The sequence below is a fragment of the Oryza brachyantha genome, chromosome 12 (genome assembly GCF_000231095.2).
Source record: "Oryza brachyantha chromosome 12, ObraRS2, whole genome shotgun sequence".
NCBI lineage: Eukaryota > Viridiplantae > Streptophyta > Magnoliopsida > Poales > Poaceae > Oryza > Oryza brachyantha.
Genome location: NC_023174.2, coordinates 1,396,114 through 1,534,468, shown reverse-complemented (window position 1 = coordinate 1,534,468; position 138,355 = coordinate 1,396,114). Strand labels below are relative to the sequence as shown.

Below are 138,355 nucleotides of genomic sequence, written 5' to 3'. Positions count from 1 at the left end.
ATCGAGGATAGATTAATGGCTTGCCTTGCAATATGTGGTTTTCTGGGAGCTTCAACGTAGCCATCTAGGTCCACATCAGCTCCTGTGGTGACTTGATAAACTTTTTTCCATACTATCTAGCGCACGCACACAAGAACCAACAATAAACAAAACTGTAAAACTAAAAGCTATAAATAAACAATAAAATAACAACTCAAGTTGGAACTAGAAAAAGATAATAGCTGGATAGGAAATGGGAGGGATTCGAAAGGCTTTTAAACTGATCGAGGGCTAGGAGGTACACCTAGATGGTTATGATTTGAGTTGGAATGATGTATAATATGGATTAGAAGTAAGAGAAACCATGATATTATGCTATGATTTTATGTGGCTCCGCGTAATGCGAGATTGATTTAAATACTACATGATAAAGATCGAGTATAACTTGAGGCAAGGGTTGATTCAGATGAAAGGTAATATGAGTAGACAATGGCTGGTTGAAGGTTAGAACTTTCTAAGCCATTGAATAGGAATGATAGCTTAAACTATATATGAGAAAGATTGTGTTGTATCGTGTCGAAAAAGAAAATATTAGGTCAGATGAGGTTATTTTGTGGTAAACAACACAAACTTGGATTCAGGAAAATGTCAATAACCGGGTTACTATATGAGTTTGTAATACCATGATCATATGCCAGCCTGAAGTGATGGTTTGAAGGGATATTATGGAAAATTGAAGGATGGGTAGATTTGAATAGGCTTTAGCTGTTTCGAAGAATAAGGTTAGGGTTGAAAGTTCGGACAAATATGGTTTAGGGCTTATAATAACGATTGATAATAGTGGAAGCTAGAATTATGTGGTGGGATGGTTATGTTATGTTCATATGTGGCGCGATAGAATAAGTGGGTGATTAGGTTAGAAACAATAGATCAGGTATGTGTGACTTGAATCAAAGGAATGGTTAAATAACAAAGGAATGATTAAATAACGTTTGTAAGCTACTAAACTATTGAATTAAATCAATAGTTCGAATTGTCGAAGGCTTAACTTATAGGAATAAAAGAATTTAGAAATTAACTAAAGTCAAATCAAAAGAAATAATGTAGGAGATCGATGCTTCAAACATCGTCAATATGTTAGGACACTCCGGATTTGACTGTATAATTATTCAGTGTAACAGAGTGGCTAACCAAATAATAATACATCGAGTCAAATAATAATACATCGAGTCAAAGGTCAAATTGATTTCGAGTGGTTTCGCTGGTATTAATAAATAGTAAACCAGAGGATCAAAATTAAGGTTATGATTTCGGAGTCTCGGATGGTGATGAAAGCGGTTTCATTGGACTCGAAATAATTCAAGAGTCTAGAATCGGTCTCGAATTTGGAATCGGAGATCAAACGGATGGTCAAATTGATTTAAAGGGAAAAGGAGAATTTTGGAATTATTTCCGAGTAGGAAAATCTTTATTTTCTCTCTCTTCTCTTTCTTCTTCCTTTCACTGTCGTTCTTTTCTTTCTCTTCACAGGGTGCGGTGGCCATGGAGGACGCCGGCGGTGAGGATGGCCGGCTCCGGCCAGGGAGGCGAGCTCCGGCAGCGGAAGGCCGAGGGGAAATCTGGCAGCGGAGATGGCCGCGGCGGCGGCGCTCCGGCGAACTTCGGCGAGGGCACGGCGGCCTGGGAGGTTTAGTGGAGGGCGGCGGCGGTATAGAGGCCGTTGGCCGGGCGCGGGAAGACGCAGACCGGTGGGGCGCCGTGCAGCCCGACGGCAACGAACAGGGGAACGTCGGCAGTAGCTCCGGCGATGGTGACGGCATGATTCCGGCGACGATTTCACCGGGTAAAGGGAGGGGAAACACACAAGAAGGGACAAGGATTCCATTTTTACCTTCAACTTCCAGGATGGAGCAAAGGAAGTGACGAATTTTGCAGACAAGTGCGGGTGACCAAAACTCGAGCTTCGGCAAAATTAAGTCTCGCTGCAACGACTCCGGCCATGGGAGGCAGTGCAGCTTCGGGAAGACGAAGGAGAAGATCACGGCAATCTTCTTTGCTGTTGGTGGCAGCCGCCGAGATGAACCAGAGAGAGATGGATGGAGGATGGATGGCGGTGGTGAGTAAAATGAGAGCAGCGAGCCGTGATCGGCTTTGGTTTGCTTATGCTTTGTTTGTGCGATGCAGTGGCTGGATGATATGGATGACGACGACGTCGGTTGCTACTCCGATAGAGGCAAAACTCTGCTTTGCTGGCAGCAGAGGCGGAGAGAGAGAGACGGAGGAAGACAGCCGGCTTGGCTTCGACCTGCTGCTGATAACGACGCTTGCGATGACAACGCGTGGGTGCTGGCGTGGCGACGGAGCAGCTGCGTGGCGGCGACGTTGGCAAGGTGGCGACGGCAACGGCGTACACAGAGAAACAAAGAAACGGTAGATGGGACGGGTGACTGAATGGACTGGCTGGCTAGGACCGACTCGGTTCCGACTGGTCCGCGCCGGTTTAGGCTGAAAGGAAGAATATTAAAATATATATATTGATTTTAGCTGATTCGAGAAAAACGAGTCGGTAATGAGGGGAAGAAAAGAAAATAGACTATATAGGTTTCGGGTCAAGATACAAAAGATATATAATTTTAGAGATTTATGGAAGGAATTCGGATAAGCGAATGTAACAGCGATTCGCTAGGATTCGGTAGAACCCTCCGGGTAACAAATTTTAATAATTAGAATAAATTTAGATTATTTGGAACAGTTTTACATAGTAAATAAATTAATATAAGGACTTTGGAATTTGAATGGGTGAAATTTAAATAGAGATTTGATCTGGAGACTTTGGATATAAATCGAATGATACAAAATTAAATAAACAAGTCTAGAATTTTTGGATATCGGTATGACTTTAAATAAAATTTATATGAACACCGGAATTTTGTGGTATGAATTTAATAAGCAGATATTGGCTAAAGGAAATAAATTGACATTGATCTCTAGGATAAATGGTGGGAATCGAGTAATTGTTAATTACAGATGAATTTGAATTGATGATAGAGATTTAGCTGGATTGCGACGAAAGGAAAGGATAAAAGAAATGGAATGAGTTTTAAGAGCTCCAACTTGACAAAAACAAAGAACGACTTAAAATATTTTCGTAAATATTTTATCCTAAAATTTTGAGGATGTTACAGGATGGCAGCGCGGCGCAGTGAGCGGCGCGACTGCGTGCGCATGGCGACGACCATGAGCGCGGTGCCACGGGAGAGGAGGGAGAGAGGAAGGGGAGAAAGAGGCGGTGACGCGAGGCGGCCGAGGAAGAGGAGGGAGGGGCGGCGCTCACCGGCGGTGGAGGACGGCGACGACGGCCGACGCGACGTGGGACGACGCCCGACGACGATGATTGGCGATGGAGACGGCGCCCAACGACGACGGCGAGGAGGAGCAGCAGCGAGGGGCTAGCACTGGAGAGGCGAAGGAGGGCAGCGGCAGCTCGAGTAGGCGAAAGGGAGCGAGCGGCAGTCGAGGGTAGGGATTTATGGGTGGCGGCCAGCGCGCAGGGCGGGAAGGTGGTTAGCGTGGTGGCGCGCGGACGTAGCCGGCGGTTGTGCACGGCGATTGGCGGCGGCGCGTGCGACGCGGAGGAGGCGGGGGAGGTTGTTGGCGGCGGGCACGGTTTGCGGCCGGCAGTTAGCGAGCGCGGGGACGACGCGGCGTGGAGGGTTCACGACGGCGGGTATGGCGCGGCCGTTGTGCCGGCACGGGCCGAGCGGCGAGGACATGACGGCGGCGAACCGGCGAGCGGACGAGGCGCGGTAGAGTGGCGGAGAGGCACGAGGCAACGACGCGGCGATGCAGCTCAGCGGCGGCGAGACACGGCAGGCGCACGGCGATGAAGGCGCGGCGAGGTGAGGCGACGCGGTGTGGTGCACTGGCGCAGCGGCGCGACGCGGGTGCACCTTGGCAGAGACGCAGCGCACGCGTGGGCGAGCCGAGCGCGAGGCGGAGTGTGGAGGCGAGGACGTGGGCACGCACATCGAGCGCATGGGTGCAGCGGGCGATGCGGCACGAGGCGGCGCAACGCGACGGCGCTAGCGTCGCGGTGAGTGCGAGGCAGAGAGCCGACCGGGACGCAACGGCGCGGCGGCGAGGGAGAGTTGCGGCCGCGACTGGGGAGAAAGGGGGATGCGAGCTGGACTCCTCGGCGAGCGGGGTGGCGTTTGGGCCATGGCCTTCGGCCGGCCCAGAGTGGGAGAGAGATAGAAGAGGAAGGCGAGAGTAAGCTGAGCCAGGGAAAGAGTTGTGCCGGCTTAGAGAAAAGAGAGGGAGGAATGGAGGTTGCAGGGGGAGACCGGCCGAGCAGAGGGAGTGGGCCGGCGGCCTGCTGGTTGGGAGGAGAGGAAAAATGAGGAGTGGCCCGAGGGAGGCGATGGAGACTTTGAGTGCGGGTTGGGCCGCGGCTTTTGAAATTGCGAACAGAACGTGTACTCGCAAACAGAACGAAAACATGCGCGAATATAGTTCGCACGACGAATTAGATCCGAAACGCGAAACCGTGCACTGTTAGCGAAACAACGACAGGATTTTAACGACCCGTTAAATCGAAATCTAACGACTCGCTAAACTGAAAACTAAACGACTTTAACGTAAAATCAATCTACACGTACAAAATTGAAGTCTGCACTATAGATCAATCTCACGCTAGCTAACATATTAGAAAATCTGAGCAATTAAACGGTAGATCAAAAATAGATTGATTCGCATGAGTAAAACGTACGCGAACCTGAGATTTGGTGAAGAGATCAGCGACGAATCGCGACTGTTCCTCGCTGTTCGACTAGAAAACTGGCGGCGACGTGCTGCGAACAGGGAGGAGCAGGGCTGCCTGGCTTGCTGTTATGCTGAACGGGAGCAGCACAGCTGCAGCAGGGGAATGACCAGCAGGGCGCACAGCATAGATGAATTGGCCGAGAGAGAGGCACGGCCGGCGGTGACAATCTAGACTGGCGCACGGGGAGACAGCGACAAACAGGACCGCGACGGCTAGGGCATGGGTGCGGCAAGGCTTGCGCACGGGGCAGAAACGGGAGAGGAAAAAGGCGAGGCCCTAGGGGATATTTATAGGGGAAAACTAGAGATAAAAATTGGTATGCATCTCATATTAAAAGGGAATAGATAAAATTTCTAAGGGATAAGAAGTAGAGTCATAATAGATTAGAATTGATTTTTACCGTGAGAGGTGGAGAAGGGCTGCTCACGGTTGGAGGGGAAGAGGATGTGCGGCAGGGGAAAGGGACGCACGCACTGGGGGAGGGGTGGAGGTGATCGCACACAGCCAGGGGGGAGAGGGAGGTGCGACAGGGGGAAGGAGGAGTTCGGCCACGGAAAAAAAAAAGAAAAGAGAAAAAGAAAAGGAAAAAGGGAGAAAGAAAGAAGGGAAAAAGAAAGAAACAAGAAGGAGGAAAAAAAGAAATTACCTCCGATTTTATCGATTTTTATTAAGTTTATTAGAGAAAATTTTATTGACTGCAATTCAAATATAGATCATGTTAATAATTTAAAATGCTTTTGGGACATCTTAGAACATACCGAAAAGCTTTCAATTAAATTAAATTAATTTACACAGGGTTTTCTCTTAAAATTTAATTAAACAAATTATTTTTAATGTATTATTTAATTATTTCTTTGGCTAGGGTAAAACTCAGGACGTGACAACAAATGCCTCGCTTTATATTCGAAATGCACGTTTACATTTACTTTAATTATGGGTTAATGCCTATTAATTAGGCATCATCCTTTATTTACCTTGCTGAATCAGAGGTAATTTGACTAATGTTAGGACTAGGTATTGCTTAGCCATGCTTAGTTCAACTAGCTCATGGGAAATTTATTAACTAATGACTATTCTAGCAGTAATTTTAAATCGAGAATAATTATTCTGCGAGGGTGAATGCAACTAAAATTTGGAGGGTCGTGGGTGCATGGTTTGATAGTTGCATCTAGGGCAATTAAGGACCAATTCACGAGAAAACCTGAAAGAATTATAGTAGTAACCATAAGCCAGAATTGGCAATGGTGAAGCTTGTGGTATAGCTTTGCTCTATCTAACGTGCCAAGGCAAGGGTGAGCGTGATGGAGTGGCAAAGGTGAGCATGATGGAGTATTGATGGCATTTGCGATGGCCTATGCTATTTCTAAATTTACCAAGGCACAAGAAGGGGCTGCCTACTTTGCTATAACATAAAGGCAAAACCTGAAGTGTGGTGTGATTGGATAGAGAGGGCTATGTGATAGGTTCTATCATGTTTCTTTAACGATGTGTCATGGTGGCCCACGTTAACGTGTCGTGGGACCATGTCGTGTTGGTACAGTGGTGTACATCTGATCAGAGTAAAACTATTTAAATAACCATACCTGTGATTATGGACAAACTAACAGATTCATCGTAATTAGTCCCACCTTTAATAATATGACTTATCTGGAACTGGTGTAGTGCAAATGATGGGTTGGACCTATTACAACGTGGTGTAATATTGGGCAGCGTCGAATAATATTGTTTAGTTTACCTTTATACTTTAATCAACTCTTTTATTCTTTCATTGTCGCTTTATAAATTAACCCTAGCCACCGTTGATACCGTATAGCATTCATACATTTCCCTTGGGTGTGATTTACTAAGTATCGTGGATAGTACTCAGCCTTGCTCAATTTTCATCACCAGAGATGTAGTACGAGTTAGATAGAGGCAACTCCTAGAATTAGGCTCCACCCTACCATCGAGACTACCTTTGGATGGGAGTCGTCGCTTCGCAGATCAAGACTAGTCTAGCTGTTTATCTTCTTTTTTCTGTTGCTTTCACATGACTATTTAAATTATTTGTAAGACTTAAAACTATATGTCAACTTTGTCAAATATGTACTCTAGCAGGTCCTAGATGGGGATTTAATACACATTTAGTTTGGAAATTTCAGTTCGGAATTTCTAAGCGTGACAGTGAGTAAATGAAATAAGAGAACGATGGTTTACACAAAACACTCAAGCCATAACGAGAGATGAATAATATTAAGTTTAGATGTGAATTAGTAGCATATGTATTCCAAGAGTAATATCTAGGACTAATTTCTTTATAAGCTATAATTTATTACGTGGAGTATATATAAATCATGAATAGTGTATTGTATCAAGATTGCTCTAGGTTTAAATATGATCTCGACACCATAAAAACTTGTGCGTTAGGTATTAACATCAATTGTGGTTTTTTTGGCGATTATCACCATATTGCCACCTTGAGGTTTCAGGCCAAAAAACGAAATTCAAACCATGCTAATCATATGCTAGGTTGAGGACCGAGGGAGCATATGAGATAGGCGTGTTGCGACATGGATAGTGCGAGTGCGCTGCACTGGTTGGTTTTAGCCTCATGATTAGGGCTGTCAATGAAGAGAGCTTGAGTGAGCTAGCTTGCGTAGGCTTGAGCCATGCTTGAATCGAGCCTATTAAACCTTCGAGCTCTTAGATAGGCTTGACTCAAGCTCGTCTAGGATACATGGTACAGTATAAAAGCAATAATTTTAAGTCAATCATATTAAATAAAATAAAAATAAGATTTAAAATTAATATATAACACAAACACATATTAGTTTACCATTAAACATATAATCATTTACATACTTAAGCTATTATCTTATCAAATAAAAAATAAAAATAGTTTATATAGCTAAACTCGTGAGAAGTTTGAGCTCGGCTCGATAAAGCTCGGGCTCAGCTCGATAGGAGCTCAAGCAGAGCTCGAATTGAGTCTGAGACAAGCCAAGCTCGAGCAGCTCGCGAGCTTCGAGCTTTTTTGAGAGCCCTACTCATGGTCTCCAAAGAAAAGCCCCATGGTCCCAAAAAAGGAATAAATTTATTGCCAGTGTGGCAGATTTACACCGTTTAAAAACTTCAAAATCTATCCAATTTGATAATTCAATTTAAGTTGCACAATGCATTGCGATGTTCTCAGCCATTCGAATTGATGTGTTTGTGGTAAAATTGTTCAGAATAGTGATGAAAATTAATGCGGTCTTAAGGTAATAAAATTGTTATAGGATACTACACATAAATGCGAAATTAATAAAATTGTTATAGGATACTACACACAAATGCAAAATTAATTATAGCATTGTGATTGAGAGAAAGAGCTAAGAGGTTTCAAAAGATATGTTAGCAGTAGACCTTCGCTGTGAAATTAGTGATTGCTAAACAAAAATGATACTCTTATCGATTTGTTGCAACTTAATTGAATGTTAGAAATGGAAATAAATTGATAAAAAAAAATAGCAACACTGAAACTATATATGTGCATGTTGCAGCAAAATTAATTGTTCTTAATTTTGGATGAGATTAATACGGGATTTTTTATGCTGTTCTACAAGACTATGAAGCCTCCGAAACATAATGGAAGAGCATCTGAATTCATGTCAAAACTATAAGTATTCTTTTACCTAGCCGCCATACCGAATCAGATATATGCAGCATTTTAAAAATTGGGAACGTAGCCAAAGCAGAGAACTTAACCTTTCAAAAACCCAATCTAAAATTCGTTTATATGAAGATTTGAACTTAGACTCTCAAATAAGTTGTTCTGGCTTATCCTTACGACCAAAAGAAATTGTTACAACTTCATAAAATCATTAAACATAAATGTCATGTCATACGAAGGGGCCGAGGGATCGAGGCCCATGGACCCAACTCCCTGGAGAGTGAACAGTACACACGTGAACCGTGGCGGTTGGTTAGGTGATAGGATTAGAAGATAAATCCATATTAGATCAAGTTAGTTACCTGGGGATTAAGTCTCACCATTTATAAAGATGGATTGTATTGTCGTTCTAATCAAGCAATGAATTAGAGCTAGACCATGTTCGTTTGCAAGCACAAGTTATCTAATCTCCCTCGTTTTTCGCGTGCACGCTTCCCGAACGGTTAAATGGTGTATTTTTTTACAAAAATTTTCTATAGGAAAGTTGTTTTAAAAAATCATAATAATCTATTTTATATTTTTTAATAATTAATAATTAATTAATCATGTACTAATTTATTACTACGTTTTCCACACCAAATAAGTTAACTTATCACCTCTACAGCCGAACAGGGCCTTAGTCTTTCCCAATCTAAGTCCCTCTCTTATCCCTACTAGCCGTCGCCGCCTGGCTATCCTCTCGGCAGTGTTTACCCCCTATGAACCCTAGCCCACAACATGTCAACATGAAGTGCCCCAGATAAATGAATTATGATATGTACAAGCCAAATCAAAAGAATGCAACAGAATATGTAAGACATACCACTGTTTTGATTCATCAGATGGTATTAGTCACACAAAAAGGACTTCAAAAGAAAAGCGTGCTCAGAATATTATAGCTGTACCTTGTCAGGACGCAGACGAAAAGAGATATCAGTAGAATTTTCTTTTGTAATGGTCTGTCAGAAACCTACTAGCAGTTTACAAATAATCTTCAGTTAACCATAAATAGAAAACATCTTTCGTCATTGAAAAGAACACATCTATTATTATAATAAATAAGGAGTTTGGATTTGCTGATAAAGAAACTCTATGAAGCCCCTGAACAAAATCGAGCATCAGAATCCATATGCTGAACCCCACTAATTAAATTGGTCTAACTTATGATTAAGAGAAATTCATTCAAAATAATCGTTAAAACTTCATAGAAGCATTCAAGAAAAATTTCCTTGCGTGAAATGCCCACAAAGGAATGAATTATGTTACAGTTCGAGTTCATAATCAATTTTGCTCCACTGAGTATAGTATGTGCCAACTCACTACTAACATCGATATAGATATAAAGATATATTGTGTTTCAAACTTTTTTTTCGCGAAGGAAATTGTAAGAAATAAGAGAACTTCAATTATTGTGTTTGGTGAATTTACATCAGGATGAAGAAAAGTGAAGAACAAGACCAAACTTCTCTATGTTCTGTTACTTCCCACCAGCAGTTAATGAAAATATGGATATAATGATTTGCAAATTGTGCTCGATTAAAACAGATTCTGAGAATAGGCACATAAAAACTTGTTGCCAATCCAGAAAAAATAGATCTCTTTTATCGTACCAATAACTAAAGGATATCAAGTCTACATGCAAGATGCAGCAAATACAACAACGTGCAACAGGCATCAAGGCACACAATTACTTAGAACTCCTCCTTAAATACCTAAAATTCCAGCTGACTAAATATGTTACTATATAACCAGACAACACCAGCACTGAACATGAATTGTAACATTACTGATTCAAACATGTAAACAAACCGATGCTTCATGTCGACTCAGTATTCCCAGCATGTGGATAGAGCACTAAGCAGATATAAGGCCATAAATTAGATTAGTTGATCTGGCAGCATAGGTAAGAAATGACACTATTTTTCTTTATACTTCAAGAGAAAACATGCAGACAGAATAATGTAGTTGTCATGAACCATAACTGAGAGAGATTGAGAGAGGGAGGAAGATTAGTTGATTGTTATTGTGGTTATATCAAAAAGCTATTAACAGTTTACAATAACCTACCGTTAACCAAACATAAGTATTATGTTTCATCTGTAATAAAGGAACACACCTATAATTATAACTACACACTGTATGTTATCCTGCAGCATATTTGATTTGAGAGATGGAATTCAAAAAGCTGTATCTTGCATGATAAATGAATCAGCTGCTATCTTTCTTGTACGATCGTATCATGCACACCAAATTAGTCAATAACTGTATCCTCAACCAGCTACGAGTGCATCAACGATGTATAGGTGTTGTTCTTATTAGTTCAAGACAGGGTGGATTTCCAACCCCGATAGCAAACCCCATGACACAGATTTCTTACAATTACGAAGCAGCGGCAGATCCAGACGTTGCCGCTGCATCGGCCGGAGCCACCTCATCGTCCTTGTGCTTAACCATGCCCGAATCGACCAGGATCGGCACCTCCGCCGCCAGCCACGGCGCGAGGCCGAGGCACAGAGCGTGCGCGATCCCAAACCTTGGGCAGTTCTTCGCCCACAACGGCTTGAAGTGCACGGTGAGGCAGATCTTCCCTCCACGGTACATCTGCATCAATCCACACCACCAGCAACAACAACAACAGTTGTTAATTTCATAATCTAAGAATCTAACAACCACAAAATCCTACGGAATCATCAGGGGGACTTGAAACCTTGTGGGTCTTGCCGTCGAGGGTAGGGAGCTCGATCTCGGGGGCGACCTGCGGGTAGGCGACGGGGATGTCGAACTGGAGGGGGAACTCGTAGCGGCGGAGGTTGTGGACGTACCAGCAGGAGCCCTCCCAGCGGGTGCCCTCCAGGTTGGCGGCGGAGATGCGGAACCAGTCGTTGTCCTTGGACTTGTTCACCGACGTGTAGGCGATGAGCGCGCGATACTCCTCCTTGAGCCGCTGCCGCCACGCCTCGCCGTCTCGGGGCCCCGCCCGCGTCGACAGCAGCGGGATCTCGCCCACCACGCTCTTCGTCCCCTTGTCCCACCCCTCCATCGCCGCCGCCGCTTCTCAGCTCCTCGGGCCCTTCTCGTGAGTTGGATCTGATTGGTGGTGATGCGGAACGTGAATCCTCCGGTCAGGTCTGCTTGTTTCTCACGCGGATTGACCGACGGATCGATCTCTTTCGTTGAGTGAAGGGTTTCGTCGAAATCAAATCAACGGTTTGCGATGAAGACGGTACGACGAAGAGGAGAAACGAGATTAGACTTGTTGGTGCTGTAATGAAATTAGATGAGTTATTATATAGGATAAATGATGATGTGAAAAGTAATTAAACAAATAAAGAAAATAAAATTATGTCTTGTATGATACATGGTTTCTACACAACAAATATTTGACTAAGCATTAGGATTGTTCGTAAGAACCGTCTATCTTTTAGGTGAAGAAAATTCTAAAAATTTCGGTCTCATCTCGAGATAGTCACATCTTATAGAATATAAAGAGTTGGTAGGATGGTGTCTATGGAAGGATCGATGCACAAACATACACTAGTAATGTGTCCGTGCTAACGCTACGACGCTATAATATATTCGATAATACAATATAAAAGAATAGCGTTTAAGGCATTATTTTTAAATACAAATTGTTCAATTATGAAATATAATTTAGCATGAGTAACTCGTAAAGCAGTACGTGAGTGATTATTACCAAGAGTAACACAAATAACTTACTATATGTGATCATGAAAAATATGATAGCTATAGTATTATTTGTTACTAAATAATATATGTTATGAGATGCCAAAATTATTTCTAATTTACTACAATCATTGGATTTATAACAAATGTCACTCACCTATTTATAAAATACTATAATCGTCAGATTTGTAACAAATGTAACAAAAGTGATCACATGTTTCAAATAACTCCACCTTTTCTAAATATCAAGTATATTTAATTTTAAAATAATATTAAATATTAAATTTACATAACTCATAGGTTTCACATAACTCACCGTCTTTTCTAATATCAATTTCTGATTTGAGTTTCGGGCCAAAAAAAGGCAAGCAAGTACAGTTTGGAAAAAAATCAATAAAATTATATTCTAAATTTGGAGTTAACTTTTACTGAGTTTTAAATCAAACGTGGCACCTTGATTGTGTTGTATGTGTATATATAGCATAATTATAGGAGTTATATATTGTGTAAATTTATATTTTATAGGAAGCTTCTAATGTATAGAACGATTTTGTCTATGCATGACATATACAAAGTTTCTAATACAAATTTATATTTCATAGAAACTTTCTAATATATTTTATTACTATAGGGTAGATTAGATTATACATGCGCATATATTAATTAAATAATTTAATTTGGATATAAACAAATTGTTTATTTATCTTTAGTAATACTAGTAATACGCTCATGATAACGCTAGTGTGTGTCATAATATGTTTGATAATAAATTACAAAAAATAACAATGTTCACAGTATCATTTTCAAATATAAAATCACACATCAAACTGAAATGCATATTATAGTAATACATGAGCAATTATTAGCAAGATAACACGAAAAAACGATATAGACGTGATAATAAAAAAAATATAATAGCTATCGTCTATTTGTTATAAAATATGTCAAAATGGTGCCACAAGTAGTTATAACACAACTAATACTCTTGTACCATATTCAACATGCCAATGGTCATCACATAGTCCCACCATCGGCTCAGAATTATTCTGAAAAGTAAATAAGTGGTTAATCCCAAATTAATAAACAATATTTTTTGTATTATAAATTTATACGCTTGCGGTTTCTATGGATGTATTCTTAAAAGCATAGTCATGGGTAAATAAGGAGCAGATTCTGTTCTGCCCAACAACTTTCCGATTAGCTTAGCAAGTAATATGATCATTTACCACTAACAATCTTGTAAAGCAAGAAATTTATGCAGAAGATTCTTGGGCATGATAATTTTGACCACAGTTGCTTACATGATCTCAATATATGCTGACCGATATAAAGTGTTCGGTAAAAGAATTACGTTGGAGACGATATAAAGAGAACTGCAATTCATAATCACATCCCTCCCTGACTGGCATAGAAATCCCTTTTGCTCCAGGAGATTTAACGCAAATAGCCCAAAATTTAAATTTATATAACATGTTACTTTGCATAGTGTAATGAGGCGATCAGTATAATAACCACGAAGTGATGGTTGTTCCAAATCCTTAAAATCAGTACAAGCCATCAGTTTTGCATCAGTCAAGAGAGTAATCAGAGCAGGGGAAGTGTTATCAAATTCTACCTGGTTAAACAATCACCGACCACTATTTGGAAAATTAGAAGTCTGATTATTTGGTTAAGAGATTGTGTACCCAAATCCATAAGATGTTAACTGCTTAAGTCGTCCTGCTAACACATGATATGATGAATCTCAGAAGAGAGATATACATGACACAAGCTAAGCCATTTCGTGGCAGATGTTTGAACACTTGGAGCAACTGACAAAATATATAAAATAAGAACTTCTAGATGGTCTGGCCAATTCACGAAAAGAGCATAGATATGGTGTCAAATTCTGCTCAAGCATTTATATGATGCTCAAGCAATTCAGGCAGACAATTGATGAGAAAAAAAGGGGTAAATATCATGACACTAAAAAATTAGCAAAAAAAATACAATTGAGATATATCATGTAAATATGTTGATTACATATCCATCCGATATAGTTTAAACCACCACTAACTCAGGTAGACAATTGATATATTCACCCAATTGAGATAATGTACTCACTATAAAAAAAATCCAAAAAGTATAGTGTGATTTTTATGACCAGAGTGGATTTGGTCTAATAGAGAAAAACAGAGTATACATATAGAGTTGAGGTCTTATGGTACATGATCATCCAAGCAAGAACCATAACTCAAGCAGAGCATACTAACCAGTAAGCAAGGAGGGAATATTACGAACCAAATTACCAAACAAGAGGGGCAGATATGTATTTCTAATACCTGGATTCTTTTTTTAGAGAGAGTTCTAATATCTAAATCCTATGCCTCTTAACAGGACTTCCAGTATTGACATTGAAAGCAATTTCTAGCAACATGCAAAGTTGGACTCAAGCCTCCTAGACGCAGGGCACTAGCAAAATGTGCTGAGCCATGCAGAGGACTGCAGGTCAAGATTTTACTATGCATAATTACCTAATTGGAGCAACGTATAGATGTCATTAGTAAACCAATAAGATGGATAAGAAAAAGAGATATAGGACCTAGAACTTTTGCTGGCTGTAATCATGTCAGATCCATCAACTTTAATCAACTAATAGTCTTTTTGTAGAAGTAAAATAACCAACATATAAATTTTAATCAAATTGCAACAAAAATCCAAAAGAAACTCAGGCAATGCAGTAGAAATTCACCAAACCACTAATAGGCATCACAACGGCGGGGATGGCGGGGGTGGCTCACCGCCGGTGGGGATGGCAGGGTGACGATGGGAGTGGCCGGGCGACGGCAACGGCGGGGATGGCGACGGCTTCCTAGATAAGATTACTGTGCTCCAAATTCTGAAAGGAGCCCTAAAATAATCAGATTGGCATCACGGTTCAAAATCTTGGTGGTTACCAGATCATAATTTGGGACCAGTCACCGAAAATATGGCAGGAGTTTAGATTCTAAACCTAAATTTGAAATTTTGTTAAATTGAATTAAGAAAAGCTAACCAGCAGGAAGTTAGCAGTATTGATTTTTTTTAAAAAAAAAGAGCAAAGGACTCTAATTTATGTTAAAGAAATACTGTTTGATTGTAGCATAGAGGTATAAGGCAAGAATGATATGTCAAGGCTAGGAAATCAGATTTGCATGCTTATCCGGTAAAATCTGGTTACTGGACTGGATGCACAAGATTTCTTTAACAATCAGTTTCTGAACCCTTGATTGAGATATGGTATGCAATCTGCAAAATAGCGGTTTACCAAAAAGCTCATTGCTAACAAATACATGATATACTATTTGTTGTGCAGGAAATAAGCTCCATTGCCAAGAAAGAAAAAATAATAATTTGTTCATGCCCACCTGTACTTGCTCTCTTCTAATATTCAGTTGGTAATAATGCCATTAAGATTAAAAGGGAACAAGCAGTCTATATAATTTTAATTATCACCAATAAGCAACAATGAAAATCACAATCCCTTAGTATATCATAAATGGGCATGCTTAACACTTCTGTCACCATATACATAATCAAAACCCAGACAAACTTCACCCCAACAAGTGACAATCTCTTCCATTATATAAAAAGTCTACAACATTTGCATAATTCCTATTGCCAAGGAATAAATCTCAATGTGCAGCGACTGAATGCAATCTGTTTAATATTGACAATTTGGTATGGTAATTTCCCATTTATGTTCACCCGATGAAAATATTAATCTCATGTTTAACCGACACCCAAACATCCTTTAAATTTTACAATGAGCAACTGACCAAATTTATCCAAGTTGCTTGCTTTATAATCCATGCTCAAGTAGAAATGGTGAAGAATTTGATTGCGTCTACATACCTTTGAAAGTTGACTGACCCGATGAACGGGCGGCAGAGACGGCGGCGACGAGGGAGGTGGTGGGTCGGCGAACAGCGCGAACAACGGGCGGTGGATTTTCGAGGAGCGCGGTGGAGCGGTGGCGTCGGTCACGGAGAGGCGCCGGCGTCGGTTGTTCAAGACTTATAAATGGAAGGTAACATTGATCTGTGAACAATTTAGAAATAATAAGAAATTGTCCTTGTCCAAACTACAACTTCTAAGTGCTAATGTTATGAAATAATTGCTTTCACCAACTACAGAAATGTTTTTTGTGAGAGTCAAGAAACAGTTATCTTTTGACACTCACTCACTCTCTCTCTGCAGAAATGTCCAAACAGAGAACAAGTTGAACGCCTTTGATGTTATCTATGAGATAATTATACTCCAATACACTATGCCACCATAGCTAACAACATCTACCGCTAACTGCAAGCACACCACACATCCATAGCAGCCTGGGTGAGCTTGAGGTAGGTACTAAAAATTAAGAAAGGCGTCACTAAAAGCACAAGATGCTATTTTCCCGATCCGACCAAATCAAGAAGCCCATCGGATAGTGTCTCTTTGCAAATTCAGAGTGAACAGAAACAGAGGTAGGTCTAATGGCCAGAAGACCAAGAACCAACAGCAGCATGGATCATCTGAGCTAACCAAATATAAGCATGCAGGAACAACTCGAGGAAGGAAAAGAAGCATCTAATCAGGGAAACATGGGTCTGGGCACAGTCTTGGGAGACAAAGGGGGGTTTGTACGGACATCACAACATGCTGCCGTCGGGGAGCTTGATGGGCGCGCCGGAGGAGCGCACCGGGACGACGCGGTTCTTGGGGAGCTCGCCGGCGCCGAGGATCCTTCTGACCCACCAGGATCGTTGTGGCGGCGTACCCACACGAGCGCCCTGACCTCCGCGTCCGGGCCCGTCACACCGCTGGGCTACTCGCTGTCCGCCCCCGTGCAGGACAGCGGCGAGGATCTGCCAGCAGGGTGGAGGGGCGCGGATCTGCAGTGCGGTGGAGGTGAGGGGCGGAGGCGGCGCGGTGGAGGGGCGGCGGCAGTGGGCGGTGGAGATCGTGGAGCGGCGGCGGTGGGCGGTGGAGATCGTGAAGCGGCAGCGTCGGTCGCTGGCGGGACGCGGAGAGGCAGCGTCGGTCGCGGGGGCGCGATGGACTGGTGGATGCGCGGTGGAGGGGCGGCATAGACGAGGGCGAGGGCGAGGCGGCGGCGTCTGAGTGCGATGGGTGAGGCCGCGAGGGCGAGGGTGCGACGTCTACAGGCAAGTGCGAGGCGACGTCTGCGGGAGACGGGCGAGGCATGTGCGCGCGTGAAGGGTAAGGGCGCCACAAGTTGATCCCAGCCGTTGATTTGAGATAGACCGATATGGGCCATTGGATCTGAGAGGTGAGGACGTACCTCAGTTGGTGCACTATAGGCTAGACTAGTAATGTGCCCGTGCTAATGCTACGGTGTCAACTATATCAATTGTTAAATTTATTATCATATAAAATGCATTCAGGCTTAAAATCGATCCAAGTTATATATCAAATATTATATTGTAAAATACAAATAGTATGATCTGCATATATATTTAGCCTAATACCATCAAATATAATATTTTTATATTGTGAACTAAATGCATCCATATAGAAAAACATAAGCATTCGGTAACACCATGGCTAAAATGCCCGTGCTCAATTTAAAAGCATGGCAGCCTGTCCACCTCCAGGCCGAAAGAACGCCCGGCAAAAAAACCAAACAGCACCCAGGTGGACAGAGCATCCATTCAGCTTATTTGCAAACATTAAAATGCATCCATTCAGCTGATTTGCAAACATTAAAATTAAATCCCAGGCATTCATCATCATATAATAAATCATATTATACATGAATTTGTGTCATCAACGTTAAATTCAGTATAATATGCGGCAACTAAAGTCATTTCTTACTCCAAAAATTAATTTCTAGGTTCTACCATGCAACTAAACACTAAATTCAGGGAAATGCACTAACTAAAATCGTAGCAGTATACTAACTAATCAAAAAAATTAGAGCACTAAAATTGAAATAGGGCTTACCGGGGGAGGAGAGCTGGCACCACGACGGCCGGGTACTGCCGCTGCCGGGGGGAGGAGAATTGCCGGCGCCGCCACGAGGCGGCGAGCTGGCCACGGCGGCCGGGGATGGCTCGGCTGCAGGGGGGTGGCCGCGGCGACCTGCCGCCGGGCCTGAGGACGCAGCCTGGCCGCGGCTGCAGGGGGAGGCGGCGGCGGCCGGGGGGGCGCTGACGGAGGAGGGGGCGGCGGCCACGGGTCCGGCGGAGGGAGAAGGCAGCGGCGGCCGGGGAAGCCGGCGGCGACCGTGCAGATCGGCGGGGAACTGGGGGAAGGCGGCGTCGGGCGTGGCTGCCTGATGGGAGGACGAGCCGACGCTAGATCTGTCCAGCCAGTAGGCCCAGTACGTCTATTCAGAATAGAAGATGGTATTTCTGGACATTTCGTGTATTTTTTGATGAAAAAAATAATAATACACCTTTAAATACGGTGAGGTGGTATTTTGTTAAAAATGTTAGATGGTGATATTTTGTTGAAGACATCTAAATGGAGTGACATACAGTTAAATTTCTCAAGAAAGCTTTGGAAAAAACTTAACTTACATTGGGTCAATTTTTTAGAATCAAGCTACATAGGTCAGGGGGCCGCCGGCCGAGTGTCGCGCCATGCTACTCTGTCGCAGAACTCTGCCGCTTCGCTGTAACGCCCTGCTGCTCTGCCGCTGCTGTGGTGCTGCTATGGACAAGCGTCGTCGCCACTACCCCAGAGGGAAAGAGTACACGAGTATATTAGGGTTTTGGTATTCTCTCATGTGATAGGCTATTTGGGCTGGAACCTGGGCTTTGAGAGGCTATAGGCGGGGCTCGCCCGAACGAGTAGGACTGGGCCATTCGAGTTTCATATTTTTGGAAAAAAAACTTTTGGAAAATATATATAGGTATTATGCCTCGTTTGTTTTTCCCTTGACAACCTCAGATTCTCTCGTTTTTCACGCACATGCATTCCGAACTGTTAAACGGTGTATTTTTTGTTAGAATTTTCTATATGAAAGTTGCTTTAAAAATTAAGCTTAATTCATTTTTCTAATTTTTATAATTAATTAATCATATACTAATCTATTAACGTGTTTTCTGTGTCGGTTAACAACCTACCTCCCAAACACATTAGTCCACTAAAATGGTTTCCAAGAGTGGGCTCAGGCCCAATTCCGCCCCTGCATGACCCCATATGAGAAGGGCGTGATTGCCAAAGATTTGATCACACATGTATAGTGTATTGTTTTCGTAAGTTGCAACTGCTAATAGTAGATGTACAATTCAGTTGTCCTGTCCGACCACTCACCGCTTCAAGCCAAGGCCGTGGCATTCCCGCCTCGGCAATAGACAGCAACCTGCTAATATGAGAGATATAAAATTATTAGATGTTAATTATAGTTATTTATGTAATTGTGTTTTTTCCCGGTGTAAAGTTAAATATCTATTTATAAATATGGAATAATGAAAATTTTTACATATAACTTTTTAAAAGACGTATCATTTAGCAGTTCATAAACCGTGCGTAAAAATCAAGAAAAAAGAACTAAAAATAAGCTGTGAAGAATACAGTTTAAGTACAAACAAGGGAGTTAACCAACACTAAGTAACATTTTGCAAAAAAAAAAAGAATTGTTTAGTAGTTTGGGAAAAAAAGATGTGGGTAAAAACAAGCAAAAAGGTGATGAAAATCCATCAATTTCAAAATCAGAAAAAAAAAGTTTGCATATGCCATCAATCTTCCACGTGCAAACATCGTTGATTAGATGAAATCCATCAATCTCCACCAAACATGTATATACCATGTGATGTACCCAATTGAGATAATGTACTCACTATAAAAAAAAATCCAAAAAGTATAGTTGTGTGATTTTTATGACCAGAGTAGATTTTATCTAATAGAGAAAAACAGAGTATACATATAGAGTTGAGGTCTAATGGTACATGATCATCCAAGCAAGAACAATAACTCAAGCAGAGTATACTAATCAGTAAGCAAGGAGGGAATATTACGAACCAAATTACCAAACAAGAGGGGCAGTTATGTATATCTAATATCTAGATTCTTTTTTTAGAGAGAGAGAGTTCTAATATCTAAACCCTATAACCTCATGCCTCTTAACAAGACTTCCAGTATTGGTATTGAAAGTGATTTCTAGCAACGAAGGAACATGCAAACTTGGACTCAAGCCTCCTAGAACATGGCAGTAGCAAAATGTGATGAGCCATGAAGAGGCCTGCAGGTCAAGATTTTAATATGCATAATTACCTAATTGGAGCAGAAACTCAGGCAACGTAGTAGAAACTCACCAAACCACTAATAGGCATCACAGCGGCGATGAGGATAGGAGGGGTGGCTCACTGCCGATGGGGAAGGCAGGGTGACGACGGGAGTGGCCGGGCGACAGCAACAACGGGGATGGCGACGGCGGTGTCAGGGATGGCACGGTGCAGGGGCTGGCGGCGTGGTGAAGCTGTGGATAGGGCGGCGCGGATCCGCCGCGTTGTGGAGGGGCGGTGCCGTGGATCTGTCGGCATGGGCGGTGCGGTGGATTTGCCGAATCTGGCCTGCGCCGGTTAGGGTGGCCATGGTGGCACAGGTGGTAGGGACGGGAGGACGGACGGGGTAGACGGGGGGCGGAGGCGGCGCGAGCGGCGTGGAGGGCGGCGGCGACGACAATGGCGGCGACGCAGGCGGTAGAGGAGCGGCGGCTCGAGCGGTGTGGAGGCGGCGTGAGGGGCGAAGGGAAGGGGAGGGCGCGTTGCTAGGGTAGACTGGGTGAGGGATGATGCGGACGATCTGAACCATTTGATTTCGAGATAGACTGTTATAGAGCGTTGGATCTAAGAGGTGAGGATGTAGAAGTGAGGATTACAGTTGGTGCACTATAGGGTAGAAAAAATAGCTCCCGCAATCACATGTGAGTTAATCTGAACACACACATGTTTATAATTTAAATAATATATGTACGTATATAATACAAAATTTAGCGGCGACGACGACGGAGGCAGCGCAGGTGGTGGAGAAGTGGCGATGCGGTGGAGGCGCCGCGGGTGACGTGGAGGCAGCATGAGGGGCGGAGCTAGGCGGCGCTGGGGCAGAGGGGAGGGGAGGGCGCGTTGCTAGGGTAGATGGGTGAGGGACGACGCGGACAATCCGAGCTTTTGATTTTGAGACAAACTGTTATGTACCATTGGATCTAAAAGGTGAGGATGTAAAAGTGAGGACCGCGGTATATATATATATATATATATATATATATATATATATATATATATATATATATATATATATATGTGTGTGTGTGTGTGTGTGTGTGTGTGTGTTCTTAATGATGACTAAAAAACAAACTACATGAGAAAAAGAATCTCAAAATCAACTTCAAATTTAGGGTTGATAATCCAAATTTTGTCTTATTAGCATAAGCAGAAGCGAAAAAATGAAGATGATGATTGATGATAACTAGTATTATGAATAGTATAAAAAATCTTATATTTTGGTATAAGATTTAAATTATAGAAATGCTTATATTTTAAAAGGAGTGGAGTATTAATTATAGTGGGCTAGGCATAATAACATGGTTTGAGTATATTGTTTTAGTATATTAAGAAAACTATACTTGGAATAGGGAGTTCTATTCAGTACATACTTCTTCTTTTGTACTGCGCGGCGACATAATTTTCATGACTATGTGATGTAAAATCTAACAAATGCCATTAACAAACACTTAATTGTAGAAAATATTATCGACGGATGCGAGTTCTAAGAAATGTCATCGTATAAATAAATTTGTCTGAGATATGTCATAGCCGTTAGGGTTTCGTCAAAATTTTTCGTTAAGTGCTACAGTGTGAACAGTGTATTTAACGGTAGAAGCGGACAAAACTCGAACGACGATGGCATTTCTCAGACAAATTCGTTTGTAAGATAGCATTTCTTAGAACTCGTATTCATATTATTTCTTAGACTTAGACGTTTGTCAATGTTATTTTTTAGATTTTCTCTTTATGTTACGAGGTTGTTACTTTTATGGGACGTATCTTTTATATTATAAGGACACAACTTCTTCGTTGGTAGAAAATAAATTGTTTTTTTGGAAAAGTAAGTTTCATGATTATCGAGATGTAACTTTTAATGTTACGGGGATATATCATTTATCTGATGTAATTTTAATTTTATGAGAATGTAACATTCGTGGTGTGGAGATGTAATGTTTTATATCACGGAGGTGTAACTTTCATGATTTGAGAAGTGAAATAGCATTTCCTGAAAAGTAAGATTATCATTATTGGGATGTAACTTTAAAGTGATATAAGGATGTAATTAACTTTATGTTTTCTTGGAAGATGGGGTTGGGTACATAGAGTTTATGTTTTTTAAGTAACTACACCTCTAGTTTAATAGTTCTCGTTGTTTTGATAATGACACGTCATTTTTAATTTATATTTGACTATAATTTTTATTAAAATAAACAAATATTTACTTAAAATAATCTTTATAACTCATCTATGTCCTAGTATTTTCAAATTAAATATTTTTAGAAGTTATTAATAATTAAAGTTTTAAAATTTTGATCACACTTTTATCTAAAACGACGAGAATTATAAAACTAGAGGGAGTACAATGTTTCGTAGAAGTAACTTTTGCAGGACTTGAGAGTAACTTTTTTATATATGCATATTACATATAATTTTTTTAATAATAATGATGTCTTTCTACCTCTTTACATTTTTTGTGGTATTAAAAATGTGAATTATAAGCAGCAGGAAGGGTAGCTAGTTACTGCTAGCTTTATATCATATTTTCAGTCGTTTTGACTATGGCTAGATTCATCCATTAATAAATATATTATTTGTATATAATGTCTAGATTCAGTAATATTCATGTGAATCTAGTTAATGTATCGATTAAGAGATTAAGAAGTGCATAATGCAACTTATAGTCATGTCCCCAGTGCTACGGTGCTACCTGGCCGCCCGGCGAGAAGTTATGCAAAGCGCGCTGTATTTTTGCTCACCAATGTCGTCGTGATCGAACATACACAGCAGATGCCAGCCATGCGCAATCGAGTAATTGGCGAGCGACGTACTCCCGACTCCGAGTCGGAGCTCCAGATACGGAAGTGTTGTGCGCGGGAGGTGGATAACGCGATCGCTCTCCGATTCGAACTCGAACAGAGAGTAAATTGAGCCCAAAAAATACGAAGCCACCAGCGGCGCCTTGCGTGCTTCACTTGTGCAGCGACACAACTCGATCGATCGATCGAACATTCGAACCTAGTTTAATTTGAGACCTAGCTTAATTTGTTACCAAGAAGCTGGATCAATGGCCGACGTGAATGTGCCCTCGGGATACCGCTTCTCGCCGACTCCAGTGGAGCTCATCAGAGACTACCTCAATCCCTGGATCGTCGGCCGGCCGATCGAGGAGCTCAGAGACATCGTCCGCCGAGGCGACGTCTACGGCTCCGACCCCGCGAAGCTAACGGAGGAGCACAAGGAGTACGGCCACGGCGGCAACTGGTACTTCCTCAGCATCGCCAAGTGGAAGGGCCGCAGGGGCGCCGGCGGCCGCGGCCGGACCAACCGATGCGTCGTGGGCGGCGGCACCTGGCACCACTCGCAGCGCCGCCGGGCCATCATAGGCTACGGCGAGCGGCAGGTGTTCGAGTACCGCTCCGCCGACAAGAAGAAGACGGATTGGCTCATGGAGGAGATAGAGAGCAATCTGCCGGCGGCCACCACCGACGAGGGCCTCATGGTCATCTGCAAGTTGTACCTCACGCCGAGGACAAAGGCCGACGAGGAGGAGGAGGAGGAGGAGGAGGAGCGCCAAGAAACCCACGACGTGGTCGTCGGGTCCAAGAAACCCCGTCGGGAGAATCACCATGGGTTCCCGCAAGAAGCCACAAGCTACGACGCACCGGCGACGCTGCAGCTCGAGGCCGGATGCTCGAACGCCGGCGCCGGCGGCGAGACGTCCCAAGCGACCGCCGCCATGATGGACTATTGCCCGACGATGATGCACACGTCAGATGACTCGAGCATTGCCCTCTACGGGCACATCGACATCAACGCAGAGGGGGATCTGGTTTACCTCGACTACAGCGACGGTGGCATCGACACACGGCCAGCGATGCCGTCGGCAATGCAGAGCAGCGACGGGGCGATGACTTGCTTCGCGCCAAATCCGATGCACGACAGCCACGGTGTCGCCTCTCGTGATCAGGAGGCGATACAAGAGGGAGAGATGCCATTGGCAACGCAGAGCAGTGACGGAGCAATGACTTGCTTCGCTCCAATGCAAGGCCAAGAAGACAACGCTGCGACGGATGAGGAATTCTGGAATGGTTTGCTCGACGGCATTGGCACTGATGATCCCAATCCCAATGGAGGTGGAGAATTGGGGTAGAGTTAGTCGAGTTTAGATGATTCTTTTTAAAAAAATTTCAGATGATGAAAGAGCATGCATTATCTGATGATATGTTGTTGATTATTCTGTTGAGATACTTTAGTTCTTTATGCACTCAGTTTTATGAATTCAAGTTCTGGACCTTCTGGCTGAACCTTGATCTTACTTCTCACTAGGTTTCAAATGGCACTTACGGCATCACAAGATTAAATTCAAATTACAACAACCTGTTGCACAACCTTTGATAGCCATCAACCTTCACAATAATTATTATATGAATGCACATTAATAAAAATGTTTATCCAAACTGAAAGCCAGGTGGTAAAAGGTCAGCAACGTGTGATGTAAAAATTACATGACAGAACGTAGTGCAGTCTGGCAGAATTGAAGAAAGCCAGTGGTTGGTTAGTGTAATCTAAAACAACTGATATGAGTTGGTCAGCTGGCTACCATTGTGCACCTGGATTATACTGTTGTTTATTAGGGATTGCTCTTCAGCTATATGTCATCAGGACCACTGGCAAGTCGCCTGTAGCCATTTGGAGTTGCAGAATTTTCACTTGACCCAACGGGTATGCACTTCAAGATGACACCAACAATCAGACTGATGGACCCAAGGCCGACGCTTAGCAGCCAATGCTGCCAATTGAGTGGAACAGTGCTGGCAAAAGTGCCAAGAAACTCTATAATCACCACTTGAAATGCTACAGTCGCAGCTATGACTGCCATGAAGATCCAGTTGCTGATGATGCCACGGAAAATGTTGATCTTCTGCATTTCTCTGCTGTTTATTTCATTGAATACCTGGTGCAGCATCATTGTTAGCCCAAGAGGTTTACTGTTCTATCACAAGTTGACAATCATAACACCTATATAATGTGCTTATAGAAATCCCAGTTCAGGATTCAGAAGCATGATATATTTCATTCTTGATATTACAAATAAAATAATAGGTGGCACAAAACACATCTTATGGTGGACTTTGGAATGACCTCAGATGCACTCACCTGACAAAAGACGAAAGAGTTGAATATTAGTGTATTTATGATGGATTTGGAATCTGCACCCTTGATGTTCAGAAGCCTTTCCCCACCAAACATGAGAGCTCCAAGTACAAATAACTGATATAAACTTTGGCCCATGATATTTCTCCACATGACCTTGGTAATGAAACTTTCCCCTCTCCGGACAGGTGGCCTCTTCATCATTTCATCATTTGGAGGCTCAGTTGCTAATGCTAAAGCTCCCAATGTATCCATAATCATATTGACCCACAACAGCTGCACAGCAGTGAGAGGAGCACTTCCTGTGATGGAAGAGTGAAACATCAGTACTATCTTGGGAGATCATGGGGAACCACTTAATGGAATACATGGCGTCGGATGAATACTATAATGTTGCTCTTACCAGTGATGCATGCTGAGACAAAATTGATGACTAAAGCAACAATATTGACAGTCAACTGAAACTGCACAAACTTTTGGATGTTAATGTAAACTGCACGACCCCATCTTGCGACGTTTATTATAGTTGTGAAATTGTCATCAAGTACTATGACATCTGCACTCTCCTTGGCAACCTGGACAAATGCAACATGAATTACTCCAATTCAGCATATGAAACGGAAAATACGAAATAACCAAATGACTTATGTCAGCTTATTTCAGTCAGAATGAACATCTACAGTTTTTTAGATGATTGAACTGATTGTATGGCCTTTTAAATTTCTTAAATGTATGAATTTTTAAATTCCTTAAATGTATGACTTCTTAAATTTCTACTGATGTTACATCTGTAAGTTTTGAATTGCATAGGAAAACCGTACCTCTGTTCCTGCAATGCCCATTGCAAGCCCAATATCTGCTTCGTGTAATGCAGGAGCATCATTTGTACCATCACCTGTCACAGAAACCACCTCATCAAACATACCTCTCAAGTTTGTCACGAGCATGTGTTTATCCAGTGGTAAAGAACGGGCCATGACCTGCAAAATATTTCCAGATATAAACTTAGTTCAAGATTTTTCATAAATTCATAGACTGAGGAAAGCATTATGGACCTGAATGTTAGGTATTAAGTTCCTCATCTCTTCTGGGCTCTTGCTATGGAATTCTGGTCCTTCTATTGCTATGCCACCGTCAGTCAATATTCCACACTCTTTGGCTATAGCTTTAGCTGTATTGATATTATCACCCGTTACCATTCTCACATTGATACCAGCAGACATACAGGTCTTAACAGCATCCTCAACTCCAGGGCGCACAGGATCCTTGATACCAAAAATGGCTAATAGAGTAAAACCACTTGTTGGACTATCCGCATCCTCGTCAACACCATCCACTTCCTTATATGCCAGGCACAATGTCCTTAGAGCGTCTGAAGCAAAAGAGTTGATAGTATCTAAGATGTTCTTTCTCTTAGCTTCCGATAAGGGAATAACATTTCCATCACTATCAATCACCATGCTGCACATCTGCAATATAATTTCTGATGCACCTTTGCAGAACCATCTGGCGGTACCACCGGGTAATGAAACCAGCACTGCCATCTTCTTCTTGACCGAATTGAAAGGCTCAACCTTAACCTTGGTGCAGGTCGTATACTCAGCATCACAATCCCCTTCCAAACTCAAGCCAAATTCTAATATTGCTCTTTCTGTTGGAGTTCCTAAGACAGTTTGTTTACCATCTTTTTCTTTGACCACCTCAGCGCTAGTATTCTCAAATATGCCCTGTAAAAGCAGACTCCTGGTGCCTGAAGGAACCATGGAACTAAGATCTTCAAAATTATTGTTACCGGTAACTGACTTTGAAACCTCAGCTATCCATATTTTATCAACGACCATATGGTTAGTTGTCAAAGTTCCAGTTTTATCTGTGCAGATGGTACCAGCAGATCCCATTGTTTCACATGCGGAAAGATGTCTAACAAGTGCTTTATCATTCATTAATTTTTTCATTGCAAATGCAAGACTCAACGTAACAGCCAAGGGCAACCCTTCAGGTACAGCAACAACTATAATAGTGACCGCTGTTGCAAAGTAGTTTACTATAGTCAATGCATCAGTAGAATTCCATTTCAGCAGACCAACGGTCATGGCTTTTTCAACAAGGAATCTCACCATCAGAACTAAAAATGTCAATACGGCAAATAACAGTCCAATCTTTCCTATAATGGTCGCAACACCATTTAGTTTAACCTGCAGTGGTGTCTCATCCTCTCCTCCCTCGCTCAATGTGCTCATCAACTTTCCCCATTCAGTGCGCATACCGACAGCAGTTACTATCATCTTAGCAGATCCATCTTGTACTTTAGTTCCTGCCAAGATGAATGGCTTATCTTGGGAAACATACACCGGGTCACTCTCACCGGATAAACTGGACTCATCAATCAAAAGGGAGTATCCATGGATATACAATCCATCAGCAGGTACTTGATCTCCAATCGACAGATGAACAATATCACCAACTACCAAGTCATATATAGAGATCTTCTGTCGACGACCATCTCTGGTTACATTGATAAATATCTTCTTCTTTTCGTTGTCTAGCTCCTTAAACTGTAGTGACTGCTTATAATCACTAAGAGCAGTAACCATCACAACTAAGAAAATGCTGAGTATTATTCCCAAGCCATCATACATGCCCTTCGGCCAACCCTCTGATGCCAGACCAACTACAGCAGATAGCAATGCACAGACCATAAGAATGATAAGGGTCATGTCCTGCAATGCATCCCAAACAAACATCCAGAAACTTCTTGAAGGCTTCTCTACATAACGGTTGACGCCATATATGTTTTGTCTTGTATCTAAGTCACTAGCACATATGCCACAATCAAATGTTGAACGGACTTTTTTAGATATCCCATCTACCCCACCATGCATCTTTAAAGATTTCGAATCATGCTTGCTTGTGATCAATGCTAGTTCATCTGGATTGATTGAAAATCGAGCTTTAATAATGTCCTCTGTTAGTTTGTACTCTTTCTTTTTGGCACCTTTCAAAAACATTGAGAGTAAATAAAGCTACACAGAGTTGACGATGCAACGAAGTGAATAGTAACATAACAAGTTATTCCATACCATCGCTAAAAATGAGTGCAGCCTGTTGCACATAGAGGGCAACACGAATCTTTTCCTGAGAAAACAAACACGAAAAAAATGGAAACATTCTTACTGCTTATATATAATGTTATAATTATTTTCTTGGAGTTGTAAGATAAAATCAAATACTATATAACGCGGGAACTGAAAGTATTCAAAATATAGTGCTACAAGATCTCCCCTCATGATTGTTCTTACAAGAAATATGGTTTTGCGGTTTTATTCCTAACATGATAGAATTTTCCCACAATGAGTGCCAATATTAAACTAGTTGACTTGTCAAGCATAAAGTAATTACATTCACATCAAACCTATTGGCATCTAAAAGAACAAAATATCAGCATTTTTAGAAGAATCATAAAACAAGGTGGTCTCTAATGAAAATTTAACTTAGAGGGTTCATATGACTGAACTGCAAAATAGGGGAACTTTTACGTGATGAAAATATGAGAAAGGGTGGGGTCAGAAGTTAGCAATAGGCAGATGCCCACACTATCCACCAAACCTAGATCACATTGCGTGTCTATACTCTATACTCATATAAGATGAGTAGTGGTGGTGATGGTTGGTGGTGAATCTGCCACCTATGACCTACCCCACCAACTCCCTACTGTTTTTTTAAAAAATAATTGAGAGCTATATACCAAACCACCTTTATTAACTCTACTTTAATAACATACTAATAATATTTTTTAATAAAATTCCGTTACAACGTATGGGTGATATGCTAGTATAGCTAAAAAATACAGCACACAGTCTCACAGATATAGAGCTAATCCCTGAATTAAGAGTCCCATTACTCAAAGTTGGATTCTCCCTGCCAAACAAACATAATTTCTTTATTCTTATTCACATGGAAACAAGAAAACTTAGGTGGTGTTTAGTTGGCAAAATTTTTTTGGCAAAAAACATCACATCGAACGTTTGACCGGATATCGAAAGGGGTTTTCGGACACGAATGAAAAAACGAATTTCACGGCTAGCCTAGAAACCGCGAGACGAATCTTTTGAGCCTAATTAATCCGTCATTAGCACATGTTGTTTACTGTAGCACTTATGGCTAATCATGGACTAATTAGGCTCAAAAGATTCATCTCAAGATTTCTTCCATAACTGTGCAAATAGTTTTTTGGTTCATCTATGTTTAATGCTTTATTTAGGTGTCTCAAAATTCGATGCGATATTTTTGGAAAAAAATTTTAGGAACTAAACAAGGCCTTAAATCAATATCACGACTCTATATGAGAGACTTTAATAAATACTAATATTAAAATATGCAAAAGCTGACAGGTGGAGATAACTACATAACAGATTCGATGTGATAGGCTGATATATTTGTCCTTTTCTAACATCTCTGGACTTTTGCAAGGTTACTTCGCGGAAGCTTCCTTGAGGGTGCCCAGATAATTGGTCTTTTCCTCTATTGAGCGAGTATACAGGTCAATATACGGACGTACTGTACGGTGCCCACTACCACTTTGAAGCAATAGCATAAAATACCCTGATTTGGTGGATTGATTGTTTGGCAGCAAGCCAATGAACGGAACCACACATGTAGAGCAAACCAAACAGGAAAAGTGTATCATGTGCCACGAACTGACGGCAAGACAAGATTAACACCGGTTAGTCGGTTACTGAACTGCACTTTAGTACTCCTTAACAATGAACACACAGATCAAAAGCAGTTTTTTTATTAAGTGTCGTTCGCTTGTTCTTGCTAGGCAAATCGATCCACGATGAGATGCAGATATGCAGTGGAGAAAGAGCGAGATCAGACAGAGAGTGTGTGTGAGGCCTTGAAATGAAGAACGAAGCGAGGCAGAGAGGGGGATGAATTAGGGCGGGTAGTTCGTAGCTAGTACCTGGGTGGAGCGGACCTTGGCTTTGTCCAAGGAGCGGCGGTCGAGGTCGGGCACCCAGCGGAAGCGGCGGCGGCGGTTCTTGACGATGGTGCCGACGGCCTTCCGCCATCGGCGCTGCGCCTCCTCGGACGGGTTCTTGGCCGGCAGATCGAAGTGCTCCTGCAGGTACCTGTCCAGCTTCTCCATCGCTGTACAGTGGCCGGTGACCACGGAGAAGCAGCGCCGAGCCTAGCAGAGTAGCAGTAGTACTATACTCTGCCCGGCCGGAGAGGAGAGAGAGAGAGAGAGCCAGAGAGGGAAAAGGACTGATCTTTTCCTGCAAGAAGCTTTCAACTTGGCCTGGAAGAAGACAACTGCATCACTGCCTGGATGGTCTTGGGATAAAGAATATGGAAATGCAGGCGATCGTCATTTCTTTTTTTCTAAAGGGGGTGTTTAGTCGTTGAAATGAAAATTTTCGTATGTCATATCAGACGTTTGACCAGATGTCGAAAGTGGTTTTTGGACACAAATGAAAAAACGAATTTCACGGCTGGCCTATAAACCACGAGACGAATCTTTTGAGCCTAATTAATCCGTCATTAGCGCACGTAGATTACTGTAGCACTTATGGCTAATCACGTACTAATTAGGCTCAAAATATTCGTCTTATGATTTCTAATGTAACTATGCAATTAGTTTTTCGTTTTATCTATATTTAATACTCTATTTAGATGTCCAAAATATGATGTGATGTTATTGGACGAAAATTTTTAGAACTAAACAGTCCCTAATCTTGCCCTGCCTAACTTCAATTGAGGCCTTGTTTAGTTTCCAAATTTTTCTCCAAAAACATTCCATCGAATTTTTGGACACCTAAATAAAGCATTAAATATAGATAAACCAAAAAACTAATTGCACAGCTATAAAAAAAATCTTGAGACGAATCTTTTGAGCATAATTAGCCCATAATTAGCCATAAAGTGCTACAGTAACCAATATGTGCTAACGATGGATTAATTAGGCTCAAAAGATTCATCTCGCGGTTTCCAGGCTAGCCGTGAAATTCATTTTTTCATTCGTGTCCGAAAACCCCTATCGACGTCCGATCAAATATTTGACGTAACACTTCTTCTAAAAAAATTTTGAAAATCTAAACACCACCAGAATCTTTCCTGTGTGTGTGACTCCAAGACTACCTTGAAATTTTCTCTCGTTTTGCAAGAGATCGATATTGACAAGGCGACGGCTATAATTCCTTTCAGTCCTCAAAGAAATGGATGGATCCAATAAGTGACGGGCAAGGGCGGTCAGGCAACTGAGGCAGCGTTCGGCTCCCCACTTTAGTTCCTAAATTTCTTTTAAAAAAATATCACATCGAATTCTTAGACATTTAAATAGAGCATTAAATATAGATGAAATAAAAAATTAATTGTACAGTTACGAGAGAAATCTCGAGACGAATTTTTGAGCCTAATTAGTCCATGATTAGCCATAAGTGCTACAGTAACAAACATGTGCTAATGACGGCTTAATTAGACTCGAAAAATTCGTTTCGCGGTTTCCATGAAATTCGTTATTTTCATTTGTGTCCAAAAACTTTTTCCGACATCTAGTCCAACATTCGATGTGACCCCTCTCCAAAAAATTTTGCTATCTAAACATAGTCTTATCTCCCTCATTTTCCGTATGCCTTGCTACTCTCGTCCTCCGGTGGGATACACACAGTTTACTCCGTCGGAGGAGGTGATAGGTATATTTGTAAAAGATAATTTATAAAAGATATATATATATATATTTAAATATCTAAAAGTCAAGACCGGATAACAAAATTTAGTGAAAAAATTAACTCTAAATTTCATATTGAAAATTTAAATTTTAGTTATAAATATAAATTGAAGCGAAAAAAGATGAGGTGGGAGCTGCTGATGGATGATGTTACTAGCGTCATCCTACGGCTGCCCGTTTTTATCCTCTAGTTTCTTTTTTTCAACGCACGTGCTTTCTAGATTACTGAACGATATATTTTTTAAAAATATTTATATATACAAGTCCATCATATCATATTTTTAAAATATATTTTTAACTTAATAACAGTTAGTTATATCATTATATTATCAAATAATTATAAAAATAATATTTTATATTTTATCTGATAAATATAACAGCGTGTACATGGGAGTTGGGACTGTAGGAGTGGTTGCAAAGTAAAGCAACATGGACGGGTACACTGCCTTGCAGTGTTACCGTCAAAATGCTTACGATTACAACCAATCCAGATGTGATGTGATTGTGTTAAAGCACAGTGGTTTTCTTGCTTTTTTTTTTCAGCCAACCATGTAACTGTAGATTGACTTCATTTAAACTTACGAAATTGGGGATGTGATCACGCATGACAATTTTGACAGTCTCGTCTTTACATTTTTGCTTAAATTTAACTTTTTAACCTTAACTTTTTAGGTTTTTATGATAATTTATTTTTTAGCCTTAGTTTTTATATCAATATATATATATATATAAATATAAATTTCTTTACAGGTTATTTTTCATTTACGGGTATGTTGCTTGACACCCTCAATGTTTTCATGGGCCACGAGTTTCAGCCTCATTTTTGTTAGCCCATTTCATGGCTCTCATGGTTGGGCCTTTCAGTCTTGGCCCGTAGTTACTAGCCCATTTGGTTTATGGGCCTTCTACTGTATTTGTTTCGCGAACGAGCCAGTCTATGCCATTCTCCGGTACGGACCAACTTCGGTCGGCGTGATGCTGCTGCGCCGCCTGGCAACGTCCGTCCTCCGCCGTGGCGCCAACGACGGCAGCGCCCTGGCCGCCGTCCGCGCCGAGATCGCGCATGAGCTCTCCTCCTCCCATGCCTCTTCCTCTCCCCCATCACTCCAATCGCAGGTACTCACCACCGCACCCTCCCCCACCCTCAATCCAGCACCATTCACCCACCTCCCTCTTCGCTTTCGCAGGACATTTCCGACTTCTCCGCCGTGTCCGATGCGTCGCGTGGGCAGGAGGTACTCCTGCGCCGCCGGGATGCTTCCGAGGAGGTTCTCGTGTCGGCGCTGCTCGCGCCGCTGCGGTTTGAAGGGGATGAGCCGCTGCCCAGGGATGCGCTCATGAAGATCTTCGTCAGTAAGCCTGGTTTGAAGCCGGTGTTGCGGTTCGACTGTCGCGCGTTTGCAGATGAAGGTGACGGCGGCGCTGCTGACTATGATGTTACTGCTGTTTGTTATCACTCAATTGCTGGCGACGCTGGAGAAGACAAGTATGAAGGACCGGAGTTCAGGTAATGTTACTTGCTTTAATGGTTTAAATCACTTAAGAATTCGGGTATTGTAATTTGTTCATTGGGCTAATAAACTGGAGTATATATGCAATACATTCTGCAAAAACGAGTATTCTCGCCAACATTTTAGTGTAGTTTTATACTTTATGATTGGCATTCCTATGGATATCTCTTAGAAGCGCTTATCCTATCCCAGCAAGTTCATGACTTGTTACGGGATGAGAACTGCAAACATACTACATGCAGATGAAATTGCATTGGTCACATATCTTTTCTTCCTGCAAAAAGGATAACCAATTACCATTTTTATTTGTCTATGATCTACTTGAGTTCATATAAATTTTCTCCTAATTTTCTCCTAGTTGGTTGTCAGCCTACCATCCACATTTGAAGAAACTTTATGACATGGATAGTATGCACTGGACAATATTAAAGGATCACACCACTCACTACTATCTAGACTCTAGAGCCGAATAGTTACTTATGCTATTGATATTGATTAAATGTATCATTACTTGGTATTTTATCCATTCTATCTAGTTTTCTAGTCAACTGTGCAGTGCTCATCAATCCATATTTTTCTTTCCTTTCACTCTTGATGAAGGATTAAAATAACTTGGTAATTAATTTAGGAGTGAAGTGCACCAGCGGTTCCTAAACTTGTATGCATGTGTCATCTAGGTCCCTAAACTCTCAAAATGCATTTTTGGGTCCCCGAACTTGTCTGCGGTGTCATATAGGTCTAAACGGGCTCCGACCCGCTCCATTCGCTGACTTGGCATGCCACGGTGGCGTCTACATGTTGGTGGTATTATATGGGTCTCACATGTCAGTATCTCTCTTCTCCCTATTCTTTTCTCTCCCTTCTCGTAGGCACCACCGTGACATGCCACGTTAGCGGATGGAGCGGGTTGAAACCTGTTTGGACCTATATGACACCCCCGGACAAGTTTGGGGACCCAAAAATGCATTTTGAGAGTTTAGGAACCTAGATGACACATGCACACAAGTTTAGGGATCGCTGGTGCACTTCACTCTTAATTTAGGATGTCTCACAAATTTCTGTGTTCCATTAATAGTAAAACCGCTTCTTGCACTTCCAGCTCCCAGTTAAAAGTGTTATTTTGTGACTTGTCACAGAAATATTTTGAGTATCTTTGCAATGGCACATCCATGTTTGGTCGACAGGATTGTGGTTTGAACCACATAAATTTGTTAAAAGATATCTATTACTTAGCCATACTATGCTATAATTTCGGACCTACTTGATTATCTCCATTTAATCAAAGTTCAAGAGGAAAGAGAGAATTTTGTTGGTTGAAAATGCTTTATAGCATAATGGCGATCTTCTGTGTAAGTTTAGTAACCATCAATTAATACATCAGGTGACTATAAAAAGTGCAATTATGACTACTTTGTTTGGGATCAAAATAGATACACTGAAATAGAAAACTACAAATGCTCCACCACTTTGTTCCATCTATTCCTTATCTCAACTTGGGTTGTTGGGATGAAATTTTATTCGCTGGATAGAAGTGGCTGGTACAAATTTGAAGCAGCTGGTGAGTTGTAAACATATCAATAACATCTATTTATTAACCTGGGATAAGACTGTGCTTAAGATGTCTCATCGCCACATGTGTTTCTGTTGTTTAGTAAAATGAATTCAGTCTGGACAATACGATCTTTCGTCTCAATAAATAATAGTCCAGTGGGATCGATTAGTGACTCAGGGTTCTATACTTTTTCTAGGATAACATTGTGACCAGCAGTTAAAGTAATATTACAACTGCATTTGTTCTTAATATCTGGTCCAGTGTTTTTTGAGCTACGATAATAGCATTATTCTTTCCGCAACTCGTTCATGAAATCCTTGTTTTCAAAGTTCGACTGTATGACATTGTTACACTGATGAAGCGACGTGTTTCTGTTCTCATAAACATGAAATACGCTTTGATTTTGATCCCTGGTAATTTCTTCCTACTTATTTGCAATCATGAGTTCATGACCGTGTTTGGTTTTGTCCTTGCAGAGATTTGGATCCACGGTTACAGGTTGCACTGAAAGGACATCTAGTGACAAGAGGCGTTAACTCCAAACTGGCAAGCTCACTTGTCCATCACTTGATTAAAAAGGAGCACTGGCAGTACGTGAACTGGTTGAAAACTTTGGAAGAAATGTTCAGCAAAGATCAATAGATCATTGATCCAACATTTCCAGCACTGAAGACGATTATAATGTTCCCAGTCAACTGCTCACACTTATGTTGTGGCAATGCATAGACGCTAGTTTCGTGGAAAGCAATCGTGGTGCTTAATTTATTTTCGTGAAATGGGCCACGAAATCACCGAAACTTTGCTAGTATCCCCGTAGGCAAAAATGTTTGTTGCTTACAACAAGATTTGATCAAACGTCTAAAATTTCAACAATAAATTTTGTATTAAAATAAATTTATAAAATCTAATAGGTTTACGATATTACAATGGTGGTTTTTAGAAGAATTTATGTGTATCTTTATTTTGTATTTAAAATAAGTATGTAAGAACTTATCGATAGTCTATATTTTAGAGGTTTAATAAAATCTTAAAACGACAAATGCATTTTTTGACTTTGTGTTATGACGTAAAACTTATTAGTATTTGTTAAATTTATGAGAATGTTAATAAATTTAAATATATGTGATCTATAGAGTTACTAGGTAGAAAAAACATTTTACAATAAAAACCGGATTGAGTTTTTTTTGGATGGGGTGGGGGTGCAGCTTATATGAACCCAACCTCCATCCAAATGCCTATGGGTTGATCAGGAGGGAACAGGGGTTTGTTTTGGTTGAAGAACAAAATTACAATGGAAGAAATTTCATCAACAATTTATTTTTACTGTGTTCCATGGAAGCAGACACAGGGCGAATGCAACATGACGAGCACTTAATCACACAATTACGCTGCTGGTGGCTGGCTGTCTGCTAACAACGAATCATCGAGGATTAGGACGACGAGGCGTGCCTGCTTCTGCTAAGCGATAAGAACGTCCGTCCTCTCAGAAAGAAACCAAAAAAAACAAAAAAAAAAAAGAAGAGAAAGCGATAACTGAGCCGCACTCGCACACCGACTCGACTTGGCGGGCCCACCACCAAACACCGTCCCCGTCTCCGACTCGACCACCGATTCCGCTTGGAACCGCCTCTCTCTCTCTCTCTCGCCCACCGACTCGGTTTCCTCCTGGGAGGCTCTCCGCTATAAATCCATCCCGATCCCCCTGCCTCTCTTCCATGGCTTCCTTCTCTTCTCGCGTGGTTTGTTCCTCCCCCGTCTCTCCCGCCGCGGGTGGCTGGTAAGTCAGTAGGTAAGGAGCAATCAATTTCGATCTCACCTCGTTCTCTGCCCTTTGTTCGTCAGGTGAATACTCGATCGGTTCTATTCAATTTGGTTTGGGGGTCTGTTTTCGGCGCTGCTTGATCCGTTCGGTTTGGGGTGTCTATTTTCGGCGATTCGTCTCTGCTGTTGCGTTAGTTTTCTGAATGGTACCCTAGTTTTGATTTGTTTATGGCTAATCGTGATTTTCTGCTTTGGCAATATACTCTGTTAAGATTGCACGGCCGAGTTGTTTTGCCCCAATTTCTGTTCGTGGGATGAATTTTTCATGTAGGTTAAGATATCTTGTGAATGATCAATGGTAGATAAACAGAAGTTTGTGTCCTGAAATTGGTCAATGGCCTAAAGAGTACAGGATTGTTCTGTTCCTTTCAAGTTTTGAAGCTTGGTAGTTCAAGACATTTCGGCTGCTTGCAATTATGCAATTTTTGTTTCAGATCTGTTTATTTCATGATAACGTCAAGTACTATCGGAACATGTAAACAGGATTTGAGATGGTTTTCTTAGGTTTGTTCAGACCTTTCAAATCACCATGATGTTAATTTGCTCGATTCCGTCAAGACGTACTCTTCAGATTATATGAGGATGGTTGGGTGTTACCTAAAGGGCCATGCAGTGCTTTTTGGCTTTTTAAAAAATTGGAACAAATGTGCTAAAAGTTTTGAGATAAAGAGGGCGGTGCTATAGTTCCAGTTTTTATTCATGAGGATTAAAGGAGCTCTTTTTGACTGCCTTCCCTGCGGATTAATTTTATGCTAGTACATGAACTACAGATTACTTACCTGCTCGGTTTGAGGTACGGATCCTGTGATTTTCCTGTTTAATGGTGTTTGTGTTAGGAACCTTGTACTAATTGCAATTTATGGAATTTTCAATATGTGCAGTTGGTTTGCTTCCATTACCACCGATGTCCGACCCCTTTATCTGTAATATGAATAATATGAAAAATTTTGGCATATTAAAACCAGAGAAATTGAAGCATGTGGTGGTCATGTTTAGGATTAGTCATTGGTGATGGTTTCTCCGTTCCATTCAAGACTGGTGCTATTTTTTTCTGATCAAAACTAAAAAGTGATGATCTTATTTGGAGGCAATTTGTCTGCTTGGAAATCTGTAGTTACAAGTCCAATCCTGGTAGTACACTTGTATGGTTAATTCATTTTTGTCGGAACATTTAGACGTGGTCATAGTTCTCAGAGGATTTTGATTATTTGTTTTCTTCCGGCAAGCTATATTAGTCAGTTATTGTGAAGGTGATTATGTAGTAGCTAAAAGGGGCACCCTAAAGTTTCTGTGGTTGAGGATTCCTTTGGCAGTTACTTCCTTTGAACAATATAAAAAGCTGTGAAGATGATTCTGGAATCTTACTATTTTTGGTCAAATTAATTCGAAGATCTGTTTCGAGAAAATATATGGACCTGAATTTGCATGCCTGCCCTGAAGATAAGTCGATGTTGATTGTAAAGTGTGACATTATAAAGCTATCTGTTTGTCGGTTCTTCTGGGTAGAAATTTATGGACTCTGGAGGAGCTGAGTTCTCGGTAGCACTAATTTCTAATTGGTTGATCCTTTTTGTTTCTCCAGTAGTATCTTTACATCTAGGCTTTGTACTGTTCCATGATTAGCTAGATTGTGGGTTCATTCCAATATAGGGTTGGCCCTTTGTCTGTTTGTCTGGTGTATTGTCTTGTAATCCTTGTGTTTATTAAGCATCCTTCAGATGTTGCAAATTGTAAATATAAAATGATACAGACGTCCTTGTCCTGATTTAGTCTGTAAAATTGTTGTAATATGGTAATTTCTTTTGATAATCCTGCATTTGATTTAACTTGTATTACCATGACATCGCAATAGAATTAAAACTCTATGGCATTGTTTACTCTTGGTTTCAGGAACTAGGATATTTTCAGTAAATTTTTAGATCGGTTTGCAGGGTCTCCACATTGTTTGCCTAGGTGCATAAAAGATGTAAATATGGATTTTTGAAAATATTATGCTTGATAGAAATTATTATAAATTATATCTTGTGTCGAAGGCTTTTGGATTTAGGTGAATCTCTTGGATTTTGTTTCTAATCACTTGACACAATATACTTTGAAGTATATGATACATTATCGTTATGTACACTGGAAATTCTGTCTGCTGACTTGGTATGTATAATTATCTCCCCTGACATCATAATCTTTTTTTTTAATCTTAAAGTTGTCTTGTACATGCTTTTCTTATTCCTTATATCATCATAGTGCCCCCCCCCCCCCCCACCACTATGATTTACCAAGAAGGAACCTTAGTAGCATAGTATCCCCATTCATTGTTGCTTGCCAAAGAGATTGCTTGACTGATGTGCAGTTAGTTCCATACTAACCGAACAACTAATATATACAATATGTTTTGCCTGTATGGATGTGCTTAAATGGGTGAAAGCCCTTATATTATGCAGTTTATTGAAAATATGTCACAGTTACATGGTTTTATTTATTTTATAATGAACAATGTACGTTTTGAAGATAAATTAGTTCAACTAGGACCTTGTTTTGTGTAGTCTTTCTTTGTTTGTTTCATATATACCTGCATGTGTGGAACTTACGTTTCATACTAGTGTCACCCTTGCATGTTCTTAGGTGGGTAGCACTCTTTTGTAGTTTCAATTGTGTCCATAGGTTTGTTTTGTTGTCATTTTTACTTGTGGATTAAACTTTGTGTGCATTGTTTCAATTTGTTTTTTTTAATTTGAAACAGCCTTAATTTCTTCATACATTATCTGGTGTTTTTAAATCTCTTTTTGGTTAATTCTTGGGTTTTGTAGCTTAATTTATTATAGGTAAAATATTTTATTTTCTGGTCTGAAACTGGTTCTGTGTTACTAAATACATCATGCCCTAACATTTAATTTTTTTTGCTAAATATTAATTCCCAACTTGTTGGTTTTCCTTCTGCATTTTGTTCAAAAGTCTAGATATAATGTCAATGTTCTATGGATGCTTTATGATTGTTCGTTTGATGTCATTATCTGCAATGAACTATTCTGTGAATAGAATGCTGTCTGTGTAGCTTTGCATGAGTTATGAGTTCCAATAAATATGATGTCTTGTGTGTCTGGACATTGATGAGCTAGTACTAGTAATTGACATTTTATATTGCTATTAAAAGCTTTGATGCCTTTTGTGTCTTATAGAGAAGAGAGTTGTTGACTTGACATTTTTTCTTTATCCCATGTAAGAATTTTGTTTAATTATACTTATGTGCCATTCTTTTTGGTTATGCGTTTATTTACCTCCTATTAGACTGCAGACCCCTGAATGTTACTCTGAATTTTGAATCTTCTGTTCATGTCTAAATGCATATTAGAAGTCTTTAATCGGCCTATTCAAAATGTTGTTAGCAATGTGATGTACGCCTAAAATGTTTGCATTAAATGTCATCTTGGATTCTTGATTATGACGTGATCCCTAACCAGGTTTTCTAATTTCTGACTTGGGTTTTCTTTCTTATTTGATTCCTTTGTTACGTACGTGATAGTAAACAGTCTTCATAGTTGCTTTAACATGATGACGAATATTGATTACTATTTTTTTGGACTTATCCATTCCACTGCGGTTTGATATTAAACATAATCATAAGGATAACTTATTCTTATTTAGGAAATCTAATCCTAAATTTATTTTACTGTGTTAACAACTTTGCTTTGCTCAATCCAGATTATATTGCTTTGCATATGAAGGTTTGTAGTCTGCACTAATGCTTGAATAGTATGCGTTGGGAGTATTAACCATGGTGTTTGATGGCCTAAATTCTGAATGCTTTGCGCTGAGTTTGTAATTTATGTATATCCTATGAAGACAATATTGAAGCTGATTTCAATTGTGAGAACCTTTGTTACATGAACTTTCTGCCAATCGTTCTTTTCATGTTATGGTATGAAGTTCCATTTGTTGGTATGTTTAGAATTTAGCAAAAATGACCATTTGCATATGTTTAATTGACTATGATAAGATGGTTCCATTCTCTGAAAAATGCGTTTGTTAAATTTATTGGCATAATGAATCTAATATTGACTTGTTACTTAAAAGGCTGTAGTGTGATCTTCCTTTAGAAGGTTGTAATACTCCCTTGTTTGCCAAACTAGAATACTTACTATTAAAATTACTTGAAGTTAGTGGTGATAGCCTTACCTTGGCAGATGATGGTTGCATTTTTATACAAGCTCTCTTTTTTAATAGACTTTGTTTGGTACGTGGCATTATTTTTTTTCGATGTTCTTTATTTAGCATAGTGTCCCACTTTGAGATTTGACAAGATAGAACCTTATATAGGACCATAGGGTATATTCGTTGTTGCTAATCATCCAAATGCTCAAGAGATTATTTAACTGTCTCACTGAGCAACTAATATATGTCTTTTTGCCCGTATGAATGCACTTAAATGGGAGTATAAAAAATATTTTATTGAAAATGTGTCATAGACTCATAGTACACGATTTCAGATATTTATAGTTGAATACATGCATGCTTATAAATTTAGTTCATGTAGTTATGTCAGTTTCATGTTTTGGAAAGATCAATTTAGTTCAAATCATAACTCTAAATTTTTCTTTCGTTCAACTTCGTGTCATTTTAATGCGGCCCTTGAATGTTCTTGCTAGATGTGTTCTTTGTTTGTTATTTTTGATTTAGGGTTGTTCTGTGGCATCATTTTCCTCTTGTGAAAATAAGATAGGTCTAGTGCAATCATTAACATATTTCTCAACATCGTCCATCAGATTATTCTGTTGTTAAGGCGAAATTTTTAGTGGTGGGAGAATACCAACTCTTAGTGGTTTAGCTAAACGGCCATATGGTTCCTTATTTTATTTATGCATCAGACTGTGTGTTCTTTGTTTCTTTAGAAAAAAATTAGCAATCTCCTCCACGTTAAATTTTTATGTTGCCATATTTTGTAGTTTTAATTAATTTGAATAGTTCCTCTCTCGAAAGAAGTTGGCTAAATTATGATACTATTAGTAGATAGCATACAATTTATATCTTAATCTGCACCACGTTTAGCAGCTTCCTTTGTTCTACTCGAAAATTGACACTAGCATTTACGGTTGTTGTACTAGCATCTTTAAGAGATGTCTAAAATTGATAATAAAACTAAATTTTAAAAATTAGACTAGAAAATATATCTTCAACAAGTTATCAAATACATTTTTAATATTTACTCCTGCCTAAAATTATTTTAATTGTATCATAAATTTAGGCAAAAAATATGGGTTCCTAATACCATTTATTCATTTTTAGACTTTTGTTGGAGAAGTGTGTAATTTTTATGTGCAATATTTTTTAGATGAACCTTTTGGATAGCAAAATATTAGTGTTCTCTTGTAGATGTTCTAAGTGAACATAGTCTTGGATGCATACGTCTCTCTTTCCGCTGAAACTTTGATACGATTTTTAACAGGATGTTGAATCTGCAAGTAAATTAAATATTATTGCAAGTTTAACTTGTTTTTATTTTCTTTTGTGTTGGTCTACCTTTTGTCAGTATATGTACATAAGCTAACGTTTTTTGGGGGATTTTCTTGGCCTAAAATTGTTGTTGTCAATAACTTAGCTATCCTCAATCCATGTTCTATTGATTTGTTTAATCTATACCAATGGTTGAATCGTCTGCGTTATTACTTCAGAAATGCGCTTACGCTTACTTTGTATTTCATGTAAATCCTGTGAACACAATATTGAAGATGAAATTGCATTTTAGATCTGTGAGAACATATTTTACGTGAACAAATTTCAGTTCGGATGTTGAAGATTCATCATGACATTCATTTACACGTCTAATTTTGATTGACATTCATTTACACGTATAATATTGATTGTTATCGGCTGTCCTTTCTCTAAAAGAAAACAATGTAGTGTGTTGGCTTGTAGGCAAACTATACTAGCTAAATTGATGGTTTGTTTCCTGAATCGCATTTGCATGACCAGTCATTTTCTTGCATTTTCATTGCTAGTTTACATGCCATACTCTGCCGCAGCCCATCTGCCATAGACTTTTCTAGTATCTAGTCGTTACGGTAGTTGCTTTGTGGTCCTTGTGAATACGGGTTAACTGGATTTTGTTGCATGCATATTTCCTGCCTTTTCTTTCGCATGTTTCATATCTGGGGGTGTTCTGTTTCGGGTAGGGGGGTGCCTAACACTGCCAGTGCCGGTCCCAAGCCCGGATAAAAGTGGAGGGGGCACCTATTTCTTCAAGTTTTATGAGTTTTCGTCGTCTGCGTCCGGGTATTTTTGGTGAGAACTGCTATGGCGTGCCTGATCACTAGCAGTATCTACCCACAAATGTTTATGAAATCAACACTTGGAGGAAACATCTGCGGTAGGAATTCATTAAAGCATAAATCACAAAATTCATGTATGCTAATTGCCAGGACACCGAATTAAAACTCGCGTCGAACTGTTGTAATGTAATGTCAACCCTCGGGCGGTGCCCAGGCGGAGTGAGCGTAGAGGATGCGGCCCTTCCACCCCTGCAGCAACCACCCACGATCCTCCTCGATCACGAACTCCTCGTGGTGCCGCTTCCTCACCCTCCGCCGCACCGCCTCCACCACCTCCTTCTCCATCTCCACCTGCCTCAGCCCCGCCCGCTGGTTCCTCGCCTGCCACTGCCTGTACGTCTCCCGCCGCTCCACCCGCTCTGCCCCCTCGCCCGCGATCACCCCCACCGCCGCCCGCCGCAGCACGTCCCGCTCCAGCACCACCCGCAGGTGCCTCCCCTCCTTGGGCGTCGTGGCGTCCAGCATGTTGAACAGCGACGAGAAGAAGAAGGGCGCGCCGTGGGCGCCGTTCACCACGGCCTGGACGAACACCGCCGGGCGCATGCCGCGGATGTTGCCGAGGACCATGTCCCTCGGGCTCGGGTCGTCGAACACGCCGCTCTCGTCCATGAGGGTGCCCAGGCTGAGCACGTCGTTGACGACGACCGCCTCCGCCTCGTCGGGGTCGGCGCCGACGATGTCCTCGGCGGTGACCGTCTCCCACCTCGCTGTGGCGATGGCGCGGAACTTGAACGGGAGGCCGAACGCGCGCGCGCAGTTGCCGAGCCGGCGTCCCGTGCTCTCGAGCAGTCGGTTCGGACGGAACCCGGGCTGGGGTTGGCCGACGAGCGTCATCCTCACCTCCGGCGGGCCGCCTTCCCTCTCCGCCAGCCACTGCAGCAAGCGTGGCCACTGGAGGCCGTGATACTGCGCGCCGTAGTCCACAATGTGGAGCTTGCTCCTCCCTTCCGCCGCGCGTAGGATGGTCTTGTTGGCGAACGCGAACGCCACCCACTTGAAGCAGCACGCCGCCATGAACAGCTGGTACGCCTCCAGCAATTCCATGGTCGAGGCGCGCTCGGCGGCCGCAAGCTGCCGGTGATCCAGGCTCACCGCTCCGGCCCCGGCCAGCCGCGCCTCCAGACCGTCGGCGAAGTAATGTGCCAGCCGCTCGGTGGCGTCCCCTGTCGGCGAAGAGTGCCGCTTGATCTGCTCCAGGAGTTCGCCGGCTCTCCGGCGGCTGCCCGATGACACCGCCTGCGCGCATGACAAGAGCAGCTCGCGCAGGTCCACTACCTCCGCCTTCGCCTGCCTCCGCCGCGCCGCCTTCCCGCCGGCCTTTTTCTTCTCTGGGACGCTCGGCGCCTTCATCTCTGTGTGGCATGCCTCGTCCCCGTTGAGCATCATCCGCTCCAACATCTCGCCGACGCCATCGTCGTCATCCTCATCCGGCGTCGCCATCAGTTTGCTCGCCCGGCCCAGCTCGACTTCCTGCTCGTCCTCGCCGTGCCTACTACCCTTCCGTCCCATGCCATTGTCGCTCCCCTGCATCATCATCAAGGCAGCAGAACCCTCCAGGCTGTCCTCACCGGAGAAATTCCTCGCCTTCTCCGCCATTGGCGCACTGTCCAGAACACCGGTGAAGGATTTGCCGCCACTGACGTGGTTGGAGATGCCAGAGGAGAGAGCCGACGAGGACGACAGGATCTGGGCGAACGGCTGCTGCGCCTCAAGGAGCGCGGGGTGGTCGGGGTACAGGGAGAAGAACATGTCGTCGTCCATGTCTTCCTCCATAAGCATACGCGAGATGTACGGGAGAACCACATCGTCGGTCGCCATGGCGGCGACCGGCGACGGCAGCGCCGTTGGCTCCATGAGGCCGGCCAACAATGCATGATATGATCCATGTTGTTTTCCATGCGGACCTTGGAATCATCGACCAGCTCCGCGTATCGACATTGCTGCAGCTGATGGCATCGGTTGAAGAACATAGGTATCATCTAAACTCATTGATAGATGCAATGCAGCAAAAAGTCCAAAACACGCACTCTTTTTCTGATTATTCTCGACGAAGCGTGAACCAGTCCACAAGAACTGACGTTGTCAATCTGCTCATCCGTTTTGGTATCTAAATGGAAATTTTATTAAATTTGATGCATGTATAGCTTAACTCAAGTCCAGTGGAAGTTAGAAGTGACAAATATGGAGGGAACACTAGCATTAAAAACAAAGAACAGCACCTCATTGGATCGTTGAATTTTTCAGAGTATACAGCAAAAACCCAACCCAGCCGTCCAGATCAACCCAACTCAGAGTGGCGAGCAGAACACGATCGAGAGAAATAGACAGATTTGTATTTTCAATTTGTGCTACGTTTACCATGTCAATATTCTTAGAAAATTCAATGAGGCAAGTCTATAAATCCAGCCATTTTGAGCGAAATGGACAGTGTATCGTCTCAGCTCTGAGGTCTGAACTCTGAACAAGCAAGGGAAAGCAGGACAAGATGGAGCGCTCTTCTCCCAAGCCGGCCATTGCGTTCGTGCTGCTCATCGTCTGCGTCATCAGGCATTTCGAGGCTGCCACCGCCCAGTACGGTGGCTCGTCCACCAACGCCGGGGCAGCGACGGGTCCCATGGCCGCCGGCGAGATCTTATCTCTTGCCGTTGCTGCCGCGGTTCTCGGCGTCGTAGCGTTTGTGTGGAGCTGAAATTGAGCTCAGTTGGTTCAGCGAAGCTGTTGCTTACTTGCTTCTCTTCGTGTTAGTTAATCGTGCTCCGTGACTTCGCTCTGGATGTTTTTGTCAGGGCAATTTATCGTATCATTTTGGTGCTCTTGACTTCTTATTTGCATGAGATTTATTGCGGTTTATGTGATGTGAAGTGAGTATTTGGTCTTGCATGCCTATGAATAATGGTGTTGGTGTCCTGTGTTATGTACGTGTAGATGTCTGAAAATGAAACCCAAATTGCTAGTGTACTTTTGCCGTCAGATAAATGTGTTCTTGTAGTTGCACTTGAACAGTCAAAAAAAAATCATGGATTTGGCTTGCAGAAAATATTGTTCAGCCATCAGATTCATGACAACTCCTAAATATTTTGCAAAAACGGAACAGCATCCCAACTAAAAAAACGGACAGCATGTCGACAAAAGAAGTAGAAATTCAGAGTTAACAACTCCTAGAAAAAATCCCCAACTCGGACAGAGTATCTGCAAAATTCGGAAATGTTCAGAATTAACAGCTTCTAAAAATGTTTTTCCTGAAATGGAATATTATATCGGAGAAGAGGGAAAAGTTCGGAGTTAGCAATAGAGAAGGCTGCTGAGCCACAAACCACCATCAGCTACTACCAGAACCAGAAAGATGACAAACACAGTAGAACAGTTACAGCCATTACGGTCCAACATTACATTTACACTTCATAGTCAGCATAAGCTCTCCTTTACCAAAGACATTTTATACTGTACAGAAACAAAGAATGTGCACTTGATACTGAACCTGGAAACTAGTTACCACTAACCAGATTTTAGGGGTAAATGTCATTAATGAAACAAGGCATCAACAATACTACTGTCTAATTCTGATAGCAAAGCTAGAAACAAAAGAATACTTACATTATCTACTCATCCCTTGAGGTAGATGAGACCATGAAGCTTCCGGCTTAAAGCATGGGCACCACCAAGTTCTGCCCTGAACCCGGGCTGACATGGCAGTTCATTAGACGAGGTTCACAACTCTGACTCACACCCAGCTCCGATTTTCCCACAAAAGCACTGTGCCATTCCATCGCAACTTGAAACATTCCCAACGCCGCATTGCGCTTGAAACGGGTAACTACCCAGCGCACCATTGATCTTCGCTCGCACATCCACCAGTAACGACCTCAACCGTACCACTTCAGCTTCAAGTGCATCTTGCCCTTGCAGCCTCTTCACCAGCTGCTGGTTAATGGCACGCAGCTTCTTCACTTCCTCCTCCAACTGTGCTGTATGAGCCTTCTTCTTCTGTCTGTACTTGCGGACAGCCTCACGGTTACCCAACGGCTTGCTGGCCTTCTTACGCCTAGTTTTATCATCTCCGCAGCTATCATCATCTGTGCTGAGAACTTGAGTGTGAGTGTGGTAGCATGTATGGGTGTGCGCGGTTGCTGACGGACCAGGCGCGTTACATGTATGAGTGTGGGTGCATGTTGTCCTGATGCTTGGCATGAAATCATCAAGGCTGGTAGGAGTCTCTGGATTTGGAAACATCATTTGGCTGGAAAGCTCTATCTCCCCATCATCCATATTTTATCAACAACTTGGGAGGTGCAGATAACTAAATATGGGTATGTAAGTTCTTGCACAAAATAGGCCCTGTCTAATGTTCAGAATATTCAGAAAGTTCAGAGAACATTTACCACGTTGGACTGTTCAAAGAATAGATAAACAAATTGCCAAAAAAATGTTCCCTTAAGTATCCGCATAAGTAGACCGAGATATAGCAATTAATGCTGCAAATGTATATTGGAAGCTAACCAAACAAATGCAACCTTTGTCATTACATGTTCTAATCTATGTTAGAATTCTTAAGAACAAAAGGAATATATCAACCATGACTTAGACCAGCTAAAGCATACATAGCAGTTCTTATATCAGCATCATGTACCTATTATTGACTTTATCGGGGTGGAACTTATTAACATGATTCAGGGAAATCAGACAACTAGCATCATTGATGATCCTGTTAACCTGTAGCAATTCGCCTACAAGATTGGCCAGGCAAAATATCAACGAATATATCGTACGGTACAGCACAGATCAAACCTGAGTAAAAATGTTACTATTGGCAATCTAAAATATAATTAATTAACTAGGATTATTTTTTTTAACATGACAATTTCGCCGTTTACAGGAATCACGGGAAAACTGTAGGGCATCCATATATTTTCTTGCACAAAAGCATCAGAAATTCAGAAGTAGGCCAAACACGCGTCTATGACCGAAATTCTGGTGCACGAATCAGGAAACACACATGGCAATTCGATTGCAAGGGGAATTAACCAAACCACTCAGGCGGAGAAAGCACGCACTTTTCACCTGGTGATGGGGCCGCCGGACAGCGGCGTCTCCGGCGTCCGATACTCCGTGGTCGACTGGTATCTGGAGTGGTCCCAATACGAGGTTTCCCGGAGGCCGGAGCAACGGCTCGTCGAGAAGCGGCAGCACGGAGGCGGCGGTCGGCGGAGGCTTGAGATGAGAAGACTAGAATGGGTGGCGTCGTGGCACGTACACGTCCGTCTCGAGAGAGAGAATGAGGCCACGTGTTCAGCTCGGCTGCTCGGGCCACCAATCCAGATCTCTCCGTCTATATGGGCTGCGTTCGTTTGGCCTGCATCAATGCATATTTCTTTTTTGCTGTTTGGTTTTTACGTGCCTGCTTTTCAAATGTTTAAACCCTATATTTTTTAAAAAATAAAATTTATTATATTGTCATTGGTTAATTCTATCATTTATATCATTAATTAGCTATTAAAAAATTAAACAATCATTTATCTTTCATCAACGAAGAAAAACACAACTTTAGCTTTAGAATTATACCCAGAAAAATGCTGTGAAACTCATGACATCGAATTGACGATAATATTAAAAGATCATGCATGAAATTATGTGTCACTGTTGTAGTAATGTGTTACATATTAGAAACTGCCAGGGTAGGACTATAAAAATTTCAAGAGTAGGACTAAGTTTACATATTCCTAACTTTTTAAAAAAAATTGTAAGATGATTACACGTAATTTCTAGACAGTTATAAACCTAGACCTAGGGCTGCCCTTGAATGCTATAGTACGGTGCACCATTCGTATGAGTAGAACGTACGAGTAAAAACGGTACACATACAAACATCCCTGGCATGTACCGAACATGTGAGATGAGATGGAGGCATTAACGTATAGGTTGTCTTAAAGACCTTGGGGCATATATAGCTAAGACGGAAGAAGTATTTTTTATTGGACACATGCACTTTCGGTGGTTTATATATTTTATTCTAAATTATTTGATTCTTTAGATGGATTATTTTCTTTATGTCACTCTACAATTCTATAGTTGGTTGCTCGTTCAAATCTCTTCTTAAACATGAAAGCCTAAGATTGTTATTGTATGGAATCTCAACCGATTTTCCATTGGTATCGAATCTAGAGGAGATCTAGTACCCAGTCAATATTATCTGGTACATTAGTATTAGATCTAGTATCCAATCGGTATCAATTGATACCGACGCAGTTCACCAGTACTAGGTTGATACCCCGCTTGTACCATCCTAGGCTGATGCCTTGCTGGTTTCACATAGATACCCTACTAGTACTAGGTCTACCAAGTACCAACTTCGTAATATTTACAAAATCAAATAGCTCAACTACAAAAATAATATAAATATTTATTCACCTACCATTCCTCATTAGTGGAATCTCGATTCCATTAGCCTAAATCAAATAGCCTAAGCACTGCCAAGTTCTAATGAGCACCAAGAGGGCACGTTACGCTAGCGCTCCCATCTCTTCACTTATGTTTATACTTATAAGCTAAATTTTAAATTTTTAACCTTAAGTTTAGTGATAATTTTAAAGTTTTTCATTGAAGTTTATTTTCTGGCCTTAGCTTTTATATTACTAAAAATACATATATAATTTTTTATTTATAAATATATCGTTTAATTTTTTTATAAAACAGCTACATAATCACCCCATATTCTTCGGTCATGGATTGGGTGATCGATCGTGCGATGGTCGAGGCGAGTGGAGCGATGGCTTCAGCTACGGAAGGTAGACAAATAGGGGCTAAGCCGTGCAAGATGTGGGAACAGTACATCATTGTGTAGCTTTCCCTTACAAATTGCTACACCAGATCCCCGTGTCACAGACAACAGATTAATTATCACAAGTAGCAAATACTTAAGAGGCCAGCTACTGGCTTATTGCCCCAGTGTGCACCACCAGCTTCAGCAATCTGCAATGTGTACAGTCTGAGTCTGTTCTAAAGACGCACTCTAATAAATCGACGAGTACAGACAGCATAGATTATTATTTCCAAGTCTGTTCTAAAGACGCATTAGTCTAACAAATCGACGAGTATAGACAGTACAGATTATTTCTACCAGATTTGCTGGTAACTTTCTGCAACGACACTAGACCTAAGTGCTAGCTATCTAGGGTGATCAGATCAGTACGGGCGGCGCCGTCCTTTGTTGCGGCTACTGCTGGTGTCATCTCCTCTCTGCCGCTTTGCACCTGGCCTGCTACCGCTGGAGCCGCCACCGCCACCGCCGTGACGTCCTCCACTGCCGCCATGACGTCCAGCTTGCTGTGGCGGAGGCGAAGACAGCGGCAGCTGCCCACCAGGCTGTTGTCTGCCAACAAGCAAGAAAGGTATCATCAGAATGGAAATACTGACCTGATGTCAACTGAACACGATCCACTCATCTCATCTCGTGCTGATAACATGTACTCCTATTAGTTTTTGTGAAGAACAGATGGTAGCACTTACACAACATATACGAGACGGCCATCCGGTAACATCATTGGAACCATTGCTGGACCTGGAGGAGCTCTTGGAGCATACAGCATGGGCTGCAAAATACAGAGCATATAATGGTTAGAAAGGCATCAATTATACTTTTCTACATGTATTTATGCGTTGATTGGACAAAGGGTTCTATGATACTCATGTACCTGTGTAATACTAGCAGGAGCAACACCATAGGCACTTGGTACCGACATGATACCATATCCAAGTGGAGGATAACTAGGGAGCAATGGAGCTCCATTTGAACTAGGCAGTGATACTCTTTCATCCTTCTTATCAGTAGCAGCAGGTTTCGCAAGTGAGCAATCCAGGACCTGACCTGTTAGAAAAATATGTGTGACCTCCAATGCACCAAACAGACCAGAAAAGCATAGTCGGACATTACAGGGCAAGAGGAAATCTCACCAGCAAGCTCATATCTCTCTGTGTTCTGCAGAGCCCTCATGGCCATGGACCTATCTTTAAAGTGAACAAAACCATACCTATTATCATGACCTCCTCTTGAAGGAGGAAGAACAACTTTTGTAATTTCCCCATGGCGCTCAAACAGATTTTTCAGCTGTGCTTGAGTAACATTCTTGGGCAGGTTTTTGACGTATACAGATTTCACCTAGAATCACACACACACAAAAACCAAGTTCATATAAAATATCATGGTGTAAGAATTCTGAGAATAAAATAACATTGGTCATCTGACCTTTTAATTAAACTGAGAAGTAGAGGCCGAACCTGAGAAGTAGAGGCTGAATCATTATTCTTAGGATCTGCCCAGCTGACAGTAGGGGCGTTTGTATCTAGTTTGAATGTTGGGGTAGACATCTTCTGCCTTGCATACTCTGCACATGCATGGTTGTAGTATTCAACAAAACCATAACCCCGATTGCGATTTGTACTTGAGACCTACAAATACAAAGGATCTTTCAGGATAGAGAAGATCAAGGGTGCATAATAAAGTTGCTGAACTACCCTGCCCATACCTTCATGAGATCAGCTTTTAATACTCCTGGACCAACTTCCTCCACAGCCTTTCTGAAATCATCCTGTGTCCAACTGTGGGGTACATTCCCAATGAATAGCTTGTTCTTAGCCTGGGAAGAAGAAACCCTTATACGCTTTCCCTATAATGAGAAGCATAATGAAAAAATTCAGTTGGTGTAAAACATCAAGATAGACCAGTTGTCAGCTATGACAGGGAACTAGGAAATACACTCCACATGTATGGGCCCATGGCAGCAAAACTATGTTTTCCAAAACTATTAGTAGAAACATAAGTTACCACCACTCCCAATCATGAACAAATTCAACATTTTTGTACATTTGGGTTTGATTGTGTCATAGTTCTATAGTTAGAATTTGGTTTATCATTGGATGGACTGCATTGCTGATATTGATTTCAGAGGAAAAAGGTAGTACAGCTAAATCATGAACAGCCAGCCATCGCACTGCAAAAATAGGAAAGGTTCCAACTCTCTCTCTCTCTCTCTCTCTCTCTCTCTCTCTCTGTGTCTCTCTTCCTTCAAACAAGGTGAAGCAGGGAACAAAGCAGATACATGGGAGATTGTGTAAGCTTCTAATGTGCTATCCATATGTCAAAATCCACATAAATTAACTGCAGATACCAGTTCTATGAGGCTAAATAAAATATATAAGAAAAACTTACTGCATGATAATATTTGACTAAAATCATTATTTGTTCTTTGCCAGTTCGCATTTGGAAACTGCCAAAAAAAAGTGCAGTAGAAATGTATAAAGTTGCTTTATCAACCTTAGGGTGCTCAATGCCACTGGCAGAGTGACAGTATGGAGTATGGACATTGGATATGAGACAGCATAAATCAACTTTCAAGTTCAACAGAAAACGAACCTTCAGTTTTGCATTGTTCAATTCTCGGACAGCCTCTAATGCCAAATCTTTAGTTCTAAAAGTAACAAAAGCATATCCCCTGCTATCGTCCTTTCCTTTCATCATTCTCACCTACAGCAAAACGAGAGAATATGTAATGCATAAAAGAACAAGCCGAATGAAAACATAAAATAAGTAATGTAGGCAGTACTTACTTCAACAACTTCTCCAACTGGTTCACATAATTTCTTCAGATCTTCAGAAGATATATCACTGGAGATGCCCCCAAAATATACTTCAGAACCATGCGGAGGAAGAGCTAAAAGCTCAGCGTACTTTTCTTTTTCAATACCATCCTTCTGGTGAACACCTTTAAATTTACTTTCCCTGGTATGTCTAGCATCAACTTCACGTGAAACTTCAGTTTCATCAGATTCCTCTTCTTCCTCCTCAACTTCCTCCACAACATCTTCATCTTCATCCTCCTCCTCCTCCTCCTCCTCCTCCCCCTCCTCTTCCTCTACCTCCTCCTCAATTTCTTCATATTCAATTTCCTCCTCTTCTACCTCCTCCTCCTCATCAAACTCCAAGCATTCTTCTGGTTTGGTTGGTTCAACTGAATTGGCAGAAGCAGCATTTTCTGTCCTCCTTGGCATCTTGAAAAGCTCAAAGTTCCAAGGCAACTTTGGAAAGAGCACAGGAGCCAACAATATTGGGAGAGCAAAGTGATGATACAAGGATAGGAAGAAAAACAACCGAAAAAACTAGAGCAGTTGTTATGCAACAATCCCAAACAGGATGCAGCCATGGTATCCAACTGGATAGAAAGAGATCTTTTAAGGAACAAACAAAGAAACGGCGGTACGGTCACAAGGATTATAGGGGAGGTTCTCAAGATACAATCCCCGATAAGCATGGACAGATGCATAAGAGGGGAAGCAAAGATGATGCAATGTGAAGTACAATCAATAAGCTGATGATGTGCAATAGAACGATGCCAATATTCCATGAAATGGATGGGAAAGAAAAAGGAAAAAAAACACAGAAATAAAAGCACGATGAGAAATATAATACAATGTATAGTATGCTATCGTAGAGTAAAATCTAATTCTGATCGATGAACATGATAGCAGTTGATAGTCTGACCGATAAGAATGGACAAAAATGCCAGACGGGATAATTTTCATACTGCAAGCAATTAACTTGAATCTAGCATGTGAAATATATCAATGCTTAATTTTCAGGATCTTAAATACAGAGGGTAACACGCTGGCCAGCTCCATTTTTCATCAAGAAACATAAATCACCGGCACCATCCAGCACATTACACTTCTCATACACTAACATAAATCCAATTTAAGGGTCTCAGGCTAATGGACCAAGGGCCTCAACAAACAAACTAGATAGATGAAGCAGGCGCGAACATAACGTGGGGCATGGGGATTCAGTTGAACCCCTAAACTTCTTGGGAACAAAAAAAGAACTGTTATTAGTTTTCCTTAATGCTATTAATGCAAATTAAGCCCGATCCAGAAGAGAATTTATCTAGGGTTTATGATGAAATTCCAGAAAAGAGAGGGGAAAAAAGGATGTGGCTGCGTAACGGATGGATGGATGCTCACCGGTGAGGATGCAGGACGACAGGGCCCCTGGCTCGCGGGAGATCGGCGCAGGCGGCGGGCGAAGCCGGGAGGAGGAGAGACGGGAAACGAGACAGGAGGAATCTGCTATTAAACTACCACTCCCAACAAGCCGCGAGGAGCCCGTCCGGGGCAGCCGCAACCGCAAGGGAGGGCGCGGAGAGGGGAGCTCACCGGCCGGCCGGCCGGCCGACCGCCACCTTGGTGCTGTGGTGTGGCGAGGCGCTGCCTCCCTGCCGGTACGGGAGAGAGAGGACTGAGAAAAGAACGATAGTGGGAGGAAATTGCACTTTTCATCAAGCATGAAACAAATCATGGCCTCATGGGTCTGGACTGCAAATTTTTCCATCCCATCGCCGTCCTCTTCTTTTGGAAAATTTAAAGATTAGAGACAATTACTGTCCGCCCACGTTTCAGCCTCATCTAGAAAAGAATTTTTGAATTTTATTTATTAAATAAATTACAAGTTTAATTTTGTATTTAAAATCCATAGAACTAACCTCTCCTGCCACTCTCTGAGAGGATGGAACGCGGACGTCGCAAACGGCGGACCGGTTCATTTTAAATTTACCCCATTCCTGCCCTCGGTAAGTGTAGCAATGGGTAAATACATTCAGAAACTTTCAGTAATGTACTATGTCTGTTGGTGACTTTGATTTGATCAGTTCTTCTGATCATCACCGTCGTCTTTCTCCGGTAGCAGGCGCGCCCCGGCTTCCGCGTCACCACCCTTCGCTGCGGCCATTGACGCGGCCCTCCTCTCGACCTCCTTGGCCTTGAGCCCCTGTAGCTTGGCATGGTTGTAGTAGGCGACGCCGAGGAAGGCAATGCCATAGCCGACTAGGTTGACGGGCGTGACGCTGTCCTTGATCACCGTCCAGGAGAAGGCAATGAGCAGCCAGTCCTTCACGACGCCGGCCACGTTCATGGTCAGCGCCGACGTCTTCCCCACCAGCAGGAACACCGCCAGGTTGAGCGCGAACGCGCACAGCGAGTTCGTCCCGAACACGAACACATCGGGCCGGACGGCGCCCGCGGCGGCGCGCAGCCTCGGCAGCTCAACGAAGTACCATGGCACGGTCAGGAACACCAGGCAGCACGGCGCGATGTAGTAGAGCGAGGTGATGGGGTTCAGCGACATGCCCTTGGAGGTGAGCAGTATCTGGATGAGCACGAGCCGCGTGGCCTCGGCGGCGACGGCGGCGAGCTGCAGTAGGACGCCGAACGCGTCGAACCGCGCCTCGCCGTAGGCGGCGACGGCGACGCCCGCGGATATGCCGAGCATGTTGAGCATGGAGGCGCGGCGGAAGGAGTCGGTGCGGAAGGCGACGGCGAGGGAGTAGACAGCGACGGGCATGAGCGCCTTGAGCATCTGGATGAAGGAGACGGAGAGGTAGATGTAGGCGGAGTTGGAGAACCAGAGCGAGAGCGCGTACAGCGCGCCGATGGGCACGACGGAGGCGGCGTAGAGGCTGGGCGTCATGGGCGGCGACGCCGGCACGGCGACGACGCGGAAGACGCGGACGAGCACGACGGCGAGGGAGGCGCAGAAGGCCATGTGGATCATGGTGAGGGAGACGGGGAAGGGCCAGTTGTACATCTTGGGGTCGAGGATGTACTTGTTGTACACGATCACCGAGAAGCTCAGTGTGATCCACACGCTCACGTACGCGTAGGAGAGCAGCACCGACTTGAGAACCGACGGCGCCGGCGCCGGGGACGACGACGACACAACCTCCATGGCTGTAGCGGTGCCCTTGCCATTGCTGACGGGGAGCTTGTCGCCATCGTCGCCGGTGCCGCCCATTTGGACGAGGCAGGAGCGGAAGCTTTGATACGCGCGGCTTTGCGAGGTGTGTGACTCCGGCGGTGGTGGGCGCGCGCGCGTAGAGGAAAGGCGTCGAGCAGTTGGTGGGTACCAGTACTAATAAAGTTCTTGGTTGTTGCCGTGACGTGCGTCTGTCCATCGTCATGGACGCTTTACGTGTGGTGTGGTTCAGCTCTCGATCTATCAATCAGTTGCTGAACTGTACAGTCTGCACTAGCAATTGCTCAGTTGATACTATTACTCATTTTGCTCTGTTGGTCAACTGATGCATGGGATCCGAGGATTAAGAATTTGATTAACTAGAAACAGAATTTCCGTAACATTGTTAAGAACGTGTGGTACGCTGGCCAGAAGCATATCAATAGCTGCAGAGCTGACGATGAAGCCGACCATTTCAAATCCAGAGAAAAGTTGACAAACACAAGACAATTTAATAAGAATTCCATGATCTGAGATAATTCAACATGTATCGAGAATACCTTTCAGAAAATGTTTTTTTTTCCTCTTCCAATTTAGAAGAGTCCAAACATACAAGGCCCATAAGCCCACTTGGTTCAAACTAGTACTCCGTAGTACAGTATTTCTTAAGGCATAACGACCATTTAAAAATACCATAGCATTCTTCTCGGCCCACTTTGATCTAGCTCTGCACCAGCCTCGTCACTGCGGGAGCGTCGAGCGCCCCCTCCCTTGTCGCCGCCGCCGCCGCCACCCCATCTCCGCCGCATCCGAGCCCTGAAGTTGCTGGAAGAGAGGAGGGATCTGGCAAGGGAAGGATGGGGTGGAAGGCTGCGGAGAAGCTCATTAGCCACTAGAAGATCCTCCGCGGTGACAACGTGAATCTCTTTTCCCCAGCTTTTCCCTACTTGTTCTCGTAAAATCTCCAACTTCTCTCTGTTTGCTTCCAGGTGATGATCATAAGAGGCAAGGATAAGGGCGAGAGCGGGGTCATCAAGTGGGTCATCCGGTCACAGAACCGTGTCATTGTTGAGGGAAAGAATCTGGTAATGTATTGCTATAGACTATACTGATGCACCCTAGTCGAGTTATTATCGAACCCTACGTCGGTTTTGGGTTGATTGGTCTAATAATTTCGTACTTTTGTGCTATCGATTTGACTGTCCTAGAAAACTTTTACATATTATTTAGCCTAATGCGAACTGATGCATATTTTCTTCTTTTTCAGAGTTCATATTAGTATTAGGAGCTGCAAACTGCTGTAACAAATGTAAGCTCAACTAATTTTCCATTAGAGTGATGCTCGTGTGAACTAGAAATTGTAAATACTCATAACATAATATTATTCCTCCGAGCATACACCTATTGTTGTATAAGGATAGCATAGATACGAAGATAGTTTGTACCCGGAGAAACTAGGTACCTTTTGCATTTCGTCATATCTATGAGTGTTGGGTGGTGATATACTCAACAATTTAGGTATGCGTGATTAGAAGAAAATAGTAGCCGTAAAACAGTTTGGCATGTACGAGTAGGCATGAAATAATCAAAATATGTAGATGTCTACTGGATCCTTTTGTTTTATGTACTGCATACTGGTACATGTTGTATCTCTTTTGTATCGTGTGTGTATGTATGATTTGTATGCCATAACAAATTTGTACCGAATTAGTTGCTTCCAGATGGATATTGAGGAATTGATTTTTACCGTCCTTGCTGCTGTGGCCTGTGGCGAGGTGCTGCCTCCCGCCGGTACGGGAGAGAGTAAGAGAGAAGACCGAGAAAAAAGAACGATAGTGGGAGGAAATTGATCTGCTATTCTGCTAACGATGAAAATTAGGAAAAGCTAGGGGCATTTTGGTCTTCTGATGGCTGGAAAATTTAAACGTACTTATAGTTAACTAAAGTTGTCACAGTTATCGCAATGGCAAAATACAGAGTTCAGTGTGATTATAATAGTATTTTAGCAAGCTATAGGTTGCAAGTGACATTATGTTGAAGTTATCGCGGTTATGTTGAAGTTATCGCGATGGAAAATAAAATAGAGAGTTCAGCAGGGATGGCAACGGGGCGGGTCGAGGACGGGTTGGACAGGAACAGACCCGAACCTGCCACCTGAATAGTATACTCGAACCCGGACCCAATTGGAGAAATAGGTAGAATACCATCCTCGTACCCGACCTGACCGGGTACCCGCAACCCGACCGGGTGACTCGCTCACCCACCGCCGGCTCGCTGACCTATGCCCCGCCCCGCGGCCCTACGCCGGCTCGGCGCCGCCCTGCGCCTGCTCACCGGCTCGGCACCCCGTCGTCCTGTGCTTGCTCGGTGCCCCACAACCCAGCCGTCCCGCCGCCTCCCCCACTGCGTGCGCCACCGGCTGGAGCAGGGGAGGGAGAGGGACCAGGATCTAGACGGAGTTCGCCGGCCGCCGCCTTGCCACCGCGCCACAGTGCCGCCGCCCCACTGCCCGCCCAGCTACCTGTCTGTGTGAAGACTGAGGAGGAAACAAAAGAAAGAGAGAGACAATATAGGGTTTCTTTATATATATGAGCTTAGTATTGGGCTTTTACATATTTTATGGGCTGCAATTTAAGGGGTAGTCTAATATACCCCCTCAGGTACCCGCGGGTAGGACTTCATCACCGTCCCCTCACCCGCCCATATGCGGGGCCTCGGACCCGGTCACCCGCGGGTCAAAATTCATACCCGTCCCCATACCCATAGGGGCGGGTACCCGCCGAGGACCCAAACCCACAGGTGAAATTGCCATCCCTAGAGTTTACTGTGATTATAATAGTATTTTAGCAAGCCACATGATACAAGTGACATTATGTTGAATACTACTGGCAGTGGTATAATAGTAAATATGTTGACGCCGAGTACTTGAGGCACAATGTTTTCATTTTTCTTTTCCTTAGGCATAAATAGGCTTCTTTTTCTAATTCTTAGTTATTTATTAGTCTTTTTTTACTTATATACTAAGTTTAAACTACTACTATTTTTTTTATCAGAATCAAAATTAACCATTTTAGACATAGCTATCACACCAAAAAATTAAAAATTATAGTATAAATATATAGAATATAAAGTGTGAGATGTATAATATGAGGTTTGACTATTATTATAAAACCACGTGTATTAATACTTGTGTCATGTAACTCGAGAATTGTGGTAATAAGATTTCCCAAAATCATGTCCATAGTTACGTTAAGCACATTTAATCATATGAACTTCTATAGTATTTTATAAGAATTTGTATTTGTGGTACACTGTGCAATGTAGTACGAGAACCTAGAAAGTGAATGTGCTAGCACAATAACTTGACATATGGGTGTAATTTACTGTCTCAATGTACCTGTACACTTTTGCATAAGCATAATTTTTATTCTAGCAATTGTAAGTCAATTAAAATTTATATGTAGAAAATGTTGAAGGTGGAAGAAAAAAAAATTCAACTACCAACATAGTTCTTATAGATTAAATACAAGATTATAAAATGTAAAGTAACGTCCATATAATATGCGATTGCATATTAGCCTCGTGAAAGTATTAATTCAGCACTCGTTGACCAAAATAGCACATAACTAGTTAAAATGTTGCACCAAAAAAAATAATAAAATTATCAAATTCTTTTTCTAGAGCACATCGATTTGCCAAGTTGTTAACTTGGATGTTCAGTTATCAAGTTCCTATACTAGATCGAATCTAGCTGCCAAGTTGTTATATCGTGAGTACAATTTACTGGTCCGGCCCCTCGATTTGTTCAAAGCTTGACCAAGAGTACTGGTCAACCCATGTTCCAGCCACATGTTTTACTTTTATATTTATTTTATAAAAAAAAAATCAAAAAGTAGTTTTTTTAAAAAATAGCAAATATAACCCCCCACATCTCGCTAGTGGGCGTAAAATATAAAATATCTATTAGTTGGGCATAAAATCCAACGTGACAAATACCTGCTAGAGTAAGGGTGATAGCCTTTAGACGAAGGGTGGTATATTTACGGAAGGGAGGCGTATGCAAATGCACTAAGCTAGGTAAGAGGGAGTTGTGGGGTTGGCTATTTTGTAGGCGACCCCTTCCGGTCCAATAGGAGAGTGTTTTGAGCCCGAGGTCTGCAAGATCACTCGAGAGACTAAAAAAACATAACTTAAATGCTCTTGATGAAAACTGCAATAGTTTTTTCATATGGACTCATAATCGGAGAAAATTTTCATTCACGGACATATATAAAAAAAGTTACATCCATTTCTCCATCAACAACCGTCCCTCCCACGGTTCCACTACTCTCGTCATTTGGCACGTAGGATACCACGTCTATCTAATTGCCATTATATATTTTACGCCTACTAGCCAGGCATTCGGGGTAGATTTGCTATTTTTTAAAACAAAAATCTATTTTAAATTTTTTTAATAAAGCAAATAAAAAAGAATTCCAATCCAGCCCCCTCCAGAAAATGTCACCTAGTCCTTTGCACCATGACGGCCCATATATAAAAAATAATTGGCCTTGACGGGCCTCCTACGTGCTGTGAAATGAAAGACAAATCACGGTGAATGAATATACTAGTGTTATGTTAACACAACTGAAATGATGGGATCAATTACTCCCTCTAGTTCAACTAATAACTTTCAAGATATTTAGTATGAAATCACTGTAGAATGATGTATAGATTAGTCTTAAGATAGTGTTTCATACAAATCATAGAAAATCATGGTAAAAGATATGATTTGGAGACCGTGACGCCGTCCAAAACATCAATAATTATGATTTGGACAGAACTTTCATGTATTTGATTCTTCTTCTTAGTTTTGAGTGAACCTAAACAAATTTTCTAGTGACTAGCGCATAAGTAGGGTTTAGGAGCATTCTCCTAAATAGTGGCAGTTGTACAGTTGTACTAGTAGGGAGTTAGCAATTTTTTTTAACAACCCAAACCTACTAGTCACTCACAGTGACTCATAACAACACTGTCTTTTCCTTTGCTGCACTTGGTTGTTTTGGGGGCTTTTCTTGTTGCACTTTGAGTAAACCTAAAGTTATCAGCCGATCGATTAGGAAGCTTGAAGCTCTCTGCATTATTGCATCATGCACCAAAGTGACTTGTCTTGTTCTGATGGAAAGGAGCCTAAATCATTCATGCATAGAAATGGTTCTTCAAGCCAATGAATATACTTTGCTACATATATAATGTTGAACAATCAATAGACAAATGCTACGATTAACTAGAATCAAACGAAATTGCAAATGCAGTTGATGTTAGAAGTGCCCAGAAGCAAGGAGTTTTTATACGATGTCTGAATATTTAAAATAACAACATAGCATGCATATTTCAAATCACCGATCATTTCTATTATCTAAATCATGAATGGTTACAAGCACAAATAAGCCGTTTGAAGTTGACCGTGAATCAATTAAACCACATTTTCAGGCACCCTAAAGATGAAAAAAAAAGGTGCCCGTTGATTCAGAAACTTTCAGTAATGTACTATGTCTGTTGGTGACTTTGATCAGTTCTTCTGATCACCACCGTCTTTCTCCGGTAGCAGGTGCGCCCCGGCTTCTGCGTCACCGCCCTTCGCTGCGGCCATTGACGCGCCCTCCTCTAGGCCTCCTTGGCCTTGAGCCCCTGCAGCTTGGCATGGTTGTAGTAGGCGAGACAGGGACAGCGAGGCGAGACGGGGACGGCGAGGCGACCTTCCAGGCTTCCAGCGAGCAGGCGAGTATGGTTATATACTTATATTTCCAGCGACCGGCGAGGCGATCATATTATCCAGGAGTTCACCTCCTTCCTCGGTTCCTCCGGGTGCTCGGCAGCTACCCAATGGACATGACGCCCTATTATTCCATTTCCACCTCTTCCTTATCCTAATCCTGCTTGCATTGTCCAATTAATTGTGCTGCTTCTTTCTTCTTTTTTTTGTCACAACCAATCTATTTTAGGAAGGCATTTGACATAAATTATTTCGATCAAGGAATTTGTTTTATTAACACAATTACATTAAGCTAATACGGTCATCACATTGAATATGGTTAGTTATTTAGGATATTTCGAATTTAATATGCTGATCAGAGTATCAGTGTATGTGTTTATGTGACCACTTTTGCTAGTTAAGATAGCAGTAAATCTCCATTACCAACTCTGCATCTGTACCAGTCTGCTTTCGAAATAATCCTGTAACGGTAATGGTAGCCTCTCGTTTTGGTGAGAACTTTTATCCTACTGGAAATGACTTCACATTTGCGAAAGGTTCAGACCATTATTTCTTCAAAGATCATGGGGTTGTCATGTCATGTTTAGATACTAATTTGAAGTATTAAATATAGACTAGTAAAAAAACTAATTTTATAAATAACAGCTAATCTGTGAAACAAATTTTTTAATCCTAACTAATCCATAGCTAACAAATATTTACTGTAACATCACATAGGTTAATCATGGATTAATTATGCTCATTAGATTCGTCATGCGAATTAGTCCAAGATTATGAATGAGTTTTATTAATAGTCATTCAAGCAGTTGCCCATGAGACATATCCAAACTAAAATTTCCGCGTATGGCAGGGGAGAGAGTGATTGTGGTTACGCATGGCACAAGCATTGAGGAACTCTGCAGGCATGCCGATCTAACTAGCTTAGTTCGCAGGAGAATCCTCAACACTTCGATCTATATATTCCACTTTTCTAGCACCACTGGCCATTGGATCCTAGATAAGTTTGGAGACGTTGTCCATCTTAACGAAGTTTGATAGACATGACAAAGAAACTATCCGTTTATTATGGTTCTCTCTTCTCGGCTTGTCACGTTACATCTGTGTTCTTTTTCTCTAAGTATTCTCAGCATTTGGTAAATTTTTTGAACTTCTAGGCAATATATTTTTATAAAATGTTTCTACATTTAATATTATAGTAGTTAATTCTATCATTTACACTATTAAATAGCTCCATACAAATTAGATAATCTTTTATCTTAATCTTTTATCTTTAGCAAGGAAAAGAACAGATCCTACCGGACTCACGGATTTACCATTGCAATTTCTAGATTGAAAACAATTGAGTAATTTCATAAAACCATAGGCGGCAAAAAAGAAAAATTTTCTATTACTAAACCTCGGAGGAAAATATTTCTACCGTATGAACCTTTTTGTCACGCCACCAATATTGACGTGGTAAAACACTGACTGGTGTGGCAAGATTGTCACGTCAAACAGATTGTGTGACCGTTGTTTACATACTTTTTTATAACCTATTTTGGTAGGGTTTCGCTAATTTAACATATGTTTTAAATATTTTTTTATAACTCATATTTCCTTGCCACTTTGATGTTTTGACATACCTGGTAGAAGCCATTTTGATGTTTCGCATACCCATGATAACCTTAAGATCAAGCTTTTATTGAATATGCTGCCCTACGAGATAAAGTGTTATTTTAACGAATCCCATAAATAACTCTCTCTATTTTTTTCATTTGAAAACATTTACTATGGACTTTTGGATTACGGTTAACTATTCATCTTATTTTAAAAATACATCGTTATTAATTTTTTATGGTGATTTAATTTATTACTAAAGACACTTACAATTTAACATATTTTAAAAAAATTAAATAATATAAATAATCAAATGAAGATTTAAAAGTTAATTACCTTCTTTCACACATCGCTGGAAAAAAATAAAAAAAACCACGCATGCAAAAAAAATTTAAGTGAAAAAAAAACATGCCCGCATCTCACACCCACCACGCTCGCTCCAGTTGCTTCATACCACATGCCCCGCTTGCCCCCGCCGTTTGCCGCCAGCCCTGCCCCCCTCATTGCCGCCGCCGCCGCTCGCCCTAGCTGTTGACCCTTGCCGCCGCGGCTCCCCCGCTGCCTCGCACCCGCCGCTTGCCCCGTACCTGCCTCGCCCTCGCGTGGATGGGAACGACATCGCTCGCCTCGAAAGCCCAAGCCCGGGCTGAGGCTGTGGCAGCTGCTCTGCGGCCTTAGCTGTAATTCATGGGTATTTAGATATATACTCAATATTTTTTAAAAAAGTACCTATATTATATATACCATGTATACCTATATGTATTGAACAAAACAAAAAGAAAACACATTTTAGCACCAACAGACAAAAAGAAATAGGTTTATTGGGCTATTTTTCTTAATTTGGCCCATCTGATACCAACTAACTGAGGCCCACGGCCCAATAATGCTAACCCTAATGAGAGGCTTGGGGCTCGGCCGGCTGGCTGTTGGTTGGGGATTGGCTGATTGGGGCAGGGGGCGGCGGCTACGGACGGGCGGACAGGCGGGGGCGGTGGAGCGTGCAGGGAGGCAGGCGGCGGCGGGCGCGGCTGCGCGCGGAGGCGAGGAGCGGCCGAGTGGGACGCCGCGCCGGCGCGCCGCGCGTCCGAGCGGGAGAGCCTCAGCCGCCGAGGTCGGCTTCCATCCGAGGGGCGAGGCGAGGCGAGGCGGCGGCGGCGAGAGCCGCGAGGCTGCAGCGCAGGGCCGCAGGAGCTCTCCCATCGCCACTGCAAATCTGCAATGCACAATCTAACACGGTAATTAGCGTGCTCTGTGGCTCCAACTGCTGGCCAAAAGGTTAAATGCTGCTACTTGTTTTTTTCAGAAAATCATGGTTTTGTAGTTGGTTGTTAAGTGGCAAATGTTAATGCCTCAATCTGAAACTTATGTTTGATGATTGATGCCTGCATGGTTGAAATAACATTTGTACCGAATTTTGTATGACATGGTTCGCTTGTTAGTTCCTATATATCAAGGTCACATTTAAAAATGTTTAATTATTGCTATATCGAAAGTGCTAAGTATAAGATTTAATTTCAGGCACCAGCAGCTGATGAAGAAGATAGGAGACTGAAGAGGAGAAGAAAGTAGCAGAACAACGTGCAGCAGCTGTCAAGACTTCCGGAAAGAAGAAAGAATGTATGTATTTCATCCATTTGTAGGATCCCTGCCTCATTGTGACATTTAGTTTAGGTAGTGACAAAAGGTTGAAGATTACTAAAGAGAAGGGTTAAGGCCTCGTGCAGCTTTGCTTATTAATTCCAAGTTAATTTTTGAAAAACTCATAAAATTGGTAGTACAAATAAAAAAGTTTAGCCAATTATTGCGATTTCGGGTATACGTTTATTTTACATCCTTATATTTCGAATACCCAATATTAAAATCCTGTGCCCGCCCCTCACTCTAATCTAAAGGAAATTTTCCATGAGGTCTCACCTCATGCTAAGAATTCTGGGAAATTGGCTAGGATCCATTCCTGTGAAACGAATGGTATTACAGGAAAAAATTCCGAGGTTTCAGTTTCTGCAAAATTCATTTGAAATTCATTTGAACCAAATAAACCCTTACAAGAGATGACTGGTTCCCAAGCATACAAGGCCCATAAGCCCACTTGGCCCAAAACTAGTACTCCGTAGAGTTTTTCTTGAGGAATAACGGCCCATTTAAAAATACCGTAGTATTCTTCTCGGCCCACTTTGATCTGGCACTGCACCAGCCTCGTCCGTGCGGGAGCACCGTGCGCCGCCTCCCTCGCCGCCGCCGCCACCCCCATCTCCGCCGCATCCGAGCCCTGAAGTTGCTGGAAGAGAGGAGGGATCTAGCAGCGGAAGGATGGGGTGGAAGGCTGCGGAGAAGCTCATCAGCCACTGGAAGATCCTCCGCGGTGACAACGTGAATCTCTTCCCCCCCCCCCCCCCCCAGCTCTCCTCCTCGTCCCCTACTTGTTCTCGCAAAATCTCCAATTTCTCTCTGTTTACTTCCAGGTGATGATCATAAGAGGCAAGGATAAGGGCGAGAGCGGGCTCATCAAGCGGGTCATCCGGTCGCAGAACCGTGTCATCGTCGAAGGAAAGAATTTGGTAATGTATTGCTATACTGATGCACTCTCCTCCAGTTATTATCAAACCCTACGTCGGTTTTGGGTTGATTGGTGGAATGATTTGGTAGTTTTGTGCTATCGATTTAACTATCCTAGAAAAATTTCACTTATTATTTAGCCTGATGCGAACTGATGCGTATTTTCCCCTTTTCCAGAGTTCATATTAGTCTTAGGAGCTGCAAACTGCTGTAACAAATGTATACTCAACTAATTTTCCATTAGAGTTATGTTTGTCAGAATTAGAAATTGTAAATACACATAACATAATAATATTCCTCGGAGTATACACCCATTGTTGTATAAGGACAGCATAGACATGAAGATAGTTTGTACCCGGAGAAATTGGGTACCTTTTGCATGTCGTCATATCTAGGAGTGCTTGGTGGTGATATACTCAACAATTTAGCTATGTGTGATTTTTTTTTAAAAAAAAAATGGTAGCCGTAAAGCAGTTTGGCATGTACGAGTAGGCATGAAATGATCAGAATTTGTAGATGTCTACTGGATCCTTTTGTTTTATGTACTGCATACTGTTACATGCTGTAGCTCTTTTGTATCATGTGTGTATGTAAGATTTCTATGCCATAACAAATTAGTACCGAGTTAGTTCCTTCCAGATGGATATTGAGGAATTGATTTTAGTGGATGCCAATTAAGAATGGTGAGACTGTAAAAACCTTGTCCTTGTAAAGTCTTTTCATGTTACTGTTACATGTTACATTTTTCTTTTTGGCTACTGGGCAGCTGCAATTAGTAACAACTAACAACACATAGTCTTTTCCTAGTCTTATGTATCTGAGTATTCTCTCTTGTACATAAGAATTTTATAATGATTTCGTGTTAATGCCGTTTCAGGTTAAGAAGCATATTAAGCAAGGGGAAGGACATACAGGTGGGATTTTCTCAATTGAAGCCCCACTTCATGTTTCAAATGTTCAAGTACTTGATCCAGTCACTGGGTACGATGCTTAATCTTCTTTCATGATATCTGGATAGAATATTTTGTCTTTCATTTCTACTTCATCTTACTTGAAAAAAAAGTAAATTTATCCACATAATGTTGGCTACAGGAAACCATGTAAGATTGGATATAAGTATTTGGAAGATGGAACTAAAGTCAGATTTGCTAGAGGAATGAATGCATCTGGTGCTGTGATACCTAGGCCAGAAATTTTGAAGGAACGAAGAAAGCCAAGACCTACATCACGTATGTCTCCTAAGTGTCTGTCCATTTAAATAAATACTAACAAAAGTGCTTATAATAACCTCAGGTACTGTGAAATCATGCATAGTCACTACTATAGATTTTTCTTCTTACAATATTTTACTAGGAATTACTTGTTGTGTAATTGAATGTAATAGTAGTTAGTAGTAGTATAATCTGAAAGAACTCTGATCTGTCCACGGCAGTGTTACAACTTGGTGTCAAAATATTAAATATGTTTGTTACATAACTATGGCCGCGTTCGTTTCAACCCGGATAAGTTAACTTATCCCGGTGTGGAAAACGTAACAATAGATTAGTACATAATTAATTAATTATTAATTATTAAAAAATATAAAATAGATTAATATGATTTTTTAAAACAACTTTCCTATAGAAATTTTTTGTAAAAAATACCCCGTTTAGCAGTTTGGGAAACGTGAGCGCGGAAAACGAGATACCTCCCTAGCTGAACTCGGCCTATGTATTTTTCTATGAGAAAATTGCGGTTCCACTGACATTTGAGCAAATGCATTCTATTCCTATCAATATATTGCCCTGCATATGCTGTATATTTGATATCTGACGAAACTAATCTTCACAATTTTGTTTTATTCATGTAGCTGGCCCGAAGGATACACCAATTGACCTTGTGCTGGAGAAAACCTATGATGCTAAGGCTGGAATTGGAATGCCTGATCTATAAAGTTAGCAACGGGTTTTCTACGGAGGGAGAGTTCAGTGTATGTGTTTATGTGACCACTTTTGCTAGTTAAGATAGCAGTAAGTCTCTATTACCAACTCTGCATCTGTACCAGTCTGCTTTCGAAATAATCCTGTAACTGCAATTGTAGCCTCCTGTTTTGGTGAGAACTTTTATCCTACTGGAAATGACTGCACATTTGGGAAAGGTTCAAACCATTATTTCTTCATAGATACATATTCTGAAACCAACTTATTCAATTGCTGCGGTTCAATGTGCTGCGCGTACGTGTACCTTCTGATCCGCGGGAGAGACGAAGGCGCGTATTCGTTGCGCCGGAAACTTGTTTAAATGCAGCGACATTGCGATGTAGGTAATCAAACTCAGACGTACAAGCAGATCGACACCGATAAAGACTTGGAACCGGGTAAAAAAAACACAGCAGCAAATCAGTGGCTATCGACGAAGCTCTTGACGGCGTCGACGAGCTCCCGTGCCCGCGCCGCCGCGACAGGGTCGGACTCCACCGCGAACCAGTTGAGGTAGAATACGTGTCCGATCCCGCGCGCGGTCGCGGCTGACCACCGTATCCACCGTCTTCCCCGCGCGCGCCATGGCCTCTCCGTACTCCACCCGCGGATCACGGAGCATGTCCTCCTCCGCGACCATCAGCAGCATCGGTGGCAGCCGCGCGCCCTCCGCCGCCCTTGCTGCGACCGCCGGAGACGTGTACGGGTGGTCCCTGCTGGTGATTCCTACCGGCAGCTCGAGCATCACGAACTTGTCCACCGTCTCCTGCGTCATGAGCGGGGTAGGCGGGTTCTCCAGCTCCGACCGGCTCTTCTCCGGCCCGATGAACCCTGGCCCCCGGGTGGAGGAGGACCCCGCCAGCGAGGAGTAACGTGTCGAGGGGCTCCGCCCCAGCCTCGCCGGCGCGTGCCGCCACGTTGTGCACGAGGACGCCGCCCGCGCTGTCGCCGATGAGGAACGCGCGGGAGAAGTCGGCGGCGCTGCGAAGACGTTCCACCGCAGAGTCGAGCGCAACATTGGAGCTACCGCCAGACGCGACGTCACGCAGCCAGAGCAGGGCGGCTTGGCCGGCGTCGATGGCGGCGGGGAGGCGGTGCTCCGGCGTGAGCGGGAGGACGACGGAGACGATGCCCGCGACGTCGAGCTCCACGGCAAGGCGGGCGTAGAAGTGATGGTAGAGCGACCACGCTGCGTGGGAGACGCAGAAGGCGCCGCCGTGGAAGTGAAGTAGAACAGGGCCGCGACGGCGTCGGGCCAACGTCGTCCTAGGCTCCTCCTCCGGCGCCGTGAGGTAGAGGCGGACGTCGACGCCATGGTCCGTGGCGACGTCTTGGACGGTGACCCCGTCACGTGGCTCCTCATACGGCGGGATGATTTCCATGAAAGGGGCGGCCTCCGGCGGGCACAGCCGGTCGACGGAGCCGTCGGAGTAGACGCGGATCCAGTTCGTGACGGACTCGACCAGCACCCTGGCCGGGTTAGCTGCCTCTTGCTGCTCCTTGGTGGCGGCCATCTGTGGCAATGTCGCCATGGCAGCTAAGCTATTGCAGGTAGGTAAACCAGTGAAGCTGTGAAATTAACAAAGCTAGCTGATCAACGTGCATCTTATAGACGCAGCAGTGCAGCACCAGTAGTTGTGGACGCGCTAGCCTGACGTCGTCGGTGATATGTTTGAGTCTTAATTTTTCTTGAGTCTTGATGAGTCGTTTCGTCTCGGTCTAGCTTTAATAAAGCTTAATAACGTATACTTTCTTAATTTTCTACGTTGAATTTTGGATCTAAGTTTGATCGTTCGCCTTATTTAAAAATTTTATTCAAATATGCAAAACTATAAGTCATATTAAAGTTCTATAATAATAAATTAAATTATAACAAAATAATTAATAATTATGTTTTTTAGTAAGACGAATCATTAAACATGGCATTGTATAAAAAAAACTCGGAGGGAATATAAAGTGGATGTTTGGATTTAGGGATTTGTAGTCCCTTGTTACATCGGATGTTTGAACGTTAATTAAGAGTATTAAATATAGACTGATAACAAAATTAATTGCTTAAATAAAGGCTATTTCATTAGACAAATTTTTAAGCCTAATTAAGCCTTGATTAGCAAATATTTACTGTAGCATCATATTCACTAATCATGGACTAATTAGGCTCAATAGATTCGTCTCACGAAATAGTTCATAATATGAGGTGAGTTTTATTAATAGTCTATATTTAATACTTCTAGCTAGATTGTAAAATGTAAAGTAATGTCCATATAATATGTGATTGCATATTAGCATCGTGAAAGTATTAATTCAGCACTCGTTGACCAAAGAGCTTTGTAGGAAAAATTCCTATAGAAATAAAATGCTCTAAAATTTTTATAAATTTCCTTCGAATCAAAGGACCTTAATCATCTAACATGCCAGTGCACAAAGCCCATGATTAAATAATGGGATAGAATCGAAGCATGAGTTTTGTTACATGTAAATCCAAATCCCATGGAAAAACTTAGGCATTACCCGCTAATTAATTGCTACTTAGGTGCTTAAGTCAACTTTCGGAACTTAATTAGTACGTGCAGTTGCAGTCCGGTGCATTAGTTTTTAATTTATTCAAATCAAAACTGAACCTGAGTCGTTATTATCCATCGATCTGAACTGGTGAGAGACGTGCTGAAATTAAGTCCAAAAATTAAAGAGAACTAACATAGAAAAAGACAAGATTGAAGACAACTAATACAGGGGGTCATATTTTTATGTTATATGATCTATACATATCTCTGCAAAAAAGAATCGATAGAGCAGAGGCGTCAGACGCGTGCAATGAATGTGAAACTTTGGCCTTGTTTGCAAAAAAATTTTGCAAAATCATCACATCAAATCTTTGGACATATATTTAACGTATTAAACGATGTCTAATTAAAAAAATTCAGATTCCGCCTACAAACTGCGAGACGAATCTTTCGAGTCTAATTAATCCGTTATTAGCACATGCTGGTTACTGTAGCACTTATGACTAATCGCGTTCTAATTAGACTCAAAAGATTCGTCTCACGATTTCCCCCAGAACTGTGTAATTAGTTTTAATGTTCATGTATATTTAATGCTTTATTTAGATGTTGAAAGATTCGATACGATGTTTTTACAAAAGTTGTTTTTGAGAACTAAACGGGACCTTATAATAGCACTCTGTCAAGGCAGTTTTGTAGCACAAGGGTGTATATACACCCGTTGCTTGTATATAATCTAAATAGTTATAAAAAATATAAAAAATTGTTCAATATGAGTTATATCATTCCAGCAAGTTTAAATTCAACTTCTACAAGTTGTAGCAAAAACAACAAAAATAATTATGAATATACGTATACTTAGTTTCAGTTTTTTTCTACGACTTGTAGAAGTTAAATTTAAACTTACATATTTGTGAAGTGATATAACTTATATAAATATATCTTGTAATTTTTTTATATTTTTTATTACTATTTAGATAGCATGGAAGTACACGGCTAAAAAATATTTCCCCTGTTATGAGCATACAACGTTGTTCCGCCAATACTCAAATATCCTTGCTCCATTCTTCGTTTTCTGTCTCTTTTCTATATCAGCAAAATATACCAATGCCGCTTTAGGCTATTCATAGTGGCAAGTTTTATTTTATTGTTTTCAAGATGCCACATTGACTCAAACGCTATAAAGGAAACCACCCCTTCCAACGGGCAGTTTCTTTCTTTTTTCTTAGGCAAATTTGTATTTAATTACCATATGAATTGGGCGAGGAGAAGCTGAAATAAAACTGTTTGCGCTTCAATGCTAGTTTCAATCGGTTTCTCATTTATATGAAACTGATTTTATCTCTCTCCTCATAAATCTAATCTCATGTCACCAGTTCACGATAAGTAGCCATATAAACCCTACCCAATCACTAATCAATTTAGAGCTACCACTAACGTCAATTAGCATACGACATTTCATATATGGTAATATGGCCAGGACCAGACAGCCCTATGAATATATCAAGCTTATTGCATTACTTCGATAGAAATTGTGTCGTCTCTATGTGTCTTTTTTTCAGGTTACGGTTAGTAGGAATTTTATCATCCTTAAATAAATACGATTAAGCATGAGATGCCAGGATATGCAAATGACCATTTACACTATAGGAGCATGATTGTCACTCGGCTATAAACAATGTCCATGACTAGTCCTCATTTTTATCTTTTCTCTCTGCCTGTGGCACCCCCAAGTCAATAGTTCAATTACATTTGTGAGCAAGGCCTCTAGAGTTGGAAGTTTTTTTAGCACATAGATGATATTCATCCATTCTTGCATGTTATCTAAATATTTATCAAAAAATATGAAAAGAATTGACAAGATCAATTAATATGAGTTATATCACTCCACAAACATGCAAATTTAAATTCAACTTCTACAAGTTATAGCAAAAATAAAAAAAATAATTATGAATATGCATATACTTAGTTTCAGTTTAGTTTGTTTTTTCTACAGCTTGTAGAAGTTGAATTTAAACTTGCATGTTTGTGGGGTGATATAACTTATATTAATCTATCTGGTTAATTTTTTTATATTTTTTAGTAACTATTTAGATGACATGCAAGCATACGGGTCCATCCATGTGCTAAAAACTGTTTCCCTCTAGAGTTGTCTACCTACCGAGTTACAACATAGGAACAACAATATACTCAGCTATCCGGAGCATCATTGAGCACCTAGCTAGACTATAGCACAATTATCTTGCCATCCATGCATTATAATGAGCATGATAAATCCATAAGCTAGTTGGAGTGGACGAGATGGCGGCTAACACCGGCGTCCGTGCCCCGGTAATAAGGAGTGGATGATCAAAGGGCGTCTAGTGGTGCTCAAGTAGAGTAGATGCAGCCATTGGGATCCACCAGTGAGTTTTTTTTTTTTTTTTTGTGAGAACAACCTGTCAACCTGTGAGTTGGGATGGAGGAGGTTGCAGCCTCGCATGACAAGGACTGGATCGAGGAGACAGCGGCCGACGACATTTGGCTCGAGAGTGAGCGAAGAAGGAAGGGTTGACATGGATTATGAAATTATCTTCCCAACTTCAGAATGCAATTGATCGAGCATGAGGTATCAGGTGATACCAACTATTTTCAGTTGTTACTTTACGTGTAACGGGCAGCTAAGACATAATACTGGACACCTTAACTCCTCCCTCCAAGGACTGTAAAATGCCTCTACATACAAACTATATGTAGAACATCATACTATTGATGAACTAACAAAAAAGAGATATGTTTCTGTCCTTGAAAAGAAGGATGATTTATCAATTGTTATTGTAAAATTTTAATATCTTGAGAGTACATGGTACCTAGATGTATTATTTTGTTACGCCGGCCAATAATATGGTATCTTAAAGAATGGTAAGACGAGCAATCATTTTAAGATGGGATTTTTTACTATCCTTGGAAAGTAAAAAAGAAACCAAAAATTTTATTACAATAGCTTTTTTACCATCCTTGAAAAAGTATCTTAAGATACTATCTTTTTTAATGTAAAAATTGTGATACCTTGAGATATCAAAAATTTGTACTAAAATTCTTATTACCTTGAGGTACTTTTCAAAAATGATAAAAAGTCCTTAGTATAAATGTTTGGTACCTCAAGGTACAATGTATCTCAAGGTACTACACCTTTTACACTAAAAAGGATAATATCTTGAGATATTTTTTTAAGGACGGTAAAAAAGCTCTTTTTAAGATAACATTCAGGGTACGAGCTGAAGTGCGCTTCAATTCATAATAAAAATCACTTCTTTAATAAAAAAACCTTGTTAATTAAGCAATCCTATTCTTGTAAACAAAACGTGTGTAAATATTGATGCCAATATACATATACTCAATTTTATTACTCAGGAATTGGAAGTTTGAAACTAGCTAGTACGAAACGTACATTCACCAAACCAACCAAATTTGGCACAAATAACATACAGAAAATGAAATTCGAAAATATACAAACATATCGTATCAGACATATATATCAAAGGGCGAATGCTTGGCTAAATGCCATTTGGACTGGCACGTACGTACGTACGAATTACGGAGTATCACATGATACATGCACGGCATGGTGCCTTGGCAATCACGTAGTAGCTGGGAGGATGATCAGTGCCTGTTAATGAATGCCTTGATGGTGTCAATGAGCTCGCTTGTCCGCTCAGCCGTGAGTTGATCGGACTCCACCGCGAAGAAGTTGAGGTAGAAGATGTGCGCCACCGCGCCTCGGCTCACCACCGTCTCCACCACCTTCCCGGCGTGCACCATGGCCTCGCCGTACTCCACCTGGGGGTCATGCAGCAAGTCCTGCTCCGCCACCATCAGCAGCATCGGCGGCATCTGCAGGTGCGCCACCGCCTCCGCCGCAAGCAGCGGCGACGTGTACGGGCTGTCCTTGTTCATCCCCACCGGCACCGCCAGCAACAGCAACTTGTCCACCATCTCCTCCGTCAGGAACAAGCTCGGCGGCTTCTCGAGCTCCGACCGGCTCTTCTTCTCCCGAGCGAAGCCCGGATTGAGAAGTACCCCACCAGCGAGCCTCACCGGGTGGAGAGGCGCGCCGTCCTTCGCTGCGCGTGCTGCCACGAGGTGCACGAGGTTGCCGCCGGAGCTGTCGCCGATGAGGAACACGCGCGAGAAGTCGGCCTCGTCACGGAGGCGTTCCACCGCCGGAGCAAGGTGCGCACCATCGTTTCCATCCTTGTCGCATGCGACGTCGCGGAGCCAGAGGAGCGCAGCATGGCCGGCGTCGATGGCAGCGGGGAGGCGGTGCTCGGGCGCAAGAGGGAGGAAGACGGAGACGATGCCCGCCACGTCGAGCTTACCAACGAGAGGGGCATAGAAGTTGTGGTAGAGCGCCCACGATGGACGAGAGACACAGAACCCACCGCCATGGAAGTGTACAAGGACAGGACGCCGTCGCCGGGGCACGACGGCTGCCGGCTCCCGGAGGTAGAGGCGGACGTCTACACCGCTGGCCGTGGTAACGTCGTGCACGGTGACGCCGTTGCGTGGCTCGGCGTAGGGCTGGACGATGGCAGTGAAGGGCTCGGCACCCGGCGGTGTCCGCCGCTCGACGGTGCCGTCGGAGTATAGGCGGAGCCAGCCGGTGACCTCCTCGACCACCGTCTTGTTAGGATCGGTCCCGGCGGAGGTTGTCGAGGCCATTTCAGCTATAGTTGATAGCACCACAGCGAAGGCCAGACCCCATCTTATTGAGCCCATTGTGATGTCGTTGGAAGTTGGAACAATCAAAGATACAGATCTAGGATTAATAATAGCGTGCAACGGTGCAAGTGCACGAAGTCCATGCATGAACAAAATAATGGCATAGAATCACGGTATGATTTTTCTTACTAATAAATTCCAACTTTAGTAATAAAGCTTAGGCCATATCCAGCTAATTTAAGCTGTTCAAGGAGTCAAGGTCAACTTCCAGGACAATTAAGCACGTACAGCGTCATTAGTCATTAGTTATTACTTGCGAGTTAGCGTGCAGAAATGCAGAACTACTTGCCCAAATTGGAGAACTAATGTTTAAAAAAAGACAACGTCCGTCAGAAGTTATATGTAGGTTTTTTTTAATGTTATCTATGATCGATCGAATCGATAAAGATGGGATACATCCTAACATAACATATAATTCTATTGAGATTGAGCCTAATACTCCTTTCGTTTTATACTATATAAGTTGTTTTGTTTTTTTAAAATCAAACCTCTTAAAGTTTAACTAAATATTACAACAATAAAACTTCTAACATTGAATATACTGTGAGCATATATTTTTTATTTTGAAATTGCTGCTTTATTTTCTGTAACAATAGTCAAACTTAAAAAAAATTAATTTTAAAAAAAGTCAAAATATCTTATAATATAAAAAAAAGAATGACTATTATATATTTGACTCTTCTCAGTTTTTTTTCTCTTTTTCCTACATCAGTAACCTTCAGAGATGACAATGAAGATGTATTATCAGGTTTAGCCACATGTACCCACCAGCGAAGTCAAGGAAAACAGATGTCCTCGTTCCCATAGCTGGTAGGCATGGGCATTCGATCTATTCAGTTAATTCAATTCGGTCTTTTGGTCTCTAAGGAAATTCAATTATCTAAAACTGAAGACTGAATTGTATTGTAAAAAACTCAAGACCGAGCAACGGCCAGTTAGGTTTGGTCTTCGATAATGAGCAAAATATGTGACGCTTTGAGGAGATAAAAAATCAAGCAAATTACAATAAAATTTTGATGACAATTGCCCTCTTTTATGACATTTTTTTAAATTAAATAGCACAAGATATCGATAACCAATATACAGTGCAATAATTTACCAAGATACCATTGATCACATGGCTCTTGCTTCCAATATATGCACCAAATCACAAAGATTTACATAGTTATTTGTCATTTTCCCTAGTTACAGTTAATTAAGGATGATTAGAATTAACCTGAGTAATTTTGGTTACTGGAAAATACAAACCAACTTTCTAACCAAAACTTTCAATCTCGGTCATTTTGGTTTCGGTCACAGATAGTTAGTCTCATTTATATTTGTCCACCCATAATAGCGGGTATAAGACACTTTGGGTGTACACAATGTAACTTTTCTGCATTTTGAAGTTAGCGAAATGGCATGATGCTATTTAGAGTCAACAACAACGTGGTTATGCAACTACCAGACATGAAATTGGCAACACAACATGAAAAATAAGAGGGAGGGAATGACGGTATTTGCGGTTGGTCGACGAAGTACAACACATATGGGCGCGTTCGCATGAGGGTCAATGAGCGAATCTTAACCTCTTTTTTCGTGCGCACGCTTTCTAAACCATTAAATAATATATTTTTTACTAAAAAGTTTTATGCGAAAGTTGTTTAAAAAAATCATATCATTCCATTTTTCAAATTTAAAATAGAAAATACTTAATTAATCATATACTAATGATATTTCTCGTTTTGCGTGCGCTAACCAAGTCCAGACCAATAGGATGGAAGTTGCGCTTATGTCGTCAGCCTGCGTTAAGGTTGTGTCAAGAAGCAGACATGTATCACTGGATGACCGAAACCCACATGGGACTGCGAGACTGAACGGGCATGGCCTAACGTCGGCTGATCTGACTTTCTGACTTTCTAGGCAACGTGCGCAGAGCAGCCGCGCCATCGCGTGCTAATTAGACTTTTCGGTCCTCAGCGCACACATAATATCTGGGCCGGCCCAAATACGAGCTGCTTATTAATTTGGTGGAGTAAAAATTTGCAGCGTCGCCGTGACCGTGTGAATAACCGAGATCCGCAGACATCGGCCCGATGATTTGTGCTAGGAAAAAAATACAATATTGCATCTATCAGACAATCACTAACGCTAATCCATTTCCCAAAGCTTCTAATGCCAGATTAGAACAAAACCCTGTAGTAACCCCCATACTGTGTGAGTGCTAATGTAATAAACTACGGATGCACTAGGATTACTTCATTGATCATGCTTCGAATGAAGCAAAGAAAATTGGAGGCAGAGAGAGCAAAAAAATTGTGTACAAAGTACAGTGGCATGTGAGGCTGCGCACGTGCATGTGTCACCGAGCGTGCGCAGCGAGGGGCACGGCCTCCGCGAGCGGGGTGGCCATCGGCGACGGCAGCGGCGAGTCGCGGCACACCGGGCAGGTGGCGCTCACGCGCAGCCACCGCTCCGCGCACTCCGCGTGGAACCGGTGCCCGCACCCCGGCCCCCGCCGGAGCGCGTCGCCGGCCGCGAACTCCCCGAGGCAGATGGCGCACGCCACCGCCCCCGCCGCGCACGTGTCGCCGACGTGCTGGAACTTGGGGTAGAGCGCGTCGATGGCGGGGCCGTCGAGGCCCAGCACCACGACTGCGGCGGGCGGCGCCGACGGGGCGGCGCCGTCTTCGCTGACGAGGACCAGCACGGCGGCTGCGCCGGCCTTGGCGCGGACGCAGATGTAGGAGGCGAGCATGACGGTGGAGATGAAGACGAGGACGCCGACGGAGATGGCGATGCCGTAGCCGAGGCACACCGCGCCGCCGACGCCCGCTGCACCGGGCGGCGGCAACGAGGCGCCTGGAGAAGACGCGGGCGCGAACGTGACGGACGCGCGCATTTCAGCGCGAGCAGCAAACGGGAGACCGCCGGGATGTGGGGGTTGCGTTGCAGGTTGCAGCAGCTGGTCGGTCAGTGGCACCAACGAGCTGCGATGCGAGAGATCGAATGGCGTGATGAGATTAAAGACGGAGCTGGTAGTAAATGGAGGACGCGCGGAAGGAAGCTGATCTGAGTAAATTTTCTGAATTTGGATGGCGAGAGTGCGTACGTGCAGTGGCCGTCCGTGTGAGTAAACTACTGAAGGTGAACTACTCCCTCCCGTCCCAAAATAAACTAATTTTTTACATTTTACTTATAATTTTTAATAATTCGTCTTATTAAAAAAATTGTGCGATTGATATTTTTGTTTTTATTAGATGATAAATAATGAATAGTCTTTTACGTGTGACTAATTTTTTTAAATTTTCTAAAATTTTTTTAAATAAGATGGATGGTAAAACGCAGAAACCGGAGAATTGATTCTTTTTGGGATAGAGGGAGCAGTAATTACAGGGTTACGGCAGTAAACAGTTGGATACTCGTTCTTGCTCAAACGCGCTCACCGTGCAATCACGTGGGAAAGTCGTGTCCAGCGTTCATCGTGATTTATGAAGCGCACAACTACACGAGTAGGAGAGGACCACGATGCAAATTGCAAGCTTATAATTGTAAATGAATGTGAGCACAAGTACTCACTCGCTGGACGATAGTCGAGACGGTACGTTGTTGGCATCACTGGAAGCCACAGAGAAGTAGACAACATGTCTAACTCGAATCAGTTTTATGGGACCATGGCAACAGCCTCCAGTCCCCACAGTCTCCCGCGTGCTGTTTTTCACCTAAAAAAATGGTAGCTTCAGATCAGAACGATCGCAATCGCCATCAAGGAGTGATTATCCCATTGAAAATTTGCATAAAATGGTTAAGAATTGTACTTGAATCGAATTGAACTGGCAACGATAAATAACAACTGGAGAGAAAAATGGTGGCATCCAAATATCCAATTAGTTGTTGTTCAACAAACAATCCCACGATGGCGCCATGTTACTTGACATAGCATCAATCTACACCCACCTAAAAACCTAATGGCAGGAATCTCGCTGAACTGTGGAGCCACGTCAACCTGCATTGTCAGCACTCGACGCCGGCGCACGCGGCCCGCCGGAACGCAGGTGGCAGGTCAGGCGCGCGGCTCCACTTGCCGCCGGCGATGTCGTACACCAGCACCATCCCTTCCATCGCGCCGCCGCCGCCCGCGTTGTGTCCTCTCACGGCGGCCGCGCTCACCACGGCCGCCACCCTATTGCTTCCTAGGCCGGTCATCGCCACGCGCACCGCCATGCCGAGCCCCACCGATCCACGAGGCATGGGCGGCGCCTCGAGGGCCACCCACCCGCCCCAGCCTCTGCCGTCCCCGCCACGGCCGGTGGCGCCGCACCACCTCCAGAAGGAGAGCTCCACCGCGTGGCTGGCTATCACGTAGAGGTGCTCGCTGACGCCGCACGCCCCCACGACGCAGCCGCCGCCGGGGAGAGCACGCGGCCGCGCCCAGGTGCCGGACGCGACGTGCAGCGCGTCCACCGACCCGGCGCACACGTGTGCCTCGAGCGCCCGCGCGGCTTCGCCGGACACCGCGACACCTCCGGCGACGTAGAACACGCCTCCGGCAGCCGCGCCGGCACAGCCGTACCTCCGGCGCGGCGCCTCGGCGACCACGCGCCACGCGTCTGCTTCCGGGTCGTACTCCTCGACCGCCGCGGTGCGCGCGGACCCGCCGGCGACATAGATCCGGTCGCCCACGGCGGCGGCGGCGAATTTCTTCCGCGGGAAGAGCGTCGGCGCGCAAGCACGGGCCGCGCCGGTGAGCGCGTCGACGCGTAGCGTGGCACCACGGCCGATGAGGAAGACCTCGCGGCCCAGCACGACCGCGCGGGCGTGCGCGAACACGGAGCCGCCGCAATGCAGCAGGGTCGGGGGCAGGGGCAGCGCGGCGACCTCGAGCGCGGGAGAGAAGGCGTCGAATTGGAGCAGCGCTTGCGCGATGCAAGCACTGTCGGAGACGGAGAGGGCGAGGAGAGAGGGGCGGAGCTGGGCGTGGGCGCGGCGGAGGTGGAGGAAGGCATCGGAGGCGAGAAGCGTGGCGAAGCGGCGGCAGACGGCTGGGAGCGGCGGGATGGAGGCTCGGGGAACGCGGGCGAGGCACTCGAGGAGGAGGTCATCCGGGAGGGCGGAGATGTGGGACGCCGACGAGGGAGGAGGTGGTTGGAGGGTGGGGCAAACTGCCGGATGAGCCAGAATGGGGACGGGGACGGCGATGTGGCGGGCGGGGTCGGCGGGGATGCAAGATTTGACGAGCCACGAGAGGCTGCGGGAGTGGCAGCTCTCGGCGGCCGGCATGGCGGATTGGATTCGGAGCTCAGGCGGCGACGGCGAGCTGCTCCGGGGACGGGGAGCAGCGAGGTGGGTGTTGATTGGGCATGGGGAATCGTGGGAGTGGACTCAGTGGAGTGGAGGGGAAGTCGTTGTGCGGATGGGCTCGCGTGCCCCACCTTGTACGGGCCGTAGCAATCGCGACGCTGGTGGAGCCGTAGCTTTCGTTTGAAATTTTGAAGGTTTGAATTTAAAATTCGAGTATTTTGAATTTGTCGTGTTATTCAGCTTGTGTCGCTCGAACTTACGCCTTTGTATAAACGAGTATTAGAGCAGGAGCCACAGATGCCTAAAAATTTATCTCCAAAATTCAGTTTTAGGATTTCTAATCATGTTGTAAGACATGAATATATTGCTTTTTAAATAGAAATCTAAAAGTTAAGTCTTATAATAATAGTAAAAAGTGGATACATTCTCAAACAAACAAAAACAAAGATCACTCTTGCCTCCACATGCACAAATCATATAATCCTTCACCGAACACGGAGAGCGAGAAGGATGGAAAAAAATGTTTTGATTGTTAGAGCCAATTTTTCATCAACAAACCCAAGTGTAAAACTAAGGGGCATGTTTAGTTCACGAAAAGAAAATTTTTGGGTGTTACTTGAACATTTGACCGGATGTCAAAAGGGGTTTTCAACACGAATGAAAAAATAAATTTCACGGCTCGCATGGAAACCGCGAGACGATTTTTTTAGCCTAATTAATTTATCATTAGCACATGTAAGTTATTATAGCCCTTTATGTCTAATCATGGACTAATTAGACTTAAAAAATCCGTTTCACGATTCTCCCCTAACTGAATAATTAGTTTTTTTTTCATTTATGTTTAATGCTCCGTCGAGATGTCTAAAGATTCGATGTAATGTTTTTAAACTAAACAGACCCTAAAACAAACATATTAGGCATCTATGGGTTTAGCTCTTAGTGTACTATCGGTCCATCAGTCATTTGATTTCATTTGAAAATAAAATCCGTAATAGCTTATAATTTTGACTATGATTGATTATAATCCATAACGTCTTATCAACGATAAAAAAATATATGGTAAAGCTTATATATATATGTGTGTGCACAAGCATACACGCGGCATTAACGATTTAAAATCAAATAATGGAAAATGAGATAAGATTGAAAAAAAACCCAAAATTGACTCTAAAATTTGAAAGTATTTTTTTTGCGATGGCTTATAAGCTGAAAAGCAAATGATGCAGCTGACAATTATAATTAGTTACCTTCTTTGAATTGCTTAGCTTGACCAACCCAGAAGTTGTTTTGTTGCTAGCTACACTTCGCCATGCTGATATGCAAGTTTGATCACTTTAGTACCTGTTTGTTTACAACCACAGTTGCAGTGGAATTCCATTCCAATAAATTAGGGCTCATGTTTCAACGAGAAAAAACATGTGTTTTACAAAAATGTTGATAAAAATCTAACTACCAAACTACGAACAACACAAACCTTTGCTTTCCATGTGTGTACAAGCTAGCACAACGGACGGTTCACCATCTAGCACAACTGCACAAGCTAGCTTCCAGTGTGTGTCATGCAGCAATCTGCACTCCATTGCTTTCCATGTCTTAAAGTTGGACGTGTAAATCTTCTTCTTTATTTGCAAAGGAAAAATTAGTGCTTTATGAAAAGGGCGCACCAGCAAGGGTAAAGTACATTGTCATAATAGGATGGTGGCTAATCAAGTTGATGGATGCAGATCACCAAAGTCAGACCAGATTGACAGTCAATTGTTCCAAGGAAAAATATTTCGACTATTATGGTTAACACCAGTGCAAAGAATAAGGTGGTGTTTAGATTGTGAAAATTTTTAGGAGAAATGTCACATTAAATGTTTGACCGGAGTCGGAAGGGGTTTTCGGACACGAACGGAAAAATCGAATTTCACGGCTACCCTAGAAACCGCGAGATAATTTTTTGAGCCTAATTAATCCGTCATTAGCACATATTAGCTACTGTAGCACTTATGGCTAATCATGGGCTAATTAGGCTCAAAAGATTCGTGTCAAGATTTCTTTCATAACTATATAATTAGTTTTTTGGTTCATCTATGTTTAATGCTTTATTTAGGTGTCTAAAAATTTAATAGGATGTTTTTGGAAAAAAATTTTGGAACTAAACAAGCCTAAAAGAATGTAAGAGCAGGTGGCATCAGAAAGCATCACATGTGTGGCTTCCTGGAAGCTGCAAATTACATGCAACTAGCTAGTCTCCTTCACAAGTTCAGATACATATATATTCCCCTCTCTGTAGCAGCCTTGAAGGTTGTAGATGCCACCAACCACTACCTCGAGCGATCGAGCGACGCATCCGGTTCCTCCTCCTCCTGCTGCCTCGTCGTCGCACGGCGAGGACTTCGCGAAGGTTGTTGTGGTGCGCCATGGGGAGACTGCCGGCAACGCCTTACGCATCATTCAGGTCTGTGGTCTTCTCTCCCTGAATCCCTTTGTTCCTGTCACTAGCTTGTCCTTTTCATTTTTCTTCAGAATGATACTTGCTGGTTTACAGCCAATGCTCTTCTCGTCGTCTTTCCATCAGTTTTCTCAAGTTTGACACTTGACAGAGCATCCAATTCATTTTCACAGGGACAGATGGATATAGAGCTAAATGAAACTGGCAGACAGCAAGCTGTTATGGTAAGCTATACTTTCAAATAGGGAATAGAATTATAATTCGGGGTTTAGTCTGAACTTGGAGTTGCATCATATTAATATCTGAACTTGAACTTGGTTGTAACTTGGAAGGTTGCTCGTCGGTTGGCTAACGAAGCTAAGCCAACTGCTGTATACTCCTCTGATTTGAAGCGTGCTGCCTACACTGCGCAAACTATAGCTACTGCCTGCAATGTATCCAATGTACGTGCATACATTCTATTCTGCCACAAGTGCCATTTCCAGTAGTAAACTTGCTATGCTTCTCATCATTGCATTTGCTTCAGCTAGTGTTGAATCCAGCGCTAAGAGAAAGGCACATGGGAGATCTCCATGGCCTGACGTTTGACGATGCCGTCAGAAGCAAGCCTGATGCTTACAAGGCTTTCACATCTGAAGACAGAAGCCAAGAAATCCCTGTGATTTTTTCATCCTTAATTTTCTCAACAACTTCTTATTCGTAATAAAATAGTACTAGTTATGTTTTGAACACTACTCTGTTTTGGCAGGGTGGTGGGGAGAGCCTTGATCAACTATCTGACCGCTGTGTTTCGTACTTGAACACAATAGCTAGCAAGCACAAGGGTAGGCAATAATTCTCACTCCGGTTTTAGGTTCTGTTTCTTTCAGCTTAAGATTATTATAATCTAGATTATTGCGTCAGATTATTATAAGCTAGATTGTTATAATCTGTAGTAGAATAAATTGTAAGTTGTTTCTTTCCTAGATTATTAGAGCCTAGATTTTTGGTTTGCAAGTCTAAAGAGAAACTGGGTGGCATGGTGGTTAATTTTTCACCCAATAAGCTAGAAAAAGCTCATCTAAATGAGCTTATCAGATTATAATAAGCTGAGCTCTAGATTATAATAAACTAATTCAATAAGTTGTCTGTTTCTTTTAGCTTACTCCCAATAATCTGGATTATAATAATCCCAAGCTAAAAGAAACAGGGCCTTAGTATGGTTGACACACAGTGAAATTTGCTTAGTGAGTTAGCTGCTTGAAATACTCACTCCGTTCCTAAATGTTGGAGGCCGTTGACTTTTTTATATAAGTTAGACTATTCATCTTATTTACAAAATTATTAATTATTTATATATTATTTTATTTCTTGTTAAATATACTTTTATGCATATATATAGTTTCACATATTTTAAAAAATAATAAAACAAAAAGTCAAACATGTGTCGAAAAGTCAATGACGTCAAACATTTAGAGATAGAGGTAGTACATCAGTGGAAAGGGAAAAATGTTCAGAATGCACCTGCATACTCTTATCATGGTTAGCAAATCATTCAAGCAGTTGCTCATGAAACATATCTAAATTAAAATTTCCCCGTGTGGCAGGGGAGAGAGTGATCGTGGTTACCCATGGCGCAAGCATTGAGGAACTCTGCAGGCATGCCGATCCAACTAGCTCAGTTCGCATGAGAATCCCCAACACTTCGATCTGTGTATTCCACATTTCTAGCACCACTGGCCATTGGATCCTGAAGAAGTTTGGAGATGTCGCCCATCTTAAGAAAGTCAGCTTTCCGAAGACTGCATTTAACTGAGACGGCGCATCTGCATAGTGCATCCAACCAACCATCGGAGCAATCGGTTGGTCTTGTTGGACCACTTCATGATTTCGATTCACAGAGAAACTATCCGTTTTTTTTTTAATTCTTCACCCGGGGGATCCCCACCTGTATGGATTTAAGCTTCCGTCTTTCTCCTTATCTTCATAGGTAGCCCACCCTTCATCCTCAGTGTTACCGAGAAAACGTGCTCCGGCACGCCGCCGGCGGCGACCTCCTTGAAGACGTCAACCACCAACTCCTCGAACACGTTAGCAACTATGGACTTCATCTGCACGTAAGTCATCTCCTTCCCCAGGCACGTCCTCGGCCCAGCGTGGAACACCGTGAACCGGAACGGGCTCGCCGGCTGGAACGCGCCGTCCTCGCCGAGCCACCGCTCCGGCTTGTACTCCATGCAGTCCTCGCCCCATATGGCGGCGAGCCGCCCCATGGCGTCCGCGCTGTAATTCACGAACCAGCCGGCGCGGACGAACGTGCCGTCGGGCAGCGTATCGTCAGCCGCGCACGATTGCGGGTCCATCGGCACTGGCGGGTACAGCCGCATCGACTCGGTGAGCGTGGCGTGGAGGTAGTGCATCTCCCGGAGCGCGTCGAACCCGAACGGCTCGCCGGGGCGCGTCCCGGTCGCCTTCCTCACCGCGCGAACCTCGTCGGCGATCTGCACCACCACATCAGGCCGGGATGACACGAGCCAGAAGAACCACGTCAGCCCCGACGACGTCGTCTCGCGGCCGGCGATGAGAAAGCTAAGGACGATGTCCCGTAGGACCTCGTCGCTATAGTCGTCGCTCGCCACGAACTTAGACAAGACATCGTCTCTGTCTTCCACGGACGCGCTCTGACGCCGGGCGCGAACAATGTCCATGGCGAAGGCATGGACGTCGGCTACGGCCTTCTTGAGTCGGCGCTCCGTTCCCACATTGAACATCTTCTTGATCTTCCATGAGATCCCGATGGGGTCCATGAAGCGGCCGATGACGAGGTCCTGTGCCTCGGCGAATGAATGCATGAACTCCGACTTGGACTCCTCCAGGACCCCGCCGTCGGCTAGGCAACGTGGATCGTGCCCGAACGCCACCATGCAGATGGTGTCGAAACCGAATCGTTGGAGCACATCCTGCAAGTCGACGACGACATCACCGGCGGCGCGGCGGAGCAGAGGGAGCAGTCGGTTTGCGACCTCGTCCTGCACGACGTCGACGACGAACCTGCGCAGGGAGCGCTTGCTGAACTCGTAGCTGGCGTTCTTGCGTTGCCAGAGCCACTGGTCGCCATCGGAGTTGAACAGACCATGGCCGAGGAAATCCTCGAGCATGCCAATGGCGTGCTCCCTCTTGGGATAGTTGGGGAAATTGGTGCGCAGGATGTGCTCGACGTCTACCGGGTTGGCAGTGACGAAGCCTGTCCGCATCCCGGGGATCCAGAATCCCATCCTCATCTCCGGGCTACCGGCGATGAGCTCCGACGACCAATCAAGGAAGCGGTGGCTGTTGTTGAGGAAAGCAGGGAGATATCCGAGCAGTGGGTGCGCCTTGAAGCCATGGGTGGTGGGCTTCTTCTTGGCCAGTGTTCTGGTGAGCTGGTACGACATGTTGTTAACGTCTCACTTGAGAGAGAAGCAATCAGGAAGGAACAGCCAAGAGGAAGGAGAGAATACGGAAGAAGGAAGAAGAAGGTTCGAGTTCTGTGTTCTGTTCCGATACCCAGACATCGTTAAACGGATTACATTTTATAGACAATTACATCAGCCAGCTCTTGGGCCTAAAGCCCACTAATTACTAACCCAATCGGGCCCACGATACTTTGGATTAGCCTTTGATGCTCGCTTAGGCTGCGAATCACCAACTGGGCTGCTAACATTCCCCCCCCCCCCCCCCCCCCCTCCCTGAAAAGAGGCTTGACCGCAAGCCTCAGGCAGGCCATCTGGAGAAGAACTCGAAGAATCGACAACGGCTGGACAAGGAATAGTAGACCAAAAAGCTGGATACTGAACCCGAACAGCAGACTCATCTTCCCACGTAGCGAACGAAGCCGGTAAATTATCCCACTGGATCAAAAGCTGCTTCACAAGTCCAGAACCCCTTGATTGATGCCGAGTATCCAGGACTTGCACAGGCACTTGCTGATCGCCCCAAGTAGATGGAATGGCAGGGCAAACAGGAGCACCCGAACTGACAGCCCGCTTGAGTTGCGAAACGTGAAAGGCTGGGTGTACTGAACTGGTAGCTGGGAGATCCAGTTTATATGCAACTTCACCGACACGAGCCACAATGCGAAAAGGGCCAAAGAACCGGAAAGCCAGCTTGTGATGGGCCCGACGAGCAAGAGACTGTTGAACATACGGCTGCAACTTCAAATAGACCATATCACCAACAGCAAACACTCGTTCGGAACGATTCTTATCAGCTTGGGCCTTCATCCGCTGTTGAGCACGCTCCAAATGTTGTCGGAGCAAACGAATAATAGTACCACGCTCCGAAATCCAAGTTTGCACATCATAAAAAGAGCAAGCATCAACAGAATCAATGCCCAGATGCCTAGGTTCGTGACCATACAGAGCAACGAATGGAGAAGTACCCAAAGCTGAATGAAAACAAGTGTTGTACCAGAATTCCGCAAGAGCCAACCACTTAGACCAATGAGAAGGCTTCGAGTGAACAAAACAACGGAGATAAGCTTCCAAACATAGATTAACACGTTCAGTTTGGCCATCCGTTTGAGGATGATAGGCCGTGCTCATGCGAAGATCAGTACCAACAGCTTTAAAAAGTTCTTGCCAAAAATGACTTGTGAAAATACGATCTCGATCCGAGATGATAGCAGCTGGCAAGCCATGTAACTTGTATATAGAATCAACATACGCAGAGGCAATCTGGGGAGCTATAAAAGGATGGGCGAGAGGAACAAAATGAGCATATCGGGAAAATTTATCCACAACCACTAAGATGCAGTTGAACCGACTAGAAAGAGGAAGACCTTCAATAAAATCCATCGAAACAGTATGCCAAGCTTAAGAAGGAATTGGCAAGGGCTGTAAGAGACCGGGATATTTCAAGCGTTCAGGTTTAGCTTGTTGGCAAACAGAGCAGGACTGAACAAATCGTCGGGTACAACTCTTCAAACCCTTCCAGGAGAATAATCCTTTCACACGTGCATAAGTAACCGGAAAGCCAGAATGTCCACCAAGAGGAGCCGAATGCAAAGCGGACAGCACACGGTGTTGAAGAGGTTCGCAGTTCCCCAACCAAATGCGTTGTTTATAACGAATAATGCCATCTCTGAGAGAATAATGAGGAACAGAATCGGGTTGCAATGCTAAGGCAGTAAGTAATTGTTGAGCACGGGAATCCGAATCATAGCTAGAAATGACCTCAGAAATCCAAGCAGGACGGCAAGAAGAGGCCACAGACAATTCAGCAATGCCATCAGGAGAACGGCGAGAAAGAGAGTCAGCTCCTTTGTTCTCAACACCTTTTTTGTAAACAATGCGGTACTGCAACCCAAGCAATTTAGTGAAAGCACGGTGTTGCCAAGGAGTAACCAAATGTTGATCATCCAGATGAGTGAGGCTCCGTTGATCAGTTCGGATAAGAAATTCACCGTGCTGCAAATATGAACGCCAATGGTCCACAGCAAGCAAAATTGCCAGGCATTCTTTCTCATATGTAGACAAGCCACTGGTGCGTGGTCCCAAAGCCTTACTAATGTAAGCAATTGGATGACCATCCTGCATTAAAATTGCACCCACACCGGTATTGCTAGCATCGGTCTCCAAGACAAACTGTTTAGTGAAATCAGGCAATGCGAGAACCGGAGCAGTCAAGAGAGCAGACTTTAAAGTCTGAAATGCTGTCTTATACTCTTCACCTTCAGCCATTCGGATTTGGTGAAATCCGGCTCGTAAATCCAACTTAGAAAACCAACTAGCGCCCGACAATTCATCCAAAAGTTCATCAATCACAGGTAAAGGGTATTTACTTTTAACAGTCATGGCATTAAGATGGCGATAATCAACACATAGACGCCAAGTGCCATCTTTTTTCTTAACAAGAATAACAGGAGAAGATAAGGAACTCTTACTGGGCTGAATAATACCACTCTGAAGCATTTCAGCCACCTGTCGTTCAACCTCATCCTTTAATCCTGGGGTCTGACGATAAGGCCGAATATTAACAGGCCGAGCTCCCGGAAGTAAGGGAATCAGATGATCACAATATCGACGTGGAGGCAACCTAACTGGATCCTCGAACACATCCTTATAAGCAGTAACTTCAGCAGTACAAGCTTGAAGTTGCAGAACATGAGTCCAAGAATTACTCTTATAAACCTGTTTAAGTTCCAGCAATGACAAAGAAGCACAACAGCTGATGTCAGGAACCACTCCTTGCAAAATTACTGTCGAACGATCATGCTAGAATTTAAGGGACTTGTGGACCCAATCAATAGCCATAGGACTATGAGCATCGAGCCAATCCATACCGAGAATCACATCATAACAACCCAAAGGAAGAATACGCATATTAGTACGGAATTGAACTCCCTGAATGCACCACTTGCATGCTGGAAGCTGCTTGTCACAACGAAGAATACCCCCATCAGCAATTTTAACCGAAATAGATGGAGACAGTAAGGTGACACCATCCAAACTATTAGCTAAATGCTCCGCGAGAAATGTATGAGAGCTGCCAGAATCAACCAACATCAAGACTTCCAGATTCTGAATCCATCCATGCAACTGAATTGTCGGATGATTAGTGTCACCCCATAGAGCTTGCTTAGACAAAGCACAGAGTTCTCCCGAAATCGAAATATCCGATGAAATCTCTGAATCCTGGGACTCATCCAATTGAAGTAAATCCCAGACTTCCTGGACAACATGAAGCTGCACGGTAGCTGAACACGTGTGATCTTTAGACCAAGCTAACCCACAACGATAGCATAGGCCCTTAGCTCGGCGATAAGCACGCAGCGAGGCTAATCGATCACCCGGACCAGGACCGCGTTCAGCCGAAATTTGCTCTCGATTAACAGGAGCGTCAATCTGCGGTCGAGGAGTAGGAACCGAATTCACGTTCCGCACAATGGCCCTGGGCGAATCGCTGGGTAAACGAGGAGAATAACTCGATTGTGCCACGCTCATAGCCTCCTCCTGTAATGAGAATAGGAGCATGGAGGAGGCAGCAGGAGGAGAATAACTCGATACAGTACAAGAGGCAGCAGGAGGAGCATGGAATAGGAGTAGAACTCCATTGCCATGACACATTGATCGATTGACTTGTTCTCTCGGCTGATCGCAGCTGGTTTACTTCTTCACCTATGGATGAAGGTAACAGGAGTGTCCGCCTGTGCTTATATACTGCTAAGCTGCATCATGAACAAATTTCAGTGTCCGACTCAATTGAACTCATAATCAATTAATTTGAAGATCAACGCAATTCTTAAATATTTTGAAGAACTCTGTGCCTGGCCATGGATAGGGATATATGCACATGAGTGCCAAGCTACTTTCAGCTTGTTGTCCAAGATAGAACCTTGCGTTGCGGGCAATACTAGTTTAATCCAATGGATGATTAAGAAGTGATTCATTAGGAATCTTCGGATTGTGTTGCGTTGTACATGGAGGTAAATCATCTGCAGCAATTCGGTTGATTTCATCTTGTGCTGATACCGTACTGATTGCACCGTCTCAGCATACTGTGCCGACAAATCTAGAGGCCATAACATAAACTATTAACAAGGACTGAAATATTTAGCTAGCAAGCTGAGTGATCTATTAGTATTGAAATATTTACGTCCCAATCTTTTCGTCTGTGTTTATACTTATAAAACAAGTTTAATTTTTCAACTTTAAATTTAAAGTTAATTTTAAAGTTTTTTCATCAAAGTTTATTTTCATCCTTAGTTTTAGATCGCTAAAAATACATATATAAAAGTTTAATTCATAAATTATTTTTTATATATAAATATGCATGAAAAAGCCAAACAATCAGTCCAACAAGGTGAGTGATCCTATCAAAGAAAAAACAGAGAGCAAGCAGAACGATTGATTAATCTTTGAGCTAGAGCCGCTCTTTCCTCCATCCTAAAATAAACAAATATAAAACTGAATGGAACACATCCTAGTTACATTCCAAAATGAATGGAACACATAATAACAGTATTACGAATCAGACAGAACTTGTGCAAGATATCCAATCCTAAATTTGTTTGGTGTTAGAGTCATAGGATCACGAGTAGCTGCAAGATTGTTTGGTGTTAGAGTCATAGGATCACGAGTAGCTGCAAGATTGGTCGACAGCTACCGCACAAGCCGGCCTTGCACATGTTTAGTTTCCAAAAATTTTCTCCTAAAAACATCATATCGAATTTTTAAACATCTAAATTAAGTATTAAATATAGATAAAAAAACTAATTATACAGTTATGTGAGAAATCGTGAGATGAATCTTTTGAGCCTAATTAGTCTATGATTAGCCAAGAGTGCTACAGTAACCTATATGTGCTAATGACGGATTAATTAGGCTCAATAGATTTGTCTCGCGGTTTCTAAACAAGCCGTAAAATTCGTTTTTTCATTCGTGTCCGAAAACCTCACCTGACGTCCGATCAAATGTCTGATGTGACACCAAAAAATTTGTTTTCCTCGACTAAACACCCCAGATACAAAATAAGAAACGCGGCGGCGTCGGCCTAATTTGTAATCTGACATTTGTGCCTGATGATGAATCTGATGCACACTTGTAAATGTGGCTCGTCGTCTGTCAAGAGAAGCTAGGCCAGCTGCTATATACTCTTCCGATTTGAAGTGTTCTGCTGAGACTGCAGAAGTCATAGCAAAAGATTGTGACCTGTCAAACGTGAGTGCTTCTAGCCTCTCTTTTGCTGCTAATTCGTGAGTAAGAACATTATTTCGCAATTTGCTGTCTCACCAAAAAAAAAAATCAGTTAGTGTTGAATGGAGCACTGCGAGAGAGACACATGGGATATCTCCAAGGTTTGACGTGGGATGATGCTGTGAATAAAAGCCCAGGTGTTTTCAAAGCCTTTGCAAATTTTGAAATTAAAAATGGTGTTGACTTTGATGACAGAAACCAAGAATTACCGGTAAGTTCAAACCCGTGCAATTCATGCATATCGCTGGATGGGAGCAAAGCTCTTAGGGTGGTGGAGAGAGCCTTAATCAGTTAAGTGAACGCTGCGTCTCCTACCGGAATAAAATTGCTCAGGATCACATCGGTAAGCAAAAAGCTGTCATGAAAACATTAAACTTTCGCTCCAGAGTTCAGAGTTCATGTATGTTGAGCGCTATAATAAATTCAATGCTACAGGAAACTATTTCAACTAGATCGCATTTTGTATATTGAACTGCACTGGTCCTTACTAGCTTATCACCATGAATTCTCAACTCTGAACATGTTTGCTGATGCTGCATTGACAGGGGAACGGGTGATTGTTGTTTGCCATGGTGCCGTCATACTGGAGCTCCGCCGGCACATTGACCCACCCAACAGCTCAATTCGCAGGAAAATTCGCAATACCTCACTGACCATTTTTCGCATTTCCGGCGTAACCGGCCGGTGGATCCTTGAGAGGTATGGAGACATCGTCCATCTTGACGAAAATGGCTTTCTAGAGGATGCATTTGGTGGAGACGGGGCTTCTGCGTAACACATGAAGCGATTGTCACTATGTTCAATTCAGTGATCCATGATTCAATATATTTTCTGTAATGTAATAAATCATGATCAACTGATCAAGAACTACTCTTGTGTGCAACAGTTCTTTCAGATGGTGTCAGGTGAGGTGTATAATCTGAAAAGAAAAATCGCTGATTCGGATGTCGCTGAGATAAGCGGCTTTGCAGGAAGGTAAATAGGTTCTGCTGTTTAGGGGATATAAAAAAACGGAATTCGCCTATACACAATCGCCGTAACCCATAGAGTGGTGCGGTGGTGGCGTGGTGCCGCTCGCCTCCGCGCTTCCTCCTCCGGTCGCCGCCGCCGCCGCTCGGCCACTGTCGTCTGCGTTTCATGTCTAGACTCCTGCCACGCATCACCCCGCTCCCGCATCGCCGCCGCCGCCGTCCCAACCCTTTGATCTCCCCTGCCGTCGCCGCATCGCTCGCCCGCGTCCTCGCCACCCGCTCCACGGACCCCACCTGGGCTCGCTCCCTCGCCGCGCTGCTCCCCTCCCCGCTCTCCGACGCCCGCCTCGCCGCCGCCGTCTCCTCCCTTCCCGACCCCGACCTCGCCCTCGCGCTCCTCTCCTGGTCCCACTCCCCCGACCACCATGGCGCCCTCCCCGGCCCTACCCCTCTCTCCCACTCCGCGCTGCTCCGTCTCCTCGCGCGCTCCCTCCGCTTCGACGCCGTGGAGGACACGCTCCAGTCCATGTCTCTCGCGGGCGCCGCGCCCACGCGCGCCTGCCTCGGCGCGCTCGTCGCCGCCTACGCCGACGGAGGCATGCTCGGTAAGGCCACCGAAATGTGCGAGCGCGTCAGGGAGCAGTACGGTTCGCTCCCGGAGGTGACCCATTGCAACACTCTGCTCAAGCTCCTAGTGGAGAAGCGGCTCTGGGACGACGCCCACAAGTTGTATGATGAAATGCTTGCGGAGGAGAGTGGTGCGGATAACTACAGTACCTTTGTGCTTGTCCGGGGGCTATGCCTGGAAGGGCGAGTGGAGGAGGGTTTGAAATTGATTGAGGCAAGGTGGGGAGTTGGATGCATCCCGCATGTCGTGTTCTATAACGTCTTGATCGATGGGTATTGCCGGCGTGGGGACATGGGTAGAGGATTGTTGCTCTTAGGAGAAATGGAGACAAAGGGATTCTTGCCAACCGTTGTGACATATGGATCTCTTATAAATTGGCTCAGGAGGAAAGGTGACCTAGAGAAGATTGGTAGCTTATTCTTGGAGATGAAGAAAAGGGGATTGTCCCCCAATGTCCAGATTTATAACAGTGTCATCGATGCTTTGTGCAAATCCCGGTCTGCAACACAGGCAATGGCGATCTTGAAGCACATGTTTGCAAGTGGATGTAAACCAGATATCATCACATTTAATGCTTTGATATCTGGGCTTTGCCATGAAGGGCATGTCCAAAAGGCTGAGCATTTTCTGAGGGAGGCCATCAGGAGGGAGTTGAACCCAAATCAGTTTAGCTATACTCCATTGATACATGGCTTCTGTATGAGAGGACAGTTGACAGCTGCATCAGATTTTCTTGTGGAAATGATGGGCAGAGGGCATGCTCCTGATGTGGTCACATTTGGAGCACTAATTCATGGTCTTGTAGTTGTTGGGAAGGTTACTGACGCTTTGGTTGTCCGTGAGAAGATGGCAGAAAGGCAGGTGCTCCCAGATGTTAACATATATAATGTATTGATTAGTGGTCTATGCAAGAAACACATGCTTTCTGCAGCTAAGAACATTCTTGAGGAGATGCTTGAACAAAATATCCAAGCTAATGAGTTTGTTTATGCCACATTAATTGACGGGTTCATTAGGAGTGAGAATCTTGGTGACGCAAAGAAAATATTTGAATTCATGGAACAAAAGGGCGTCCGCCCTGATATTGTTAGCTGCAATGCCATGATAAAAGGCTACTGTCAGTTTGGAATGATGAGTGAGGCAATTCAATGCATGAGTAACATGAGAAAGGTTGGGTGCATCCCAGATGAGTTTACATATACTACAGTTATTAGTGGCTATGCTAAACAAGGTAACATTATTGGAGCTCTAAGGTGGTTATGTGACATGATCAAGCGGAAATGCAAGCCAAATATTGTCACATACTCTTCATTAATAAATGGGTACTGCAAGATAGGTGATACAGACACTGCAGAAGGCTTGTTTGCAGATATGCTGGCTGAAGGTCTATTTCCTAATGTGATAACTTATACCACTCTAATTGGTAGCCTGTTTAAAAAAGATAATGTACTCAGAGCTTGTTCGTACTTTGAAAGCATGTTGTTGAACAATTGTTCTCCTAATGATGTTACTTTGCATTATCTAGTCAATGGGCTCACTAGTGGAAGTGCCATCAACAACTCAATCAGTTGTAACACTTATGAGGTTCATGACAAGGATGTCCTTTTAGTTGTATTCAAGAAGTTGGTTTCTGACATAGGGGATTTGAGGAATTCAGCCTACAATGCCATCATCTTCAGCCTGTGTAGACATAATATGCTTGGGGAAGCACTGGATTTTAAAAACAGAATGGCTAAAAAGGGCTATGTGGCCAATCCTGTCACCTTCCTTTCACTCCTTTATGGCTTTTGTTCTGTTGGGAAATCAGTGAATTGGAAGAACATCCTTCCTAATGAAGTTCAGAGAGATGAATTCAAGATAATCTTTAGGTACAAAACTTTATTTGACCAATATGTAGCTGAGTCAGTTTGCTATGAAGTCTCCAGCGTTTTACAGCAATATCATGAAGAGTTCTTGCAACAAGTGGAGCAGAAATTTGCTAATTCGTGATGCCTGCCTACCTGGCCCCTGCAAATGAGGGAGATCATTTTCTTTCCTGGCCAGCGAAGTCCCTGGACAAATTCATTAATGAAGAAATGTGATTATAGCATACAAAGTTATAACAACAAGGTTGTTGATAAGCTTATTTTAACAAGGTCATTTCCTTAATATGGATAACAAGGTCATTTCCTCTTCTTCTTCTCTTGTTTTCATACCCTTCTTAATCCTTGTTCCCATCCAAAGTAAGCCTTATATTTTGTAAAGGAGTTTGTATGTTATCAGGCCCAGTATTTTCACATGTACTCCTATAGCCACATCTGCACATGCTTCTCTTTTCTTTCTCTAATTTGTAAATGTCAGTACTTGTTTCATAAAAATCTCATGCTTGTTTTTATCAGTGCAGATCTGAATATTTGTGGTCTGGCATGGTACATGATATTGTTCTTTGTTGCCACAGGTACTGCAAGTGCAGAAAATATAGCTTCAGAACTGAAGGTCACCCCAGCACATAGTTCACTGCGAGTCCACCCTATGGGTGTTTTCTGCCGATCGATTGCTGCAGCAAACACATTCCCCTGCACACTTCAGTAAATCTTTGGCTGCATCTATGGTATTGTCTTATATTTTTTTTGCTTTATGTGTATTATTTTATTTTTCTTATTGGTTGTCATGACCAATTAAATGAAATGTTAATTGTCTATGTTATTAACTAATGGATTATTCCTTTATTTGCTAGTTTTTATTGTTATATCATCACTGAACCGAACTAGGACAGAAATTGATTTGGTATGTTTGTCATGTTGTACAATATTTTTTCTTTTAGGGATCTTTTAGAGTTTGATGGAAAGCTAGGAACAGAATAGGATGACCTTCTGAAAAATTATTAATATCAAATTAACAATAATGTACAACATACTTACAATAAAATGAGAAATATCAAGCATGGGCCTAGAAATTCATGTTTCATGTTTGGCACAAGTAAGAGAGTTATAACTTTGTGGCTGATGACTATGCATTACAAACTACTAGTTTATTGTCGATGAAGGACATGAACAGATTTTGACGCTCCATGGTAGAAAGCATGTTATAATATTACTGGATTAAACCAAGCACATGGAAATTCTTTTAAGCTGTTGTCCTCGTTTCTACAGTTGGGTTAACCTGGAGTTGTCTTTATAAACCAAGGTGTATGTTGTAATACCAGACCTTTCACAACCAAGATGGACTAACCCACCCCATCCGTTCAGACACATGCATATGGACCTTGAAGTTCTAGCTATGCCAGATGCTAACCGATGCCTTGAAATCTTGTATTCTTTCTACTATTTTGCTGAAAGAAAACCTTGACATATGACTTGAAATAAGTTAGTAGTTAACTATGTTCTTCGTTCTAATTATAACAGTATATCTGTAAAAGCAGCCATTGGAGACTTTATTTGGCAGAGGGGATAAACAAGAAATGTTTTGTTGACATTTTACGTTTTACAGACTTGTGACTTCAATAGTATTGCTTTGTCCTGTTGCTGCATCTGTCTACAGTCAGTTTCTTTCATATGCTGTTATGTTACTCCACTTTTTATGGAAATATATTGTGATTTCTTTTTTTCTTGGCCTTGATACCAGGATGCTTCAGCTGTAATACTGAAAGATCTTGAGGAGCTTCTGGAAAATTCTCAAGAGATAAATTTGCTGTTCTTGCCATTGTAGATTCTCGAGTACTTGAGAGCTTACAGCTGAACCAAAATGGAACGTTTTCCAGTCTAATTTTATTTTTAATTAGACTCATCTAGATATGCATGAAAGCAATAATTCAAAAGGATGGAGTTTTGATATGCTTAATTGGCCTGATCAGAAGTTCTATTGGAATATAACTAGTTCGTCTATTTTTTTGTGATAGTTGAAAGTTGAACTTGAACCCTACTGTTTGAGGATACAAGTACTTTAAGTCGTTTAGATTTTACATGATTTTCTTATTTTACCATTTTTATTCTATTTTTTCTTCAAGGAGCAAAGTGAGGCCCGCTTTGCTGCTGTAAGATGGGCAACAACACTATACGATATGAAGCACTGCCCAAGCCGGTATATTTACATTTTCTGCTAGGCAGTTAGAATTTTAATCCACTGGGTTAAGTTTAGTTTGCATCCCTAACTAGTGATGAACTGATAAAGGTGATGTCACTTGCTGGAAAGAAAGTACATAGCTCAGTGTACAAACTCATTTTGTCATGTCCTTTCTCATGCTTAGATGCTTGCAGCCATGGTGCTTTTCAATCAGTCTTCAATTATCCTATCACTGTAGAAATATATTTAAAAGTGTAACTGAGGGCTACTGCGCTGTCATTTGAATATGTGCAGATAACTGAAGAAATGGTACAGAAATCAACTGATGTTCTTGTAAAAGTTGTTGAATCTGAGGGTTCGGCATTGGCTTCCACTGCGATGGAAGCTCTTGGTCTTATTGGTCTGCGCTGTGCATTGCCTTCTATTAATCGAAACTCCTCTCAAGGTAAAATGTGTATTCACCACGTTCCTCTGCTATGTATTTGTTTAAGCTAATCTCATTTATCGCAGATGCACTTTTAACAATCCTGAACGAGAGGCTGGCCAAGCTGCTTTCTGAAAATGATACTAAAGCTATACAAAAGATTTTGATATCACTGGGACACCTATCTTGGAACGAGTTGTCCTTTGCAAATCTGAATGCGTTGGACTTAATATTTAGTCTTTCACGCTCTAATGTATTTCTTTGATCAATCCAAAACTTGCAGTTAAAAATATTCTATATTGACCATTTCTATTCCGAAATATCGTTACTCAGGTGGAAGATATTCTTTTGCAGCGGGGAAGCGCAATATTTTATATGGGGAAAAGTTCCTGTGACAACAGATGTAATACTAGAAACAAATTTTGTCCCCCTTTCCCAGGCCACAAACTATCTTACTGGTGATGCACCTCTACTTGTCTCTGTTAACTCCAATAAAAGAAGCGGTTGTGAAGAATCACACGCAATGGCTCGAGAAGAAATTATAAAAAGGTTGTTTGATACACTATTTTATAGCAGTAGAAAAGTGGAACGGTGTGCGGGTACTTTCTGGTTGGTCTCACTTGCAATGTACTGCGGTCAGCATCCAAAGATCCTCGAACTGCTTCCACAAATTCAGGTTTGCCAAACAATGATAAGATATCTTGATCATTATAGGTGACGATTTCAGACTTGCAGATCTCTGCAGATTACAACATCCTCCATCACTCGGCAGGAGTGCAGGGCATTATATAGTTTACACGTAATTTACAGTACAAACACTCGTGTACATATTAGCTGACAAGTCTGCAAATCTTGCATTTCTTGCTCATCCAGAACAATGCCATGACAAACATTTTTTGAGTGAGTGCCGTACCATCACTCACTTTGACAAGCATCCTCCTCTAGTAAAGCTTCCGTCTTTCTCCGTATCTTCACAGGCAACCCACCCTTCATCCTCAGTGTTACCGAGAGCACGTGCTCCGGCACGCCGCCGCCGGCGACCTCCTTCACGACGTCGACCTCGAACTCCTCCAGCAAGCTAGCAACGATGGACTTCATCTGCACGTACGCCATGTCCTTCCCCAGGCACATCCTCGGCCCGGCGTGGAACACCGTGAACCGGAACGGGCTCGCCGGCTGGAACGCGCCGTCCTCGCCGAGCCACCGCTCCGGCTTGTACTCCATGCAGTCCTCGCCCCATATGGCGGCGAGCCTCCCCATGGCGTACGCGCTGTACGTCACCGACCAGCCGGCGCGGATGGCCGTGCCGTCGGGGAGCGTGTCGTCCGCCGCGCACGACTGCGAGTCGATCGGCGCCGGCGGGTACAGCCGCATCGACTCGGTGAGCGCCGCGTGGAGGTAGTGCATCTCCCGGAGCGCGTCGAACCCGAACGGCTCGCCGGGGCGCGTGCCGGTTGCCTTCCTCGCCGCACGGACCTCGCCGGCGATGCGCGTCACCACGTGCGGCCGTGATGACAAGAGCCAGAAGAACCACGTCAGCCCCGACGCCGTCGTCTCGCGGCCGGCGATGAGGAAGCTGAGGACGATGTCACGGAGGACCTCGTCGCTGTGCTCGTCGCTCGCCACGAACCTTGACAGGACGTCGTCTCTGTCTTGCACGGACGCACTCTGGCGCCGGGTGCGGACGACGTCCATGGCGAAGGCGTGGACGTCGGCGATGGCCTTCCTCAGGCGACGCTCGGTGCCGACGTTAAGCCACTTCTTGATCTTCCAGGAGACCTCGATGGGGTCGAAGAAGCGACCGACGACGAGGTCCTGGGCCTCGCCGAAGGTGTGCATGAACTCCGACTTGGCCTCCTCCATGACGCCGCCGTCGGCGAGGCAGCGCGGGTCGTGCCCGAACGCCACTGCGCAGATGGTGTCGAACCCAAATCGTTGGAGCACGTCCTCCAAGTCGAGGATGGCATCGCCGCCACCATCTGCGGCGCGGCGGAGCAGCGGGAGGAGGCGGTCAGCGATCTCGGCCTGCACGACGTCGACGACGAACTTGCGCAGGGAGCGCGTGCTGAACCCGTAGCTAGCGTTCTTGCGCTGCCATTGCCACTGCTCGCCGTCGGAGTTGAACAGGCCATGGCCGAGGAAATCCTCGAGCATGCCAATGGCGTGCTCCCCCTTGGGATAGTTGGCGAAGTTGGCGCGCAGGATGTGCTCGACGTCGGCCGGGTTGCCGGTAATGATGCCGGTGCGCATCCCGGGGATCCAGAAGCCCATCCTCATCTCCGGGCTGCCGACGATGAGCTCCGTCGTCCAGTCGAGGAAGCGGTGGCTGTTCCTGACGAACGCCGGGAGGTGGCCGAGCAGCGGGTGCGCCTTGAGGCCATGGGTGGTGGGCTTCTTCTCGGCGAGCGTTCTGGTGAGGTGATAGGACATGTAGAGTATCGGAGGGAGGAGGAAGAGCATGGAATAGTAGTAAGAGTCCATTGCCATGGCACACTGATTGACTTGCTCTCTTGGCTGATCGCTGGTTGACCTATGGATGAAGGTAGCAGGAGTGGTCACCTGGGCTTATATACTGCTAAGCTGCGTCATGAACAAATTTCAGTGTCCGACTCAATTGAACTCATAATCAATTACTTTGAAGATCAAAGCAATTCTTAAATATTTTGAAGACTCTGTGCCTGGCATGGATAGGGATTAAGGAATATGATCATGAGTGTCAAGTTGCTTTCAGCTTGTTGTCCAAGATAGAACCTTGCGTTGCAGGCAATACTAGTTTAATTCAATGGATGATTAAGAAATGATTCATTAGGAATCTTCGAATGGTGTTGCGTTGACATGGAGGTAAATCATCTGCAGCAATTCCGTTGATTTCGGTGGTGTTTAGTTTGCAAAAAAAATTTACAAAAACATCACATCAAATTTTTAATACATATTTGAAGTATTAAACGTAGTCTAATTACAAAACAAATTTCAGATTCCGGCTGGAAACCGTGAGACGAGTTTTTTGAGCCTAATTAATCCGTCATTAGCACATGTTGATTACTGTAGCACTTATGGCTAATCACTTTCTAATTAGGCTCAAAAGATTCGTCTTAAGATTTCTTCCATGACTATGTAATTAGTTTTTTGATTTATCTATATTTAATGCTTTATTTTAGTGTTCAAAGATTTGATACGATGTTTTTGAAAAAAATTTTGGAACTAAACAAGGCCTTGATTAATAAGGACTGTACTGTACTGATTATACTGTCCCAGCATATTGTGCCGACAAATCTAGACTTCTAGAGGCCATGATAGCACATAAACTACTAATAAGGACTGAAAATCTGAAATATTTGTTGGCTAGCAAGCTGAGTGATCTATAAGTACTGAAATATTTAGCTAGCAAGCTGAGTGATCCTATCAAAGAAAAAATACAGAGCAAGATGAGCGATTGATTAATCTTTGAGCTAGAACAGCTATTTCTTCCATCCCAAAATAAACAAATCTAGGACACATACTAGTAATAGTTAGGGTTTCACTTATCGCGATAATCGCGGCGATTATCGTGATAATCGAGGGCTCCGCCGAGAACCGATAACAGTTTTGGGCGGTTTCTCCGAGAAAAACCACCCGAATTCAAAAAATTTGAAAAATTTTGATGAAAAATTAAGAAAAAAAACAAGGTGATAGATATGTATTTATTGAGCTTAGATGTGAAGAAAATTTTCAAAAAACTATAATGTATCATTCATACTTTGGAGAAAAGACGACTTGATTGAGTTAATTAGAGAAAAATATGTTTCTTTTTGTACAGCGCATCCGGCCCAACTTGTTCCACTAGGGAGAATAACACGACCGGTGAAATGGTCTAAAATCTCTCTCCATTTCCCCATTTGTTTACATGACTAGTGTACTTGACTATATTTGTATGACAGACTTTATGTTATGGTTGTAGACCTGAGCCTCTGGTCATTGTGGACTTACTAGATTATTGTTGTGAACATTAATATATCATGGTTGCCGACTTCCTTATAATATGCATGCTCATTTCATACCATAAATTACGAATTTGTGATTGTTTTATGTGTTCTTAATTGCTAATTTGTTAAACTATTAGCAAAGGTCATGTCAATTTTTTTATTTTACTCTACGATTGCTCAGGTATACTATCTTTTTTACTATAAGCCTCACCATCTTTTTCCCTAATTTTTCCCTTTAATTTCGATGGCTAACGACCTCTATATTTTAGCTAAAACCGTGCGCTTATCGTTTATATTGCTATGGTTTTTAGCTGAAACTGTGCGATTATCGCTTCAAACCGCGATCGTCGTATCGTCACGATAATCGTCTGAAACCGCGCGATTATCATCCCAAACCGCAATCTGCAAGTCGTAGCGATAATCGTACCCAAACCGCGCGATAATCACGAGTTACCGCACGATATGGTGGTTAAAACCGTCATGATTTTGTTTAAATTTTTAAATTTGAATTCATGTGGTTTTTGAGCGATTATCGTGGCTCCGCGCAGGAGTGGTTTGGAGGGCCTCCGCGATAAGTGACTATAAGATTTATAAGATTCAAGTTGTGTACCATAATACAAACATTTATATACTGATTTTTGTGATTTCAATCATTCCAATAATCTTAGAGACAATTAGATGCTTACAAAATGAAAATTTAAAAATTGATTACTGAAGTGACTAAAAGAGAATTTTTTTGACATTTTCTTAGTCTATCCTAATTACCACAGAAATTATTATATTTTAGAAGAGCGGTAATACTGTATATGTGACAAATTGTACACCACAGTTATATCCCATTCTAGTTTTGTTTATTTTGGGATTGATGTGGTAGCTGCGAGATAGGTCGCGCAGGCCGGCCTTGTACCATTTGTGCCGGCCCAACTAAGATAAAAAATCAGAAACTCGGCGTCGGCCTACGTGAAGTTGAAGTGTTAACCCAATCGCACAGTTAGAATTTTGAGGAAGCCCAGGTAGTCGATGGCTTCAGATTTCAAATCCGCGCGCAATTAACCCATTCCCGCGCACACCAAGGCAAGGCTATGCACAGCACAGAGAGTGGCACGATCTTGACCTCTCCTCTGCTTCATCTGCACGTACTCATCCATATACGCTCAGTTCGTAGTAGGTATTTTTGTCCCCCGTACAACCGAGACATCTACGTATACACGTACGTACGCTTCGTTGAATTAAATGTCTTGGAGATCGAACCCAACAAAGCAACAAGTCCAGCATTGCATGCAGCTGCAGCTGCATGCGTGCACAGATTGACACCTACCTTACACTTGAACTGTGCTGTTAATTGCAGCACGATGAAGCCTATATATATGTGCACCATTGCCAGCATCCATCCATCAATCGAGCAGATGCAATGGAGGTGCAGGTGAAGAGGACTTTCGCCGTGCCGCCTCCGCCATGCGAGACGGAGGAGGTGCCGCTCACCGTGTTCGACCTCGTCGCGCCGACCTACCACGTCACCGTCCTCTTCGCCTTCTCGCCGCCCAACCCGACAACCCGCGCTCTCCTCGACGCTCTCCTTGCAACTCTTCCGCACTTCCCGCTCCTCACCGCGCGCCTCCACCGCGGTGGTGGCCGTCGTCGAGGCCCGTTCTTCGTTACGGGCAGAGGTGGCGCCGGCGCGCTCGTCGTCGAGGCTGAGGTGTCGTCTGAGCTCTCTGAACACCTCCCGCTCGCGCCGTCGCCGGAGCTCGCGCGCCTCCACCCGCCGGCCAACACGGGCTTGCCGACGGAGCACCTGCTCCTGTTACAGATAAACCGCTTTGCCTGCGGCGGCCTCGTGGTTGCCTCGTCGGCGCACCACCAGGCCGCCGATGGGTTCTCCATGAGCACCTTCTTTCACGCGTGGACCGACGCCGTCCGTCGCAACGGCGCGACGCCTCTCGACCGCCCTCTCCCGTACGGCCCTGGCTCTCTCTCGCCGCGCCGACCGCCGAGGTGCGAGTTCGAGCACCGCGGCGCGGAGTTCTTGCTGCGCGACGGCGCTGTCGCAAGGAATCAGGGCACCGCCGTCGTCCGTGTCGACCTTTCCGAGGTCGCCAACCTGCTGCTGCATTACCCGAGCGAGTTCGTCGCCGAGCTGAAGCGCCGCGCGCAGGGCAAGTACACAACCTTCGAGACCGTGTCGGCGCACGTTTGGAAGAAGATCACCGCCGTGCGGGCGCTCGACGCCGGCGCGCGCACGTCGGTGAACGTCTCCGTCAACGGCCGCGCCCGTCTCGGGACGGCCGCTGTGCCCAACGGGTTCTTCGGAAACCTCATCATCAACGCCAGCTCCGGCGCCACCGCAGGGGAGCTGACCACCGGCACCCTCGCGGACGCGGCGGCGCTGGTTCGCGCGGGGATCAGAGCTGTCGACCGGCGCTACTTCCAGTCGTTCATCGACTTCGGGGCGCTGCACGACGACGGTGAGGAGCCACTGGAACCGGCGGACGAGGACGAGCCGGGCGTTCTGTCGCCGGACGTGGACTCGGACAGCTGGCTTCACCTTGAGCTGCACCGGTTGGACCTGGGATGTGGCGGGCGGTTGGCCGGGATCCTGCCGGCGAAGGTGCCGCAGGACGGGGTGGTGGTGGTGATGCCGAGCCTGAGGAAAGGTGGTGGGGTGGAGGTGTTCGTGGCGCTGTGGGAGAAGCACGCCAAGGAGCTGACCAGCATCGCTTACACCATGGATTAATGAAACGCTAAGCCAGATGGTTTTAGCTAATTATGCAATATAGCAATCTCTACTTCTAGTATGACTAGTCTACCACTGCAACGAGCACATGACATGGATAAAATAAAATCCGCTGCGTTCGGTTCGAACTATGATTTTAGTTGTTATAAAAAAATCATTTGCTAATGAACAGCTAGCTATCAATATTAATTTGTACTTATCATTAGGAACAACCGAACAACAAACGTAAGTTTGCCTTTACCCTAATCCATAGATGATCGTTAGAATACCCATAAGCTTATTAGAATTAATTTACTTATGTTAATTGATCCATCAGACAGAACTTCTGTATAAAATATCCAGAATAATTGATAAATTTTTATTTGTTACTAAAAAACCGAAAATCGAAGTTTGATAATCCATAAATTGATCAACACAAATAGGGTCCAGATGCTACTGAAAATTAGAAGCAATGAACATTGCACGTTCTCTAGAGAAATATTTCCAGGCCTAGTCTGGGGATTATTTTTTCCCAGGCCGGGTTGGCTGGGCTCAAATCATAAACTGGGCTTAATCGAATACATATTCTTCTATGGGCGGGGCTTCAATCGGCGTCGGACTGATCGACATGGGATTGTGGCCCAATCCTGGCCGTTCCGAAGAAGGCCTAAGCGGTTGGACTCGAACCCGACTCGACCATCTTTCTCGCCTTCTCTCCTCACCTTCTTGCACGGGAAGGAAAGGAAACAAAGGAGACTGAGGGGGAGAGTCCAACATCGCCGGAAGAAATGGCGGAGCCATCGTCGCCGGCCGCGGGGCAGACCGACGCGGAGAGGGAGGAGGCGCTGGACAGGATGCTGACGCGGCTGGCCCTCGCCGAAGACGCCCGCCTCGCCCCGCTGCTCGCCCGCGTCCTCCCCTACGCCATCACCTCGCTCGCCTCCCCCGCCGCGTCCGTCCGCAAGCTCGTAAGTATACCGCTCCTCAAGTCCTGTATCTGGTCGAATTTGTGTCTGAGGCATAGGTATAGGTGTGGTGTCACTTTTCCGCTTCAGTTGGTTTAGTTGGTCACCTGGTGATTTTACATGTTCCTGCTTCAATTTGCCCGCACGGTGATGGAATTCGAGCTTAGTGTCTAGTACTCCGGATTTTAGTAGTTTGAATAGTTTTGGATGTAGAAACAATCTTCTATACATCGTGGTTAGAGGACTTTTGGGCTTTATGTTGCAATAACTACTTGCATTTGTAGCTATAACCTGAGCCTGTTCAGGGGTAGCAGAGTGCTAGCCCCATTTCCCGTCTGCTCTGTGCATGTTTTTATAACAACATTTCCGCGTCAATTATACAATGGCATGTAATGAAAGCGAATGCTACTTTTGGATTCCATCAGGTTATGGAAATTCTCAGCCACATTAACAAACGTGTGAAGCACAGGCCAGAGATTTCACTGCCCATGCTTGATTTATGGAGGATCTATACTGAATCTATTTCCTCAACAATAGTTCGGAACTTCTGTGTTGTTTATATTGAGATGGCGTTTGATCGTCTGCTAAGTGAGGTATCTTGTTCTGCTTCGTTTCTCGTTTTAAAACTGGATATGAAAGGAAGGTCTTTCATATCAATGGTATTAGGTAGGGGGTGAGTCTTGAACCCAGCCCAGTTAGCCCACCAACTTGTGGTGCTAGCCAGTAAGACTTCAGGTCCTTTCTCTAGTTTCTTATTTCTCTAAGCTGTATCATCTTTTCTTCAACGCCAACAACATGAAGTTAACATTCTATAACAGGACAAGGGAAGCATAGCACCTGATCTTTTAATCAACATATCAAATGTTCCAGAGCAGCATCAGGGAATTATCTTGAGACTCGTAGTGAAGGTTAGTCACATTTTTCTGTTGCTCTATAAATTCAACAAATATGGGTGTCCACCAGAGTTTACACGATTGCACATGATCAGAAAAAAATATGCGCAACGGTTTAAATAGTTTGCACTGAAGAATTCAGGAAAAGGTTCTGACAAAATTATGTAGGTTACTAGGTTGCACATGGACTTGCAACAGCCAAATCTCACCCTTTCAGTCAAAATCTATATAAGTTGACACATAGATAAGCTGTACATGCAAATATTATTCAAATACCCTATTTTAACAGAATTGCAACTTTCTCTGGGATCTAAATCATCCTCAGCTCTTTCTATCATCAGACTATGGCATTGAATTTATTTCACTTTTATTCAAGTCTATAATTACTTTTGATGAGTTATTCATAGTTTCCTTTTCTTTATTTGGTGTATCTGCATCCTAGTAAACTTGCTAGTTTTTGTCTTTGTTTTATTTTGTTGTCAGGCTATTGGTGAATGTAACACACATAAGGTCGATGACACTGTTTCTTCAAAGTATCAAGCCATAAGTGGATCTAATGATGGCTTAGTATTTGCTGACTTTTGTTTTCACACAATACTGTATCAAACACCACCTCAAGGGTAGGGTTTCCTTTCTCAATTATGTACAAGTATGGAACTATTATTGATTAATGGAGAGTTGACTACCATCAATCTTCAGTATCGGATGCCCAGCAGGTCTTTCAGTTGCACAGTCAGATCGTGTTACTGGGAAGCTGCCACTAAAAGGTGACACACTTACATCAAGAAAGGTAAAACAGAAATGCATGTGTTTGAGCGTTTCATATTAGGCACCATTTATTCTTATGTCTGTGCATGCAATCACTTATTCCATTTTAAGTCCTTGAGTGTAGTACCTCACTTCTTACAGTTGAACTTCACTTGTAATATCTTCAGCTAGGAATATTGAATGTCATTGAAGCTATGCAGTTGGCACCAGAGATCGTCTACCCTCTTTATTTAGCGTCTGCTTCAGATAGGTACTTTTTGGATTTATTTTTTTTTACAATCTGCCGAAATGTTTTTATGGATCAATGGATCAATAATCATGTGAATCACTGTTTCAATAAAGTCAAGAGTCAGTTGCTAAGAGAGGAGAGGAGTTATTAAAGAGCAAAGCTTCAACTGTGAACTTAGAAGATCCCGACCTTATTAAGAGATTATTCTCACTATTCAATGGTATGCGTTTAAGGATTCTGTAGCATTCTAAGTTTCTAACTTAAGTCATTTTTGTTTCAACATAATAGTCACTGCCACTATGTTCTTATGTATTGGCATAAGTTTTGTCCTTGAGCTCGGCAACATGACTTGATTTTTCTTTCTTCATTGACGTTGCTAAACTGTAATATTGAATCCAGTTTCTTACATAAAACGGTAAAGGGTGAGGGTAAAATTATTGACATCTAGGATAAGTTTGATTTATTCAAATGTAAGGACTATAGTTTTCTCAAATTTTCTTGTTGCATGATCAAAACATGGGTACAGGAACCCTTTGGCTTTGGTGCCTCTTATTTATATACATAGCAAGGTCAGTTAGGTATATTACATGTGTATATTCCATGAACATATTTCCTCTAGCCTAGTTCTAGTCCCAATGCACTAGGGTATAGGGGGATCATGCATGAAAATTTATTGATCCTCTTTACACCATCTTCTCTCACCTTGTAATTATAACTAATGTTCTCACTAACTGTTATCTCCCATATTTTTAACTTAATATGGATAACAAGGTCATGTCCTCTTCTTCTTCTCTTGTTTTCATACCCTTCTTAATCCTTGTTCCCATCCAAAGTAAGCCTTATATTTTGTAAATGAGTTTGTATGTTAGCAGGCCCAGTATTTTCACATTGCACTCCTATAGCCACATGTGCACATGCTTCTCTTTTCTTTTTCTAATTTGTAAATGTCAGTACTTGTTTCATAAAAATCTCATGCTTGTTTTTATCAGTGCAGATCTGAATATTTGTGTTCTGGGATGGTACATGATATTGTTCTTTGTTGCCACAGGTACTCCAAGTGCAGAAAATATAGCTTCAGAACTGAAGGTCACCCCAGCACATAGTTCACTGCGAATTCGCCTTATGGGTGTTTTCTGCCGATCGATTGCTGCAGCAAACGCATTCCCTTACACACTTCAGTGCATCTTTGGCTGCATCTATGGTATTCTGTTTTTTTTTTTTTGCTTTATGCGTATTATTTTATTTTTCTTATTGGTTGTCATGACCAATTAAATGAAATGTTAATTGTCTGTGTTGTTAACTAATGTATTATTCCTTTATTTGCTAGTTTTTATTGTTATATCATCACTGAACCGAAGTAGGACAGAAAATGATTTGGTATGTTTGTCATATTGTACAATAATTTTTCCTTAAGGCATCTTTTAGAGTTTGATGGAAAGCTAGGAACAGAATAGGATGACCTTCTGAAATATTATTAATATCAAATTAACAATAATGTACAACATACTTACAATAAAATGATAAAACATCAAGCATGGGCCTAGAAATTCATGGTTCATGTTTGGCACAAGTAAGAGAGTTATATTTTTTCTTGAAATATACACATGTAATTTACCTAACTGGCCTCACTATAGCTAATTAGTGAACTGGGATGGGATAAGATGTAGACATAGACTGGGATGAAGAACATTGAGGAACTGGACTGATATTTTTTTCTTGCTTAATGATAATGATAACATTGGCCTCCTTATATAGAGGTGCTAGAGCCCATGAAATATCTAATATAGAAACTAATAATCCTTATCCTGAAATTAATGGTGCAGCCCAAAACACATATATGCATCACTTCCTTTAAAGAGGGAATTGCAAGATAGACACAACCTGTTCCTTCTACGTGTCTATTTCTATTATATGCAACACAAATTCTCTGAAATTTGATATCTGAGATTGTATTTTGTTATGTTGCATTCAATTATTGCTAAAACTACTCAATTGAAGTTTCAGCAAGGCAATGACTCAACTTCAGCATGCCATGTCCTGTTAGTAAACTCATATTTGTTTCTGCTGTGTTTCTATGCATGCAGGAAACGCAACTACTTCAAGGTTAAAGCAGTTAGGGATGGAGTTTACTGTCTGGGTTTTCAAACATGTAGGTGCACTTTGTATGTTTTTCACCATATATTGATTATCTTCTTGCATTAGTTACTTGTCCCATTCCAATTTTAGATTTTTCATTTGTGGCAGTTCGGTCCCTTTCTGTCAACTTTCATGGTCTCAAGCATTTATCAGTTATCGTTGTTCCCTTATTGATTTAGGCAGCAAACGACCAACTAAAGTTAATCGGTCCAGTTATTCTCAGTGGAATATTACGTTCGCTCGATGGTTCTTCCACTACAGAAGCAGGTTTTGCACTTATCAACTACAATACTTGTTTAGACATTCATATGGTTTATCTTGGCATTCTTTTCCTATTTTGCCATGTTGAATAAATTGAGAAAACAGTGGAGATTTCTTGATTTCTGTCATGTCCAGGTTCTTCCAGTAGAGATATTAAAATATTTGCATACCAGGCCATTGGTTTGCTTGCCACTCGCATGCCTAATTTATTCAGGTATGTGGTATGGTCTTTTCTTACTCCTCTACTTTCTCGACTCGTGATTAATTTCTGTTATGGAGACTGATTTTTTTTCTACTTTTCATGAACATTGCAGCAAAAGAACTGACATGGCTATACGACTCTTTACTGCTTTAAGATTAGAGGAGCAATCTCTTCGTTTGACAATTCAGGAGGCAGCTACTTCCCTTGCTACAGCATACAAGGTATTGTGGAGGACATGCTAATTTCCCTAATATGGTGCTGTACTGCTTTCCTAACTGCTAAAAGTGTGGGCAAAGATGATTGTGAACCGCGGTTCAAGGTTATACCGTTATAGTATTTTTCCCTAAAGCGTGTTGCCGTGTTGTACACCTGTCATGACATGTATCATCATTCTCAATAGTCAAATATTTTTACTTTGTGGCTGATGACTATGCATTACAAACTCCTAGTTTATTGTCAATGAAGCACATGAACAGATTTTGACGTTCCATGGTCCAGCATGTTATAATATTACTGGATTAAACCAAGCACATGAAAATTCGTTTAAGCTGTTGTCCTCATTTGCTACAGTTGGGTTAACCTGGAGTTGTCTTTATAAACCAAGGTGTATGTTGTAATGCCAGACCTTTCACAACCAAGATGGATTAACCCATCCCATCCGTTCACACACATTCATATGGACCTCGAAGTTCTAGCTATGCCAGATGCTAACCAATGCCTTGAAATCATGTATTCGTGCTACTATTTTGCTGAAAGGAAACCTTGAGATATGAGTCATATGACTTGAAATAAGTTAGTAGTTAGCTATGTTCTTCGTTCTAATTATAACAGTGTATCTATAAAAGCAGCCATTAGAGACTTTGTTTGGCAGAGGGGAGAAACAAGAAATGTTTTGTTGACATTTTAGGTTTTACATACTTGTGACTTTAATATTATTGCTTTGTCCTTTTACTGCATCTGTCTACAGTAAGTTTCTTTCATATGCTGTTAGCTTACTCCACTTTTTATGGAAATATATTTGTGATTTCTTTTTTTCTTGGCCTTGATACCAGGATGCTTCAGTTGTAATACTGAAAGATCTTGAGGAACTTCTTCTGGAAAATTCTCAACAGGTAAAGATGCTGTTATTGTCATTGTAGATTCTTAAGTACTTACAGCTGAACCAAAATGGAACGTTTTCCAGTTTAAAGCTGAATTTGTGGGATTCAATTTTATTTTTAATTAGACTCATCTAGATATACATGAAAGCAATAATACAAAAGGATGGAGTTTTGATATGCTTAATTGGCCTGATCAGAAGTTCTATTAGAATATAACTAGTTCTTCTATTTATTGTTGTATTTGAAAGTTGAACCCTACTGTTTGAGGATACAAGTACTTTAAGTCGTTTAGATTTGCATGATTTTCTTATTTTACCATTTTTATCCTATTTTTTCTTCAAGGAGCAAAGTGAGGTCCGATTTTCTGTTGTAAGATGGGCAACAACACTATATGATATGACGCACTGCCCAAGCCGGTACATTTGCATGATTGGTGCTTCAGATGTAAAACTGGACATAAGGTTTGTTAGAAAAGATGACAAATATATTTCTGAGTTGTTGACATCATGTTTTCTTTGCTGTTGGATTCTATTTAGCTTTCTTTTAATAAAAATTATGTGATTATATTGTCATCAGGGAAATGGCTTTAACTGGTCTAAATCTCTTAAGTGATGAAAGACAGTCCTCTGCAATAGCGACTGATTCCAACTATCCTGATGTTGCGGAGATGGTAAATTATATTTACAGCCAACAGCCTCAGTTGCTGCATTGTGATGAGCAGAGGAACGGAAAGTTGCTTTTCCCAATAAAAACATTTCTTGCAATGATAAAGTTTCTAATGAAGTGTTTTGAGAAAAGTGATGTCCCATATTTTCTTCAAGAAGATCTATCTAATTCTCCAGTAGCAAAATTGTGTGTGATTTTAGAACATGCCATGTCATATGAAGGGTCTAGTGAACTTCACGCGCTGGCCTTGAAGTCATTGGTCGATATTTCCTCTCGTCAACCAAAGGTTTCTGTTCTATGTTATCTGTCAAAGTAAAATATGATTGCTTCACATGTTTAAACCTTTTCCTTTTATAATTTAGTTGGTGTCATCACGGTATATGAACCGTTTACGTTGGCTAAGAACTTTACTGGGCCATGTTGATGCTGAAGCTCGTGAAGCAGCCTCACGTCTTCTTGGTATTACTTCTTCAGCGCTTTCAAGCACTGCTGCACTGGATCTTCTGTCTGAGCTCACTTCAACATTTGATCAAAATCACCCATCAAGGTATGGCAGAGGAAGTTAAAACACAAATTCATTTTGTCTGTACTGCTATTCTCCTTCTAATTCATGTGGATATTTGATGAATTGCACCAGATTCGAAAATTACCATGGATTGTTATGTGCAATTGGGTATATAACTGCGGGCTGTTTAAAGGAATCTTATGTGAGTTTATGCTTCTTTCATGATCCCAACCTTTTGTAGTCTGTTTATGTCATTTTCTTGCTACATGTGCTTTACATGAAACTTCAGTGCATTCGCTGATCATTTGATATGGTTAAACTCTATCTTGAGTATATTTTGCTGGTGCTATATCAGAGTGACTTGATGGACATCTCATTAGTAAGACCGTCCATGAGAACCCTTTTTTTCATGCTCTGGTACTAAGAATATGATAGTGAAACGGACTAGTGTAAGGAAGTTCTTGTTTTGAATGTCATGTGCAAGGATAAATTACATTATAATTTGCCTATGCCATACAATGTTCTCAAAACTATAGGACAATACAAGTGTTCGTTTTTTTAATCTTTTCCCCCCCTAAAATAGGGCATCAACATTTATCTACATATGTGGAATATATGTCTTTACCATTTTCATGCTGGTTTCTTGGGCTATTAATGTGCCAAATTGGCTGGATTATTCAGCCCCAGATAGAAGACACAAGGGTTTAGTTTGCATCCCTAACTAGTGATGAACTGATAAAGGTGATGTCACATGCTGGAAAGAAAGTACATAGCTCAGTGTACAAACTCATTACCTATTTTGTTATGTCCTTTCTCATGCTTAGATGCTTGCAGCCATGGTGCTTTTCAATCAGTCTTTAATTATCCTATCGCTGTAGAAATATATTTAAAAATGTAACTGAGGGCTACTGTGCTGTCATTTTTTATGAATATGTACAGATAACTGAAGAAATGGTACAGAAATCAACTGATGTTCTTGTAAAAGTTGTTGAATCTGAGAGTTCGACATTGGCTTCCACTGCGATGGAAGCTCTTGGTCATATTGGTCTGCGCTGTGCATTGCCTTCTATTAACCGAAACTCCTCTCAAGGTAAAATGTGTTTCTCACACTTCTGATACAAATGAACTGTGATATTCACCACGTTCCTCTGCTATGTATTTGTTTAAGCTAATCTCATTTATCGCAGATGCACTTTTAACAATCCTGAATGAGAGGCTGGCTAAGCTGCTTTCTGAGAATGATACTAAAGCTATACAAAAGATTTTGATATCACTGGGACACCTATCTTGGAATGAGTTGTCCTTTGCACATCTGAATAATGCTTTGGACTTAATTTTTAGCCTTTCACGCTCTAAGGTAGTTCTTTGATCAATTCAAAATTTGCAGTTAAATATATTCTATATTGACCATTTCTATTCCGAAATATCATTATTCAGGTGGAAGATGTTCTTTTTGCAGCTGGGGAAGCGCTATCTTTTATATGGGGGGAAGTTCCTGTGAGCACAGATGTAATACTAGAAACAAATTTTGTCTCCCTTTCCCAGGCCACAAACTATCTTACTGGTGATGCACCCCTACTTGTCTCTGTTAACTCCAATAAAAGAAGCGGTTGTGAAGAAGCACATGCAATGGCTCGAGAAGAAATTATAAAAAGGTTGTTTGATACACTAATTTATAGCAGTAGAAAAGAGGAACGGTGTGCAGGTACTGTCTGGTTGGTCTCACTTACAATGTACTGCGGTCAGCATCCAAAGATCCTCGAACTGCTTCCACAAATTCAGGTTTGCCAAACAATGAGAAGATATCTTGATCATTACAGTGATCCTATTATATCTTAGGAAAAATATGATTGATGCCAAATCCAAAGTTTGCATTAGGACTGATATATCGTAGGTCGTTGTGTGAGTTTTATAAAAACGTAAAATGATGCCAGTAGGCTGACGAGGGCACAGAAGACAGCTTAATTTTTATAATAATCGTGCACCTTCCATTTACAACATGTGCTTGCTTATAGTATAATTCTGAGCTCCTCAGAGGTTTCAGCAGCCAAGTTGGCACTGAAAAATATTAAAATATCATGATACAATCACCTATTTTAAGACTTGATCCATGTACAGGGTGCAAAAAAATATCTTCTTTTAGCTTTTGTCCTTTCTGGTGTTTACACATTTCAATTGAAGAAAACCAGAAACCTAAGTATTTGATTCTACAAACGGTGCATGCATATACATCTTGGGGATGAAAGAATGGCCTTCACTGTTGAGTCATTCTCAAACTTTCTCTTTTACTGTCATAATATGTCTCACTTCCAAATGTCTTCTATCATTATTCCAGTCTATAACAGTTTGCTCTATGCTTCTACTTACCTTTTGAAGTACATTACTTTTACAGGAAGCTCTTACCCACCTTCTTGGTGATCAGAATGACCTTACACAAGATCTGGCATCCCAAGGCATGAGTATTGTATATGAGCTTGGTGACGCATCTATGAAGGAGCAGCTGGTTCATGCTCTTGTGAATACACTGTCTGGCGCAGCAAAGAAGAAAAGGGCCATCAAGGTGCACACTATGTTTCCAGTTCTCTATTTTTAAGAGAGCCTGATAAAGAAAAGGGACCTAAAGAAAACTATTGATTTTTTCCTGTGTCTGCATCAGCTGATGGAGGATTCAGAGGTTTTTCAAGAAGGAACTATTGGCAATAATCCTACTGGAGGAAAGCTTAGCACATACAAGGAGCTTTGTAGCCTTGCCAATGAGATGGGCCAACCTGACTTAATATACAAGTTCATGGATCTAGCTAATTATCAGGCTGCTATCAATTCCAAGAGGGGTGCTGCTTTTGGATTTTCCAAGATAGCCAAGCAAGCTGGTGAGGCACTTCAACCTCATCTGCATGCCTTACTTCCCAGGCTTGTCCGTTACCAATATGATCCTGATAAAAACATCCAGGTATTGGAGTTGTACTGTACATTCCCATCCCTACCCCCCCAACACACACACACAAAAACTTTGGGGATTTATCTGGACATCCAGTTGTCCAGATTTGGGACAGAGGGAGTATGTCATGTTTTATTTTCTTATTTTTATGTTTGATTAAAATTAAGTTTGTGTTAGTACGTTCTGATCCTTTAACATACTTATTTTCATTTGTATCAAACTGAATATGAATTTTGTTAGCTGTGGCCTTGAAAATTTCAGCAACTCCATAGATGAGGTTCTGTGCGTTTTTGGTCTTAGAGATATTTTGGTTTGCTTGTTTCAATGGTGTATAGATATAGAGTTACAATGCAGTCTTCTTTTCTATGTAGAATCCAAAGCAGTTATGAAGTAGTATAATGCATCAGACAGCTCGAGTATTTAAATATTGCTGCCCTGTCTGTTCACCTTAGGTGGCAATTCAAGTTTTTTCCCCTCAAACACGCAGGAGAGTTGTGTGTCATTGCATTAATAGAAGAAGGGGAAAAAAGCCTTACAACACACTGTTACATTTTTTGAGAAACAAACACTCCCATATAGAGACAACGTAACAACCTGACTCACATGCCTAGAACTCCTAGCCAGGGTCCATATCAGGGAAAGCCCCTTGGCTCAAGCCAAACTCCAAAGGCAAGCCTCCTCACCTAATAACAGCGAGGAGGTTGAGAGGTTGACAAGCTTGGAGATGTCCCATTGAAACAGTCATTCAATGGTTCCATATTATCCATGCAACTTGCGATACAGATCATCTAATTTTGATCTCTTTAACTATTTCAAAAATATTTCTTCCTAGCTAACACTGATACTTCTTATTTCATTCTAGGATTCCATGGCACACATATGGAAATTAATTGTTGCAGATCCAAAGAAAACAATAGATGAACATTACGATCTAATAGTAGAAGATTTATTGGTTCAATCTGGATCAAGGCTCTGGCGTTCGCGTGAAGCTTCGTGTCTTGCACTTGCAGACATTATCCAAGGTCGAAGATATAGTCAGGTAGATAATTAACTTTTTAAATTTGTTTTCTCGATTTTGTATAACTATTTTGTTTTGCATAGGATATGAATAACTTGTTTTGGATTTAATTTGAGAATAAAATAGTGATTATATTTCCTTTTGTTAAGGTTTCTAAGCATTTGAGAAAAATATGGATGACCACCTTCCGAGTGATGGATGATATTAAGGAAACTGTGCGAAATGCTGGTGACAGTTTGTGCCGAGCTGTAAGCTCATTGACAGTTAGGCTCTGTGATGTATCACTTACTTCTGCATCTGATGCCAATGAAACAATGAACATTGTACTGCCGTACTTGCTTTCCGAAGGCATACTCAGTAAAGTCTCAAGTGTTCAAAAGGCATCTATAAGTTTGGTTATGAAGCTTGCTAAGGTATATTGATTGCCGAATTCACAAATTTTATCTGCGTTGTGCATGTATAATTTTAGTGGCAACTTTCTGGAGTTTTTATGGGCATCTCTATTTTGTTTAACATATTAAATCACAAAAGATTATACTAGCAGTTTAGCTGTATTCATATTCTAACCAAATATTCAGTTTCTTCTTGTGGTGTTAAGGAGAAGCCAACTTCATATGTTTTTGCTCCACTTAAACTTGCACTAATTGCAACCGTCGAAGTATTCACCAATGGGCTATAATACACTAGACCATTAGTGTGTTGTAGCCAGGTGGCATTATCCGATTGAGCATAAAATAAGGAGTTGTTGCCACAATAGATGAAGTGATATTTTCTACTTTGTATATGTGTGGCCTATAACCAACTTTTATCAATTATGTTTTGTGTTTACTGCTTTCATGAATTGAATTACATGAACTGACTGCCCGATGTTCATAGGGGGCTGGCCCTGCACTTAAGCCACATCTGTCAGAACTTGTCAGCTGTATGCTCGAATGTTTATCAAGTCTGGAGGATCAAAGGTTAAACTATGTCGAGGTAGCTACTTTTCTTGGTTTTTGTTAAGCATGGATGAGTGGTGATGTTCCAAGAGTCCACTTAGCAGTTTCTGTACTTCACTCATTCCTGAATTTGGACCAAAGATGCATGCAGGGAATGTTGGCATCCAAAGTGAAAAGCTTGAAAGCTTGCGCATAGCTGTGGCTAAAGATTCTCCGATGTGGGAAACCCTTGATATCTGTTTAAAAGTTGTTGACAAAGAATCACTGGATCTATTAGTTCCTCGCCTAGCTCAAATGGTTAAATCTGCTGTTGGTCTCAATACAAGGTTAATTCTGAAGTATAATTGAAATAATAAATTATTGCTTTTCATGTCGTCAATATCATTGACATTCATTTTATGCCTCATTTCAGGGTTGGTGTTGCTAGCTTTATCACCTTGTTAGTACAGAAGGTCATGGTCGAAATCAAACCATATGCAGCAACGTTGCTGAGGATATTGTACAGTGCTATTCTGGAAGAAAAGAGTTCTGCAGCTAAAAGGGCATTTGCATCATCTTGTGCTTCAGTTTTAAAATATGCCAGCCCTTCTCAGGCTCAGAAACTTATTGAAGATACCGCTTCTCTGCATTTAGGTGAAAAAAATGCTCAGTTATCTGCTGCAGTTCTTATTAAAGCTTACTTAAGCAATGCACCAGATGTTCTTAGTGGATACAATGCAGTTGTTCTCCCAGTAATTTTTGCTTCAAGGTATGTCAAGTCATGTTTCATTATCTTAACCTTTCATCTTTTCTACCACAGAAACACGAAATGCATAAGCAGTTCCCTGTGCTGCACTGGTTCTGCCATAACAAAACGTGTTTTTCAGATTTGATGATGACAAAGACATCAGTGCATTGTATGGAGAACTTTGGGAGGATATTCCTAGTAGCGAAAGAGTAACCCTCCAACTATACTTACCAGAAATTGTGTCTCTTCTGTGTGATTGCATGTCCTCGTCGTCATGGGCAGGGAAGAGAAAGGTAGGGCCTCTGTTTCATAATTTTACAGTCCACAGACAGCAGATTGTCATAGCTTGGAACACACTTATGGTTCTGTGTTTGCTACTTGCAGTCAGCTAAGGCTATCAAAAGACTATGTGATGCTCTAGGAGAATCCCTCTCTGTGCACCACAATAATATTCTCAAATCACTTTTGAAAGAACTACCTGGTCGATTTTGGGAGGTAAAAAATACTATGTTTTGTTTTCTGTAACGTTGTTTAAAATTAATTTATATAGCTTATGTCCAAACAAAGGTTCAGTTCTGTTGGTTTGTCGAATGTTACTCACATGAACAATATCTAGTGAATCTTTCCTTTTTATCATGGAATAAAATTGAATGGACTGCTTATAGATTTTCAAGAATCTTTATCCATGACGATGTTCATAATTCATTTTGTTGGCCATAAATTTCTCCACAGGGAAAAGATGCTATTCTGGATGCACTTGCTTCACTTTGTTCAAGCTGTCATGCTGCTATAACTGCAGAAGACTCTGGCATGCCTACTGTTATTCTAAATGCTGTTTGTGTTGCATGCAGTAGGAAGTCAAAATTGTACCGTGAAGCAGCTTTCTCGTGTTTACAGCAAGTATTTCTCTTCTCTACCCTGATGTCTCTACCCTGATGGCCTGATTTCTATGTGAAACTAAAATTTGCAGCTAGTGGAGGCTTGAAGCATTGTTACTGTTTGTGGACCAACCCTTTCTTTTTTAAAAAAGGACTTTTAGCTGTTACATTGTTAACCTCATGCTCAAAAGGTTTATGATCGAGTAGGATATAACATAGTTGTGCTCTTAACCTCGTGCTAGAGGTTTATGATCAAGTAGTATATAACAAAACTTTACGACAAATATTTTCATGCTTAATGCTCACTCCATCCCAAAATAAGTGCAATCTTAATATTCAAATCTTGTCCCAAAATAAGTGCACTTCTAGAGTACTACCTTCCCTTCCTTCAACCACCCCTCTTTCAAGTTTCTCTTAACTTATTCCCAATCACCCCCCATTTAATGAGGGGTGTCTGAGTCATTTCTCTCTCATGGTAATTTGCCTTTTAAATCCTAGAATTACACTTATTTTGGGACAGAGAGAGTAGTTATTTAGTTGGAAGAACTTTCTGAAAATATTGCAAAGAGCCATCTTCTCAGAATATCGTGGAGAGCAATCCAGATTGTCTGTTTCTTTAATACTTTCATGAAAGAGATTTGTTGAGTTTGGGTGTTGCACTGGAATAGCCTTTTGACATTTCTATATATTAGGATTGCACCATTTACTTAGTTTTTTTTTTCCTTTTTTCATTGCTTTTCAGGTGATTACAGCATTTAGAGATCCGGGATTCTTCAATATTGTTTTTCCCATGCTGTATGAGGTTTCTAATCAATCTGTCATTTGTAAAACAAGGGGCTCATCTCCGCTTGCTGCATCCTCTAGTGCTGGTTAGTCGTTAATTTCAGCCCTTCACTGCATCCATCTCATGCCTATGTTGGACAAAACCTTTTGTAAATGAGTACTAGAGCTTCTCTTTTATTCTCTATTCTTTATATTTGTCATCACAGCACAATGTTTAGAAACCTCAATGGAATTGGCTTAACAACGCACCTTTAGAACATAAGTACATTGGTTCCCTTAATGCTGCATACGTGCATGACTTTAAGAATCAGATACAATCTTTTTTTACTGTGATACTGTTTTAACATTGCCTCCTAATCAATGTGGCAAGTTACAATTCATAAATTTCAGTGCCTCAGTGTGAATAGACAGTTAATTCTAGAATTTTAATAGGAGAGTAAGCATATGGTACAAACCTATCTATCTTTACTTTTTTTTTTCCTTCGTGCTAGAATCTCTGTGAAAACCGCTTACAATTGTTCCCTGTTCCCTTACTTTTTATGTATTACTCTCTTCTGCAGAGCAAGATGAAAGTGAAGGTGTCTCTGTTTCTCTTGATAAGGTGCTGAAATGTGTAGCATCTTGCATCACTATTGCTTTCCCACAGAATATTGTCAACCAAAGGAAGAATATCCTAGAAATTATTTTAAATTCTTTATCACCCGAGGAGAGTTGGCAGAGTATGTCTTCTATCCAAGATCTGTGATATATTCTATGCAACTGTTTTTTAATCTCTCTAAATTTGATACTTCACCACTGACATATTGATTTTTTATGGATTTTGTATTGATGTTTTTCTTTGGTTTTTATGGCAGTTAAGTTGTCATCCTTCTTGTGTATCAAAGAGTTGTGCCACAAATTTCAGAATTCAGATGGTAGTAACAATTGGCCTCAGGAAACAACTTACTTGGTTGAGGAGGTACATCACATAGTTGTCTGGTCCTATACAGCTATATTCCTTAGCTCAGCATTTGATTTCTTCACTTTCCTGACAAATTCCTTTTAATTTGACTATTCAGTTATTTCATTTGACGGCACCAAAAGTAATGGATGTCATAAGCTTAGTCAAGATTGCCCAGGTAATCATCAATATATCTAGCCTCACCAACTCCTATTATGTTGTGTTATTTATTACAACATAATCATATTGTAATAAGATAATTTGTAGGGTTTCACTATAAGATAATTTGTTTTCTTTCTTCTAATGAATAATCATATTGTAATCTACTGCTTGTATGTTTTTATTGCCATGTGAGCATGTGAACCTTATGAAATTGGACAGTGTTTACTATGGATTCAAGGAACCAACGTAAAGTGACTGATTTTCTCATGAAGTTATGCTGAATTTGATGATTGCATGACACCATTGACGCCATTTTTTAGAGATGATATAAAATACTCATTTTAAAAAAAAATGTCTAGAAAATGAAAATGTGGTAGTCTACGTGGTTACAGACTATAGCATTGCTTCTTGATGTAGTAACAGTTCCTGTGCTTGTTTTTGGTCCACTGGTGTTCAGAAGAAATAGTTACAAGGTCCCTTGAACTGATTGCCTCAAAAGAAAAAAAAAAGGTCCCTTGAACTGACAGTAACATATAATGTCTACCTTGAAAGGAAAATCCATCCATTGTAAAGTATAATTGTTACTCAGTTTCATATTATAAGTAACTTTGGGTTTGTTCTAAATCCAATCTCTTTAAGTTTGACCAAGTTTATAGAAAAATATATCAACATCTACAACACCAAATTAGTTTAAATATATCCACCATTGAGCATGCTTTTATAGTATATTTATTTTGTGTTTCAATTGTTGATGTATTTTTCTATAAGCTGGGCTAAACATGAAAAAGTTTAACTTAGGATAAAACCAAATTGACTTGTAATAGGAAACGGAGGGAGTACATATTAGGCTATTGTATAGTTGTATATTTCGTAAACCAGCAATTTCTGGACATACAGTGAGTTTGAATTGCTGTTTAGTGCCCAGAAAAGGCCTTGCCCCCTCATGACTGTATTTCTTTTCAGGTTCACACTGCTGCTTCCGAGTGCCTACTTGAGTTGAGCAAGTTGTATAGAGACTTTCCATTGGCTGACAGAAAAGGTGCCAAGTTCACAGACGAACTTGGTGAACTTTTTGAATCAGAAAAAGGCGAGCAAGCAAAGTCAATTTTGAAGCAATGCACAACCATTCTCAAAGATCTCGAAGATCCCACTGGAGTAGCCAGGGAGATGGATTAAATCAAGCTCTCCGAGATAATTCTCCACATTAAAATGTCGAAAGCAATGCGAGCACCAGGGAATGTGGGATACTATCACAAATTCAAATCAACATGTAATGGGTGGGTGTTTCGTTACTGGATGCATCCTATGGAATTCTGCAGCTTTGAATCTGCAACCCAATGTGTATTTATCATGAATGGAAAGATTAATAGATGAAATTATGGCCGGTAAGCAACATATGCTGCTGCTGTCACGGTTTTATGTTATTCTCCCAGAATAGAGGAGAGGTTTCGTGATTCGTTTCAGGTCTCAACTTTGAGTGCAACGCAGAAGGAACGAAAATGATATGGTGCTACAAAGCAATGCAACCGTCGTCGTCGTTAGGTTTATCAGTTTTGCTACAACCATATTATAAAACACTACTTCGGTATGAAGGGCACTGATTTTTCCATCCAAGAAATGAAACAGAAACATGTATACATAGAATAGATGGTTTCTCTATTTCCATCGTGTTGTGGCTAAATTGAGACGGTTTACATATTAAATCACAGGACTACTGTAAAAACATTTAACCGACACAAACTGATGTATATCTTTAATCTTCTTTTCTGAATCCCTCCTATTATGATCATCAGGGGCTTAGGTGGTTAGCTTCCGCACAGACAAGTGCTGGTCTTGCCTTCCTTTAGAAGAAAAATGGGTGTCATTGAATAGTGATAAGTGGAAATGTACATGATTTCTATACCTCTAAAAATACTGAAAACATTGCTTACCTCCGTCACAAAATAAAATTACTTTTATCTCCTCTCGTTTGTCCCAAATAAGTTTATTTTCAAGCAAGCACTGCATTGGAGTTTTTAAAAGTAAAAAAATAAATATATTTGGAACTAGTGAAGTAGGGGATATTTGCATTAAATCTGGTAAAGTATAGTGTTCTAGTGATTTTGTTTGTTATTAGTATGTATAGAATAAACGAAAAATAAAGTTATTTGATACAAAGGAGAACGTGTCAAGGTAAAAGTATACAATAAATGACAAATAGATCATCCACTAGCCCCACAAGAAACAAATGTTGCCCTTTAATTCCGCAGTCCGGACTCAAAAATCAAAATCAAAATCCGCCAAAACGTCAAACTTCAAGTTCCATCCGCCAAAATGAAACAAGTTCACCTGAATTTAGACCCCCACCAAAAGCAATCCACGTGACCATGCTTCGATGCCTCAATTTTCAAGCGGCTCCTCGCTCCCGCCAAACTTCTCAGACTCCTTACCGGTTTTCCCGCGCTATTCCGAACGAATCGAATGGCAATTCAAAATTTTCAAAGACCACCAAAACTACAAATTACAAAACGCCTAACCCCGCAGCCACAATTTACAAACAAAGCAAAATCAAGCGACGGAATCATATCTCCCGCTCTTGGTTTTATAGCTGTTCATCTCATGCTGAGCGTTCCATCTTGTTATTAAATCAATCGTATCAGGAAACTTAGCAAAACACAATATTCCAACAGTAAAACAAATTTCACAAGACCACAAAGGTGAACAAAACGGCATCCACAATTCCATACCAAAATGGCAGCATACATCACAGCAATTTGGCATCCAAAAGTTGCAATCATCACCACTAATATTCAATGTCAGAACAACAAGCAACAACCATGAGCTTCTTACAAGATTCATCAAGCACTAGACAATCAGAGAGAGGCAGGGCAACTACCGCCGCCACCAGTGACGCGCTACAACAACTTGTGGTAGTACATGCTAACTATCTAAGAGCTGGTGAACTTGGTTACGGCCTTGGTGCCCTCGGAGACGGCGTGCTTGGCGAGCTCGCCGGGGAGGACGAGGCGGACCGAGGTCTGGATCTCCCTGGAGGTGATGGTGGGCTTCTTGTTGTACCTGGCGAGCTTGGCGGACTCACCAGCGAGCTTCTCAAAAATGTCGTTGATGAAGGAATTCATGATAGACATGGCCTTAGAGGAGATCCCGATATCGGGATGCACCTGCTTGAGCACCTTGAAGATGTAAATCTTGTAGGTCTCCACGCTCTTCTTGCCCTTCTTCCTGCCGCGCTCCTTCTTGCCCTCGCCGCCCTTCTCGCCCTTGGACGCCGGCAGCCTCTTCTCGGCCTTGGGCTTCTTCCCCCCCGCCGCCGGGGCCTTCTCCGCCTTCTCGCCGGCCTTGTCCTCCGCCGGCTTCTTCTCCGCGGGCTTCTTCTCGGCCTTGGGCGCCATGGGGTTGGCTGGTGGTGCCGCGCCGAGCTCGGGGTGGGTGGCTTTTGATTTGGGAATTGGATTTGCGTTGCGTTGAGGTGGAGACGACGAGCGGGTGGTGGAGCTTTATAGAGGTGAGGGGGTGGGTCGCGATTGGTGGGAGGTGGGGTGCCGCGGATCGATGACGTGGGAGGAATCGGGGCGTCAGTTGGGTTGGGAAGCGACGGGGTGGATGCGATTAGGCGCGGATCGGTGACGTGGCGGGGTTGTGGCCCACATCTGGTGGGGCGGGTTGGTCCTCTTGGTTTTTGGAGCGGGAGGAGCGGAATTCGTGTGGCCGGAGTTTGGCGGCGGCGGTGGCGGCAAGAAGGCGAGCGAAGGGAGAACGAGGGCGGCGGAGGAAGAAGAGCGGCCTACCGTCGACCACACCCAGCAGCGTCGCCGAGGTCTCCAAAGCCGCCACGCTTCGCCGCACTGAGCTCGTCGGCCAGAGGCGGCTAGTTCTGAACGGGCTCCAGCCAGGGAAGGTGGGATATTATCGCAAATTCTAATCACCATGTAATAGGATGGGCCTTCGTTACTCCGAAGTAAAATCTGAAGCTTTAAATCTGCAACCCACTTTTGCTTCTGTCAGATAGATTAAAATCATGGCCAGTAAGCAACATGCCGCTCTGCCAGTAAGCTATCAGAGTTTGGTTTCATGATTCGTCTCGAGTCAAAACTATCGAGGGCAAAAATGAATGAAGCCCTTGACCCGAGAGAACTAGTATATAGAGAACTTTGCAACCATCTTCTTCGGCAAAAATTTTCAGTTTGGGTATAATCATCTTAAAACACGATTTCTGTACGAAGAGCACTGATTATACGATCCAAGAAATGATACAGAAATGGTTATACGTAGATGGTTTCTCTTTATTTTTGGCCGTGTAGGGACTAAATTGAGACGGTTTACAACTACAAATTACAATCACAGCACTTCTGTAAAAACAAACTGATGTGTCCTTGATATTCTTTTCTGAGTCCCTAATATATTTGTCAGGGACTTAGGTCGTTAGCTTGCGGAGAGCAGTGGTGGTCTTGGAACCTGATGGCCTTCCCAGATGCTTGGAGATGTAATCTCCAGCATCCATGAGCTTGTTGAGATCAACATTGGTCTCTATCCCCAGGCCGTGGAGCATGTACACCACGTCCTCTGTCGCGACGTTGCCAGTGGCGCCATTTGCGTATGGGCATCCTCCAAGTCCTGACACTGATGAGTCCACTATGTTGATACCCATCTGGCAAATACAAAGGAAATGTTAGGCCAGGCAAAGCATTTCTGAATTCTGATTTTTCTGTTGTTGTTTTCTTTTTAGTAAGGTGGCACTGGAAGGATGTAGGTGTTGCTTACTTGGAGAGAGACCATTATGTTGGCAAGGGCTTGGCCATATGTATCATGGAAATGAACGGCGAGCTTGTCCACCGGGACAAAAGACATGACAGCTTCAAGCATAGCAAGTACACTACCTGAAACAAGAAACATAACAAGGAGCACAAAATTCCCAATGAGATATATGGCTTGTTCGGTTGTATAGAAAATTTCAAAGAATTGAAGATCACACCAAGTAGTTTATATCAGCACGTTTATGGGTCAGGGCTGCAAAGTCTGCAGCAGTTTCTTTTTAGAACAAAAATGGTATGATCACTTTTAAAGTAGCTTTAAATGGGCAAAAAGCGTACTGTAAACAGGAATTACATGCTGAAAGCAAAGACAACAGGATCACTACCTGGTGTGCCAACTCCAATTGTGTCCCCAAGTGAAATCTCCGAGCAACCCATATCATAGAGCTCCTTGGCTACATATGCTACCTTTGATGGATGAATTGTGCCTTCAACAGGGCAGCCAACCACACATGAAACATACCTGTGACAATCAAGGTTTGCAAATTTTCAGATTAGATTGCTGCCAAACGGTTTTAACCTGTTTGTTGAATTGCAGGCTTAACAGATCATCAAACTTATGTTACTTACCCACGGAGACCTATTCCATGTTTCTTGGCAGAAGTTATAACATCACGGTACCGAACAAGGCTTTCCTTGATGGTACAATTAAGGTTTGACTTAGAAAAGGATTCAGAGGCAGATGCGAAAACTGCAACTTCTTTTGCACCAGCTGCAACAGCAGCCTCAAATCCCTAGAAAAGTGGAAACAAATTGATTCTTCACAATAGACTGGGCATAGCGCTCCATAAAACAATATGTATAGTCTATTGATCCTATAAAGAGAACTGGACATACTCTGAGGTTAGGAGTTAACACTGGAAAGCGCACATCTGGTACATGCCTAATCCCTTCAACCACATCCTTTGCATCTGCTAGCTGAAACTCCAAATTAAGTGATATAGGTTAGCTATTTAAACTTGAACTGATACTAATTTTATCATGTTTTTGTTCTGTAATGAATTTTGTAGTACATGTTTTACAGACTAATTTCATAAGAAAAATCAATAGTAAAAGAAGTTAAATGGAACTATCAGAAACAAATTCTGATGAGGAAGTGCTATCAGATAGGCATGACAGTCCCTGAAATCTGTGATTTAAACTAATATATCTTCACTTAATTTAGGTATTACCTGTGGCACCCATTTTGGGGAAACAAAACTTGTGGCTTCAATTACTGATAGACCAGACGCCACCAATTTGTGTATCAGTTCAATCTTTACAGATGTTGGTACAGTATTCTTCTCATTTTGCAGACCATCACGTGGTCCAACTTCAACTATCTTTACAAACCTTGGAAGGTCCCATAAAACCTGAAAACCGGTTATTCATCAAATGAGAAAAAGGAATAATTGGTAATATTGTACAATCACTACCCTTTTTAAGCCACTATTTTCACTTAGTTATGAAGGTAACTAGAAAAGATTATTATGACATATTCAATTGCCACAAGCATGATGCTACATTTGAGTTCATTCCTTCTGTTTGAGGTGGTCTGCTGAAACCTATAGTAAGGAAGTGAAATTGAATACACCCATGAGCAATTCAATAACATGATCGAACTACCTTCCGTGGAAGAGCTCTGAACTCCATATCCACTCCATTGCATGATGAATTGGTGTAGTGTCCTTGCATATGCCATGAAGAACTACCGTGAAAGATCGTCTGGTCATTTCCACCATTGCAATGCTTGTAACTGAAAATAAGTTCACATGGTCATATACTTATATCTTGCAAGAAAATTGTACTGGTAGTAAAGTAAAACAATAAGTTTCCTTTAGAAGAAAAATAAATTGTGACTGAATAGGGATATGTGGAAATGTACAATACTTCTTATACTTCTGAAAAATACCAGAAAAACATGTGTTAAAGTAAAAATACCCGACAAGGTGACAAACAGGAAAGAAAGATTTTCCGCTGGACCAACGAAAAACAAATTGGAAAGGAAGAATCTAGAGCTGTATGGGAGTAAAACTTACTTGCTAGGGCTGCAATCATCAGCGCTTGCTCTGCAGGCACTTGGAGAGAACCTTTCAAGTCTGTTAATACTCAACTTTGGCAGGTCCCCAAGACCAAGTGGCTGCTCAAGGCTCGACATTCTGGAAAGCAGATGTTACAATGTGAAAAACTCTGTTTTTTTTTTTTTTTTTTTTTTTTGCGGGGAATGAAAAACTCTGTTAACATGAACACTTTATATGTAGGAGTATTATGAATGAGTTAAATCTCAAAACAACCTAAAGAACGGGAGAGCACTTTAAACAATTATCGGGTCAGATTATCCCATTGCTCATATGCCATTCGAAACCGAGTGATTTCTTGACTGGGCATTAGTCAGAAACATTACATTAATCCGCATGGAAAGGAACGTTGAAATCCTATCTGAATCCAATGGGACTCGCAAGTCGCAAACCATGTCCATTCTCCCGGCATGGTCAATGTGCAATGCTTGCATTTGCATACCAGACCTCGATCTTGACCAAACTCACTTTACATATTGAATACTAGCAGACAAAATACTCACCATAACTATCTATAAAGAAGGTTGCTTTTTATCACTGAATCATGAAATGTCATACTTAATGATCTAATCAAACCCATTGCCACTTTGCCAGTAATTAACAGCAAAAAAATGGAACTACAATTCAGTTTTTTTTCCCCTGGTTAGCCATCGTACCAATCCAAGCTACCGCACTACGATCCCTCAAAGAAAACCCTCGATAAAACCAAATCAAGCAAACCAAATCGAAAAACTCTGCATGAAACCAAATCTGGCACCAGCTAAAAAGTACAAGAAATAGAAGAGAACAGAAAGGAGAAAGGCTTCAAGAAACCATCGTACCTCGATCGATCGACAAATTCGAAGCCAACCCAATCGAATCGCACTAGAGGATGAGGGATATAGGGCACCGAACTCAGGCCTTACTTGAATCCGACGCAAAGGGGGAGAGAGCACCGGAGTCCGAAAATTGGAGGCCGCGGCTGCGCCTCCGCGTCTCCGCCAAGGGAAACGAAAGGAACCGGTCGGCGAAGTCGCACGTGGACCAAGTCTCCGGTAGAACGGCGCTGTGGGGCCCTACAGGTCAGTGGGTGTTGGTCCACAGGACTCGGTCCAGTGACAGGTGTTTGCCCGTTTGGCGGGGGCTGTGTGGAAGCGGAAGAACCGAAGAAGCCATGGAGACGTGGAGTTGGTTGGTTGGCTGGTACTCCTTTTCAGTATCGGTGAGCGACCACCCAACCCCGCCAGAAGATCTTATCGGATTCGGGCTGTGCAAGTTATTTGCATTTGCCCGTTAACAATGGCTGACAGTAATATTAGGCTCCGTTTAGTTCCCAAAACTTTTTTTAAAAAATATCATGTAGAATCTTTAAAACATATAAATAGAACATTAAATATAGATAAAAAAATTAGTTGCATAGTTAGAGGGAAAATCGTGAGCCGGATCTTTTAAGCCTAATTAGTCCATGATTAGCCATAAATGTTACAATAACTCACATATGCTAATAATAGATTAATTAGGCTTAAAAGATTCATCTCGTGATTTTCAGACAAGCTATGAAATTCGTTTTATATAAAACTTCTTCCGACATCCAATTAAACGTCCGATGTGACACCTAAAAAATTTCTTTTTACGAACTAAACTCACCCTTAGTGCCATGGTATGATAAATGATCATGACAAATCCCTGCTTAATCTGCACACTGTATATTAAACTGGAGATGGATCTTCTGGATTTCAATTATGGTCAGCATGAACATATGCTCATGGTTATCTTATTCTTCAGAGAATTGATTAGCACTGATAACATCCGGATTGTGGTATTGTCTCTTGGAACTAAGTACACCCGGTTCGCAAATTTGTATTCAATGATCTTTCAGAGTAAATGTGGTCAGCTGTGCTCCAGAAAAATCAGATCTTGGATTCTGGAGTGGCGGCCATGGTTTTATTGATGTATATACGTGGAAGCATTTTCGTCCTCTTGTTTGGTTAAGTGGCCAAAAACATCATATTTTAATTTAATTTACAGTCAAAATAATTATGGCATTACCTCGTGTTTTATTAAGTGGGCAAGGACCATCTTGGTAGCATTCGGCAAGAAGAAAAGGAGAGAAAAAGTCACTCTTTTATGGACACGTTTCCTGATGGTGTGATTTTTTTTAAAAAAAATTGTAGATAAGTTGTTTGAAAAAACATATTAATTATTAATGATAATTCACCTATGCATTTCACATCGATAATAGTAGTCATCATGCTACTGGTCCGGTCATGAACTCTTGGAGGCCTAGGGTGAGACAAACTCTAGACCTTGTATTTGAATGTGAGCATAAACATAGATTTATTCTAATAATGATGTTTAATTGTCATGAAATACCAATTACAATACATTAATTACACGATAAGTTCATGAGATATTTTTGCTAAGTATGCAGTGCAATGTGTGTATGTGCAGTGAGGACTAGGTCCGCGTTCAGCAATCCAGTTAAATAACTAAGATTTCTTTCGTTTTTCGCGCGAACGTTTCCTAAACTACTGAACAGTATATTTTTTTACGAAAATTTTCTATAAAAAAATTATTTTAAAAAATTATATTAATATATATTTAATAATTAATAATTAATTAATTATATACTAATCTATTGCTACGTTTTTCGTGACACATAACTATCCTACATCCCCTCTCCAGCCGCACGCAGCTTAGGAGCCCTTAGCTCTTGGGAGCCCATGGTAGTTGCCTCCTAGCCCTACCCTAGGCATAGGATCAGGCTTTTATGTGCCATGTAGATGAAAGTTAAAAAAAAAGTCAATGTCATATTTTCGATGCCAAAAATATAATGAAAAATATTAAATGGGTATTTGGAGAGTAGCCATACGTTAGAGTGGGCAAATAGTTAAATTCTCAAAATAACTAGTCCACTATAATTCAAAACTAAGCGATCAATGAAAATGTGTCGTTATACGAATTTATCTATGAGTCATTCAATGTGTGTTGTTAGAGCATCACCGACAATCACTCAAAATTCCATCTCCAAAATTCATCTTTTTTATTCTCTAATCAGAATTATAGCTTTGGGATAGATCGATGTGTCCAACAGATAACTAAAAATTGACTCACAATAATAAAAAGTGGGTCGACTAATCTTCTAATCGATGTTTCCAACATAAATAGAAAATCACTCTATTTTCCATGATCTCTCACGTGGTATATTTGGATGAATATGTCTTCCTTACTTATGGAGAGTGGGATCTCCCAGTTGGGGGACTGCAATTTTGGTATGTCTATTTAGGATGAGTGGTGAACCAATTTTTCATACAAAAATCCAAAAATTTAGATTTGGGATCCATATTGGTCTTCTGTTGGTGATGCTCTTAGAATAGTAGTGTCATATAGATGTCAAGACTTGCAAACCAATTGTACTTATTTTGACTATAGTTTAAATAGGGGTTGCTATACAACAGTAAACCCCCTTTGCTAGACCATTGGCAGACAATCGCCTTCTCAACTTACGAGGGTCGTGCACTAAAACTACATGCAGTGTTGGTTGGGGCATTTAACTTTTTGCCACTCTTAGAAATAACACATAACATATTTGTCATCCGCTGTTTATGACACGTGGGCCATCATGTGTCTATGACGTGTGGGCCTAGTGGTAAATATGTTAATGTCATTTTTCAGAGTGGCAAAAAGTTAATTATTCCGTGTTGGCTAGCCATCAAGGCCACCCACATGTCTCATCCCATGATGTGGACATTGTACTAACTGATAGTTGTAACCGGCTTGGTTGGGCAGGTTCAAAACCTCTGCAGTATTATCTTTGTAGTATTGCTGACTGACATGTGGGGCTCGCACACCAGTGAACAGTACTGCACCGGCAGTATCCCATTCCAAGTTGGGCTATTTCTTTGGCTTGGGCCTCACGAGCCAAGTTTGTGTGGGTCATGATATACTCTATCTTTTGCTCAAATTTTGATGAACTCCATGGTTCGCACATTGCGACATTTGTTTTTGGGTTTTATATCGGACGTTTGACCGGATGTTGAAGGGGTTTTCGAACACGAATGAAAAAACAAATTTCATAGCTCATCTAGAAACCACGAGAGTGAAGTCCTAGGGAGATAGCCTAGAGGGGGGGTGAATAGGCGACCTGAAAAATCTTTCGAAATGCAGCGGTTAGTAGGGCCGGACTGTCCGGGGCTTAGGAGCCGGACCGTCCGGTCGGGGCTCTTGGGTTGAACCGAGAGTTCTGGCCGGACTGTCTGGGTATGAACACCGGACTGTCCGGTCAGTGAAAGAGGGGATTTATCAGCCCTCCTTTCTTAGTGGAGTTCCTGCGAACGTGCAGTGTATGTGTGTTGAAAAAGAATTCAGGAAGAACGCAGGAACAGTAAAAAACAAAAGGAAGCACAAATATGAACACGGGAGATCTTTACCCGAAGTTCGAATCCTTTGATCCTACTCTCCGTTGAGTCGCTCCACTGAGCGGGATCTCTCTCGATCCTTTTCCTCTCTTGGCTTCTTCACATAAGATCGACACGGGTCTTCGAATTCACTCATAGGCGCTAGCAAGTCCTTGATTGACCACCAAGATCAAGATCAACCTCTTGCCTAGCCCTACGATGCAATTCGCTCTACCCGACAACCTTCTTGGAAGAAGCACAAGAATCTACTAGAGAACTTGCCTTTTTCCTTGCGGAGGTTAGGCGCCAACCTTCACAAACTTGATCCCGGGCGATCAACAAAGCTTGGAGGCTTACGGACGATGCCTATCCGTCTAGGAGCTCACGCTCCAAGAGTAATAGGCCTCCACGTCTCCACATGCATCCATTTGGTCGCTTAAAATCGCTTGATCACTCTTTTGAAAGCTCAAGAACTCTCAATGTCACTCACTAATCCCTCTCAACACAACCTAGACTAGATTATCTCTTTAATCACTCAAGGAGGTGTTGGGATTGGTGGGGGAGGCTTGGAGAGGGCTAGAACCAGCCTAGGAACCCTATGATTTGAACTGGAAGCCTCACCAACGGCTAGAATCCTGATGTGGGTTATATAGTGCTGTCAAACGTTAGCTAACCGTTGGATAAAGTTACATGGGCCGGACCGTCCGGCCCACACTTGGGTTCTGGAAGATGCCTGGGGCCAGACTGTCCGGTCTAGGCTCTCTGGAAATTTTCTTTCCTAGCCTCTAACACTCACTAAATCACTCACGGATGCATGTGTTGACTAGGTGACCCCTCTTAATAGTACGGATTATCATATGACTCAAAGCGAAAAAGAAAAAACACATTTCTAAAGCTTCAAATCCGTTCGCTTTTCGTCTTACGGGTCACTTCTAGTTTAACTTGAACCTTTCGCATTAGGGCGCAAGTTAAGCTTCGCTTTACTTCTCTGCAATCACAGATGGTTAGCGCACACATGCTTTGACTAGGATTGTCATTAATCATCCAAAACCCGCTTTAGGAGCTAGATGCACTTTCAGAGAGGAATCTTTGAAGCCTAATTAATCCATCATTAGCTCATGTGGGTTACTGTAGTACTTTATGCCTAACCATGGACTAATTAGCCTCAAAAGATTCATCTCACGATTCCCCTAACTGTGAAGTTAGTTTTTTTATCTATGTTTAATGCTCTATTTAGGTGTCCAAAGATTTGATGTGATGTTTTTGAGAAAAACTTTTTAGGAACTAAACTAGCCCTAATTATGGCCTTTCGTCCTCATGTTTTATTAAGGGGCCAATGACCATCTTATTCATTTGTAGCCAAAATAACCGGAGAAACTATTTGCCATTCTAGCATATGGCTACTCTCCAAATATCAATTTAAGATATATCACTATGTTTTTGGCTATCGAAGAGAGGATATTGCTAAATTTTTCCTACTTTCGGCTACATGCATGATACATGTTTTGAGCAATCTAAAAACAATGACTGAAAAATAAACTAATATAAAAAATCTCAAAATCAATTCTAAATTTAAGTTTTAAAATTCAAATTTCAACTTATAAGCATAAGCGAAAGGACGAGACCTGCTTCTTTTAAAATAAGTAAAGATTAAGGTAAAAAAATAAAATGCTTTTGAATATTAAGATTAGGCAAAGGATTGAAAGACCTCGGTCTAATTTGAAAAAGGCTTACCAATGTAGTACTACCTCCGTTTCATAATGTAAGATGTTTGACCTTTTTCTGCAATATTTGACCATTCGTCTTATTCAAAAATTTAGTATAAATATAAAAAATGACAAATCGCGCTTAAAGTTCTTTTGATAATGAAGTAAGTTACAAGCAAAATAAATGATATTTCCATAATTTTTTGAATAAGATAAAGGGTCAAACATTGGCACAAAAAGTCAAACATCTTACATTATAAAACAAAGAGTACCATGTATCATGTATAGATACCTTTTCAAAGCCTTCTTCTATGTTTTCCTCAATATCTCTTCCTCATTTTAGTTGTCTTATGGCATTAGATTAACTCTGGTTTCGACGTCTTCCAATCGCTTCGGTTTTTATTACATCACCAATGATGAACACTCTTATAGCTACAATAATATTATATTTCTGTCGCATACAAAACATTGTTAGAGCCTTAGCATTTCTATTCAAATGTTTTATTCAGTGATGGTCTAGTTCCGGGGTAATTTTTAAAGATAATAATCATGGATGCTTTCTTTTCTACATCTTATCCCGAGATCATACGCCGGAGTTTGCGCGCATCCTTTCCGAACAACTAAATGATGCCCTCTAAAAAAATTCTATATGAACGTTCATCATCTCATTTTTATAAAGTAGATTTATAACTTTGTGACAGTTAGTTTATCATCTCATCTTTCTAAAGTAAATTTATAACTTTATGACAATTAATTTCATGGTTTGTATTATTAAATAGCTATCAAAATCAAATATTTTTTCATCTAAAAAGAGCACAGCCATGTCGCCCAGCATGATTCACTTACGAGTATGTGTTGTGAGAAATGAACTTGCCTATTTAATAAAAAAAAGAGAATGGCTAGCAAACGGTATACCATACAAGCGTTATAAGTAATTAACGCGCCTCCTCCACACCTCCACGCCACGCATGCCTCCTCCACGCCCCCGCACTACCTCGCTCCGCTGTGCCTCGCGTCGCTGCCTAGCCACTACATGCTATCACATTATGGTATTTCACATGATGCATGGTAGTACCAAAATACATGTATATTTTTGTGGGGATGTATCTGAGATAAACAAGAATCCCACATGCCCAACTGTCCAGGATGCAGTTGCGCACAGAAAAGGTATAAAAGCACAAACTCAGCGAAGAATACTTACTTAGCAGCGGAAATATGGCACGTCGGTCTAGCTTTTCAAACAGACCAACCAGGCAGCAAGCAGAAGACCCAACAACACCACAGGCAAGCCTGAGCGAAGAAAGCGACCCTAACACGAGCAACCTTGATGAAGACCTACTCTTCTGAACCACATTTTATGCAAGGGGTGAGTACGAACGTACCCAGCAAACCACGATTCAAGAATACAAGTAGAATACATGCAAGTAGTACAAGGATATAGGGTTCATCAAGGTGGGTTGATAACAAGCCTATTATAAATAGTTTTTCCCTACTTTGATAAAACAATTTATTTGTAAACATTTATAAATCGACAGTTTAAAACGTGGCAATGTCAATCACCAACATCCTCATCTTATTCCACTCCAAATTTTAATTATAAAATCTACTCATACCATAAGAAATAGGAATCACCCAATGACACATCTCCATTATCCGGGAGAACGGCGTATTCGAATACAATACGACTCTGCAGCGTCTGCCCAACTTTACCCACACGATACCACGACTGGATCAGAGTCGAGATAACAGAAACGTTCATTAGTCCCACTTACTACTAGTACCGCCCAGTGGGATATCGTCCGTCCTAGCAGTCGGGCACTCGCTCGGCCACAAGCAAGGCATAGTAGGGTCGCTGCTTTCACGGGTGCCACTGTTGTGAGATCATGTCAACTTGGCCCACGACCCCTTCCACATGTCCACTCCTATATGCTCTAGAGCCTCTAACAGTCGTTCATATAGTGGGACCACATACTAGGTTAAGTCCGATTACTCGGTCCTGTGGATGGGCGCGAACTATATCACTTTCCATGGCATAAGAGGGTTTTTATCCTTATATCCGAGGAAGCAATTAAATTAACACAACATATACATACAGTAATACATGTCATAATATCCACAGCATCAACCTTCACCCGGAGTCACCTTCCATATCACTCAAGGCGAGTGATTTATATCAAAACAATATTTTATACAGCCGATAGCGTCATCAGGTGACGACGGGCAAAACAGATGTATGTGTGTAGAAGTTTGGTGGTATTATCCACTACAATATTAATCTGATGAAGTGCTCATCCTATACCTAGGTTATCAGGGAATAGGGTATGATGGTTTATGGTATCGGCAATAATAGTAAATTAAGTACAGGGTGATAACTAATGTAACATGATTATTTGAAAGTAAGAATACGCCAAAATAACTTTGCAAGTAAATAATGCATAAAATAACTAAGTGGTTCTCTACTTAGATTCTCAAGATGATCAATGGATGATTTCGTGGCTTGCCTTGCAATATATGGTTTTTTGGGAGCTTCAACGTAGTCGTCTGGGTCCACGTCAGCTTCTGCAACAGCTTGATAGACTTTCTTCCATACGATCTAGCGCACGCACACAAGAACAAATAATAAACAAAGCTATAAAACTAAAAGCTATAAATAAACAATAAAATAACAACAAAAAGTTGGAGCTAGCTAAAGAGATAACAACTACATAGGTGATTGGAGAGATTCAGAAAGCTTTTAGACTGATCTCGGATTAAGATCATCATTGTATAGCCAGACGGTTATGATCTAGAATTAGAGTGATGGATGATAGATATTGGAAGAGAGATTACTGATCTATGATATGATTTTATGTGGCTTCGCATAATGCGAGATTGATTTATGTACCACATGAATGAAAATCAAGTATGACTCGAGACAAAGGTTGATTTGAATAAAATGAAATACAGATAGATATTGGTTGGTTAAAAGTCAGGGCTTGCTAAGCCATTGGATAGGAATAAGAGTTTAGACTGTATATGGGAGAGGCTATGTGGCAGTGTGTTGAAAGAGAATACGATAAGCTAGATGAGGTTATTTTGTGATAAACAATGTAAGCTTGGAGTCGGGAGGATGTCGATAACTGGATCAATGTGCAAGTCGGGATACCATGGTCGTAAGACGGCTTGAAGTGGTTTAAAAGAATATTGTGGCAAATTGACAGATGGATGGACTTGAATAGGCTTTAGTTGTTTAAAAGAGTAAGATTAGTTTTGAAAGTTCAGAGAGATATGATTTGGGCTTATAGTTGCAAACGATAACAGTGGAGGCTGGAGTTACGGGATGGGATGATCATGCTATGATCATACGTGGCTCTATAAGACGAGTGGGTGGTTTCATGTGTTAAACACCGAGCAGACTTAGTGTTTAACCCAAAATATTGTCATGGACAGATACAGATAAAGGAATATAAATGGATTGATAGTCGGTGAATGGTTGCGGATGATTAAATTGGAAACAAGGTTAACCACGTGAATTGCATACGCATTTATAACTAAAATGCGCATTGAAAGAGAATGAATGGATCATGTATGGTTGGCTCGAATCAAAAGAATGATTAGCCAATGATGGTAGACTGTTGAGCTATTGTATCAATAGTTCGAATTATATGTGATTTGGTGTATAAGAACAACATAATTTAGGAATCAAATGATGTCAAGTCGGAATGGATGATATGAACTCGACGCTCTGAATGGCATCGATATTTTAGGGTGAACTCTATATCTGGTAATATAATTTAGATAGATAAGGACAATTAGCCACAAGAGTTTATCGGATCGAGGGTTGGATGAAAATTTGAACAAATTCAAGATACTAAAAGAATAATCAACCATAGGATCAAAATTAGGTTTTGACTTCGAAGTTTCGGATGGCGACAAAAATATCGCCGTTGAATTAGGAATGGCTCAAGGAGTCAGATGATGCTTTTGGATTTTAAATCCGAGATTTAAGGGTCAAAAGAATTATTTGAATCAGGGAAAAGAATAGTTTTTGAATTTATTTTGAATAGAAAAAGAAATTGGGATGGATTCCAATTATTTTATTTTCTCCTCCTCCTCTTATTATTATTATTATTTTTCTTTCACTTCTTTTCTCTCTTTTTTTTCTCCCTTTTTCTTCTCCTCTTTCTTTTTTTCTTTTCTTTTCATTTTTTTCCCTCTCTCTCTCCTTCTTTCTCCCCATCGTTCTTCTTCCTGCGTTCTTCTTTCTTCCTCTCCCGTGCAGGCTACAGGGAGGGAGGGGGCGGCCAGCTGGGAGGTCAGGTGGCTAGGGGAGGATGGCTACGGCACCAGGGAGCCGAGGGTAACCCGTTCCCCTCGGTGAAGGCGGCTGCAGCGCCGGCAAGGAGGCTGGCGGCGGCTGCTGGTTCAGGATGGCGACGGCGACCATGGAAGCGCCGATTCCGGCGAGCTCCGGTGAGGGCGGCGGCCGGGGAAGGTCCAGGGAAGGGAGGCTAAGCTTGCTGCAGCCTCAGCCGAGTCCGGGGCGGCCGGGAGCAGCGGCGCGACGTGCGCCGGTAGGGGGAGAACAGGGAAGCGACGGGCGGCGGCGACGCCGGTGGGTTCCGGCGGCGATTTGGCTCGGGAAAGTGAGGGGAAAGAGGCACACGAGCATGGCGAAGGTGATTGCTACCTTGATCTTGGAGGATGGCGATGGCAGCGGCGGATTTCGTGAAGAACGGCGTCGACGGCCGGTTGAGTCCGACGAAAT

General features: G+C 42.4%; 20 protein-coding genes, 1 long non-coding RNA gene, 1 other non-coding gene and 1 pseudogene across 25 annotated transcripts; 9 read left to right on the top strand and 14 right to left on the bottom strand.

The window, feature by feature from the left end:
• Positions 1-10,754: 10,754 nt before the first annotated feature.
• LOC102719075 (ubiquitin-fold modifier-conjugating enzyme 1) lies at positions 10,755-18,489 on the bottom strand. Of its 3 annotated transcripts, XM_040529519.1 has the most exons (5): positions 18,123-18,489; positions 16,029-16,214; positions 14,936-15,033; positions 11,179-11,733; positions 10,755-11,072 (listed from the first exon to the last, which is right to left on the bottom strand). In XM_040529519.1, exons 4-5 carry the CDS (start codon positions 11,509-11,511, stop codon positions 10,851-10,853), a joined length of 555 nt encoding a protein of 184 aa, XP_040385453.1. In that variant the 5' UTR covers positions 11,512-11,733; positions 14,936-15,033; positions 16,029-16,214; positions 18,123-18,489; the 3' UTR covers positions 10,755-10,850. The 3 variants fall into 3 exon arrangements, with proteins under 3 accessions (XP_040385453.1, XP_040385454.1, XP_015698977.1); XM_040529520.1 differs by lacking the exon at positions 14,936-15,033; XM_015843491.2 differs by lacking the exons at positions 14,936-15,033; positions 16,029-16,214; positions 18,123-18,489 and adding an exon at positions 13,147-13,164.
• Positions 18,490-23,456: 4,967 nt separating this feature from the next.
• On the top strand, positions 23,457-24,542 carry LOC102719923 (NAC domain-containing protein 68-like). The gene has a single exon (XM_006664912.2). The coding sequence runs from the start codon at positions 23,457-23,459 to the stop codon at positions 24,540-24,542; it is 1,086 nt and encodes a 361-aa protein (XP_006664975.2).
• Positions 24,543-24,991: 449 nt separating this feature from the next.
• On the bottom strand, positions 24,992-30,849 carry LOC107305542 (probable calcium-transporting ATPase 8, plasma membrane-type). The gene is made up of 7 exons (XM_040529275.1): positions 30,510-30,849; positions 28,627-28,681; positions 26,602-28,541; positions 26,368-26,526; positions 25,950-26,121; positions 25,550-25,848; positions 24,992-25,346 (listed from the first exon to the last, which is right to left on the bottom strand). Exons 1-7 carry the CDS (start codon positions 30,693-30,695, stop codon positions 25,041-25,043), a joined length of 3,117 nt encoding a protein of 1,038 aa, XP_040385209.1. The 5' UTR covers positions 30,696-30,849; the 3' UTR covers positions 24,992-25,040.
• Positions 30,850-33,235: 2,386 nt separating this feature from the next.
• On the top strand, positions 33,236-36,248 carry LOC102699357 (mitochondrial acidic protein mam33). Its single transcript, XM_006663743.3, has 3 exons — positions 33,236-33,392; positions 33,464-33,783; positions 35,816-36,248. Exons 1-3 carry the CDS (start codon positions 33,252-33,254, stop codon positions 35,979-35,981), a joined length of 627 nt encoding a protein of 208 aa, XP_006663806.1. The 5' UTR covers positions 33,236-33,251; the 3' UTR covers positions 35,982-36,248.
• Positions 36,249-36,985: 737 nt separating this feature from the next.
• Positions 36,986-38,929, top strand: LOC121056012. Its single transcript, XR_005812950.1, has 2 exons — positions 36,986-37,953; positions 38,042-38,929. It is a non-coding gene; the product is annotated as an uncharacterized LOC121056012 (long non-coding RNA).
• A 4,683-nt stretch (positions 38,930-43,612) lies between these two features.
• On the bottom strand, positions 43,613-45,374 carry LOC121055968 (scarecrow-like protein 30). Its single transcript, XM_040529360.1, has one exon. The coding sequence runs from the start codon at positions 45,332-45,334 to the stop codon at positions 43,613-43,615; it is 1,722 nt and encodes a 573-aa protein (XP_040385294.1). The 5' UTR covers positions 45,335-45,374.
• A 1,417-nt stretch (positions 45,375-46,791) lies between these two features.
• On the bottom strand, positions 46,792-48,711 carry OB12G0016K21_9. The gene is made up of 2 exons (XR_005812904.1): positions 48,532-48,711; positions 46,792-47,819 (listed from the first exon to the last, which is right to left on the bottom strand). It is a non-coding gene; the product is annotated as a hypothetical_protein (transcript).
• A 1,580-nt stretch (positions 48,712-50,291) lies between these two features.
• Positions 50,292-54,810, bottom strand: LOC102717758 (heterogeneous nuclear ribonucleoprotein Q-like). The gene is made up of 9 exons (XM_040529423.1): positions 54,488-54,810; positions 53,081-53,548; positions 52,887-52,997; positions 52,000-52,140; positions 51,752-51,922; positions 51,428-51,632; positions 51,169-51,341; positions 50,984-51,066; positions 50,292-50,846 (listed from the first exon to the last, which is right to left on the bottom strand). The coding sequence occupies exons 2-9, from the start codon at positions 53,519-53,521 to the stop codon at positions 50,660-50,662; spliced, it is 1,512 nt and encodes a 503-aa protein (XP_040385357.1). The 5' UTR covers positions 53,522-53,548; positions 54,488-54,810; the 3' UTR covers positions 50,292-50,659.
• A 356-nt stretch (positions 54,811-55,166) lies between these two features.
• Positions 55,167-56,312, bottom strand: LOC102722628 (probable sugar phosphate/phosphate translocator At4g32390). Its single transcript, XM_015842719.2, has one exon. The coding sequence runs from the start codon at positions 56,310-56,312 to the stop codon at positions 55,167-55,169; it is 1,146 nt and encodes a 381-aa protein (XP_015698205.2).
• Positions 56,313-64,634: 8,322 nt separating this feature from the next.
• Positions 64,635-68,323, top strand: LOC102722347 (50S ribosomal protein L24-like). The gene is made up of 7 exons (XM_040529233.1): positions 64,635-64,838; positions 65,122-65,220; positions 65,798-65,973; positions 66,066-66,161; positions 67,037-67,140; positions 67,252-67,388; positions 68,009-68,323. The coding sequence occupies exons 3-7, from the start codon at positions 65,914-65,916 to the stop codon at positions 68,089-68,091; spliced, it is 480 nt and encodes a 159-aa protein (XP_040385167.1). The 5' UTR covers positions 64,635-64,838; positions 65,122-65,220; positions 65,798-65,913; the 3' UTR covers positions 68,092-68,323.
• A 99-nt stretch (positions 68,324-68,422) lies between these two features.
• On the bottom strand, positions 68,423-69,667 carry LOC102717483 (annotated as a pseudogene).
• A 4,336-nt stretch (positions 69,668-74,003) lies between these two features.
• Positions 74,004-75,537, bottom strand: LOC102722066 (probable carboxylesterase 17). The gene has a single exon (XM_040529785.1). The coding sequence runs from the start codon at positions 75,464-75,466 to the stop codon at positions 74,261-74,263; it is 1,206 nt and encodes a 401-aa protein (XP_040385719.1). The 5' UTR covers positions 75,467-75,537; the 3' UTR covers positions 74,004-74,260.
• Positions 75,538-77,383: 1,846 nt separating this feature from the next.
• Positions 77,384-79,370, bottom strand: LOC121055967 (putative RING-H2 finger protein ATL69). Its single transcript, XM_040529359.1, has 3 exons — positions 79,290-79,370; positions 78,938-79,080; positions 77,384-78,348 (listed from the first exon to the last, which is right to left on the bottom strand). Exons 1-3 carry the CDS (start codon positions 79,368-79,370, stop codon positions 77,721-77,723), a joined length of 852 nt encoding a protein of 283 aa, XP_040385293.1. The 3' UTR covers positions 77,384-77,720.
• On the bottom strand, positions 78,718-80,736 carry LOC121055997 (F-box/kelch-repeat protein At5g26960-like). 2 transcript variants are annotated; one of them, XM_040529567.1, is made up of 2 exons: positions 79,316-80,736; positions 78,718-79,080 (listed from the first exon to the last, which is right to left on the bottom strand). In XM_040529567.1, the coding sequence occupies exon 1, from the start codon at positions 80,636-80,638 to the stop codon at positions 79,373-79,375; it is 1,266 nt and encodes a 421-aa protein (XP_040385501.1). In that variant the 5' UTR covers positions 80,639-80,736; the 3' UTR covers positions 78,718-79,080; positions 79,316-79,372. The 2 variants fall into 2 exon arrangements, with proteins under 2 accessions (XP_040385501.1, XP_040385502.1); XM_040529568.1 differs by having other exon boundaries at positions 78,718-79,069.
• A 2,192-nt stretch (positions 80,737-82,928) lies between these two features.
• LOC102717204 (phosphoglycerate mutase-like protein 4) lies at positions 82,929-85,090 on the top strand. The gene is made up of 6 exons (XM_015843009.2): positions 82,929-83,102; positions 83,270-83,320; positions 83,429-83,539; positions 83,623-83,754; positions 83,845-83,920; positions 84,683-85,090. The coding sequence occupies exons 1-6, from the start codon at positions 82,956-82,958 to the stop codon at positions 84,889-84,891; spliced, it is 726 nt and encodes a 241-aa protein (XP_015698495.2). The 5' UTR covers positions 82,929-82,955; the 3' UTR covers positions 84,892-85,090.
• On the bottom strand, positions 85,014-86,601 carry LOC107305401 (cytochrome P450 94B3-like). Its single transcript, XM_015843008.2, has one exon. The coding sequence runs from the start codon at positions 86,507-86,509 to the stop codon at positions 85,034-85,036; it is 1,476 nt and encodes a 491-aa protein (XP_015698494.2). The 5' UTR covers positions 86,510-86,601; the 3' UTR covers positions 85,014-85,033.
• Positions 86,602-91,660: 5,059 nt separating this feature from the next.
• LOC107303395 (phosphoglycerate mutase-like protein 4) lies at positions 91,661-92,585 on the top strand (the record flags this gene model as incomplete). The annotated part of the gene is made up of 4 exons (XM_015842718.1): positions 91,661-91,774; positions 91,863-92,021; positions 92,078-92,153; positions 92,356-92,585. Coding segments are annotated over 4 exons (579 nt in total), but the record flags the coding sequence as incomplete, so codon positions are not given.
• Positions 92,586-92,822: 237 nt separating this feature from the next.
• On the top strand, positions 92,823-97,735 carry LOC102718235 (pentatricopeptide repeat-containing protein At1g52620-like). Its single transcript, XM_015843425.2, has 3 exons — positions 92,823-95,570; positions 95,847-95,999; positions 97,013-97,735. Exon 1 carries the CDS (start codon positions 92,948-92,950, stop codon positions 95,396-95,398), a length of 2,451 nt encoding a protein of 816 aa, XP_015698911.2. The 5' UTR covers positions 92,823-92,947; the 3' UTR covers positions 95,399-95,570; positions 95,847-95,999; positions 97,013-97,735.
• An 816-nt stretch (positions 97,736-98,551) lies between these two features.
• Positions 98,552-100,509, bottom strand: LOC102716921 (cytochrome P450 94B3-like). Its single transcript, XM_040529356.1, has one exon. The coding sequence runs from the start codon at positions 100,359-100,361 to the stop codon at positions 98,790-98,792; it is 1,572 nt and encodes a 523-aa protein (XP_040385290.1). The 5' UTR covers positions 100,362-100,509; the 3' UTR covers positions 98,552-98,789.
• A 2,738-nt stretch (positions 100,510-103,247) lies between these two features.
• Positions 103,248-104,570, top strand: LOC102716643 (tryptamine hydroxycinnamoyltransferase 1). Its single transcript, XM_040529357.1, has one exon. It carries the CDS (start codon positions 103,248-103,250, stop codon positions 104,568-104,570), a length of 1,323 nt encoding a protein of 440 aa, XP_040385291.1.
• Positions 104,571-105,286: 716 nt separating this feature from the next.
• On the top strand, positions 105,287-122,548 carry LOC102721785 (proteasome adapter and scaffold protein ECM29). Its single transcript, XM_006663741.3, has 35 exons — positions 105,287-105,517; positions 105,940-106,107; positions 106,333-106,422; positions 106,891-107,027; positions 107,107-107,197; positions 107,343-107,425; positions 107,518-107,624; positions 108,453-108,605; positions 109,489-109,553; positions 109,720-109,807; positions 109,937-110,015; positions 110,116-110,224; positions 111,056-111,115; positions 111,446-111,564; positions 111,680-112,055; positions 112,132-112,316; positions 112,407-112,476; positions 113,214-113,364; positions 113,462-113,631; positions 113,712-114,056; positions 114,667-114,834; positions 114,931-115,224; positions 116,075-116,251; positions 116,380-116,643; positions 117,107-117,205; positions 117,310-117,494; positions 117,581-117,916; positions 118,035-118,188; positions 118,280-118,390; positions 118,628-118,795; positions 119,516-119,642; positions 120,117-120,275; positions 120,411-120,514; positions 120,615-120,674; positions 121,622-122,548. Exons 1-35 carry the CDS (start codon positions 105,338-105,340, stop codon positions 121,832-121,834), a joined length of 5,445 nt encoding a protein of 1,814 aa, XP_006663804.2. The 5' UTR covers positions 105,287-105,337; the 3' UTR covers positions 121,835-122,548.
• A 792-nt stretch (positions 122,549-123,340) lies between these two features.
• On the bottom strand, positions 123,341-124,120 carry LOC102721497 (histone H2B.2). Its single transcript, XM_006663740.3, has one exon. It carries the CDS (start codon positions 124,048-124,050, stop codon positions 123,586-123,588), a length of 465 nt encoding a protein of 154 aa, XP_006663803.2. The 5' UTR covers positions 124,051-124,120; the 3' UTR covers positions 123,341-123,585.
• Positions 124,121-124,868: 748 nt separating this feature from the next.
• On the bottom strand, positions 124,869-128,500 carry LOC102721217 (hydroxymethylglutaryl-CoA lyase, mitochondrial). Its single transcript, XM_006663739.3, has 9 exons — positions 128,348-128,500; positions 127,488-127,607; positions 127,075-127,204; positions 126,642-126,821; positions 126,307-126,387; positions 126,040-126,203; positions 125,796-125,932; positions 125,420-125,535; positions 124,869-125,306 (listed from the first exon to the last, which is right to left on the bottom strand). The coding sequence occupies exons 2-9, from the start codon at positions 127,604-127,606 to the stop codon at positions 125,073-125,075; spliced, it is 1,161 nt and encodes a 386-aa protein (XP_006663802.2). The 5' UTR covers position 127,607; positions 128,348-128,500; the 3' UTR covers positions 124,869-125,072.
• Positions 128,501-138,355: the final 9,855 nt, after the last annotated feature.

Bases quoted from the DNA above. Each gene is read 5' to 3' on its own strand.
- LOC102719923 (XM_006664912.2), top strand. From the start codon at position 23,457: ATGGCCGACGTGAATGTGCCCTCGGGATACCGCTTCTCGCCGACTCCA.
- LOC102718235 (XM_015843425.2), top strand. From the start codon at position 92,948: ATGTCTAGACTCCTGCCACGCATCACCCCGCTCCCGCATCGCCGCCGC.
- LOC121055968 (XM_040529360.1), bottom strand. From the start codon at position 45,334: ATGGAGCCAACGGCGCTGCCGTCGCCGGTCGCCGCCATGGCGACCGAC.
- LOC102716921 (XM_040529356.1), bottom strand. From the start codon at position 100,361: ATGGCAATGGACTCTTACTACTATTCCATGCTCTTCCTCCTCCCTCCG.
- LOC102717204 (XM_015843009.2), top strand. From the start codon at position 82,956: ATGCCACCAACCACTACCTCGAGCGATCGAGCGACGCATCCGGTTCCT. The intron at 83,540-83,622 runs GTACGTGCATAC...CATTTGCTTCAG, and splicing joins CTGCCTGCAATGTATCCAAT to CTAGTGTTGAATCCAGCGCT. The intron at 83,755-83,844 runs GTGATTTTTTCA...CTGTTTTGGCAG, and splicing joins ACAGAAGCCAAGAAATCCCT to GGTGGTGGGGAGAGCCTTGA.
- LOC102699357 (XM_006663743.3), top strand. From the start codon at position 33,252: ATGCTGCTGCGCCGCCTGGCAACGTCCGTCCTCCGCCGTGGCGCCAAC. The intron at 33,393-33,463 runs GTACTCACCACC...TCGCTTTCGCAG, and splicing joins CCCCATCACTCCAATCGCAG to GACATTTCCGACTTCTCCGC. The intron at 33,784-35,815 runs GTAATGTTACTT...TTGTCCTTGCAG, and splicing joins TATGAAGGACCGGAGTTCAG to AGATTTGGATCCACGGTTAC.
- LOC102717758 (XM_040529423.1), bottom strand. From the start codon at position 53,521: ATGCCAAGGAGGACAGAAAATGCTGCTTCTGCCAATTCAGTTGAACCA. The intron at 51,923-51,999 runs GTATGGGCAGGG...TTGTATTTGTAG, and splicing joins TAAAAGCTGATCTCATGAAG to GTCTCAAGTACAAATCGCAA. The intron at 51,067-51,168 runs GTACATGAGTAT...TGTATTTTGCAG, and splicing joins CTCCTGCTAGTATTACACAG to CCCATGCTGTATGCTCCAAG.
- LOC102722628 (XM_015842719.2), bottom strand. From the start codon at position 56,312: ATGGGCGGCACCGGCGACGATGGCGACAAGCTCCCCGTCAGCAATGGC.
- LOC102722066 (XM_040529785.1), bottom strand. From the start codon at position 75,466: ATGCATGGACTTCGTGCACTTGCACCGTTGCACGCTATTATTAATCCT.
- LOC107305401 (XM_015843008.2), bottom strand. From the start codon at position 86,509: ATGTCGTACCAGCTCACCAGAACACTGGCCAAGAAGAAGCCCACCACC.
- LOC102721497 (XM_006663740.3), bottom strand. From the start codon at position 124,050: ATGGCGCCCAAGGCCGAGAAGAAGCCCGCGGAGAAGAAGCCGGCGGAG.
- LOC102722347 (XM_040529233.1), top strand. From the start codon at position 65,914: ATGGGGTGGAAGGCTGCGGAGAAGCTCATCAGCCACTGGAAGATCCTC. The intron at 66,162-67,036 runs GTAATGTATTGC...ATGCCGTTTCAG, and splicing joins TCGTCGAAGGAAAGAATTTG to GTTAAGAAGCATATTAAGCA. The intron at 67,141-67,251 runs GTACGATGCTTA...TGTTGGCTACAG, and splicing joins GTACTTGATCCAGTCACTGG to GAAACCATGTAAGATTGGAT.
- LOC102719075 (XM_040529519.1), bottom strand. From the start codon at position 11,511: ATGGAGGGGTGGGACAAGGGGACGAAGAGCGTGGTGGGCGAGATCCCG. The intron at 11,073-11,178 runs GTTTCAAGTCCC...GGATTGATGCAG, and splicing joins TCGACGGCAAGACCCACAAG to ATGTACCGTGGAGGGAAGAT.
- LOC107305542 (XM_040529275.1), bottom strand. From the start codon at position 30,695: ATGGAGAAGCTGGACAGGTACCTGCAGGAGCACTTCGATCTGCCGGCC. The intron at 26,527-26,601 runs GTCCATAATGCT...AATATTTTGCAG, and splicing joins ACTTAATACCTAACATTCAG to GTCATGGCCCGTTCTTTACC. The intron at 25,347-25,549 runs GTGAGTGCATCT...ATGCTGCACCAG, and splicing joins ACTCTTTCGTCTTTTGTCAG to GTATTCAATGAAATAAACAG.
- LOC121055997 (XM_040529567.1), bottom strand. From the start codon at position 80,638: ATGCCGGCCGCCGAGAGCTGCCACTCCCGCAGCCTCTCGTGGCTCGTC.
- LOC121055967 (XM_040529359.1), bottom strand. From the start codon at position 79,370: ATGCAGGTTGACGTGGCTCCACAGTTCAGCGAGATTCCTGCCATTAGG. The intron at 79,081-79,289 runs GTAACATGGCGC...CCATTTTTTTAG, and splicing joins GTAGATTGATGCTATGTCAA to GTGAAAAACAGCACGCGGGA. The intron at 78,349-78,937 runs GTGAGTACTTGT...CTCGCATCGCAG, and splicing joins TCTCGACTATCGTCCAGCGA to CTCGTTGGTGCCACTGACCG.
- LOC102721785 (XM_006663741.3), top strand. From the start codon at position 105,338: ATGGCGGAGCCATCGTCGCCGGCCGCGGGGCAGACCGACGCGGAGAGG. The intron at 106,108-106,332 runs GTATCTTGTTCT...ATTCTATAACAG, and splicing joins TTGATCGTCTGCTAAGTGAG to GACAAGGGAAGCATAGCACC. The intron at 117,917-118,034 runs GTATGTCAAGTC...CGTGTTTTTCAG, and splicing joins CCAGTAATTTTTGCTTCAAG to ATTTGATGATGACAAAGACA.
- LOC102721217 (XM_006663739.3), bottom strand. From the start codon at position 127,606: ATGTCGAGCCTTGAGCAGCCACTTGGTCTTGGGGACCTGCCAAAGTTG. The intron at 126,388-126,641 runs GTAATACCTAAA...TTGGAGTTTCAG, and splicing joins CCCCAAAATGGGTGCCACAG to CTAGCAGATGCAAAGGATGT. The intron at 125,933-126,039 runs GTAAGTAACATA...TGATTGTCACAG, and splicing joins CATGGAATAGGTCTCCGTGG to GTATGTTTCATGTGTGGTTG.
- LOC102716643 (XM_040529357.1), top strand. From the start codon at position 103,248: ATGGAGGTGCAGGTGAAGAGGACTTTCGCCGTGCCGCCTCCGCCATGC.